Genomic DNA, 109,753 nt, shown 5'->3' with positions numbered 1-109,753 from the left:
AAAGGTATTTAGGCTCTTAACTTTCATCAATCAATGGAAGCCAATCGAAATCAATGGAAATTAGGAGCCTAAATACCTTTGAGGATCTAGTCCCTAGATACCATGGTGAGGGGTGCTACAGAAAGCCTAGATGCTCACAAAGCTCTAGCAACCGCCCTCTACAGTGCTGCAGCTGTTGCTTTGGGCTGATGGGAGCCTGCGTCACAGTAGCAAACACCAGCCATTCAGGCATTTACTCCCAGACCCCACTGTGTATAAACTAATGTAGAAACAGTACCCACAGAGGCAGTGGAGGGAGAAGGGGTGGGCAGAGGGCAAGTGCAGGAAGTCACTGGAGCTGTCAATAATTTAAGGTCACAAGTTTTCCTCTAGCTCATGTGATCAATTCCACTCTCTGGATCACTGTCTCTGACCTTTAGATCAGGGGTTCTTGCAACAAATTTTTGGGTGGCCTCAGAGTGCGACCACCAACTCTTGCTAGTGGCCGCTCTGACAATTTTTCCTAAAAGACTTAATTAACTTTAGGAAAAACAAATAAATATGCACATATACATGTCCAAATCATTGTAATTTATTTATGTAGGGTTTGTTTTTTTGCGGAGTCAATAATTAAAAATAATGTACAGTTGTCTATTCATTACTGTGCCTAAACAGAATAGAAACACAAATAAGGTGCTTTGCATGTTTTGCTTTTTTTTTTTTTTAGATTTGCTAGCTAGTAAGTCTGCTGTGAAAAGTGACCTTTTGTATATTTGTTAATATCACTTTTCACTGCAGAGTTACTCAGCCCTGGCAAGCTGGGGAACAAATTAAGCCCTGGATGGGGAGGTGGGGGATGGAGCCTGCTGCCGCACGGCCAGAGCCTGCACCCACCACCCCAGGGCTTAAGCCTGAAGCCCGAGCCCCACCGTCCCCAGGAAGGCGGGAAATTCACGCTGGCTGCCTGCTCCTACAGTGTTTGTGGCTCCAGAAGGCGACAGAGACCAGCCCCTGCTGGCGGCCCTGAGGGAGGGTTACTCCCCACCCCCCGACCCGTCATCACCCAGGAGGCTGTGGCTGCAAGAAAAGCCCCCGGTGACCGCATGCGGCCACATTTGAGAAATGCCACTTTAGAATGTTCAGTCCCTGGTTCTGCTTGGATGTATCTACAGCTGACATTCCTCTCCCTTTGGGTGCAAGGGTAGACAATCTTGATGTCCCAGCTCTGGGACACAGGCTTGCTGAGCTCTTGACTAGAACCTGGATCTTCAGCCCTCAAAGAGGAGCAGCCTTTGCACGCTTCTTTTACCATGATGTCCAGCACACCCTGCAGCATAGCAGTGGCTGAGCCAGTGGGTTCCAGGAATGGCCAGATGGCAGAGGAAAAACAGGAAACTCTGGGGCATGCTGTGTCCTCCCATGGTCTGATGCAGTAACTGGGAATTCCTACCTTCCTCTGCCGCAGCCAGCAGCACATGCCCATGCCTTTCAGGGGATTCTCATCACTGGTGTCCGGCACGTGTTTGCCTTCCAGAGGATGTCTTCCAATCACTGAGCACAAGGGGAGCTTCCCAAGAGGCTCTTGGGGAATCCAATCCACGAGTCAATAAGACAGGCCAGACAATGCACAAGGGTGACCTCCTTTTCCCTCCTCCCCCTGAATTTATACTCTAATAGACATTCCCCATTGGCTTTGCTCACCTCCCCAAGTGAGCAGGCTTTGTGCATTTCACCTGTACCCAGGTCTAGCCCCATTGTGGTGGATGTCACCGCGTTGCTAGAACCTACTGTCCTGGGTTAGAGACTGATCCCTCCCCTTCACCCTGCCCAGAGGTGCAGCAATGAGCACTGAGTTCTGGCTAAGGTCCCAGATGTGTGCATGGGATATTCGTTATGGGAAGCAGGGCTGCCCAGAGGGGGGGCAAGTGGGGCAATTTGCCCCAGGCCTCGGGCCCCGCAGCGGTCCCCACGAGTATGTCGGAGGCTCCCCCTGCTTCCGTCTTCCCCCATCCTCCGGTGTCTCAGCTGGTAAGGGGGTGGAGCTGCGGCCGAGCGGCGGGAGCTCAGGCCCCGCTGGAAACACCACACCGCTGCAGCACTGGACGTAGCGCGCTGAGGCTATGGGAGAGGGGGTAAGCGGCATGATAAGGGGCCAGGGCCGGGCAGACCCCCAACCCCATCCCCCACAGCCCTGACCCCCAGCTCTGAGCCCAGCCCCTCTGAGCCGGACACTCCCCCCGCAGCCCTGACCCCCAGCTCCAAGCTCAGCCTCTCCGAGCCGGGCCCCCCCCACCCCATCCCCCCCACAGCCCTGACCCCCAGCTCCGAGCTCAGCCTCTCTGAGCCGCCCCCCCGCCCCATCCCCCCCACAGCCCTGACCCCCAGCTCCGAGCCCAGCCCCTCTGAGCCGGGTACCCCCCTGACCCCATTACCCCCACAGCCCTGACCCCCAGCTCTGAGCCCAGCCCCTCTGAGCCGGGTACCCCCCTGACCCCATCCCCCCACAGCCCTGACCCCCAGCTCCGTGCCCAGCCCCTTTGAGCCAGACACCCCCGACCCCAGTCCCCCCACAGCCCTGACCGCCATCTCTGAGCCCAGCCCCTCTGAGCCGGACACCCCGTGACCCCATCTCCTCACAGCCATGAGCCAAGTCCCTGTGAGCCAGACACCCCCCGACCCCATCGCCCGCACAGCCCTGACCCCCAGCTCCGAGTCCAGCCCCTCTGAGCTGGGTACCCCCCCCGACCCCATTACCCCCACAGCCCTGAGCCCAGCCCCTGTGAGCCGGACACCCCACTGACCCCATCGCCCCACAGCCCTGACCCCCTTCTCCTAGCCCAGCCCCTGTGAGCTGGGCACCCCCCAACCCAGAGCCCAGCTCCCCACCCAGCCCTGGGCAACAGCAGCACCACCCCCAGGCAGCGACAGCCCATTGGCACCAACCATCACCCAGCAACAGCCCATTATGTAATTGCAAATGTATACATACCATTAAAGCATTTAATGTTTTTAAATAATGTATTTTGTGTATTTTCAAATTATTACAAATTAATTTTTGAATGTATTTCACTGGTTATTTTTTACATTTCCAAATACATGTTACTATAGTATTGCAACTTTTTTTTAATGAAGGGCCCCCCAAAATTGCTTTGCCCCAGGCCCCCTGAATCCTCTGGGCGGCCCTGATGGGAAGCAAACTCATAGCTGTCAAGCCATGTCTTACAACGCACCTCAGCCACCCCAGTCCTGGACTGATTAATTAGTGACTTTAGCACTGGAGAGAGAGGCTGGATAGACAGCCCCTGAAGACTGCTGGCTTCTGGTAGGACCTCTTCTAGTGTGTGTGGAGAGTTAGATGTCTATGACCTATCTGCTCCTTGGCTTTTATGCCAGTTAGAGGCAAAGTTAATAGTGGGCTTTGCCACGTAGACACTTTCTCATTAGAAACTGAGATCCATGAACTCATTGCACACATGGGCCATCAAATAGCCACTGGAGGATAAAACTCCTCCTCTGCTAACCAGTGACTTCAGAGCCTTTCCATGACCAATCCGTTGAGCCAGTCAGCATTTGCCTTTGGCTGTCAGTGTGGTTGATCTGCTGCTGCAGATCTGTTTCTAGTTGACTGTTGTGCCAAATATAACTCCCTTGTCCCACCCCCATTCTGCAGAACAAGGTGAGACTGATGGGCAGTCAAACCTACATAGTCTAGTCAATTTCAGCCACACAAGTATGACTGGCTGTCTCAGGGGCCTTTCATTCTGCAAGAGGTCATTGGTTTGTGTCAGCCCAGGCCGACAGTGACATCAGGTGTGAAGTGAGGCTGGGGGGATGTCTCAGTCCAGCTTCAGGTAAGGTATCCACATCATAGAGTCCACCACCACAGAAATACCCTCCCATTCTCTGGGTCATGGGTGAACTCAGCATATCACACCTCACACTGCGCCTGCAGATCCAGCATCTTCTGACGGTGCTACCTTCACTACATACAATGGATCAGCTCTGTGATAGGACGTGAAAAAAGCCAATGTGGTCTTGGGATGTATTAGGCGAGGTATATCTAGTAGGGATAAGGAGGTCCTGCTTCCGTTGTATAAGGCGCTGGTGAGACCTCATTTGGAGTACTGTGTGCAGTTCTGGTCTCCCATGTTTAAAAAAGATGAACTCAAACTGGAACGGGTGCAGAGAAGGGCGACTAGGATGATCAGAGGAATGGAAAACCTGTCGTATGAAAAGAGACTAGAGGAGCTTGGGTTGTTTAGTCTGACAAAGCGAAGGCTGAGGGGGGATATGATTGCTCTCTTTAAATATATCAGAGGGATAAATACAAGGGAGGGAGAGGAATTATTCCAGCTTAGTACTAATGTGGACACGAGAACGAATGGGTATAAACTGGCCGTGGGGAAGTTCAGGCTTGAAATTAGATGAAGGTGTCTGACCGTCAGAGGGGTGAAATATTGGAACAGCCTTCCGAGGGAAATAGTGGGGGCGACGGACCTGTCTGGTTTTAAGATTAAGTTAGATAAGTTTATGGAGGGAATGGTTTAATGGTAAAACATAGTAGCCAAGGAAAACCACTCAATGGTACGTAAATAGTATAATGGCCAACAAGGGTCAGGCTAGAGACTCTTGCCTACATGCTCGGGGTCTTACTGATCGCCATATTTGGGGTCGGGAAGGAATTTTCCTCCAGGGTAGATTGGCTGAGCCTCTGGAGGTTTTTCGCCTTCCTCCGCAGCATGGGGCAGGGATCACTAGCAGGAGGGTCTCTGCCGATTGAAGTCACTAAAACACAGGATTGGGGACTTCAACGGCAGAGTCCAGGGAAGGGTTTTGTGGCCTGCAGCATGCAGGGGGTCAGACCAGATGATCATAATGGTCCCTTCTGACCTTAAAGTCTATGAGTCTATGAGTCTTCCCCAGGCAGCACCTGGCTTGGTAAAAAGGGCCAATTAACCCGGTGACTGGGTTGATGAGGCCCAACTGAGGGAGGAGCTAGGATAGGCATAAAGAGACGAAGTTTGTGGTAAGAGAGGGCTGCAGGGAGGAACTCTGCAGTCACTCCTTAGGGATGGGGGACTTGGCAACAGACAAGAGAGAGTAAGCCCTGAGATCCTGCCTTGGGATACAGACTCTGGCAAAAACCTGAGAGAGTGGTGAGACAGTTAAAGGGAGCAGAGGAAGCTCCACTGGTAACCCAAGGGTGGGCTAGAAGATAGGATGGAAAGGTAGGAATTTGCCCAGGGAAGAGTGTGGACACTGGGCATAGGGTGCGTGGCCTGGAACCTGGAGTAGAGGATGGGCCCAGGTTTCCTTACCCGCCCCTGGGGAAGTGGCACAGACTGGGCAGTGGAGCAAAGGCCACCTAAAATAGTTTATCCAGTAGGATTTTAATAGCGTCTCAAGAGGGGAAAACTATAGTGATGTAGTCAGAGGGTGAAGCCACCAAGAGGAATTAACTTCTCTCCAGAAAGAGAGAGACCCTGGGTGAAAAGCCACAGGAGTGGGTAGGCATCAGGCTGCTCCTGAGCTAATTCCTGGCTGAGTCACAAGGAGGCTCCATCGCGTTGAGTCATGAACCCTGTGACAAGCCCCACAACTTCACCTCAAATTATTAGGATTTACCAGAGTGACCCTTGGCGGGATCAGGGACCCATTGGGCTGGGTGCTGTACAAACACAGACTGCCGCAGAGAGCTTACACTCTAGGATTGAACCAGTACCCTTTAGCTCTTCAAGCTGATGCTCTCCCAACTCAGCTACTTCTCTGCTTTTAGGGCTGGGGCTGCCAGACCTCTCTGGCTTAGAGGGCCGGGAAAGGAAGATCAGTGCTTGCTTGGAATTGGTTCCCTCTGTAGCCATACGGGAATCTCCCATCTTGACTGGTACGGGGCTGGGATTTCCCGTGAACAGGGCTAGGCCCCAAGACCAGACAGTGAAGGCTCTGAGTGTGGAATGCTGCTCTGGTCGCTCTGCATTATCTTGCTCACCCTGCTAGGCAACAGGGATCATGGCCCCAGGGAAGGGCTGGCCGGGAGGGAGGAGATCCTGCTGAGAGTTGTGGGGATGGGAGCCAAGAGCAGACCAGAATGTGCATGACCCAGTCTTAGGGTTACCATATTTCAGCAAGCAAAAAAGAGGATGGGAGGAGCCCCGCCCCTGTCCTTCCCTAGCCCCGCCCCCATCCTGTCCTAGCCCCACCCCTGCCCCTCCCACTTCCCCCCCTCAGAACCCCCAACCCTCCCCCTGCTCCTTGTCCCCTGACTGCCCCCTCCTGGGACCCCTGCCCCTAACTGCCCCCCAGGACTCCACACCCTACCTAAGCCTCCCTGCCTCTTGTCCCCTGACTGCCCCCTCCTGAAACCCTCCTCCCATCCTAACTGGCCCCCTAGGACCCTACCCCCTACCTGTACCCTGACTGCCCCAACCCTTATCCACACCCCCACCCCCAGACAGACCCCTAGGACTCCCACGCCCCATCCAACCACTCTCCACACCCTGACAGCCCCCCCCCAGAACTCCCAACCCATCTAAACCCCTCTGCTTCGTCCCCTGACTGCTCCGATCCCTCTCCCCACTCCTGCCCCCTGACAGCCCCCCCCCAGAACTCCCAACCCTCCCCCCCTCGCTCCTTGTCCCCTGACTGCCCCCTCCTGGAACCCCTGCTCCTAACTGACCTCCAGGACCCCACCCCCTACCTAAGCCTCCCTGTTCCTTGTCCTCTAACTGCTCCCTCCTAAGACCCACCCCCCCAACTGCCCCCCAGGACCCTACCCCCTACCTGTACCCTGACTGCCCAAAACCTTATCCACACCCCCCCCAAAAGCCCCCCCTGAACTCCCGACCCCCCCCACGGTCTCTTGACTGCCCCATCCAAAACCTCCCTGCCCCTTCTCCGACCCCCTGGCCCCCTTGTTGTTGGTCTTCGCCTAATGTCTCTGAACTTGCTCGGGAACAGCCTGAGCCATTCGTCCCGGCAGGCTGGGCAGCAGTGGGGGAGGAGCGGGGGAGGAGCTCCAGACTGCCAGAGGCGATCTGAGAATGCAGGGAGGGAGGGAGAGATCTCTGCTGCAGGGGAGAGGAGGAGGGGCTCTCTCTGGCTGTCGGAGCCCCATGTAAGGGGCACCATCCGGCCGGTTGCCCTGTTAGCCGCGCGTTCTGCATGGGGGAGGGAGGGGGGAAGTCCGGACATTTACAAATTCCCCCCGGCCGCTATTTTTAGCTCAAAAAGCCGGACATGTCCGGGGGAATCCGGACGAATGGTAACCCTACCCAGTCTCCCGGAGGGCCTCAGCAGCAATTTGTGTTGCAGCCGCAGCAGGATTCTTCCAGCCAAGAGACTGAACAGTGAACCCCCTGCTGGTGCCTTCTGTTCTGGCTGTTGGGATTTGCTGGGATTCAAAGGCTTTGAAAGGGTGTAATGTTTTGGAAACTCAGACTGGTAAGGGGTTCAAGCTGTCACCACTTGCCCTGTAATTCTGGGGGTCTTTCTGCTGTGCAGCTATGCAGAGGCAGCAGGTTTGGATAATTTTTGGTGGTGACCAGAATGGGTCCAAGTCATCCCCCCCACTCCTCCCCGCCTAAGACTCTGGGAGGGAGTTAGGGTGATTGGTGCGGGCTCTGGGCTGGGGCAGGGGGTTGGGGTACAGGAAAGGGTGAGGGCTCTGGGAGGGAGTTAGGGTGATTGGTGCGGGCTCTGGGCTGGGGCAGGGGGTTGGGGTACAGGAAAGGGTGAGGGCTCTGGGAGGGAGTTTGGGTGCGGGAGGGGTTGAGTTCTGGGATGAGGCAGGGGGTTGGGGTGCAGAAGGGGGCCAAGAGGTCAGCGCTTACCCCAGGTGGCACCAGCTCCCAAAAGCAACCCGGACACCCCTTTGGCAGCAGCTTGGCATTCAGGGTAAGGGCAGCTCATGGAGACACCCTCCCAGGGCCGCAGGGATGTGCTGGCCGCTTCCCAGAGCGGTGCAGAGCAGGCGGGCAGGAAGCTGCCTTAGGCTGTGTCTACACTGCCACTTTCAGCACTAAAACTTTAGTCACTGAGGGGTGTGGAAAAACACTCCCCTGAGCGACAAAAGTTTTAGTGCTGAAAAGCGCCAATATAGACAGCAGTATAGACAGCTGTGCTCCTAGCGATAAAGCTACCACTCCTTGTTCGGGGTGGTTATTTTTTTTAATCGCCAGGGGAGAGCTCTCCCCCAGCGATAAAATGTGACTACACTGCCCACGTCACAGTGCAGCCGCACTGTAACGTGAGCAGTCCCACTGTGCTGCTGATGGTGGCAGCAGCGGTTGGGGACCCCCAGGCCCTTTTAAAATCGCCCTGGAGCAGCAGAAGGGGCCGGGAGACATGCAGGGGCGGCAGGCGGGGACGGGGGAGAGCCCCGCCTTCAACATTGGTGGAGCCGGGCCCTGAATATTCATGGAGCCCAGGCACCACAGGCCCATACAACTTGCCGCCCCTGCAGCTATGGTTAAGATCCTTGAAACCAGTAGACAGCCCACAAGCAACAAGGTCTTCTGCTGGCTTTCAGCAGCTTAGTTACTCTTTGTAGGGTGACACCAACATCCCTTCCAGTCCTGGGTCTTCCCACATCCTTCCCAAGTTCTTTATTACCAGACACTTGGACTGTTCCCCTCTAGTTCATCATCCTGGCAGGAACAAAACCAGCTCCCCTAGTTAGCTTGCTTTGGTGCGCACACTCCACATAGTCTGCACACCAGAGACTGGCCTGGGATAAAAATAAACCAAAAAGTTTAATAGAAAAACCACAGATTCAAAGGTGGAATAGTGAGTGAGACCGTACAAGTTACACAGAAAATAAATATAGAGACACAACCTCAGGCTTTACACTTCTATGTTATATAAAATCCCTTTCTAATGAAAGGTTTCAGAGTAGCAGCCGTGTTAGTCTGTATCCGCAAAAAGAACAGGAGTACTTGTGGCACCTTAGAGACTAACAAATTTATTAGAGCATAAGCTTTCGTGGACTACAGCCCACTTCTTCGGATGCATACAGAGTGGAATAAATATTGAGGAGATATATATACACACATATACAGAGAGCATGAACAGGTGGGAGTTGTCTTACCAACTCTGAGAGGCCAATTAAGTAAGAGGAAAAAAACTTTTGAAGTGATAATCAAGATAGCCCAGTACAGACAATTTGATAAGAAGTGTGAGAATATTTAGAAGGGGAGATAGATTCAATGTTTGTAATGGCTCAGCCATTCCCAGTCCTTATTCAATCCTGAGTTGATTGTATCTAGTTTGCATATCAATTCCAGCTCAGCAGTCTCTCGTTGGAGTCTGTTTTTGAAGTTTTTCTGTTGTAAGATAGCCACCCGCAGGTCTGTCATTAAATGGCCAGACAGGTTAAAGTGTTCTCCCACTGGTTTTTGAGTATTATGATTCCTGATGTCAGATTTGTGTCCATTAATTCTTTTGCGTAGAGACTGTCCGGTTTGGCCAATGTACATGGCAGAGGGGCATTGCTGGCACATGATGGCATATATCATATTGGTAGATGTGCAGCCAGACAAGTACCCAGAAGTCACCTCCTACAAGACAGGCCCAACAAAGAAAATAACAGAACACCACTAGCTGTCACCTTCAGCCCCCAACTAAAACCTCTCCAGTGCATCATCAGAGATCTACAACCTATCCTGAAAGATGATCCTTTACTCTCACAGATCTTGGGAGACAGACCTGTCCTCGCTTACAGACAACCCCCCAACCTAAAGCAAATACTCACCAGCAACCACACATCACTGAACAAAAACACTGACCCAGGAACCTATCCTTGTAACAAAGCCCGATGCCAACTCTGTCCACATATCTATTCAAGTGACATCATCATAGGACCTAATCACATCAGCCATACCATCAGGGGCTCGTTCACCTGCACATCTACCAATGTGATATATGCCATCATGTATCACTTCAAAAGTTTTTTTTCTCTTACTTAATTGGCCTCTCAGAGTTGGTAAGACAACTCCCACCTGTTTATGCTCTCTGTATGTGTGTATATATATCTCCTCAATATTTATTCCACTCTGAATGCATCCGAAGAAGTGGGCTGTAGTCCACGAAAGCTTATGCTCTAATAAATTTGTTAGTCTCTAAGGTGCCACAAGTACTCCTGTTCCTTTCTAATGAAAGTTACCTATTACCTTCAAACTATTCCCCAGAGTATCCACTAGCTATAGAGGAATCCAGTGTTCACAGACAGCCTCCTTCCTCGAGACTGTCCCCCAAGTTCTGGATGATCTTTAGTTCAGACCCTTTCCATTTTAAAAGGATCTGCAGATTTTTTTTGTCCTTTCAGTCACTATAGATATGAAATGTGGGAAAAACTCCCTCCCTTCCTTATTTTTTTGAAGACTGGGTTTTCCCCGCCCCGCAGTTTCAAGCTGTTCCTATTTGTTTTGATGGTTCCTCATTCATTGTGCTTTCCTGGGCTGGCCAGTGGCTTGGTGCTTGAAGCCAGTCTCATCTGGTTGGGGAGGTAGCCCCTCATTATTTGATTGCTTCACTGTCCTCTTGTGAGGTGATGCTGAAGTCACATGACAGATACAATTACAGTTTTTACATATATATATATATATATATATGTAAAGAGAGAGAGAGAGAGAGAATGAGAGATACACATACATTCATAACCATTACCTGTATACATCTCCTGACTACTAAATTCAGTGCATTACAAGCTTTTATAAAAGATATTACTTGAGAAACTCATACAGCAAAATAACATAGTATGCAGACAGTTGGTTTAACTCCTTATTTTGGGGAGTTTAGGCCATCTGTTCTCTCCTTGTGGTGTCTGGTCCCCCATTGTCACAGAGGGAGTGTAGTTTGTTACAGTAGGGGGCTGTGAAGGTTTTGCCACTGACATGATCTTGGGCAAAATCCTTCTCTTTTCTTTGCCTCAGTTTCCCCTGCTGTAACAGTGAGCTCACTTCCCTGTTCACTCCCCAAAGGACATGTAATTAATGGGTGTGAAATGTTCTGAGAGCCTTGAATGGAGGTCTCTAAAAAGAGTGAAAAGGGAGAAGTGACAAAGTCACTGAGTCAAATAGAACCCAGGAATTCTGGCTTCTAATCCCCTGTTCTAACTATTACAGTCCAGCACCAGGAGCACGGTCAAGATCAACAATCATATATTTAGAGGATGTCCTTTGTGTGTGTTTCTATTATCTCTTTAGTGTATGCAGATGGAAAGAGCTTTAACCATGAACTTTGCTCACTCCCTCCAGCTGTTTAATTGCTTTTTGCCCTTCACTAAGCTATCTAGGGGGGTCAGTTTCACTTTCTCCTCCTAGCCAGTTGGATTTTCAAGTCCCCAGGCTATAGTGTGTTTGGGTTTCCAGCGTTTCAGCAGAAAGCTTCAATCCAGATCAAGCAATATTTAAAAAAAATAAATCAGGGAAATATTTCTATTCTTATTTGTTTTTGTAGATTTTTAAATAAACAGTTCTGGGCCATAAAATACTTCCAGCTTCCTTTACAAATTACATTGATAGTGTTTCCATTACAATCAGGGCTGGCTCCAGCATTTCTGCCACCCCAAGCCAATAAAAAAAAGCCGTGATCGTGATCGGCGGTGGCAATTGGGGAAAAAAAAAAAAAGCCGCGATTGGCAGTGGCAGTTCAGTGGCAGGTCCTTCGCTCCTAGAGGGAGTGAGGGACCTGCTGCACCCGAATTGCTGCAGAAGCCGCCCCTCTCCCTTGGCCGCCCCAAGCACCTGCTTGTTAAGCTGGTACCTGGAGCCGGCCCTGATTACAATCAACAGAGCAACCAGGTAAAATTCTTCTTTGTTGCCCCTAGGGGTCAGTATCAATCCACGATGCCACTATCTAGCCCAGAGGTGGGCAAACTACGGCGGTGGGCGGCGAGCTCTTGGAGCAGCGCAGCTGCAGAGCCGCAGCCTGACCCGGTGCTCTGTGCTGCGCGGTGGCGTGGCTGGCTCCAGCCGGGCGGCGAGGCTGTAGTGCCGCCAGCCACCGGTGCTCCAAGCAGCGCGGTCGGGGGGGGGGGGGGGGGGAGTTGGATAGAGGGCAGAGGCGGTCAGAGGGCGGGGAGCACGGAGGCAGGGATCCGGGGGGGGCAGTCAGGAAGGAGAGGGGGGGTTGGATGGGGCGGCAGGGGGCAGTCAGGGGCAGGGGTTCTGGGGGCGGTCAGGGAGGGTTGGATAGGGCAGGAGTCCCAGGGGGGCCATTGGGGGCGAGAAGCAGGGGTGGGGTGGATGGGGGTATTGGCTGGGCCACGCCTGGCTGTTTGGGGAGGCACAGCCTCCCCTAACCAGCCCTCCATACAATTTTGGAAATCCGATGTGGCCCTCAGGCCAAAAAGTTTGCCTGCCCCTAATCTAGCCTGTAATGCAGATGCACAGCACTGCTGGTTGCTGGGGAGTGGAAACTTCATCTCGGAGTCCATTATGCCAGAAATATGCTAGAAACTCAGATTCTCCTCGCCACTCAGGGAGGAGATTTCACAACCCAGCTGACGGCTCAGCACTAGGAGTAGATCCAGTTCCTATCAAAGGGGCCCCAGAAAACCAAAAGCTACCTAACCCTTCTCTCCTCCTGCTCCCTAGTTTGGATCACAAATCTTTGCCCCTGCCCTGCGGAGTCAAACCTTGTGCCCACAGAGGTGCCATCCCAGCCCAGAGCCTGCATTCATGGATCCTGCCTCAATCCACCCCACTCAGCATTCTATAAACTCTGTTTTTATAATTATATATTGGTTCTGTGATAAAACGTTCAGTAGCAAGGGGGACTCGCTGGCTCCAGGGACTGGAAATGGACTATGGAGCCTTTCAGCACTGGGTCAGCGCTGAGAATGACCATCGGTTGTGTGAGATGACTTTGCTGGATCTCAGCCCAGTTCCCAGAGGACGGGCATCCACGTCACAGCAGCCACTATCACCACTGGTACTAAGTTGCCCACTGTCTCTCAGTAGGTGAGCTATGGATTGGAGAAGCCAGAGGGACTGAGTTCCGCTCTCATGGCAGGTACAGAGGGTGAGGTGTAGCGGTGATGGTAATGGGCAAGGGAGTTTCCACCCAGACTGTAGTTGATCTGGAGACAAGTAGAGGCCTTCAATCAACAGATCATCCTGCACCTTTACCCCGCACTAGATTGACTTAAGGGCAGACTGTAAAGAAGGAGTGACTGATGGCACCTCCTGTGAGATCCGTGCAGCACTCTCCTGGTTCAGGGTTGGCATCCGCTGTCTCCTGGCTAGTCTGATCCAAACTAAAGCCAGAGGAGAAGGATGGCCCTCCTACTCTGTAGGGGAATACAAGCACATTGGGCTATTGGCAATGGCTGGAGTCCCAAGAGAAATGCACCACTCCCCAGAGGTAAATCAGGGCTGCAAATTGCTTGGAGTGAGCAAAATCACAGGGCTGGCTCAAACCCAGTCTCAGGAGGGTGCTGAGAAACATTCTGGTGGCTGCTGAGCATAAGACTTGCTCTCCCTTAGTCCACCTCCGTAGTTGCCTGTTCTATTATCTCAGCCTCAGGATGGAATCCTCCCCCATGCTCAGGGCCAGCACACAGCCTACACACCACTGCGTCCCCCTCAAGCACAGAACGGTTATGCTCTCTGGGGAGTGGGACCTCCCTTCTCTCTTGTGCCTCCAGCTGTGCAGATGGAGACACAAGCCAACCCTGATGGGGAGATTCTCCCTGAGGAGTTGGTGGAAAAGGCCCCTAAAATTCAGTCAGACAGAGGAAGGGACCCCTCACTAGGGATGGATCGAGTGCTTCTGATACCATTAGAATTGCCCCAAACTTCTCCCCAAACTCCAGCTCAAGCTCAGACTTTAGGGTAGCTGCCTCTGTTCTGCCAGGCTCTGGCTGGGATCTGAGGCCCAAGGTACCATAGGAGAGGTTCTATGGGGTTTTTAGCTGGACTAGAAACACAATGTCCCAGATCTCACCAGAAACCAGATCTATGGTCTGAATTCCACAGCACGGAGGTTGAGATAAGCCCCTGGAGTAAGGGAGGAATATAGGTGCATAAGGACAGATTTCCTAAAAACACTCAACACCCACACTATGGACCAGATTTCCAAAGGAGCTCAGCAGATTGGGTGCTGACTGAGCTCTTGTGAAAAGTTGGCTGAGAGTCCTGACAGAATCCTGGTGGTAGCTCTAATGATCTGCTACTGAGTACAGGGAATACCTATTGGCTTACCTTACTCAGAACCCTTCCCAGGAGACTGGGCATGTGTGCGTTTGAGGAGAGGGAAATGAAGATGGTGCGTTGTTATTAGCAAAGCTCACAGTCCTGACAAAAGAGGCAATCCCAAATGTTCCCAATATGTCACAAAGGGTGAAGGAGCTTATCCAAACCACGTTAGTCCCTCATCGTTCTTCTTTATAGAGGGTCACTGTCTGGGCAGAGTCACCTCCAAATGCAGGGTTTGTAAGAAATAGGGTCTCGTTAAATCCTTAACCCACTAATAAAAAAAATCCAGTGGAAATGGTGGGCTTGGCTCTCCCCTTACATCAGTGTGACCCCATTGACTTCAACAGGTTTATCCCCAATTTACACCAGTATAAGTGAAAGGAGAATTGGGCTCAGTGATTTAAAAAACAAACAAACCTTGCCCTGCTATAACTGCCCACCAAACTTTGCAGTGTGGGATAGTGCATGAGAGCCTGAAACTAACTAGAAACCAAAGGGAAACTGACCAGTCTGTTTTCACTGTCCACAAGGAGACAAATGCAGAGGATGGACAAAACTCATGAAAGGGGAAAGGAAATAGAATATTTAAGCCTTTTTTCAACCATAGACCCTAATCCTGTAAGAGGATCCAGAGAAGCAAAACCCTATACCTGTGGGGATCCCCAGGGGCCCACCCATGCAGATCCTAATCATGGGATCAGGGTCTTAATGACCTCCAGTGTTGTTCACATCATAGGAGAACAGATTTTTTTAAAACCTGGCCATGTTCTTCTTGCCTGTGGAACAGAGGTAAGTGCAAGGTCCAGCAGGGGGAGCTCCAAACTGGCAGAACTAAGAGGGAGACTTGGCAGGGATCAGTGACCCACAATCACAACTGGAGAGTAGAGGACAGAATGAGGCTTGTATGTGTCTGTGGCTGGGCCATGACATTCTGGTAGGAAAGAGCTCTTTGTCCTGCACCCACCACCAGATCTTGGGATTCGGAGTCATCTCCCCAGAGGTGCCAGTTAGAAGGAGGGGATTGGTCCATCTTTGGCCTTGATTCCTTGGCTTCTTACTACTCCCTCCTTACACACAGGAGGATGGAACACCTAGAGCCTGGCTAACCCAGCTCCTTTCAGATCCACCCCCTGGGTGAGTTTGATGCTTGCAAAAGCGAGGGACTGATACCAGCATGAACACACAGGGCTGGCAGGAGATGTACAAGATCCCCACATGCAGCTCTGACGGTGCCCCTCACTCCAGACCCCCTGCTATTCCAGCCCTTTGTTTCTCCTGAACTTAGGGGCTGGCATTTGTAGTGACCTCTTCCCAGCCCTAATAAGGATAGGTATCAATTCAGTTCAGTGACAAGCTAGACAGATGTCCAGTTAGTTGTATGGGGTTGACCAGGGTAAGCCTGTGAGCTGCTAGTGTAAATTAGGGTCTGGACTCTCCTCTCAGTTCCACCAGTGTAAATTGGGAGTAACCTGGATGGAATCCATGGAGGAGTCACACTGGTGTAAGTGAGAGGGGAATAAGTCCCTAGCTGTTTCCAGAAGTCCAAACAGACTCAGGCTGAGCTGAGCGCTTGCACAATTAATAACAGTGCCATGCCTTCTCCCCTGCAAAATATGCCTCCTTACTGCCCACTAAACCTCACAGACACTGGCTCTGATGTGAGCATAACTGGATCCACACCCAGCCCCCACCCCCTGGCATGGATTCATCTTCTGTCCTTGGATTAATGTCCAAGCAGCTCAACACTGGGGGTTAGAAAAGGGTAAATCAACACAGGGAAAGTGGGAAGAGCTGGATCTGGGCTGCAGGGTCTAGCAGGTGGGAGTGAGCAAGTGGTTCTCCTGTTAAATATTCAGCTGATGAGCAGGAGAGTGGAGCTGTTCGAAGGGCAGGTGGCTCTACCCAGGGAAGAGGGGACTGGGTCTGGCGCTCCATGAATAAGTGATGAGCTGGGCTGCGTTGCTCAGGTAACCAGCTGCTTCTGGTGCTGATCACATGTAACATGTCTTCTGCACTCAGTGTTTATTCCCAGCGGGTGCGCAGTGGCTGTAGTAATGCAGGCAGACGGAAGGAGGCCAGGCACTGTGGTGGACTCTATCCCCTTCCCAACAACTGACTTGTCTCTTCTACCTGCCTGGCTAGCTTTTTCCTTTAGGAGAACGACTCACCATGGCTCCTGCTGGCCCAGCCACAGGAGGTGACTCCAGCTCAGTATGGCTCCTACCAGATTAGCAACGGAGAAGCAAGTCCCAGTGAAGACTTCTTCCAACCAGCCTCCCATAGGGGAGACAATTTGCATTCAATTCTGGCTCACCTGGTCTCCTACTGGCTCAGGCAGGAAGAGATGACTCCCAGTCTGAGAGCAGCTCAGCTCCTATTTGGAGGCTAAAGCCCCCTGTGGTGCATGGTCTTTTCTGCTTCCTTGATTAATTCCCATCAGGGGATGCTGGGCCCAGCGGCACTGCCAGGGGACGAGGAGGAGGTATTTGGCTCAGATACAGGGCCGGTGTGGGAGGTGCTGTAACCACATTACTTGTGAGGGAAGTTTCTTATTAACAGTCAAAAGGCAATGTGAAGCAGCCAGTGCCTGTGACTCACATTGTGAATCTGTGAATCTGGAGAGCTGTGTGAAGGTACCAGAAGGCCAAGTGAGGCATGGACTGCTGCAGAGAGGGAACTGACTTAACTCTGACCTGAGCCAGAGACAGCAGTGGAGCCAGGGAAATGAATACAATGATAACTTGAGCGCTCATAGAGAGCGAGGAGACAGTCCCCATATTGGAAAGAGAAGGATCAGAGTGTAGGAATCAAAGCGTTTCCAGCAGTCAGAATTTCCTATATGCTACATGTGCCCTACAGCATGAGCCAAGGGACTGGCTGTGTGACAAAAGCCACGAGTGCCCAGATGCATTGGGTACAGCGACTGCAGTGCAAATGGCTTCAGAGGAGCAAATACAGCCAATGGGCAGTGACAAGGGGGGACCCTTTAAACTGGGTACTGTAGAACAATGCAGTGCCATTGCACTGAAAATAAAGGATATTTTCAATAAGAAACTATGGATTCAGGACACAAAATACCAACACAAGGGCAGGGAACTCTGATCCCCTGATTTAAAATACAGCTTCACACAATATTTACCACTTGGGTACAAACTAAAAACCTGCCTAGCCATGAAGTGACATAAAAAGCTCTTTGCTATAAATACTGCGGATGTGGACACAGAGGCCCTGATTCTTCCCTAGGCTGGCATCTTATGGACCACTGAAAAGTCAGTGTAAAGCACTACTATTCTGATCTGAGAGTATTTTACATCCACTCTCTGCGGGTGTAAGTAATTCCATGAGGTGCCAACCTTGGGGAACCAGGCACAGGGTGTCTGGAAGGAGATGACCACACAGATACATCAATAAGAGACCACCTTCATCCTAGCTGCCAAATCTTCTTAAAAGCTCCCCCACCTGATCACCTGATGCTAGAGAAAGTTGCACCCATTTCACTACACCTGCTACCCACCTGGTACTCCAGAATAGCACCCAACCTCCATCTCTAAATCAGAAAGGCAATTACCAGGTGTTAATGGATATTAAGGCAAAGATGCCACTGCTTCTTGTCTCCTGGATATGATGCCCTCAACAGAGGCAGTATCATCTAGTGATTGGCCATTAGGACTCCTGGGTTCTCTCCTTGGCTCTGCTACTGACTCAGAGTGCAGACTTGGACAAGTTGCTACCTGTCTCTGTGCCTCAGTCTCTCATGGGAAGTATCACACCACCACAGCCACTAACATGGGACTATGTGAAAATCCGGGACTCCTCCTAACCAATAGCAAAGTGCAGACTGTATGGGATTCCTGAATGCTGGGGCCACAATGATGCAAGGAATTACCAGCTGAGCCAACACGTGTGACAGCGTCAGAGGGTTCCATTTACATTTCCAAATGAAAGAACATTTCCAAATAAAAACAATGAACCTAAGGAGCCTGGGAAAAGTCCTTCCAGTCCTACCAAATGTCATGTATCCTGTGTGATGCGCCTGCATTTGGCAGGTCTGTCACCCATTCCTGCATCACTGGGAAAATGTCACACATGTCTATCAGCAAGAGACACCCCCCCTCACCCCTGTGCTCAGGAAACAGCTGTTAGTCTAGGGGAAGATGCACTGAGCTGTAGGAAGCTGTGCATTCTAGTCCCACCTCTTCCACTGTCTAGTGTTAATTTTTCTGTGCACTTCCCAACACTGATTATTAACCAACACCTCGGAGCCTTACCTTAGGGGGGATACGTGTTGTGACATTACACCCCATATTCTTCACAGTGATATTATTATGATATGATTATGGCATAGTTATGATGCATTTTATGCAAGATGGGTCGTGTAAGGTGTCATTGAAAAGGTTATGATTTGCTGAATATGATTATTGTATTTGTATGCATGTATCATTTTTGTATCTAAAGTTATAAATACTGACTAAGTATATGTCCTTCAAATGTAGTTACACCTGGGTAACGCCCACTAGACAAGATGCTTTCAGTCTAGATCAGGGGTTCTCACAACAAAATTTTTGGTGGCTTCAGAGTGTGGCCACCAACTCTTGCTGGTGGCTGCACTGACACTTTTTCCTACAATTATTTTTTTCCTAAAGTTAATAAAATAATATGCAATATATACACCCAAATCATTGTAATTTATGTTAGGTTTTGGGTTTTTTTTGCAGACTCAATAAAACTAATGCACAGTTATCTCTATTCTTTACTGGACCTAACAGAATAGGAGAAGGGAGAGGAGGCACAGCTGTGGCTGACCCGGGGCACCTCCAGGCAGGTGGTGGGCTCGGGGCTTCAGCCATCCCGGAGCACCTCTAGCCAAGGGGGAGGGGACCTCCGGGTTTCGGTCAGCCGGGGCTCCTCCAGCCGAGGGCGCACTCGCAGCTTCTCTGGGCGGGGGCCTTGTAGTTCCAGCCACAGAGGGGGCAGGGGGTCTCCACCTGCTGCCCATGCATCCACTTTTCACCGCCTGCGTCCCTCCTCACTCCCCTGCCACAGACACCCCCAGCCCAACGCGAGAACCCCCGCTTGTTGGTGGCTTACCGTGCACCTCCTCAATCCCCCGCTCACAGCCAGACCCCCTGCCCGCCTCCTCACCCTGCTGCTGGCTTGCCTCCTTACTCCCCCGCCAGGCTCTCCACCCACCAGCCCATCACTCCCCTCACTGCTCGGCTCCTGGCCTGCCCACCGCTCGCCTCCTCACCTTGCTCCTTAAGCGTTGTATGTCCCACCTGTGTCTCCAGAGAGGTGGCACATGCAGGAGCAACAGGGAGGAAGGGGAGAGACTGATGCTCCCCCCAGCCCAGGAAACCCCCTGGTGGACGCAGGGAAACCCCCTGGTGGACGCATTTGAGAAACAGTGGTCTAGATAGTGGGTGGGAAAGGGCCTATTCAGGGCAATGGACCACTAGAAAGAACAATAGGCCTTAGGAGAGGCTTATCTCCTACCTGGTGAGCCTTCCTGAGAACGCTACAGACAGCCTGTGAGTGATAGCCCACTCTACAAGGACATGTGACCAGGCCACATGATGCTGGACTCTATCTTGGGAAGTCATTATTTTTCCACAGACTGGCCTGGGAACCAAGGTTTGGAACAAAGGGTTCCCGCCCTATGCAAAAGCTATATAAGGTGGGGAGTGACATCATCTGGGGTTCTTCACTCCTCACACAAGAAGACTCCTGGGAACACCTGAGAAACAAAGACTGAACTGGGGGAAGTGCTGGACCAAGGCTAAAGGGATTTCTAACCTGTATATGAAACTACCTGGGGATTCCAAGCTGTAAAGCAAGTGCAGCTTGTCCCTTAAGAATCTGCAGCCTGCTTGTACCATCTCTTAGGGTGAGAATCTGCTAATTCATATCCAATCTATCTAGTCTATTAAGCTTAGTTTGTGGTTTTTGTTCATTTGCTAGGTAATCTGCTTTGATCTGTAAAAAGCAACAGAGGGTCCTGTGGCACCTTTGAGACTAACAGAAGTACTGGGAGCATAAGCTTTCATGGGTAAGAACCTCACTTCTTCAGATGCAAGTGAGGTTCTTACCCACAAAAGCTTATGCTCCCAGTACTTCTGTTAGTCTCAAAGGTGCCACAGGACCCTCTGTTGCTTTTTACAGATTCAGCTACCCCTCTGCTTTGATCTGTTTGCTATCCCTTATAATCAATCTTTTGTAGTTAATAACTTTGTTTTTGTTTTAATCTAAACAGTGAGCTTTGACTGGATTGGGGAAAATCTCTGCTTGGTTACCACAAATGTGCATTGTTCTCTTCACATTGAGGGAGAGGCGGACCGGGTATTAAACCCATATACTGGCCAGATTTGACCAGGGCAGGGCGGTACTGCTCTGGGGTCCCAGGCTGGGAAGCTGGTGGTTAGAGAGCCTGTGTGTAACTGCTGCTGGGTGTGTCCCTACCTGTGTGGACGCTGGTGAAAGTGCAGGTTTGAGAGCTTTGCAGCTTGTCACAGCAGTACATTGTGAGAGGGACAGGGCCGGCTCCAGGCACTAGCCTAGCAAGCACCAAGCACCTGCTTGGGGCGGCCAAGGGGAAGGGGCGGCACGTCGGGCTGTTCGGTGGCAATTCAGCAGCTGGTCCCTCTCAGAGGGAAACACCTGCCGCTGAATTCCTGCCGAAGAAGAAAACGGCATGGTGGAGCTGCCGCTGGAGTGCCGCTGATCGCAATTGTGATCGCGGCTCTTTTTTTTTTTCCTGCCGCTTGGGGCGGCAAAAACCCTGGAGCCGGTCCTGGAGAGGGAGCCCAAGCTGGTGGGTCAGGGGGCTCAGTGGTACCCCAGTTCCAGGTGGCACCCTGGGGGGAACCTGTCACATGTATCATTGGCCCATTTTACATATAAGATATCTGAAGGTTTGTGCAAGATCACTTCAGGCTGATCTGGGAGTAAAGACGCAAGTCTCATCCCTCTTTCTACACTGCCTTTCAGAAGGAATAGGCAAAATTATGAGTTTGGCTATGTTGTCTCTAACCCTACAGAACACTCTGCTCCATGCCAGGAACAGAACCTACAAATCCTGATACAAAACATTCTGCTGTTGTCTCACCATCAGTTATGTAATCCATTGGCATAGCATGTGTTGTGTCCCCATATAAGGGCTGGCCTATGCAGAAGATACTAGGGCGCTGCTATCACTGGTTAGTCCTATAGCTTAAGAAGTCTGTGCTGTAGACGTTTTGGTTCAAACCCTGTTACTAACCTTTATGGGAGATCCCCTCTTAAATTAGTGCAAGGATCCTGGAATAATTCAAATTCTTCTCTGCTCAGGGGCCCCCTATTATACCTCTGAGCTAACCCACTACCCTGTGCTTTTGCTTTGTTCTTTTTGACTGACCCTTCCCTCTTTGAGGAAGACCAATGGTGTTCTTGTAGGAGGGCTGTTGTGGAGGTCCCCCTGCTCCAAATGAGGTCAAAGGCCTTCACCAGCACTAGACCTACACAATTTCAAAAGTGGAAATTATTTGCAAATATGCAAATTAGTCAATTGAAATTTGCATATACAATCACACATGGAACTACAGAAAACTTGGCAGCTATGCCCTTCGTGGCTGTCTGCACTGCTCTGCCCTGGGCTATGAGCAGGTGACTTCTCCTCAGGGGGAGAGGATCTGTCTCTTTGGGGTGTTCTGAAGGCTGTGGGATCCCAAGTCTGCCTGTGGGGTAGGAGGGAATCAGCTGGGCAGCAGGCAATGAGATTCACAACAGGCTTGCCTGCTTGCTGCTGTTCCCATGGAAACACTAGAAAACGAGAGGAAATCCAGCCCCAGCCCCCTTTGCAGATGAGCTTCCCCACCCTTACCCCACCAGCTGCCACACCTGTTTCCATAAGAGCCAGCAGGTCCCTCTGAGACATTTCCCTGGCTGAGGCTCACAAGCATTGTGAACTGCTGTTTCTCCAGCAGCCCCCAGGGATGGGAAGAGCTGGTGCAGAGAAGAACCAACCCAAACTCACCCTCAGAGCTCAAAGGAAATCTATTTAATTTCCAAAGAGATCTGCACTTTCTGCTTTTGCCCCTGTCTGGATGGATCCAAGAGGTGCTGGAAATCTGCTCTCTTAAGGCCTTCAGCAGAGCTGGGCCCAAGCTATAAAATCCAGACCTGGACTGGAGTTCAAAGAAACAGGTGTACAGGGGGTCTGAATCTCAGGGCTGTTCAAATCCAGGTGGTTAGTTCGGTCCCATCTCTAGAGGTTTGGAGAAGTTTTTGGGTGCTAGTCTGAAAGGACCGTCTTCACTATGTCCAGTAGGGCTGCAGTATACAGCTGAACGTCAGTCAAATCTGGGATGACTAGCTGTTCAGACTTGCTGGAGAACATTAATGGCTGCTAGGGGCACTGTTCAGGTCAACCTTGCTTAGCTTGTGAGTTTTAAGGACTGCAGCACAAGATGGAATTTGGCTGCCAGCATTAGACTCCCTGGAAAGAGAATCCTCTTTGTCAGACATAGATGAGACTCAGGTTGACCTTCCCCCCAGATTCCAGACTAGACCACCTCGAGGTGCAGAAAAGTTTAGCCTTTTTTTAAAGCAGACTGCTCCTACTCCTCTGAGCTCCATAATTTGAGCTTGAGGAGGAAGTCTTAAAATCAGGCTGGCTCCTAGGGTGACCCAGACAGGAAGTGTGAAAAATCGGGACGCAGGTGGGGGAGATAATAGGTGCCTATATAAGACAAAGCCCCAAATATCAGGACTATCCCTATAAAATTGGGACACCTGGTCACCCTACTGGCTCCTGTGGTGACAGTTCTACACTCAGCCAGTAACCAGAGACCTCTGGGAACAAATGGATCTCAATGGATCTGCCGTGCAAAGGGGTTGGGAGCTGCTTTGGGATGGGGGTGGGGAGTCCTAACTTTCTGATGCTGTTCTGAACTGAACCCCAGAGAGACAGGGAGAACCAGTGACAGGAAGAGAGTGACACAAAGAGAGAGAGACAGACATGGAAAGCGACATGCAGTGAGAATGAATGTGCATGGTGAACTGAGTGTTTGTGTTCATTCTCCTGAGCTGGGCAGAAAGAAGAACCCACTGGGGGATTGAGGGAGCCTGCTCCTCTGTAATATGTTGGCTTAGTGTACATGTAGGGCCCATTGTTTTGGGGTTTTATTTTATTTAATTTTTCCCAGGGATTTGTTGGTGTTTATTATTACAAAAACAAAAAAAGGTGAAAATCAGTGGGGAAATGTATTAATAATTTTTCTGGGTAAATATTGGGGTTTATTTTGGTGGACAGAAGGACAGGGGAAAAAGTATTCAGTAGATTAATGTTACCCAAAATTAGGCCAGCTAGTAAGCTTAGGGAAAACTAATGACCCACCAAAGTTTGGCAGAAAGCAGCACTTTTATTATACTAATAGCTAAGCTCAAAAGAAGGGGCAGGAGGTCACACTCACACTTGCATACTCACGCTCCCAGGACAGGCACCGCATTGGAAATGTTAGGATTCTTCAAGGTAAGTGTCCCCCAGCACAGCGATGGACAGTGTGATAAAGGTAAGTATTCCCAAGGCACAATGGAATGCAACATGGCAAACCACTGGTCAGGCAGTCTGGGCAAAGGGCCTTCACGGGAGGTACAAGCTTGTGAGTGCACTGCTGAGCACATGGCCCCTTCCCCTTTTAAGGGCCTGTTCCTCATGGCCTGCGACTAGAGATGACTTGGCTGCATCTGGTTGGTCACACTCCACCTCGGGCAATGTCCATGCATTGGGTGTGTGATCGCTGCCTAATTAGAATCTCAGACACCTTGTCTACCTGGGAGCTCTTCTGATCTTCCAGCTGTTCAAGCAGCCCATTCATCCACAAGCATTCCAGAAGGGAGGGGAAGGGGAAAGCCATTCACAGGTATTCAGGGGGGGGGAAAGTGTAACAGACCTTTTGAGCATACAGGTTATACAAAGCATACAGATCACTAAAAGAACAGGAGTACTTGTGGCACCTTAGAGACTAACAAATTTATTAGAGCATAAGCTTTCGTGGGCTACAGCCCACTTCTTCGGATGCATATAGAATGGAACATATATTGAGGAGATATATATACACACATACAGAGAGCACGAACAGGTGGGAGTTGTCTTACCAACTCTGAGAGGCCAATTAAGTAAAAGGAAAAAAAAAAAACTTTTGAAGTGATAATCAAGATAGCCCAGTACAGACAGTTTGATAAGAAGTGTGAGAATACTTACAAGGGAAGATAGATTCAATGTTTGTAATGGCTCAGCCATTCCCAGTCCTTATTCAATCCTAAATTGATTGTATCTAGTTTGCATATCAATTCCAGCTCAGCAGTCTCTCATTGGAGTCTGTTTTTGAAGTTTTTCTGTTGTAAAATAGCCACCCGCAGGTCTGTCATTGAATGACCAGACAGGTTAAAGTGTTCTCCCACTGGTTTTTTAGTATTACGATTCCTGATGTCAGATTTGTGTCCATTAATTCTTTTGCATAGAGACTGTCCGGTTTGGCCAATGTACATGGCAGAGGGGCATTGCTGGCACATGATGGCATATATCACATTGGTAGATGTGCAGGTGAACGAGCCCCTGATGGTATGGCTGATGTGATTAGGTCCTATGATATGTCACTTGAATAGATATGTGGACAGAGTTGGCATCGGGCTTTGTTACAAGGATAGGTTCCTGGGTCAGTGTTTTTTGTTCAGTGATGTGTGGTTGCTGGTGAGTATTTGCTTTAGGTTGAGGGGTTGTCTGTAAGCGAGGACAGATCTGTGGGAGTGAGGGATCATCTTTCAGGATAGGTTGTAGATCTTTGGTGATGCGCTGGAGAGGTTTTAGTTGGGGGCTGCAAGTGACAGCTAGTGGTGTTCTGTTATTTTTTTTGTTGGGTCTGTCTTGTAGGAGGTGACTTCTGGGTACTCGTCTGGCTCTGTCAGTCTGTTTTTTCATTTCAGCAGGTGGGTATTGTAGTTTTAAGAATGCTTGATAGGTGCTTGTCTCTGTCTGAGGGATTGGAGCAAATGCGGTTATATCTTAGAGCTTGGCTGTAGACAATGGATTGTGTGGTGTGTCCTGGATGGAAGCTGGAGGCATGTAGGTAATTGTAGCGGTCAGTAGGTTTCCGGTATAGGGTGGTATTTATGTGACCATCGCTTATTAGCACAGTAGTGTCCAGGAAATGGACCGCTTGTGTGGACTGATCTAGGCTGAGGTTGATGGTGGGGTGGAAATTATTGAAATCATGGTGGAATTCCTCAAGGGCTTCTTTTCCATGGGTCCAGATGATGAAGATGTCATCAATGTAGTGCAAGTAGAGTAGGGGCGTTAGGGGACGAGAGCTAAGGAAGCGTTGTTCTAAATCAGCCATAAAAATGTTGGCATACTGTGGGGCCACGCAGGTACCCATAGCAGTGCCGCTGACTTGAAGGTATATATTGTCCCCAAATGTGAAATAGTTGTGGGTGAGGACAAATTAATGCTTTGATTAATGGAATTCAATGTGGTTTTCTTCAGAACTAAAACAGAACTCAAAACACAATTCCACCTCTGAGTTTAAGAAAACAAAATGTATCTCTAATCCCTCAATAAAACTTTTCATCTGAATAAACAGTTTACTGTTGTAGATTTAGAACTATTAGCCTATAAATATTTACATTTAATAATTGTGCCACACCATTTGCAGCGCAAACTTCATCCTTTTCTCCTGTTTTTTTTTTTTTAAACTTTCGAATACTTCCTTGTGTTCTGAAACCTATTCTGATACAGATTTTTGTTTTCTTCCCATTTTAGTGTGTCAGGTCTTTAAACCGTTATCTGCTAACAGCTTGAAATGTGTATGTGGTAGGCTTGAGATACAGTACATTCAGATGTGCAGGCACTTCAGAGCTTGCATGCGTGCCTGTTTGTTTATTGTGTGTATCTTCTAGACTAATACATAGCCTTACTTCAACAGGCAGCTTTGCATATCCACCTAGACAAATATATTACCGTAATACATATATCCCATGCAATATATTGTATTTTCCTAATAAAACAAGTTTTTTATATATATTTGAATGATAAAAAAGTAAGGTGAAAATCAGAAAAAATAAATAATACTTTTTGTAAAACCTGGGATTTTTTTTTATAAAAATCAGTTTAACCTTTATGTACATGATACCATGGGATCAGTGAGTTATCAATACCTACATAAATGGATCATGTCTCCCCTGAGTGGCTCAAACTCATGAGGATAAATACCCGCTACTTACACTCGATAAGAGTTTCCTCCTTAATTCAAGTATATGGGACTTGTGCTTTGGGGACTGAAAGGCCAGGGATTTGCTCCCCGCCATGGAGTCTATTTTCATGAGGCTCTGATTCATTAAACCCCTAATGGTGCCCCCTCAAAGCAGCTGCCTGTCTCAGGCATTCTCACACCTATTGAAAGTCACAAACATTCAGTGCTGAAAAAAGGCTCCAGATTGCCAGGCCTGGAGCCGAAAAATCTCTAGCCAGAGAACAGGTAGAGCAGCAGGTTAAATTTCCTTCATAGCCTCACCCACCAACGTATCTCAGCCCTGCCTGGGGGAACCAACCTCCAAGGAGAAAGGGAGCTTGGTCACCCTAGCCTCTTAGGAGGCTGCTAGCAATGATCCAGTTCATGGGGTTTGTGATCTGAACCCCTGCCTGCTAGGAACTGGGCTGAGACCCACCATGCTCATTTCACTGCCTGGCGATCAGATGGGAAAGACTGTCTGGTGCCACCCAACCTGAGGTGGACTGGAAGTGGTGCACAGATTTTCCCTTCAGCCACCCTGAAATGCACCTGCTCTCCCTGCAGAGCCTTCCCCAGCCCTGCTTCTCCCTTGCATGTGGGGGTGTGGTGTGTGCCTAGTCCTCCCCGGGCCCCCCGACAGCAGCGCGAGTGACCTGCAACAACCCGCACAACGGTGGGTGGGAGGCTCCAAGGCCGCTCCGCTCCCTCCCCGCGGGGTCCCTCACACCGCAGACGGGAGCCGAACGCGTGCCAGGCCCCCCGCACGATTCTAACCGCGGCCAGGGCGGCGGTTCCTGCGCTCGCCCGAGCAGCAGCCGCGCGGCGGGGCCGGGTTGCGGCGAGCTCGGCGGCGCTCGCGCACGGCGCGGGGAGGCGGGGTGGGGCGGCGCGCGGGGAAGGGGGGGGGTCCCTCCCGCGGCACACAGGGAGGGAGGCAGCGCGGTGGCCGCAGCCTCAAGGTCACACTTCTCCCGGCAGAGGGAGAGAGAGGAGCGAGGGCGGCCGCGCTCCCCGCCCCTGCCCCCTCCTCCCACCCCCGTGCTCCCCGCCTGCCCCTCGTCTCCCCCGCCCCCTTCTCCCCTCCCCGGCTCCCCCCGCCCGGCTTCCCCGCTCAGCCTCGGGGGCTGCGGCAGCCCGGCCACGGACTAGCCCTGCGGCCCGAGCGCGCTGTCCATGGTGGGGCGGCTGGGCTGCGAGCTGCCGGCTGCCCGCCCAGCGGCGCGGGGCTTTGGGGCCATGCCGGGCACGGCGGCGGCGGCGGCTCCCCGGCGTCCCGCGGCGCCCCGCTGCTTGGCGAGCGCCTGGCTGGTGGCGGGATAATGCGTCTGCTGGGCGCCAGCGCTGGCCACCTGGGAGGCACCGCGCCGGGGGGCCGCCCGCCGCCCCGCCACCATGTCCCCCCCAGCCTCGGCGGCCGCGGCCGGCGAGAGAGGCAGCAGCACGTCGGTGCCTCCGGAGGAGGCGGAGGGGGGCCGAGAGGAGGTGAGGACAGAGCGACCTGCCCGCCCCGCCGGGCGGCTGCTTGGCGCTCCCCGGCTGCATGCGAGCGGCTTTGCATGGCACGGGCATGGCAGCGCGCTTGAGGCTCCGCTCCGCGGGGTCACACCCCGGCTCTGACCGGGCCGGGGCTTTGCATCCAGGTACGGCAGCTTCCGCTCGCCCCAGGGGCCGGGCTGCGCCCGGGGGGGCAGAGAGGGGCACCCCGCAGTGCAGCCCCTTTCCCGATCCTGGCTCACTCGGGCCGGGGCCGGGGGATTCCCAAGGCCCCGTTGGCAGGGGGAGGTGAAGCCTTTATGGGCGCTGGGGGACGGGGACCATCTGGGAGCGCGGCGGGGTGCAGACTCCCGGGTGTGGGGCGGCTGAGAGCTAGGAAGGACGGGATGAAATTGAACAAAGGGAAACGTAGGCTGGATGGAAGATGCTGGGGAATCCTCCCTCCCATAAAGTGCTGGAGCCCCAGGGCCTGGCACAAGACAGTAGAAAATAGACCTGTAGGGATCCGTCCAGCTCTGGTTCCCCGGGGCTGGACAAGAGGGGACATAACAGGGCTTCCCTAGCTCTAACTTGTATGGTTCAGTGGGTAGGAGGTAGTTAAGACTGGCCAAGGGCATGGAACAAATTTTCTCTTGGTGTAAGATGTGCAAGTAGACTCTAGGTAATGGAGTCCTGCTTCTTACACCAGCTGCAAATTTAGGCTGATGGGGTCTGTGTAAGGGACTGTGCCAGAGTCTGGTGGGTAGCAGTGCGGACTTGCCACAGCTAGGGGAAGCCCTTGTCTGCCAGCTGGTCCTCCTTAACCCAGTTACCTCATACCTGACAGGGCAGGTTTAGCCAGCCTGTGGGTGTGAGAAGATCTATCTAGATAATTACCATCCATAGGAACGATCTAGTTCTTTGCCTGCTTACCATCTATACATCCCTCTCTCCGTTCTCATTCTGCTTTCATTCTGGGCTTATCACCATGGTAGCTGAGCCTGTACTGCTCTGAACTGGAACAACCATACAAACACAGGATGGAAAAGCTCTGAGGGGAGGCAGGAGAGCTGGATGCGGGGGGAACATGCATAGGATAGCGTGGAACGGTTGACTGTTTTGGGAGGCAGAGGACCAGATGAAAGCACCAGCTTGTTGTTCCCGCCAAGGGGAAAGCACTGGGCACTGACCTGAAAGGTGTTGGCTTATTGCGTTAGAAGGAAGTTGTGGTGCCCAGTAAGAATATGGGAAACCCTCTTGGCAGCGTGCCGGGGGCCAGCATGTAAGTGCATGATTCCCCCTGAAGGAAGTTGGACTGGCACTGGGGAAGGGGGGTTGTTGATGCGCAGAAGCTAGAGGGATTCCCCAGCTGCTGCTCCATCAGGCACATCAGGGATTCGGGATGCAAGGGAGATGCAGCTGCTCTTCGTGTGCTTTTCTTGCAGGGGAAGGGATTGAATGCTGGGGAGGCATGAAGTGCAGACTAGAGTAGGCTAGGAGCCATGTGCCCTCTGGCTCCAGGAATGCTGCTGCGCTGTGGTCATCTTGATGGGCCTTCTTGCAGAGTCCAAGCATCAGACACGGATCAGCCAGGAGCTAGCTGTATGTGCTACAGGCAGCCAGAGGCATGGGGGATGCTGGGGAATCCTTTTGTTTACCAGAGAGAAGCATGTTCACTTATTAGGGTCCCCAGGAAATGAAGCAATATTGACCAGGATGACCCACCAGTGATCCGTGGGGCAGTGCTATACTGTGAGCACCTGTCTGGGGATTAAAGACTCTGGTCTTCTAGCTGTGGGGTTGGTCCTTGCCTGAGCTATCTGCTCTTGGAATACACACAGCCAGAAATGCAGTTAGTCAGTACCATGGGAGAGAGTGACTCCAGCTGTTCTTAAGAGCCACAAGCGGAGTAGGGGTGCTGTTGGGAGGGTGGGGTGACAGTTGTGGCTGCTGCATAATCCCAGTATTCTCTGCCCTCCGTTTACTTGGGAGGCACACACGCGCACACACACACACTTTTCTAAAAATGTGTTTAATTGTGAACACGTTTGTGAGAGATTCGATCACCATCTGGAGTAGGAAAAAGAGGGAAGGACAGCGAAGCTATGCATGTGCCGCACACACAGCTCTGCTGCTGCCCCTCACTCCTGACTTGCACCCCTCTTGCTATGCCAGCCCGGTGTTCCCCACACACAGCTGTCCCGCTGACCCACACTCCTCTGACCGCCTTGCCCCATTCCATGACCATTAGCCTCCTGAGTCCAGGGCTTCTCTTGAGCAGATGCTGAGAATTTGAGCCAAACTGTGGGGTGATTTTGTATTGTAGGGCGATGCTTAGCCTGGGTTGGGACAAGGTCCCTCACCTCTTTAGACCTGAACAGCCAGGTCCCCAGAGGGAAGGCTGACTGTGATGCTGCCTCAAAGGGAACCGAGTCCCTAGCTGATGGTGGCGGGGTGTCCTTTTTTTAAGAAAAAACACAACAGTGTTATTTTCATGTAATTATAGGGACTGGTGATTGGTGCTGGAGTGAGAGCCCTGGAGAATGACAGCCTCTATGCAAGAGCAAGCATAACATGAGCCATGCCAGGGTCAGCATCCCTCACACATGCCATCCCCTGCCTTGGGGACTGTGAGAAGATAGTCTAGTCTTTGATCTTTCTGCTGAGGCTGCCAACAAGGATGTCAGTATAATATAATCCAGTTCGGGCTGACAGGAGTGTTTGAGTCTGGTACCAATAGTGCAAAAAGCATGAGCTACTCCACTGCTTGAGCTAAAGGAGTATTTCCCTTAGCTAGCAGCTATAGTACGCTCTTATCTCCTTATGTGGAACCTCCATTAGAGAAGGACAAAGCCCCTTACTCTCTTAGCGTGGGTTACACAGCCATGCTGGTGTTTTTATAATGTTGACAGCTGCCCTCTGGGAACCAGGTAGAGATACCATGTGCTCATTTCACATAGGTACCAGACAGCCATCGCATTGTGGTGACTTTTGATCCCTACCCATCAGGCCAGACCTGGAAAAGCAACATATCCCCTCAATGCCCAGTCACCACAGAGGTTAGGTGGAAGCATTGCTGCCTCCGTGCAGAGCCTGTCCGAGGCCTCTGGTCCTGTTGGGGATGGAACATTCTTACACTGAGATTGGCAGGACATGCTGCTGCATTCACTGTTCACAAAGACCGAGTCCCTGAGGAACATGCCCAGTTCCCAACTGTAGGTGACCATTGGGCAGAGCCTGTAGGGGACATTGGAGAGAAGGGCAAGATACTGGACAACATGGAGATGAAAGTGAGGGGAACTACAGTTGCTCTGCCCTCTTTGATGGTGCCTTGCATTGTCACATCCCATACCAGGGCACTGATTTCCCCGAAACCTGGTACAGTTTCGGCCACTGCTCTGTGTAACCCCAGGGTTGCCTGAGGGCTGGAGGGAATCCAAAAAATTCCTGTCTGCCCATGCACATTGGGCTGAACCAGTACCACTCCACTCAGCCATGAAGTTCCGCCAGGGACGACTTTGGCCCCTCTCCCTATCACACTAACACCCAAGCTCTCAGACTGTGGCCTGCTTCTGCAGAACCCAGTGCCATCCTATCCACGCTGATGAGGTGCAAGTCAGATCGGATTCTCTCAGACATCCATTTGTGGCAATTCCAGCCTGTCCCCAACCTCAGCAAGCACTGAAGCCTGGGAATAAGTTATGGGTCCCTGCCCCCATTCTCAAGTGACTTCTGTGGGTAGAACAAACCCTCCCCACATCCCGGTGTAATCTGGAAGCCGTGGTACCACTGCAGCAGGTTCCCTGCAGCAGGTCTCCCTCTGTCCCAAATGCACTGCTTTCCCCTTTCCTCTGCAGTTGGCAGCACTGCCAGCCTTGAGTGAGCCAGATGTTTCCTCTGGGAAGCATCACAGCGAGGGTGTAGGGATGCGAGGCACAGCTGCAGGGTTTGCTGACAAGTCAGACAAGAGACAGCCAACCCAGAGGCCAGCCCATTGAAGTCAGTGGGGTTTCCCAGGTGTGACCCTGGGCAGAGTCTGGCCCCTCCAAGTCTTGTTCTGGGGATTGGCTGCTGCAGGGGAGGCACAAGGCTTAATCTCTTATCTGATGTAAGTAAATCTGCAAGGCAGAGCCATGGAAACTGCTGCTAATGACTCCCAGCAGATTAACCTGCAACTCACTGCCACTTTGCTCCATGCAGGAGCCACCTGAACCCCACACTGGTGCCTGGGGGTTCATGACTTCAGCATTTTGGAGCTCTGTCTCTGGGACACATAACCCCCTCAAACTCCTGGCCAGGCCATACTTGGATGACACTGGAAAGCTGAGTGGTATAAGGTCATGGAGATGGATTGGGGGGCAGGTGCGTGTCCAAAAATCAAGGATGTTCTTTGCTGGTGAGATGGAGGGTAGGTGAGAAATCCTTTTCCCAGCTCCCTTGCAGTTGATCTGTTTCTCCTAACCTAGCCATCACATCGGGGGTGTGTGTGGGGGGAAGGGGCGGCAGCAGGGAAGAACTGTTGGTGCAAAGTTGGGCGTGGGTTGGGTCCATTTAGGGGAAAGTGCAGGAGTCCAGGTGGCAGGGAACAGTTTGGGTCACTTGTTAAGTAGAGGGGTCATAGACATGGGAAGGGTTGGACTGTTTGGAAAGAGTTCTGACCAGAGCAACAAGTCATCTACAGAGCTCAAAGGGGCTCTCAATTTGCTTTGTATTCAAAGTTGGAGCAGCAGGGAGGGTAGGAATGGAAAAGGGCTGGTTAGGCCATTCAGCTAGTCTCCTGGGAGCTGGGTTGTCCCATACAGCCCATTCTGCAGGGCTCCATATGCTCCCACGTGCTGGAGAAGGAGATTCCCCAGATCTCCAGGTCAGGGAGCCTTTCAAATAATTTAGTCCAAACGCTGACTTACAATGTCATTTTATTCCCCCACCTCCTGCTCTCCATGTTTCTTTGAGTCACTTCACTGCCAGGTATAAGTTCTGCTCCTGTCAGCCCCTGCAGCAGCCATTGCAGGTGGAGGCGAGGAAGATAGGGTCCATTCTGCCTCAGGCATCAGTAGCAGCATTGACTGCTTGCGTTGGATTTCAGCATCTTTAATCTCGGTGATGATGTCAGAGGCAGAACCCGGGTGAAGTAGCTATTGTTGAGTCAGGGCATGGGAGGTGAAAATAGTAATGTCACTCTTTGCCCTTCCCATCTGAGCACCTCAAAGCACTTCAGATACATCTGTGAACCCAGCCTCCAGAGCCTGCTTGGCTCAGGATCATTATTCCCCTATAGAATGGGAAACTGAGGCACAGAGAGATGAAGGGACTTGATCAAGATCATGCAGTGAGCCAGTGTCAGAGCCAGGGATGGAAGCCAGGAAGCTTGGCTCCTGTCTGTTAGTAGTAGAAGAATCTATACGTGCAGGTGTAAGAACAGATTTGCTAAGCACACCAGGATGTTAAGAAGTACAGCCAGTGGAGGATGCTTACAGTGAACTCAGCTAGAGGGAAACCCTGTTTACAATGAAGTAGAGCAAACTTCTCGCCTCATTTCATTGGTCTGCAGTGGGCAGATCACGGCAGCAGTCGTAGTGCAGTCTCCACTGCTGAGAGAGAAGCTGTTCTGGCAGTAAAGGGATTTCCCCTATGCCGGCTTCTTTGGTGTTCTGGACTTTTCCATATCGCCAGTTCTCTTCCTTAAAGCCAGGGGCCCAGAGGAAAAGCCCCACTTCCTTGGTAGCCCCTGCAGGCAGCTATAGTAGCATTTCCATCTGGGGCGATAGCTTTGGAGTTGTGGGTCTTTCACCGAGAGTAAATTCACAGCATGAGGAGAGAGAGAGAGAGAAAGAGAGAGAGAGAGAGTGTGTGTGTGTATGTATGTATATGTATATATATATATATATATAGCAGGGTTACTGTGACCCTGTAAAGCACTGCAGTATTTAAATGCTGCATAGTCTCAGGAGGAGGCTGATGGGTGGACTAGAGCTCTACTGAACCCAGCTCCTGGGATAAAGGCTTTGCCTGCAGCGCTTCTGATGCTCTGGATAGGTAACTGCAAAGGGCTTCACCTTGGACTTGCCCCAGGGCTACCTGGAAGCTTCCACAGGTGGTGTCTGCTTCCTAAGCAGGGCAGGCCACTGAGAGCACGTCACACCCTGCACTGGCCACCAGGTGAAATTCAACTATCCCCAACACCACACATGGCCTGGGGCTCATTTCCCTCCAGGACTGACGCCCCGACCCCACTCTGCCAATACAGCACATTGAATTATTTGGTTGATTCCTTTTCTCTGTTTGTGAGTTACCTGCAAACCAGGCCTGATTTCTGCAAATGTGCTCATCGTTTCCCATTGGCTAGTGAACCCCATACATACCTTGAGATTAGCATGGATCTTAGGGATCTGCCAGAGGCACAAGGCTACCCTGCTCCAGGGCCCCCTGTGCTCTGATGCCCTTCAACATTACAGGAGCTCTCCTGCTGTGTCATAAAGCAGACTCAGGAATTCTGGGTCAGGCTGTGCCCCATAATCTGTGAGGGGGAAGCTGGGGAATACCTCTTGGATGGCCCCCTTCTGCACTGTGAAACCTCCCGGGCTGTGAGGCTCTGCTGGGGAGCTGGAAGAGGGAAGGAGAGGGCCCTGGCACTCCTGTGATGCTGCAGCGCTGCCAGGGAATAGAGGACAAAGGGAACTCCTGCAATTCTACAGAGCAGGCTGAGCTAGGGAGCAGAGCATAGGGGGAATCTGGGAGATCTTATAATGCTGGGCAGGGTTGGGCTGAGCTGGCAAAAAGGACATGGGGGTGGGGGCAGAAGAGAAAGCCAGGGGGATGTTGTGGCTGCACTACAGGGCTGAGGAGCTGAGAGGATTCAGCACGGCTGTGAACCAGGCCCTCCCACTAGGTGCGCCCTTCCTTTTTCACCGTTCTCCTTCCTCCCTTTTTGCTTCGTTCTTTCACTCCCTGCCTCCGGAGCCCTGCAGATGTGACACTGATGCAATTCTGTGTCGTGATTTAGAGAAGGGCTGGGACTTGCTTCTGTCAGATCTGAAGTTCCCAGCTCCATCACACACAGAGCCAGCCCCCAGCTTTTTGTGCTGAGGCTGTTGCTTGGAGACTAGTTCTGCCCAAGAGACCCATCCCCAGGCTCTAGAACCCAGCCAGCTCCTCCATGCGCACCCTGGGAGTTTAGCGTTCTTCATACTCCAGGAGCAAGAAAAACACAGGGTCCCGGTGGAAATGTGAAGGGTTTTATCCAGCCACCGTTCCCCTCACTGCATGCGCCCCGGCTGCATTTCTCTTTGATGTTCTACACACAGCGCTCTGTGTTCCACTCATTAAAGGCACACTCCGAGGGTGGGAATCTCACTGCAGCAGAGTGAAGAAATCTCAGTGTTCTGAGCCAAATCCAGGTCCCACGCTATTCAGTGGCAAAACTCCCATTGGCAGCAGCAGGACCAGAACCTGGTTTGTAGGGTCACATTTTGGCAAGTTTCAGGAGGAAGGATCAGCATTTTGGAGACCAGGTCAGGACTCATGTTCTAGCCCCAGCTTGGGGGAAAGGGGTTGTGGTTAAAGCACTGGATTTCTCGATTCTATTGCCAGCACTGCCAATGATTCATTGTGACACCCTGCTTCAGTTCCCTCCCTACTATGTGCCTCAGTTTCCCCTCTCTACTGGGTGATACTGGTACTGACCCAGCTCCTGAGAGGGGAGGAGGGTTATGAGACTGAATTCATTAGTGTCTGTAAAGCACTTTGGGATCCTTGGATGGAAGGGGCCAGAAGGTTGTTATTGAAACAGCAGGGCAGAGGCTGTGCCCGTTGAGTTTGCATGCACACTGCTGATAGTACATTCATTCACTATGCACCAGGACAGAGGAAACACCCCAGGGTAAGAAGCACAGGCATGGGTTCCAGTCGGTGAGGCTAGACCCCACATGTTCTACACGTATACAGTGAGCTTAGCTAGGTGCACGTGGGCAGATCACAGTTTAAGAGCAATGACAGTCATAGGCCAACATTTCAGGTTTTGTAAATGGTGGGAGACGGTCATTGCCTATGCGCCATCCCCTGTGCACCTCCTCAAGGCAAAGCATGGCGCTGCATCCACCCAGCCTCAGTTTCCCCAACAGAATTTCCAGTCAGCTCTGGTGACTTACATGGCTCAGCCCTCTGGCCAGGTCACCACAAAAGTCCATCTCCCTTCTGGGGTAGCAGAATCCAAAGTTACAGTGCAAAACAAACGCCAGATAAAGGAGACTTTGTACCAGCTGGGCCTAGTTCTGAGCTCCTACAGTGTTATTTGTTCATCCCCCAACCCTCTTTACTTCAGGTGAGGCACCCACTGCCATGACCTGGCTTAACAACCATCAGTGGATGCCAGGTATATCCAAATAGTCCCATGTCAGGAGCTCCCTTCCCTCCAGGGAAGCTCTGACAAGCTGCAGTCTCATTCAATGCCTCACTCCAACTACTTTTCTTTCCTCGTGAGAGCTGTTGGTCTGTTTTCCTATCCAGATAGCCCCTAACTGAGCCAGCACGCTTCTTTTTAGCCCCTTCCTTCAGGCCTGACATCCACAGACAGGAATAGCAGGTGGGGCTGAGTGAGCTTCCAGTAGCCCATTAACCCTTTTCAGGTTCGGGTGGGGCTTGCAAGCCCCCTGACAGGAGTTACAAAAGAATTTAAATGCAAACGGCTGATTCTAGGTAAACCTTATCAGAGACCCAAACAAATAACAGCAGCATCAGTGGGTGAGTACATTGATACCACTGCCCTCATGTGGACCAATATTGTCTCATTATTTCCTTGTACTCCCCCATCTATCTGTCTGTATCCATCTTCTGTCTCTTTCTGATACATAGATCGTCAACTTGTTCTGTGTTTGTACAGTGCCTAGCACAATGAGGTCCTGGTCCATGACTCGGGCTCCTGAGTCCTATGGCAATACAAAGAAATAATAATAATAATAATGGAGAAGGTTTATCTAGAAGCAGCTGCTTACCGCCTGTTAATACAGAAGAACCAGGAAGTGAAGCTAGCGAAGAGAAGCATACATAGTGAACAGACAGCATCAGTGCAGCCAAATCAATGAGATGTTAAAGTTTCTGTCCATTTCAATAGCCTCAGGTGCTGTCAGTAATGCAGGGAAGGTATTGAAACAAATAGGGGATTATTCTTTTGACTGTGTTGCTGTAAATAATGTTTTAGAGTCCTGTCACATTCTTCATCCCAAAGCACGTGATTGGGCACATAAAGGGACTGCTCCCCTTTCTGCTGAAATGCAGCCACCTCTGGGGTGGGATGGCACAGCCATACTCAACCAACACTATATTTTATAGGAGGGGAAGTAAATAATAACAATATTATACATTTACAGGGCCACATAACATCCAATCCTAAAAGTACAGGGGCTAGGGCACCACTGGAGATGTTGAGAGGGAGATAACAGGAGGAGAAAGGGGATATTTTTGGCCAAGGGCATTGGGGCAAACTGTGATTCTTAGAAAAAGTGTGGTGGGATCTTTACCATCTCTGAAGATCATTTGGGGTCATGTTTGTTAGGGCCTCATCTAAATACAGAGCTATTTACATGCACTGTCAACTGCCGGGAGCCCAGCTTCCCTATCATGGAAAAACAATAACGTAGAATTGCTGCACAAGTTCAGCCCTGTGGTCCACCTAGCCCAGTATCCTGTCTGTGACAGTGGCTAACATAGGCTGTTTCATAGGAAGGTGCAAGAAACTCTGCAGTGGACTGTTATGAAATTACCTGGCCCCAGGTGAAGTCTCCTCCTATCCCTATCAGTTAGAAGCTGATGCATGTCCTAAAGCAGAAGGGTTTCTATCCCTTCTATTTTTGTCTCCTCTCTAATGTAACCCTGGAGGTTTTCATTATTCACATAAATGTCTCATAGACTCATAGACTTTAAGGTCAGAAGGGACCATTATGATCATCTAGTCTGACCTCCTGCACAACGCAGGACACAGAAGCTGACCCACCCACTCCTGTAACAAACCCCTAACCTATGTCTGAGTTATTGAAGGCCTCAAATCGTGGTTTAAAGACCTCAAGGTGCAGAGAATCCTCCAGCAAGTGACCTGTGCCCCACGCTGCAGAGGAAAGCGAAAAACCTCCAGAGCCTCTGCCAATCTGCCCTGGAGGAAAATTCCTTCCCGACCCCAAATATGGTGATCAGCTAAACCCTGAGCATGTGGGCAAGACTCACCAGCCAGCACCCAGGAAAGAATTCTCTGTAGTAACTCAGATCCCACTCCATCTAACATCCCATCACAGACCATTGGGCATATTTACCTGCCAATAATCAAAGATTATTTGCCCAAATTAGGCTATCCCATCATACCATCCCCTCCATAAACTTATCAAGCTTAGTCTTGAAGCCAGATATGTCTTTTGCCCCCACTACTCCCCTTGGAAGGCTGTTCCAGAACTTCACTCCTCTAATGGTTAGAAACCTTCGTCTAATTTCAAGTCTAAAGTTCCTAATGTCCAGTTTATATCCATTTGTTCTTGTGTCCACATTGGTACTAAGCTTAAATAATTCCTCTGCCTCCCTGATATTTATCCCTCTGATATATTTATAGAGAGCAATCATATCTCCCCTCAACCTTCTTTTGGTTAGGCTAAACAAGCCAAACTCTTTGAATCTCCTTTCATAAGACAGGTGTTCCATTCCTCGGATCATCCTAGTAGCCTTTCTCTGTACCTGTTCCAGTTTGAATTCATCCTTCTTAAACATGGGAGACCAGGACTGCACACAATATTCCAGATGAGGTCTCACCAGTGCCTTGTATAACGGTACTAACACCTCCTTATCTCTACTGAAAATACCTTGCCTGATGCATCCCAAGACCGCATTAGCTTTTTTAACGGCCATATCACATTGGCAGCTCATAGTCATCCTGTGATCAACCAATACTCCGAGGTCCTTCTCCTCCTCTATTACTTCCAACTGATGCGTGCCCAATTTATAACCAAAATTCTTGTTATTAATCCCTAAATGCATGACCTTGCACTTTTCACTATTAAATTTCATCCTATTACTATTACTCCAGTTTACAAGGTCATCCAGATCATCCTGTAGGATATTCCGGTCCTTCTCTGTATTGGCAATACCTCCCAGCTTTGTGTCATCTGCAGACTTTATTGGCACATTCCCACTTTTTGTGCCAAGGTCAGTAATAAAAAGATTAAATAAGATTGGTCCCAAAACCGATCCCTGAGGAACTCCACTAGTAACCTCCCTCCAGCCTGACAGTTCACCTTTCAGTATGACCCGTTGTAGTCTCCCCTTTAACCAGTTCCTTATTCACCTTTCAGTTTTCATATTGATCCCCATCTTTTCCAATTTAGCTAATAATTCCCCATGTGGAACCGTATCAAATGCCGTACTGAAATCGAGGTAAATTAGATCCACTGCATTTCCTTTGTCTAAAAAATCTGTTACCTTCTCAAAGAAGAAGATCAGGTTGGTTTGGCACGATCTACCTTTTGTAAAACCATATTGTATTTTGTCCCAATTACCATTGATCTCAATGTCCTTAACTACTTTCTCCTTCAAAATTTTTTCCAAGACCTTGCATACTACAGATGTCAAACTAACAGGCCTGTAGTTACTCAGATCACTTTTTTTCCCTTTCTTAAAAGTAGGAACTATGTTAGCAGTTCTCCAGTCATACAGTACAACCCCTGAGTTTACTGATTCATTAAAAATTCTTGCTAATAGGCTTGCAATTTCATGTGCCAGTTCCTTTAATATTCTTGGATGAAGATTATCTGGGCCCCCCCGATTTAGTCCCATTAAGTTCGAGTTTGGCTTCTACCTCCATATCCTCATTCCCATTTGTCTTCCTACTATTATCCCTAAGCTCCTCATTAGCCTCATTAAAGACTGAGGCAAAGTATTTGTTTAGATATTGGGACATGCCTAGATTATCCTTAACCTCCACTCCAGCCTCAGTGTCTCATTCTGCTAAGCTCTTGCTTGACTTGAATGTTATGTCTTGGAGCAATGAGTTCCAGAAGTTTAATAGTGCTTTGGATATAAAACCTGAGGCTATGTCTACACTACAGAGCTTATGCCAGCATAGCCCCCTGGTGTAGACACAACATATGCCATCAGAAGTTTTTCTGTTAGTGTAGGAATACCACCTCCCCGAACAACATTGTCTAAGCTGACCAAAGCACTTTCTGTCAGCATAGCTGCATCTACACTGGGGTTTTTGTCAGCATAGCTACATCACTAGGGGGTGTGGTTTTTTTTCACACCCCTGACTGATATTGCTATGTTAGTATAAGTTTTAAATGTTCACTCCTATGTGGCCTAAAACACGGAGAAGGGGAAGAGAACTAAAGTCATTCACACATTGTAATAACAATGGACAATGCATCAAAGCATCTCTGCTTGCATAAGCTAGAGGAGACTAGCAAATCTAAGATCCCAACACCCCTTAATGACTGCTTTGCTAGCAGCTCACCGCTGGGGTCCCACATTCTGGCTCCACTTGCGACGTCTTCCTGGACACTGCTGTGTTATTTGATGTGCATAGGTTCACGCCCCAACTTGCTTCGCAATAACTTGCCATAGAATCAACCCATAAGTAGGGTGAGGCTGGACCAGTGCTTGAATGGGACATCTTCCAGGAAGTTGTGTAGGTTCTTCATTGGGAGGTGCTCTTCCTGAGTTGTTACCAAACTCCTAGTAGCATGGCGTTATGGGGTGCTGTAGTACAGGTGCTGTGTTTTAGATGAGGTGTAAAACTGGTATCCTGCTCACTCCTGTTCATTAAAGATCACTGAGCAATTTTCTCAAGAAGGGTTTTCACCCCTGGGTCAGAGCCAAATTCCTCAGTGCTTGACGGAAGGTGGGGGAGTTGCATGTTAAAGGCCACTGTTGCAGTGATGGGGGGAAACTTGCACATTAGAGGTTACTGTTGCAGTTCCAGGGGTGTTGGGGAACTTGCATGTGAGAGGTCACTGTCACAGTGCTGGGGGGAACTTGCACGCTAGAGGTCACTTCCATAGTGCGGGGGAGCTTGCACGCTAAAGGTCACTGTTGCAGTACGAAGGGTGGGAAACTTGCACTCTAGAGCACTGTTCCACTTTCAGTGCTATTTGTGTCAGGCATTGTTGGAGGAACAGCCCGAGGGATTTACAACCTCTCCGGCAGAAGAGCCTTTCCTGCGGCTTGCAGGTTAACAGCTGGACTGCCATACATGCTGACAGCTGCCCCGTGAGTGGAATTGCTGCTCAGGGGAGCACCTCGCTGATTTACACTCATGGCAGGCAGCGAGGAATAGGGGACACAGCCACTTAGCCTGGGGCTGGAGCCTGCAGCAACTGTGAATCATGGCAGAGGCTTGCAGGCAAGCCGGGCAATTACTGTTCTGAATCAGAGGTGGGATTGCCCTTCCCTAGGTGTCCTGGAGGACATGGCATTGGCTTCAAGTGACAGAGGGGAGGGGATGGGATCCTGACTGCTCTGCTCTTTGATGCTAGTTCATGAATGGAGCAGTGAGACCACAGTCAGTCTGGAGGGGAGGGTCATATTTCCATATCTTCCAGGCAGGGACAGCATGCTCTGTTCACGTTTCCTGGGAGAGGAGGGCACGTTGCAACCCTGGAAAGGCAGGAAGTGGGCACCAACTCCCACTGTGGTAGCCAGAGGCTGCACAATATGGGAATTGGGCATCAGTCACACGGAGCATCATCCCGGGATGAAGCACAGACCTCTGACCCCTCTCGCCTGCCAGCTGAGAGGATTATCCCTGAGGAGTAACCTCTAAATGGGATCTATTGCCTCTCTAAGGATGGCAATCTGGGATTCATTCTTTAGCCAGTTAATTGCAGGAGCTAATCAACGCTCTGTTCAGCGGGCTGGCTTTCCCCTTTCTGCTGCAGGCTATTAACTTCTCCCCCTGTTCTCTCTCCCCCTCTTCCCCGGTTCCCCTGGGCACCTGGAGCAGCAGCGGCCGGTGAAGCAGTCCCTCAGTAAGTCCCTCTGCAGAGAATCCCACTGGAAATGCCTGCTCCTCTCCCTTCTCATGTACGGCTGCATGGGAGCTATGACCTGGTGCCATGTGACCAAGGTCACCCGGCTGACCTTTGACAGCGCCTACAAGGGCAAGTCCATGATTTATCACGATAGCCCCTGCTCCAATGGCTATGTTTACATCCCCCTGGCCTTCCTGGTGATGCTCTACGTGGTATACCTGGTGGAGTGCTGGCACTGCTACACCCGCAACGAGCTGCAGTACAAGGTGGACGTTGAGAGCGTGCACGAGCGCGTGCAGAGAATGCAGCAGGCCACCCCGTGCATCTGGTGGAAAGCCATCAGCTACCACTATGTCCGGAGGACCCGGCAGGTCACCCGCTACCGCAATGGGGATGCCTACACCACCACCCAAGTGTATCACGAGAGGGTCAACACCCACGTGGCGGAGGCCGAGTTTGACTACTCCAACTGTGGGGTCAAGGACATCTCCAAAGACCTGATGGACCTGGAGAGCTACCCAGCCACTCGGCTCCGCTTCACCAAATGCTTCAGCTTTGCCAATGTGGAGTCCGAGAACTCCTACCTGACCCAGCGTGCCCGCTTCTTCACCGAGAACGAGGGGCTGGACGACTACATGGAGGCCAGGGAGGGGATGCACCTCAAGAACGTGGATTTCAAGGAATACATGGTGGCCTTTTCAGACCCAGACAACCTTCCCTGGTACGTGTCCCACTATGTCTTCTGGGTGGCTGCCCTGCTGACCCTGTCCTGGCCTCTGCGGGTGCTGAATGAGTACCGCACCTCCTACGTCCATTACCACGTGGAGAAGCTCTTTGGGTTTGACTTTGTGGCCGTAACACCAGCTGAGGAGCGCTCCTTCTGCAGGAGGATGCCCCGTGTCAACACGGTGGACAGCACTGAGCTGGAGTGGCACATCCGGTCCAACCAGCAGCTAGTGCCCAGCTACTCAGAGGCCGTCCTGATGGACTTGGTGGGGCTCTCCAGCTGCACCAGCTACTCCGCTTGCAGGTACGGGGGCTACCGGCAGAACTGCGAGCGGTGCCACAGGACTATAAGCAGCTCGTCCATCTTCTCCCGCAGCGCCCTGAGCATCTGCAACGGCAGCCCCAGGATCCCCTTCAGCAGCAGCCGCTTCTCGCTGGGCCGCCTCTATGGCTCCCGGCGCAGCTGCCTCTGGCAGAGCCGGAGTGGGAGCCTGAACGAGCAGAGCTGCCCAACCGAGCAAACCCGGCTCTCCAGCCAGGTCACAGTGGAGGAGGAGGACCCTCCTGCTTACCAGGACGCCCTCTACTTCCCCGTCCTTATTGTGCACCGCAACGAGGGCTGCCTCAACCACGACCACCGTCATCTCCATCGGAACGGGTCCTGCATGGAGACCTCACTGTGAGCGGAGGGCGGCAAGGATCTCCCTCTTGATCACCGTGTCTCCAGACACAGGGACTTGGGAAGTGGGGGGATAGCCAGGAAAATGAGGCACCAGTGCCCCACTCAGCATGTGGGATGGAGAGGTCACTGCCTCTTGGTCTCCAAGGATAGGCTCAGCAGCTGCTGCATTTGCCACATGGCTCCTTTGATGTCATGGAGGAGAGGGTGGCAGCAGGATGGGCGAGCAGCAGCGCCATCTGTGGCATGGCACAAAATGACAGACCGACGACCACATGCAGAAAATGGTAGAAAAGAAAGGACTGAAAGCGGGAGCTGGGTGCTGTAGTTCCACGCTCTGCCTCGAAAGGCCCTGGCTGGCTGGAATAGTGCTAAATGACAACTACTGCCCACCACCCTGCTGCACCCGTGACCTCCGCCCCTCTCCCCCAGCGCTGCAGACTTATTCTCCCGCAGAGGGGTCTCGCACGGGGCCAAGGGGAGCAAGGTCTGGCAGCACATTCCCTTTGGAGCAGCAATTAACTCCTCATGCGCCAAAGATCCTGGGGCACCCAGGCCCATAGAGCTGAAGGGCAGTTTAGAGGAAATGCTCAAGACCACAAGGCCAACTCTTTCCTCCTTTTGTTGAGACTGCGCTCCGACTGTTACACTGTCCTCAGCTGCTGGGATGGGCATTGCCACCAGATGGCTCTTTAGAAAGCCTCAGCACTCCAGGGCCAAGAATCGGCATCGCCTAGGTAAAGCTTAAAGCATTCCAAGTACTTTTCCATTTGGGGTTGCAAAGAGTAGGAAGCAACAGGGAATCTACTGAGGAAAGGCCAGACCCGGCGTGAGAGCTCAGTCACAGCATGAAGCCAGTAGGTCTGGCAGGAGAAGGCTCAGCCTGCAAAGCAAACCCAGGAGACCTTGTGTGCTGGGAGTCTTCGGGAAGCCAAAGACACCCGATGGGGAAGGGGTGAGTTGGGCAGCTGGGGACCCCGAGGTCTTGAAGTGAGCAAGGTCTAGTCATAATTAATTCAGCCAAGCAAGGAGTCTGGCATCCAGGGAGGTTCTGTTAGGTTCAACTGCAGTTTACCTATGAATAATAGAAGAGCAGGTTGGCAGGTCTCGGGGAGAGTGAATATTACATGAAGTCAAGGTGGCTCCAGACTCCAGTCATTAATATGAAGGGAAGCTGGGTTTGGCACAGAGCTCTGAGGGCAAGGAGAGGCTAGAGATGGGTGGTGATGTAGAGAGGCCCAGAGTTTCTGCTGTCCATGCTGGTGAAGGGAAGGGCGGCTAACAATCTGAAACAATGCAACCCCTTTGGCCCATGTGGTTACAAAGCGGGCTCCTCTCAGCATGATCCTCCGCTCCTGCGCCCCACACTCCTCTCCGAAGGGTTTCCACTGGCTCCTCAGGGGACTACCATAAATAGCCTGCCCAGCAATCTCTTTAGGGTGCCTCCCTCATAGCACAGCCCAATGGGCAGAATCCTCTGGCTGGCTGAAAGGTGAATGGACACAATCCCATTGAAAATACTCCGCAAAGGTCATGCTCCCAGGTTCCGTACAGAGTCTGCGAGCAGGTTTACCAGAGGTAAAAGAACCCACCAAGCCCTGAGGGCATGAGCCAGTTCCCTGGGAGGAGCTAAACATCATCAATGGTGGCATGAATGCAGCTCCCTGCCCTGCTCTGAGCAAAAACAGAACCTTCAACTCAGGTGTCTGCAGCAGGAAAAACAACAGTTCACCTTTCAGGTGCCAGTCCTGCGATGGGATCCATGTGAGTCGCCCCATGCATCAACATAGAGCCCCATTGGTCAGTGAGGGTCCACCTATGCAATCCAATAGCAGGATCAGGTCCTAAATGGGTCACTTTCTTTAAACTTCTCCTTGAAACTAGTGCATGTGGGTGAGATCTCCTGCTCGGTTGGGCTTGTGGGTGAGGCCATTCAGGAGTCGATCCTACGTACTCATGATCCTTATAGACATGAGCAGTCACTTCAAGTCAGTAGTTTTACTTGCCACGGGTCAGGGTGGCAGGATCAGGTCCTCAGAGAGCAGCAGCAGTGACCACACAAGGCATTTCTTCTACGCTAAAATACAGAGGGTGGTTAGAAATGAGGGGATCATTTTGGAACAAGCTCAAGGAAACCCCTGATGGCCCATTACCTGGCTGCAGTGAGTTGCTTTGTCCCACGGTCATGTCACACTGGGGTCTGAATGTAACTGTTTTTGTAACCCTGGTATGGACTGACCACGGTTGCCCCCCTTTCACCACTTCATATGCACATATCCAGAGGGATCGGAGTCTCAGCATGCTCCCAGTCCTGCAAACCCTTACTCATGTGAGGAGTCCTTACTCACTGGAAGCAATGAGGCTACTCGCATGAGGAAGGATTTGCAGGATTGGGCCCATAAATACTTGGTGGGAGGAGGGAAAAAGGAAAAGTTAGCAAGGCTGAACTGTATTTTTTGTAGAGATCTTTCCAAGTCTGTGCTAGGATGTGAGAAAGGGGTGATGAGATAATGCCTCTTAGGCCCACAAGCTCTGGGCTGGCTCTGTCTGTATTGTCTTCTCCATTAGAACATCACCGCACCTCTTGAACTCATTATAGGCTCACCAGTTTTCCTAAGGCCCCTTTTCTAATCAGCCAGCTGGTCTGTGCTTGTTGAATGGCCAAGTTCTGGCCTTGGCCAGTGATCACCCCAGTCCCTGCTGTCCATCAGCCCCGTTGCAGTCCCATCATCCACCATGGCAGAGAACTGCATGGAGCAATTCCCACCCCTAGCCAGCAGCAAGCTTTGAACCCAAGCAGCGGCATAGTTCTCCACTGCTTGAGCTAAAGGACCAACTCCAGTAGCTGACAGCAGCAGCAGGCAGGAAACGTCTATCCCTCTGCAGGTCTGCTATAGAAAGGGGACAAGTAACACACTGAATCATGTGTTACATTGTATTTGGTTCAGCCAGACCTCCCCTGGTCCATTTCGGCATGTAATGTGCTGTACTGTTTCACTGACTAGATCTCAGTGCCTGTACCACTTCCTGCATCCCCCGCCCCTCTCCTCAGTAATGCTGTTGTGTTGGTCACTTTCCAGAATCTGACCTACCTTTAGGGGATTTCTCTAATAAGAATTAATACTTCACTAACTTCTCCCCTCATTTCCAAGATAAAGATCTTTCCCCATGTTACTAACAGGACCTGAGACTGTTAGATCTGAAAGAATTTTAAACATCTTATTGACTTTCCCCCATCACTGATTAAGTTTATTCTCTGTTCTGCTATTACTCAATTAAATGAGGCTGGTCAGTTTCACCCTGAGTTTTCTAGTCAGTTTCACTTGTTCTCAGGTACTAAAACAAAGACTGTTTGAACTGAAACTTTTTAAAGCCTCATAGTTCCATTAAGATTTTGTCTTGTCAAACTCCCCTCCTCCCCCTACAAAACCTACATTTTGGGCTTAAATGGCATTTAAGAACTGGTAGGTTTAAATAACCAGGCCCTAGGCTATCCTCCTGCTCTTCTGTTTCCATTGTTGTCTGCACACTATGCAATGCTTCTGCCAAACGGACCTGGTGGAAGTGGCTACAGCTCCACTGGCTCCTCTTATACCAATTGAATTTGGCTGCCAGTGCCTCATTCTCCTCCCACTCCGGGCCCAGTGCAACTCCAGTTAATGTCAATGGAATAGCTCCTAGTGACGTTAATGGGAGATGATGGAATGTGCCCTTGTGCCTTGGTAATGAGGAGTATCCCCACTGAAGTCAATGGAGTTAAAATGGGCTGTGACTGGGGTATGTGAAAGGGGACTCAGGTCCTCTTGTCCTTCTCCAGCTGTTCCATTTTAAAACTGCTCATGGCTTAGATTAGGCTACCCTTGCCATCTTTCTGTGCCTAGGTGCCTTAGATCCATGGATTTATCATAGGGGTCGGCAAGTCTTTCAGCTCCCTTGGGAACTGGGAAGCCCACAGAACAGGGGCAGGTTAGAAAGCTTTACTTGCCACATCCTTTATCGCCAGCAGCAAAACTCTACTGCCTAACACTCTGCCCATTAGCTTTGTCCAGTTCTGTTCACACCAAGATTCTTTTCCCCTGGGTTCAGGTTCATCTTGGTCCTTAGGGCTGGTCTACACTGGGGTGGAGGGATCGATCTAAGATACGCAACTTCAGCTATGAGAGCGTAGCTGAAGTTGACATATCTTAGATCGACTTACCTCCTGTCCTCATGGCGTGGGATCGATGGCTGCGGCTCCCCTGTTGACTCCGCTTCTGCCTCTCACGCTGGTGGACGGGGAGCGCATTCGGGGATCGATTTATTGTGTCTAGATGAGACACGATAAATCGATCCCCGATAGATTGATTGCTACCCGCCGATCCGGCGGGTAGTGAAGACGTACCCTTAGATAGCTCCATTTTCACCCACACCACCCTCAAAGACTCATTGTGGAGATTGTCCTACCAGCCAGCAAGACTAGGCTTCTTCTGGACGCTGCTGCTGACTTGGTCAGAGGGGCTCTGCAGAGTGAGGGGAACCACCCACTCCCCCAGCACTTGGGACTGAACTAACTTCCCCACTCCCAACCAAGTTCATGTTTCAAACACAGCTTCCCCATGTGGCACCATTAGGCTCGCTAATGCTGCTGGGAGAAGTTTTGCCTGGAATTCTCCACCACCCAAGCCTGGGCCAAGATTGTCCAAGATTGCTTGAAGCCCCTCCAAGCTCTCACCCCGCCTACCCCTCTGTGGACTGAGATGTTGCCTCTACAATGTCCCGAGCCCCTGCTAGCCCCAGGGAGAGAAAAAGTGGGTTCAGTAATCAAACCCAGGCCTCCCACAGAGCAGCACTTGTACTGGAACCACTAAGCCACCGCTGATTTGGGAGCACCTTTAAGAACAACATGACATCTCATAGGCCAGCCCCCACTTCTCCTTCAGTAACAGGGAGCAAAGCTGCCCCCTGGAGTCTGATCTCCCGCCATGAACTCCTCACCCAATTCTGATCCCTACTTTGAGAGGAAGGCAATGAATAGCCCTAGCTCCCCTTTCCCTGAGCCACCCTTTACCTAACGGTGTTGGCAGCGCACAGCGGGGCCAGGTGCTAGGATACATGGGGAAAGCTTGTGCCATAGACGGGAGGTTAAGCACGAGGCATCTCTATCTGATGAGGAAAGGGCAGACTCGGCCTGCGTCTGTGCGTGACCGCACACAACAAAGGCTCTGACCAGCTCGGCTCTGCAGCCCAGCTGCCTCCTCCCTGCTCTCCTGACACTAGCCCTTTAATAAATCCAACTGTCCACTTGAGTTAAGATTCTCCTCCCCCATCAGATAAGAGATTCTCACCATGTAGCGGAGGAGTCCCCTGGGCTGAGGGGAGGAAATGCTGAGATCAGTGGCCAATTAATCCCTTTCAAATCCAGCAGCTTCTCCAACACACTGCCTTTTTTCTAAGCGCTGCCCTAAGGCAGACGGCAGCATGCAGGGCCAGCGCTCTGGGGTATCTGCCTATCTCCCCTGCATCCTTCCTGTGTCCCTTTGCGCTTGCTGAGATTCTGCTGAGAGGATGATGACGGGAGCAGTGCAGCTGCCAGCCTAGGCACTGGTACACACTAGAAAGTACCATGACGGGAACAGTCACCCAGCCCGGGTCCCTAGGGGGCTGAATCAGAGCAGCTCCATTTGTATGGGACTGTGTCTCATCTGACTTTCCTGGACCCCAACGAGAAGGCTTTGTGGGGGAGAGGGGCTCCATCCTCCTCTCCGGTTCCCTCCTCCCCCAGTCCTGAGTTACAATGGAGTCAGGCAGGTGCCTTGCCTGAGAGCATGAGCAGGGGCTAGGATAAGCCCTTCCAGCCCAAGCATTTCCCTCCCTGGGGCAGGACAAGCCACGGTCATGAAGGGACACCTGGCTGCCAACTCTAACAGCATAGTGGATGTGCCGCATCTGGGCACGGGGCACAGCCAAGGGGGCTGGGGGGAGCAGGGATGAAGGCAGGAGATGGCTTGGGCTGAGGATGAGAAACCTAGAGAGGATGGGCTTGAACCAGGGACTCACAGATGTTGCCCCCTCCCTCTCTCCCTTTTGACAGGCCATTTAGTCCAGCCATTCACCTGGGGCCTCAGCCCAGAGTTCAGTGCACCACCCTTACCCTCCTCCCCCATATTCCTATCCCAGGGGATGGGGGGAGAGAATAGCAGCATCCAGAACTGGTGCATGTCTTTATGAAGGAGTGAGGGGGCTAGTAGACGTGTGTATCCTGTTAAATGGGAGGAGCGAGGAACCTACCATGTGTCCAGTCAAGCTCACATGAATGGGGAGATGTTTTAATTCTCCAAGGGACACAAGTTATTTACACTGTCAGCACAAAGAACCAATCCTCCAGTCTGTGTGGCAGTAACCACCACTTGCATTTCATCCCGTCCCGGTTGGGATGGGACCCAGGGACCCCCATGTGGCTATTGGCTTAGCAGCACTGTCTGAACTGGCCAGGTATCCATTCTCCCTGCAGTCTAGTGTCTGATCTCAGCTATGTCTGTGCTGGTGATGGTGATTCCTTTGGCAGCTCATTCGATTGTCCGTCTGCTCATCTCATGGTAGCATGTTGCCTGATATCTAACTTGAATTCTCCCTGCTGTATCTTAATCCTGTTACTTCTCCTCCATTGACTAATGAGAGTAATTGGCCCTGTTTCTCTCTGGAACATCCCTCTCTGTATGAGCAGACCTGTACCCTCTTTCTTCAGCCTTCTCTTCTCCAGAGCCCAAGTGCCCCCTTTCTTCCAGGATCTTATTACACAGATCATGTGCTTGCTGGACTGTGCAACCTTTTCCTGTCCAAAGATTCCTTCCTTGTATCCTACTTGTATCCAGCCCTGAAGAAAGCCAGCCCGCGAGAGGGGAAAGGGGCAAAGCAAGGAGGGGCCATTATCCTGCAAGCTGAGGCTCATCTCAGGGCTGATTTTCCCTCTCCTAACAGCTCAGCAGAGCTCTGCAGAGTGATTTTGCTCTCCGTGTTGTAGGTGCCTGGCGCTGTTCTCCCTATATGTGTGGAGAGCAGAGTGGCCCCACCCCTACGGCCCAGATCCGAACATATCCCTTAGTGAAGGTAGGAGCACGCTGGAGCTGGGTTGCAAACAGGGCTGCCTGGGTGGGGGCATGCAAGTAAGGCCCTGCAGGGGCCCCCACAAGAATATAGTATTCTATAGTATTGCAACTTTTTTTATGGAAGGGGCCCCCGAAATTGCTTTGCCCCAGGCCCCCTGAATCCTCTGGGCGGTCCTGGATGCAAAGTGAGGGGGAAGGACAGGGTAAACTTTTTTCATCCCTGTCCCACCCATTGCAGTCTCGCATATACTGGGGTTTGTTCTCAGCACAGTGCTTGACAGAGCAGGCTTTTGCCCACGGAACACGCTGCTTGAAACGGGACAGCAGCCAGGCCCTTCTCTTCCCAGCACTTGGAGCAGCTAATACAGCCTTCAAAGAGAGTAAGGTTAAATAATACTCTTGAGCTACTTTGCGTTTCCTGTTGCTGCCAACATACTTGCCATGCAAGACCCTGTCAAGTAGTGTAGGCCCCAAGGCACGCGCGTGTGTGTATGTGTGTGTTTCAGCCAACCCTAATCTGAATAGACATATTGCCATAATTTTAGCCATGATCATTTTTCCTTTTGAATCTTCCCCAACAGCGCTGGGTTCCCAACCATTTTGCTAGTGCAGTGCAAGGAAGTGAAACTGACCAGCCTCGTGTCATTGCCTGCAATGCAACATGTCAAACAAACAGTACTGATGAGGACAGCAGGTGAATTTTCATAATGTTCTTTCAGATTTAACATTGGCAGGCGCTGTTGATAAGGCAGGGAGAGGAAACCCCTCTGTATAGCCAACCCCAAGCATTCAAATATGAATCAGCCCCCCCAGATACATAGCCTGGCTTAAAAAGGATAGGATTTTTAAAAATAAATACATTCGGGGTTCTTTTTATCTGCCTTTAGGTCTTTGAGCCTTTACAAGTCACATTTTCAAGCTCTTCTCCCCAACCACAAGGACTTAGAACTTCCTTTTTTCTTTAAATGAAAGCGGAGACCCTCACCATATAATGTGACTCCCAAGAGCTGGAGCTTGACGAAGAACACCAACAATCACGGGAGTTGACAACACTGCTTTTAAGACCTGATTCTTGACAATCCAGGACAGTGCTGATGGCCAACAAATTTTCACTATGGAAAATGTAGAGGCTACTGTTTGCTTGACGTCTTTTAAAAAAACCTCTTTAAAAATACTCACACTCCAGAGAAATAGCCCTTTGCTGCCCTTTGTTTCCCAAAGAATTAGTTAACTTTTCTCATCTTTTCCCTGTGTTCTGATTAGGCTGAAGTAGCAATGGAGGGCACAGGTGATTTTCTCTACTCACTACCTGGGAAGCAGGCGGGGGAAGGGTACTGCATATGCTCAGTGGTGACACTGTTTAAGAAGAGCAAGATGGCTGACACTGCGCATGTGAGTGGCCTTTACATGCAGGCCCCCATTCTGCAACTGGCTCTACAGGAGTGGTCCTCTGCACCTATGCAGAGTCCACTAGGGGCCTGCTTGTAGGGATTCAACTGTAGGATTGGGGCCTTAATCTTTAAGACGACAAAAAGGGTGAAAAGCCAAGTAACACCTGGTTTCAGGGGCAATAACAGTATAATATCGCCCCTATGATTTAAATATTACTCCAGGGGTGAAATAGCATCCTTAGCCTTTTGTTCCAGCCATTCTGATTACAACCCTGGTAATTTCTGTTTAATTATCACACAAGTGATACTTTACAGCTGTCAAGTTTAAAACCCAGGCAGTGGAGCTGATACTGTCCTGCAGTATGCAGTGAGAAGTGCCGTATGTGTGGTGGAGATCTGAAATATTACTGCACCAGCCAGAATTCATATTACCAAACCATGGGCTGCCATAGAGCTCCATACAGAATGAATGCTTTTAAAAAAATTAAATTAGTCTTTGTTGAAGAAAATAAAATCTATGGCTACTTGGCTCCATGCTAGCCAATAAATGGCCTGTGATTTAAACATCAGGCCAGTTGTATATTCCAACTGAAATGCGCATGTTGGCACAGAGTTCACATAGCTTGGCGGTGTGATATGTTGGGTCATATACAATTTGGGTTGTTTTTTTCTCCTCCCCCTTGCGCTAACTTGAATGGATATAATGGGCATTTTGGAAAGAAGGGAAAGGGGTATAGCCAAGGTGCAGGTAGAAATTAAGGGGCTGTGTTGAAGCCAGTGGAGCTTCACCAGGGTGAATATGGCCCATCTTCTCCACTTGCCCTTGAATCCAGACTAATCAATCCCTTGCAATATTTATTTTATGACTGGAATTAACATTGGGATTTTGGTGAATAAATCACCTTCCAGAATCTACCTGGTCTTCAGCAATGGGCTTGTGAGATCCAGGTACCCCTGTGGCCAACCTGTTGTCAGGAGGTTCTGCTCTCCTCCCTCTGTCATGGAACCTAGAGTTACACTTTGAAGGGGAATGTTATGCCCAAGGATTTGATCTCGTCAGCTGCATTGAAACAAACAAATTGACCACTGCCACATAGGGCCAGGAGCCTTCTTCTTCCAAACATCAACTCTTCCTAGCCAGGACATGGCATTTTCCACAGCCTTCCTGCCTACAAGTTCCAAGGTCTAAACTAAACTTGGAAGAAGCCTCACGTACTTCCCCTTCTTGTTCTTTCCATGCTTGGTCTGTCTTGGGGGCAGTGTCTTTATGAAGTCCAAGGAGATCATCTTCCTGCAATCCACAGCCAGTCTCTACCAGCAGGTACATCACCCACCTATGCAACACTTTCAGAAACTGCTGAGGCTTCAGGAGTCCATACCAATGTGCAGTATGTGCTTCTGGCACCGGTGACAAGCACCAGGGCCGGCTTTAGGCCAATTCCACCAATTCCCCCGAATCGGGCCCCGCGCCTAAGAGGGCCCCGCGCCCAGTGGCAGGGCCACCGGGGTGGGGGCAAGTGGCCGAGAATCCCTTCCCTGGCTAGAGGCTCCTTTTTAATTTTTACTCACCCGGCAGCGCTCCGGGTCTTCGGCGGCACTTCAGCGGCGGGTCCTTCACTCGCTCTGGGTCTTCGGCAGCAGATCCTTCAGTGCCACCAAAGACCCAGAGCGAGTGAAGGACAAACCGCCGAAGACTACGAGTGCCGCCCGGTGAGAACAAGCCCCACATGTTTTTTTACGTGTTTTTTTTTATTTTCAGTCATCCCTGCTGGGGCCCCGTCAAAACTGTTCGAATCGGGCCCTGCACTTCCTAAAGCCGGCTCTGACAAGCACAACGGCCTTTGGAAACCAATTGGTTGTTGGTGGTGGTGTTTTGTTTTTTTAAGACTTAAGACTTTTAACGGGGAAAATGAAACTTTATGGGAACACATGTGCCCTTCCGGAAACATCGCCAGTTCTTGGAATTTTGGGGATTTTGTAGATCACCCACTGTGATTAGACTTTAGTGGATTTTGCAGAGCAAACACACACACACACACACGATAGCTCACTCTCCATCAGTGCAAGCAGCTTCTGCAATCTTAACTATTCACTTAGTGAAAGAAACACAACATAGCTACAATGTGTCAAGATGATTTAGTATTTGTATCAGTCACACGATTCTAGTGTCCATTAGCTGCACTGTCAGCTGACATCTAATGAGTTCTGACTTTGGATGGCAGCCCTTGAAGCAATCAGGGTGAAAAGGATTCAAAACACAGGCCTGAGAATACAAACAAGTCTCCAGAAGCAGGAGCAGATGCAGGAGATCAGGTGATAACAGATGGATTCTTCCTGTTCAAGTTAGGGAGAGAGTTTTTTGATCAGATTTTTCTTCTGAGGAACAATTGGCCCTGAGTGATGAGATTGGATGTGGGGAGGTGGAGGTGGGAGAATGACGTAATAGATTCTGGGCAAGTCTACACTGATGCAGCTGAGCGGCTGTAGCGCATCCGGCGTAGATGCACTATGTTGACGGGAGAGCGCTCTCCCATCCGCATAATTACTGCACCTCGGTGAGAAGCATAAGCTATGTCAGCGGGAGAGCGTCCCCCACCGACAGCTCCAGTGCGGACAGCGCAAAACTTGTGTCGCCTGGGGGAGCGGGGGCCTTTTCCACACCCCTGAGCAATGTAAATTAGATCGACTAAACTGGTAGCGTAGACCTGCCCTCTGAGAGAGACATGACGAGATAACATCTTTTATTGGATCAACTTCTGTTGGGGAAAGAGACAAACTTTCAAGAAGAGCTCTGTGGAACTCAAAAGCTCGTCTCTTTCCCCAACAGAACTTGGTCCAATAAAAGATATTACCTCACCCACCTTGTCTCTCTGATATCCTGGGACCAACACAGTTACAACAGCACTGCCAACTAATGTATTCTACAATTCTGTCAATACACTGTAGAGCTGGTTGAAAACAAAAAATCCCAATAAAATGCGTTACAGGAATTTCTCAAAAGTTATTCCTGTTTATTTTGAAGAGGAAGAAGAAAAAAGAAAAAGAGCTAGAGAAAAAAAAACCTGAACAATTTTTGGTGAAGGGAAAAAAAACCTTTTTTCCTTTTATGCTTAAAAATTGAATTCTTGATGAAAAATGTATTCAAACCCCTCACAATTTGAAAAATGGCAACCAGTTCCCCTAAATAGTCGGCCTCAAGGAAAAGAGAACAAAACAGAAGGGGAAAATGGAGAAGGATAAAGTTGCAATATCGATAGCATTCTAGATGGGTCGGGTGATCCAGAATAGATGCAGGGGTCTGAAATTCTCCTCTGCAGTCATCCAGGATCTGAAACGGTCACAGACATGTTCCATCAAAACAAACTGGCCTGGTACATACGCACAGCTAGTGGAGTGGAGGCCTGCACAGAAATTTAAGTTGTGGTTTTAGCTCAGACTAACCCATTATTTCCTGCAGCAGTTCAGTAAATGACAAAATGGTGCCTGTTTCTTGGGAAAGGAAGCTGACCTCTGGCCTTGTTTGTGTGGAGGTGGCTGTGGAGTTCCACATTTGCTGCAGTGAGTGTATGAGCAATGAAGGGCAGGGATAGAAAGATGGTGCCAATAATGTGGTGAGAAGTGTTTTAGAGCATCCTAGTCCCCATGTCTGACTAGAATTGGAGAGCCATTGAATCCTTCCCCCAATCTGATACCAGGCATAACTCCATCCAGTCTCACCTCCCCAACCATAATCCCACTGATATGGCCAAAGCCTGTCACCATCTCACCTGCTCCCTTGATCCCCTGGCTCAAGATGGAGTACTGGGATTTGGAGTGGCCTCAATCTGCACCTATGTTACGGCAGCCACCAGCCATGCTGTCAACTTCCATTGGCCACATTTTCCCCCCCGAGGGCTGCACAAACCTTGAATTGATCTGTCGTCTCTGGGGACACCCACAAACCCACTTCTGTGCTCTGTGACGTGACTTGGACCCATGAGGGAACACCTTCATTCTCTAAATCACTGCAGCACAGCCATCATTCCTTAGGTCATGCTGGTTGCTACACTCACAAAAAAACCTTCCCCACGGCTTCCTTCACCCCTTGATCGCATATAGGTAGGTATGTCAGAGCTTTCCAGAGATTCAAGAAGGTACGGTCCCAAAAGATCATGACACCAGAACGTAAAAAGCCCGGCCATTTTGGTTTTTCTGACCTCCAGGACTCAGCAGCTGAGAGATACCCGCTTTCCCTGAGCAGAGGGGCCAGCTAAATGAGGCAGAGGAGCTCCAAGCACGGCGCTGTAGGCACGAGGGACCAAAAGGCACGATCACCATAACAAATATTGTACCCAGAGACGCATTTCTACAGGGCCCTTTATAAACACAGGACCCAGTCCTGCTGCTGCTGAGGTTGAAGGACGATTTGCCATTGCCTTCAGAATGCGCAGTATCCAACTTGCAGAGGAAGCTCTCTGCCCTGAGGCACGTCCAGGCTGGACAGGGTCAGATAAAAACTGACTGGGCAGGGCCAGAACACAGTGAGAACTCAGCACGGAGCTTTTTAAGTGGGAGTGGTGAGCATGCTGTAGTCCCTTTGCTTGGCATCTGTGGGCCTTGGGGAAGTGGTGGCTTTTTGGAGGGCTGGCGGTTGGCTGAAGAGAGGGAAGGAGCCTGAGGCCCTGGGGTAGGGAGGCTGTTACAGGACAGAAGATGGCATGGGAGAAGACAGGAGTGGAAGAAGGAATCAAAGGGAGTGGCAAGGTAGAGTGAAAGGCGTGCAATGGACATTCTGAAAGGAGAAATCTCCTTGGCTAAGGAGACAGCTGTGTGAGTAACGCCTGGTGTAACTGCAAGGCCTGAGATGCCTTAACTTATCAGAGCAATACCATTGGGCTGAGAGCACCAGCCTGGGAGGCACTCTCCAAGAAACAGATGAGTATTAACCACAAGGGATAATGTAGCCAGAGGCCCAGATGTATAAGTGTCACTAACAACTACATTGCCTTGCGTCTCTAGAGAGGCTATTAATCCAGGTCAGGAGTGGTGTTGGGTGTTGGTAGGGATCTGGCAGCACTTGCTTTCTGAGGCCTGGCTAGTGGGAATAAAGCTCGTCACTCTCTAGCTATGCTCTCAGCCTAATGTAACCATTTGCAGACAGTGTCTCTACATTACCTCACACCTCTCCTGCTCCCTACAACCCGCCCCACATAGGACACAAGTGAAATGAGTTTAGACGGTTTTGTTCTTACTCCACTGTGGACAAAAGTGCTGTTCTGCAGCGAGCCAAGAGTCAAAGTATTGCAGATCGAGAGTGAGATACACGAGCAGAGCTGTGTGGGCCCCCAGACAGAACGAGAGAGAGAGTGTGTGTGTTTGCAGGTGCAGACTGAGGACAATTAGCAGAGCTGTGTGGAGAGCCCAGGAATGGAGTAGCAAGGGGAGCTACCTGGCTGAGGGGGATTAGCAGGGCTAGGTGGGAGGAATCTTGCCAACACTACCCAGGGTTCCAACCAGCACTCTGTGTCCCTCATTTTATGAGCATCACATTCATTCACTAATTAGTTTTTTTAAAAAAAACCCTAACGGGGTTTCAGGCTATTCTGAGACTGGGCATGCAAGGCTCTGCCCAGTCCCTCAGACCTTGTCAGGTGCCATAGAAATGACTGGCTGTGCTCTGCTGTCTCAGGGTGACACACAAACCCACCAGGACTCATCTTCCTCCCCTGCCTCCAAATTGCCATTCTCCAGCACCTGTGGGTGGCTGGTTGGCTGAACGCACAAAAGGCAGACTAAGCAGCAGCAGAAATGCTGCCCCACCCCGGCGGTGAATAGAGGAAGCTCAGCGTGGGCAGTGCCAACCTAATGCAGGCCAAACGAAGGGGCTGAATGAAGTAAGGAGCTCTGTGCATACCCGCCCTCCCCCATTTCCTAGCTAGTGCTGGAAATTAACTAGCCCATTTCACGAGACATTGCTGATCTGACACCAAGAAGTTACACCACTGTTGCTCATAGCCGAAGCTGTGTGATTTGGGCAGCCAGCCACAGAGATACGTCCCTTCCACCGTATGTGTTCAAATCAGAAGAGCAGAAGCCCAGCTTGCCATCTGCTGCTCTAAGGAACCAGCTTTTCGCCCCATCCAGCTCAAGCAGAGGCGCTTACTTGCACACACAAAGCAAAAGCTCTAGTGTCGGTCCCAAGAGATCCAAACTTTAGGAGCCACTTTTTAATCCACCCCTCCCTCCGCGCACACACAAAGAAATGCTGTCTCATTTGATTGGCTCTCCCTGCTTTTGCCCCTTCATGCTGCTGGATAGGGCACATACGGCATTTGGGGATCCTCAACATACAGCCAAGTGGAGCAGAAACGGCTCTCAGACTTAGGAGCTGAAGGTCATTCCTCCCTAGCTTTGCAAGGAGGTCTCAGCGTTGACCTACACCTTCAATGCCCCATGGGACTGTTGGCCTCCCATAGCACTAGGTGAACTATTGCTAATGAATTATTCCATTAATTTGCCCTTATTTCTGTTGCCGATTGTCCCTGGCCAGTCTTGGATTTTTACTAAATAGTTTATTTGAAATTGTTCAACGATGTGTCTACTAACACGTGATTCACTTCTGCGGATCCATGTTTGGCGGGGGGGGGGGGGGGGGGGGAGGAAGAAGAGGGGCAGGTCACCCAAGTCACATGGTTTCATTTCTGTGCCAGAGGACGGAAGTCCAAGAGATTTCAAGATGGCTGCCTGAACAGACATTCCCCTGAGTCTTGGCACAGGTATGCATTTGTAAGATAGCTGCAATACTTCAGCTGCTTGCAAACTTTCCGCTGTTTAGAGGAAGAAGGTTGTGAATGCCCTGGAAGGCAATTTAATACAATTTTTATTGTAACAAATATTCACAACCTCTTTTTTTACCAAGTTTACCCAGTTTTAACCACCTCTCAGGGCAGATGCTGCCAAACAAACCTACTATTCTTTGTGCATTTGCTGGAGTGTGGTTTATGGTACATTTTGGGAACACAACCACTTCCTACGTTGAACTTGTTTTCGATGCATCACGCTGCTCTCCAGGAAGTGGGCTGCATTTGTAATTTACACAGAATTGTTCTTGGGACAAATCTAACCCTTTTGTAACTGTTCCATCCACATTGTTGGGAGTTGCACCTGCCGTGTGTGGCTGAATCTGGTCCTGGGGCTTTTGCAAGGTTACTAAACAAAATCTCATCTACTTCAGCTGTGTGACTTCTTTAAGAAAATATTTTGTAAATTTAAAAACACCCACCTCAACATAAAGTGCTTAGTGGTAGGTAAGGAGTTGCTGATCTTCTGGAGAGGTCTTGAAAGAATCTTATAGCTGCTGTGGTTGGCTTCTCTTATGTTGGCGACAGCCCCTGCAGTATACCAGAATGTTCATGTGTAGCTTGGAAGGGAGTAAATACTGTATGTTGATTTGCAAGGGCTCTAGGGTAGTGCTGTTGACACACCTTTAAGGTGGCCGTTGCTACCAGTGATAACCTCACACCGTATCCTTTCTGATCTATAAGGCCACACCATCAAGCAGTTAAAGACCCATTGGCCTGGGGTCCGCAGGCAGCAGAGCCATGGGCGTTTGTATCCGTTGTGTGGAGCGAGGCACCGGCGGGGGATCTGTCTAACAAACTCTTTAGTGAGCATTGGGAACAGTTTTTACTTTTAAATATGTCAATATGATCTAGCTCTGTCTCTCTCTCTATGTACAAACTATATATCACAATGTTGCCTTTTCTGTTGGAAATATCAAAGTACAAAGATTGTAAACCAAATCGGTGTAATAAAAGTTCCAGATGATTCACTGACTCCGGCCTTAGCTGTGGGTTTGTGCGTGTCAGAGACTCTGTAATGTTATTCACTGGTAGTGAACATAGGACTAGTAGGATGAGGCCAGACCCCCCTGTACACAGAGGTAAAAGGACATTATCCTGTGAGGCCTGTCATGGCTCAGCGTTCTTGCAGGAGGGATCAAAGGACCTGGGGAGTCAATAAAGTGGCCCCTTTCCTATCACCCTCCTCAGGTGGCCAATAGACTGGCTCCAACAAGTATTTTCCCCTCCAGGAGACAGAGCCCTGCCCACCTCTCAGGAGCGCCGCCAGCTTTTCTGCCGGCCTAGCTGGAGGAAGGTCCCGCCGCCGAAATACCACCGCGGTTGCTGCCCCCCAAATTGTAGTGCCCTAGGCGACCACCTAGGTCACCTAATGGGTTGCGCTGGCCCTGGCGCCTCTTACTCTTATGCCCCCACTCCTTCGCTTCCCTTCCTTCCAGTTGTGATAGGTGGGGAGCCCTCCCTCTGAATGCAGGGGAAGCAGCTCTGTTTTCAGCAAGACAGCTTGGCTTTCCCGAGCAGCAGCGTGCACAGGGCACTCAGAGCTGCATGGGTTCTGGCTGGGATGTTACAGCTCCTACTACCCCCAGGCTAAAGAAAGGTTTGTGAAAACCAGCCATGCTCCCGAAGATGAGTGGCCTATTCAGAATGAGCCTCACCAGCCCCCACAGCAATGCCAGTGAGGAGCAAAGGCAGAACAGCACAAAACCCTTCCTCAGAGGGGGAGATGTATTATTTATGGAACTTAGCTCTTTAGCTTCATCACACATCTGTCTAGAATGCTAGACAGTGTTTATAAAAATATATTCGAAGCTTCAGCTGGGTCATTAACCAGAGAAAAGCTTCTAACCCGCAACAAACAACATTCGCCCCTCCCCATCCTCGACACACCCTGTTTAAACCACCATTCAGGGAAAGCCTGAAATAGCAGCAACAGCCTGAAGATCAAATCTAGAACTGGCCACTTCGCTTGGAATATCCTGCGCCGTTTCACAGTGGGGACGAAAGGCTGTTGCTTGGGCTCACTCCCCTCAATGGTCTTGGCTTGAGCTTGTTACTGGAACGCTTCCCAAAACCTGGATGGCACCACAGGAATCATAACTGTGTCTCAAGCACTTTTGGGGTTTGAACTCGGAGGCAACTTGCCTCCATGAAGCCACATCAGATCCAATCACTGCCCCCACATGCCAGGATGATGTCATAAGGCAAAGCGTGTTTTGCAGTTACACATTAGGAAGTTACCAACCCACTTAGGATGTTGTTAACCAAGAATTTGTTCTACTAGTAAAGTTTACACAATCCTCTGGAAAACTATGGCTGAAAAATATCCTACACCACAAGTTTGGACCAAAGACAGAAATATAGGTGAGCTAGAGTTCTCACTAGCACTCACAAATACTCCATATGCAATAAATTCATGTTACCTGAAGATTTGATTTTCCTCTACAGCTGGAGACAAAATATTGCCAAAGCTGTTATCTAACTGTCCAAAACAATACGTGCCTAAGGCAGCCTAGTTACACTGTTTGTAGAATGCCCCATCATATATAATCTTTAGGTTCCAGGTCAAAGCTGCTTTCTAGCCATGGCAAGTGCCTCTAACTCTCCCCAGCTCCATTTTCACCGGGGATTAGCCAAGATAACCACCTCAGTGAGTGCTAAATTGATGCAATCAAAATGTTTGGACTGGGAGAGAAAAAGTTTGCCCTAAATTTGTGACTGTCTAATGCAAAAGTCATGTTTGACACCTGAACTAATTAGGTATTATGTAAAGCTCACTGAGCACCATAACAAGTTATAAGCAACAGGGTTCACTTACGCAGAACTTTGAGGAGTAGCACTCGTTCCATAGACCCAGAATCTAACCATGGGTGAGGATCATAAAACAATAACCACCTGGGACAAGTTCATCTCGCCTGTAAACTCATTCAAGTCAGTGGAGGTACACCAGGCATGAATTTGGCCTAATATGTACAATCTTCCCCTAGAACATGGTATCTGGTATGTAATGCATTAACTATTCCATGACCATTAACTCTTCCCTCCTGCTTCTTAACTGTTCTGTCTAGATGGGGTTCTCAACTCTGTTCATAGCACAACCCACATTTGTAATACCCACACACAGTCTCTGTATCTCCCTTCCCAGTCACAGTCCCATAACATCCAAACTGCAACTACCATTGCTCACCTGGAGAGGAAACATTTAGACCAGTATTGAATGTGGCTTGAGTTTCTTTTAATGCCATTTAGCAACTGGAAACAAAGAAGGCCCCAGTACCATGTGACAGCTCGCCACAGACCACCAGCAACCACTCTGTAGACCACTAGTGGTCCACAGGCCACTGCAGTATGCCCTTCATAGACTGTCAATTGATTTCACTGGTAAGAATAGAAGCCAATACAGTGGAATATATATAATTCCCTGTTTTAGTTATTTTATTGTAAGAAAAAATAATTGAAAAGGTTATATCAAGAAAAACATATTCTGAGACTAACTCCAGGAGATGACTTTTCAGGCCAGTCTGGGAGAGATAGGTACTACAATGAAATCACATCTGAGTGTAATCAGACCCATCAGCCACACCTGGGGGTAATCAGCCCCTCATGAAATGAGTTGGGAGTCTGCACCGTTCCCTATGGACAAGTGTCAACAGCACACAATCTAGCAGCACTGCTGCGATGGAGGAGTGAATTCACATGGAAACTAAGCTCCCCTTTTGCCCCCGAGGTGACTCTCCATGCTGTCTTGGTAGAGTGCTAGGATTGGGAAGCCTGTCTTTGGTGTACCTGCCCTATGACTAAACAGAGACCTTTTTAGTTTCCCACACTGTCAGCATGGAGCTTATAAAGCCCCCTAACACATACCCTAACTCCTGTGGAAGGATAATCTAAACCTTCTGTTTCATTTTAGAATGGGGTGTGCTTCATTAACAGATTCCATACATAACACAAAGCCTCTGTCCCCTGGGGAGAGTGACAAAGGGCTGTTTCCCTTGTTTAAATGTGTGTGTATCTGCTTGGGGCTGCTTATTTGTACCACAAGCCGTTTAGTGTGGGAAGGAAATCCAAAGAGAGGGCAGTCTATTTACCAGAGGAACTACTCCCTAAGGAAGAAGAACTATGATAATTAGATATCCTGGTAACTGGCCCCATATCTTCCATTCTGGATCTGGTGGCAGTCCCTGTGAGTGAGCTCTGGCAAGAGGCCAGCTGGTCAAAGCTTTTGCAGAACGAGCTCATGGACCAGTTAGAGTCGCCCATATTATTATTTGCTCTTCCCTGGCAACTGTGCCCCCACTTTATGATGACAATCTCATAAGTCTTGTGTGCTGCTCCCAAAGGCTGGGTGCTGGTGTTATTTACCATCCTTTGCGCCCAGTTGCCAATGACAGCATGAAACCATCTTGTGGCAGAACCACATGGGAGAGCCAACTTTGGCACTAGCTTTGGGTCTCCATTCATGGCATTCTGTCCCATAGTAACAATGAGCTACATAATTTCTGGGCAAAGGCTACTCCAAGAGCTGGCTATCAGAGGCACTCATGCTACCAGCCCCACCAGGTGTCCTAGACAATGAGTAGAGCAGATAAGTTGAGAAAAATCTACTGAATGGAGGGAGCACGTGTAGTTTCCAGAATGGCAGGGTGGGCTTTGGCCAGTCTGAAGCCGATGGGAACCTAGCTCAGGCTGGGGAGTTGGAGAAATGGCAAACCCTTGACCATAACATGTGAAGGAGCCAGTGAGAAATCTGCTTTGGGGTCCAACTGCCAGGTAGGGCTTAGTTGCCGACACCAGGCTGTCTGTTACATTTTCTTACCCCTCCCCCAATCAGGAATTAATGTCATATGCCCACAGCTGCCCAATGAGGAGAGACATTTCATTTCAAAGGCTACAGCGGGAAATAAGGGCATAGGATAGGCTAATCCAGGTCTGGGGATTTCTCTTCCAAGGAGTTTGGCTGGTACAAGGTTTTCAGACGGGCAATTTCCTGGTTAGCCTTCAGGGCTTGGTTAATGAGGTACTCGCTCTCTTGCCCCACCTCTGCCAGTCGCAAGTCAAATTCAGTCACGGTCTTGTTATCCGACATTCCTTCCAGCAGCTGCTTCCCACCATCCTGGAATCAGAAAGGAGATGGGTGTGAAGTACAGACCAGAGCAGGCTTGCTGCTCCATGTCCCCCAATCCCCAGAGTGCCTTTCACCAGCACTCACCTACTGCCTGCAAGTGGAGTAGAGAAGAAGGGAGCATGTGCATTTCCATCTCACATGTCCTAAGTAGGAGTATGTGACAATAAGCAAAACATGGGGTATCTTATTCCTCAGCAGGAATCTCCCGACTGAAATGTTACTGGCAGGAAAACAGAAAAGGAGTGTAACCTTATGCAGTGCTCACACTAATGGCTCCCTTTGGGTATCATGTCACCCATTCATCAGCTCACTGCTAGTTAATGTCAACGCCAACACAATTAGGTATACCGTTCCTACTCCAGCAAATGTCAAGAGAGGTCCATTCTGATAGCCTCCTTTTCAGAAATGGGGACATTTCTGTCCTGGGGACATCTGTGGCGAGGCAGAGCCTCCCACACAACTGAAGTTCAATCCACTGAGGAAATTCAAGCTGTGACAGAAAATTTGGCAGAGATCTCAGGAATTCTGGAGCTTTGGGAGGCAGCTCACCTTGGTACCATTACCTCCCTCACCTGTCAACACACTCCAGGGATTGGACCAACAGAGGTTTTCTGGAGGTGTTGATTCCTAGGTATTGTCAATCAATATTTATCAGATACCAAATAAACATGCTGCTCCTACCTTCTGTGACCACTCCTCCTGCCCCCAGCCCCCCACTGCCTTTGACCTTCCTGAGAGAGGCCAGGAAGTGGGAAAGGAAGGGAAGGAGTCTACCTTTGAAATCAATAGGAATGCAGGCACACGACCAAGGCCTGAGTTTGGTGTGTCTCTAGCGGTTCGACCAGGGGCCTGGGAGTCACAACTCCTTGCTTGGAATCCGTGTTGGGAGGGAAGTGTATCTAATGGTTACAGCAGGGGACTGGGAGTTAAGATTCCTAGGTTCTATTTCCAGCTCTACCACTGAACACTGGCACCTCAGGCAAGTCACTTTCTCTCCCTGTGCCTCTGTTTCCTCATCTGTAAAATGGAGACAATAATACTGACCAACTTCTCAGGGTGTTTTGGGGTTTCACTAATGAACATCTGCAAAGTGCTTTGAGATCCTTGGATGGAAGGTGCTAAGCATTAGGGTTATTATTTCCAAAGATAAACCTCAACCCTTTAGCACACCCTTTTCTCCTTGTATTATTCCATTCTAGCTCTTTGCTATTTAGAGGCTAATAAAATTAGAACTAATAAAATGCTTGCCGTCTTCAAAGCACTTTAAAAACCCTGGCTAATAAATTCTATCAGCTACTTCATGAGGTGGGCAGACAGGTACAGTAGGTATTACTATTTCCATTTTACCAATGGGGAAACTGAGGCATAGAGCTTAGAGGTCATTTTCAAACATGGCTGCCTAGATTTAGGATTCTTTATCCACATGCAGCCAACTGAACAGAAGTGACCTGATTTTCAGAGAAGCTGAGCACCAGCAGTGACTTCGATGGGATTTGTGAATGCCCACCAGTTTTGAAAATCAGGCCACTTGGATTTAGGAGCTGAATATTAGGCATGCAGATGTGAAAACTTTGGCCAAAGCCATGTGGTGACTCAGTAGCAGAGCTGAGACTTATGTAAATTCAGCAAGTGAGCCAGTTTTCTAACAATGCTAATCTGAATATCGATACCAGCAGGAGATTATGAGGGTGATGCCTTCATACCATGACGAAGCCATGACAGTCTCAGAAATATTCCCTGAATTTCCTGGGCCTCTCTTTAACTTGGGAACAAACCTCTCCATTTCCTAAAGGCCAAATTCACAAAATACAGGTTCAACTTGAGGGTCTCATTATATATAAAGAGTGCAGGGAGTGTGAAACAATGGGGGATTCCTTTTTTTAGCGATATTTGCTGTAACCTCAGCTTCTCTGCTGCCAATAATTTATAATACTCAAAGCAAGATCACCTTGGCAGTGTGTGAGATGGAGATAAAGTTGGCTCTTTGGTGAGGGGCAGCAGTTCAGAGACCAAAGAAGCTCTGCTTTATGTAAAATCATCCAGACCAGTGGTTCTCAAACTAGGGCTGCCGCTTGTTCAGGGAAAGCCCCCGGCGGGCCGGGCCGGTTTGTTTGCCTGCCGCCAATGTAGCTCCCACTGGCTGCGGTTCACCGCTTCAGGCCAATGGGGGCTGCGGGAAGGGCGGCCAGCATGTCCCTCGGCCCACGCCGCTTCCTGCAGCCTCCAGTGGCCTGGAGCAGCCAGTGGGAGCCGCAATTGGCCGAACCTGCGGACGCGGCAGGTAAACAAACCGGCCCGGCCCTCAAAGGGCTTTCCCTGAACAAGTGATGGCCCTAGTTTGAGAACCACTGATCCACACAGATGCTTAAGTTGGACTGCACTAGCTGCTGTAATGGCAGCAGACCGAAGCAATTTCTCTTTTAGGCAGGGAAGCTGCTTACCAGCCCTATGTGGTTGCATGCAAGGTTGATGCTAGTCAGAGCTGTGTTCTGAGCAAGGACCTGGGAGAACAGCGTAGCTGTCGGCTCTGACAACTCGTTGCCTCCCAGATGGATAGATGTCAAGGTGGCATTAGTCAGCAGGGCATGGCCTATCGCTTGGCCGCCCTCATCCTCAATGCAGTTGATGCGCAGGTTCAGAGAGGTCAGCGTAGAATTCTTGCCTAGGGCATGAGCAATAGCCTGGGCTCCTGGGGCCCGGATCCGGTTATTACACAGGTTGAGAATTTCTAGCTTGCTACGGTTGATCAGCTTGCCAATGGCTCGTGCTCCCCGGTCCCTGATCAGATTATGGGACAAGTCCAGCTCCACCAAGCATGGGTGATCTAACAAATTCCGTATCAGCACCCGAGTCTTTTCGTCATCCACTTTGCTCCGGCACAGCTTGAAGACCTGTGGGAGAAAAATATGGTTATGCTTGTTGGCACAGCAACTACCATCATTTTGAAAGGGATTTTCAAAAAGCCTAAATGAGTTAGGTGCACAAGTTCAATTGAAAGTCAAAGGGAATTGGGCACCTAGCCTCCATAGAGAGCAATGCCAAATCCACCTTAACTTCAAATTTAACAGCCACTGCTTGACCTCTAGCTGAAATATAACAACATACCGTCTTCAAGTGCACAAGAAATGACATGTTTGCCCCCACTAGGGAACCTTGCAGTCACACTGGGATCTCTGTGGCCACAGAAGAGCTCATTTCACCTAATGGTGGAAGGCAGTTGCAGAACCTGTCAATCCATCCAGAGAGGGGCGGGGGATCAGATTATTTTGCCTTTTCTCTGAATTGTGATGTATCAATTAGTTAAACTCCGGAATTAGTTAAACTCTAGAATAGGGTTCCCAGGAAGGCTGTGGAACCTCTGTCATTGGAGGTTTTTCAGAACAGGTTGGACAAACACCTGTCAGGGATGGCTTAAGTTTACCTGGTCCTGCCTCAGGACAGGGGACTGGACTTGACCTCTTGAGGTTCCTCCCAGCCCTACATGTCTATGGTTTTGGGGGGCAGAATCTCTGTAGTTGAATAACCGCGGAGCTGAGGATTATGCTATTGTCCAGAGAGAAACATCCTCTGTGCTGGGAGTTCTAACAGCACCCCACAGTGTTTTGGGGTGTCTGTGCCGCTGTGTGACATCCTGTCACATTTTCTTTGTTAAGTAACATATTGCATGCATCTGCTCGTAAAAGTTAAGAGACTGGCCTAACAGAGAACTGGCTCCCTTTGCTTATCCCCATCCAGGATTATGCAGGGAGGTGCAACTGCTCCTCCTGTCCTGATCTACAGAGAACACATTTTATATGGGAGGAGAGGGTTACTCACGTGAATAAGATGCAGGCTTTACTGAACCTCACACAACACATTTAAAAAAAAAATTAATGGAGATATCCCATCTCCTAGAACTGGAAGGGACCCTGAAAAGTCATCAAGTCCAGCCCCCTGCCTTCACTAGCAGGACCAAGTACTGATTTTGCCCCAGATCCCTAAGTGGCCCCCTCAAGGGCTGAACTCACAACCCTGGGTTTAGCAGGCCAATGCTCAAACCACTGAGCTATCCCTCCCCCCTCAATTACACACCATCAAGTTAGTCTCATTTCAAACATGAAGTTAGACAGGCACTGCAAAAGGGAAAGGCTCTGCCCTTAGCTAGCAAACCGCCTGGCTTCACATCTTGACTTTCCACTCACTTGGCCAAATTCAAGCCTGGTGTAGGCAGCCCTATCAATTTCAACAACTACAGACCTGCTTATACCAGCTCTTAATGTTGCCCGTTGTGTGGCATCAAATGCATTTCAAATACTTGACTGGTTTTTGTGATTTGGCTGTGGCCCCTACATATTACAGTGAATTGCATCCTATGAATATATTTAGGCACCAAATTAAAAAGTTTGCCTAAGACAGTCAAATTATTTGAGTCAAACATTTGAAAGCCACCCACTGGACTGGGAAGACTAATGGTGAGCAGCAGGTAAAACTGGTCTCTTGGCTCTTTGCAAGGGTATTCTGTCCCTGTTTTAGCTTATCCTTTCAAATATAAATGTTAAAAAATCAGTTTGGGAGAGTTACTTTCAAGGCGTGGCACTTCTTGAAAGCATTGGCCAGAGAGCAACAGTCCTGATAGGTGAAGTCAAAGAGGCTCCACTCGAAGTTCATGCCACAGTCTTTCACACCATACGTCAGATGCAGCTCTTCAAGGTGAGAGAGGGCAGCAGTGAGCACTCCTAGGTCATAGTGATGCATGCAGAATTCATCGACCCCAACATCACTCCCAGAATCGGACATGTCATCCTCTTCCTTGTTCTGATCCAGCTTCACCGGTGGGAGGAACTGATCGATTTCCAGCTTCCTCACATACTCCTTGCAGAGTGGGATGACCTCCAGGACTTGATTGGGGTTGGTTGTGTTAGGAATGAAGTACTTCAGGATGCTCTCCAGGTGGCGTTCAAAGAACATCCGTTTCCAGCTGCCCCCATATCGGGAGACATCACACACTGCCCAGCGCTCAGTACAGCACCTCTTCCAGTAGCCTTCGTCGCTGATCAGGTTGGCAGTCACTGTGAGGGGCAGGCCTGTGGAAATCCTATCCAGCACCTTCCTTTGGTGCTCTGGCAGGAGACGGTCCACGACAGGATTCTCTGTAGGAAGAAGAGGAGAGGTTACTCCCCTAAAGCATTCTGAATCTGAGGGGGGGGTATGTTAACTAATCCGATTCCCCTAGAAATACCATGGTGAGTAATATTCTAACCCAGACCTATTGACAGAAGGTTTTTACCATTTGGCAATCTTTGATTTTATATGCTGTTTGGGAATAGCATCTGTTAATGTATGCTCCCTTCTGCTGCTCCCATAGTACCACACCACAAAAATATTGTCGGGCCTACATAAACTGTGGCTAGTAATTTTGTATTTTTATTTCGAGGTGGTGAACTTCTTGTTGTCTAAGTAGCTATTTAATGGAAAATTCTGCTCTAGTACACCAATGTAAATCCAGAATAACATCACTAATGTGAATGGAGTTGCTCTGGATTTACACCAGTATACGTGACAGCAGAATTTGGCTTGTTGTTTGGAGAACTTCCCCAGAGGATTATAACCTTTTAAAGGAGAACATTTTGGGTCTGGGCTCTTTAAATGTTCTTTATAAAACTTATCTTGTCTTTGCACCTTTGTATATTCTGCTAAAAGAGTTACCCACTTTTTGCCCACCAAGCCCTCTCTATCTCCTCCTTCAAACCTACCTTATTCAGAAAAATATTCCCATCTCCTCCAGTAATCTCTCTTCACCCCTCTGCCCTGAACCTCTGTCCTATCTCTCATCTCATCTCGCTGACACTGGAAGCTCTTTGGGGCAGGGAATTTCTGCAGAGTGCTACATACACTTACAGGACTATATACCTGATTTGTATTAATTATCATACCATGATGGAATCATAGAGACGAGAAACAGAAAGACCTGTCTGCACATGGAAAAATCCTATTCTGAGAAGCAAAGCTGTGTTCCTACTTTCTCTCTCTTCTTGGCTGTCTCTCTGCTAAAGATATCTACAGAAAAAGAGCGCTGTGGCTTTGCTTGGAGACTTCTTCCAGTATTCTCTCCATTTCCTCCCACACACTAACATCCTCACACTGCAGTGACCCTCTCTTAGACAAACCCTTCCTAAGGCCTTCAATGCCACTTTTCTGAATCGGGCAGAGAGCATCACTGAGGATCGAAGGAAGTTACTCCTTTTCCTTCCCAGTCTCACTGGGCTCCCAGACCCAGGCAGCTTGGGACCCAAACTCTGAACCCTGACCTGGCAGCGTGCTAGACTAGCAGCCTTGCTATTTCTTAGCAGTTCATCTGGTCCAGATGCACACGCTCCACCTGAGGAAGTCACTGTGGGTTGTCACATCACAGCTGACAGCTGTGGAAATGTTAGTGAAATCGTAAGTTTATATCCCACTCCCACACCCTTCATACATTACTTGTATTCTTCAACTGGGGCAGGGAATAGTTCTACCTCTGTCTGTACAGCACCCAGCACACTGGGACCCATCCTGACTGGGCCCCTGGAGGGTACTGTAATGTGCGAGATGACGAAGAGCAGAGAAATCTGACTTCAGTGCTCAGGGTAAAAGCTGATATAATGAGTCCAAGCTGGGCATGGAGGGAAATTGAGGAGCACCCCAACAGATAGGATGGGCTGAGGTCAGAGCAGCTTCTCACTCTGTAGTAGTCCCAGTGGGCCAAATTCATCCCCCATGTAACTCAATGGAAACCACTGCAATGGAGTTACATAGACACATCTAGCTACTGAGCAGCAGGAGAGATGTTTTCCTGTATCCGCTCTCTTTCCCTTTCTTTGACGCTCAGCAGGACAGAGAACCCAGTGTGAGCCTGCTCCACAACCCAAGGGAGAACAATGCGGTCCGCAGGACTGCTGTGGGGAAGGGACCATGGCTTACTTTCAAAGTTGCTGACGATGTGCTGGAGGCAGAGCTCACTGAGGTGTGGAACAATGGCCAGGGACCACTCAGGATCCTCAGCAATGATCCGTCGCATGCGTCGGGGGTTGGCTGCAGGGTTCACCACTGATGTTTTCAATGGGGGAGAGGCCATGTTCGTGTCTCCAGAAACTGGCTCCTGCATCTTCACGTGCTAGTCTGACCCTACCCCCTTAGATGAAATAGAAGGAAAGTCTGCATCAGGACAGATTCACCAGCACATTTCCAGCCAAGGTTCCTGGGGGAAAAAAGACAGTTTAAGAAAGGGCAAATAACTGGAGCCTCTCACTGGTGCTAATAAAAACAACAACAAAATGTTGGCACTCCCATGACATCACTCTGCACACCATCACTCTGCTCACTTTGGATACCCTTTTCTGCTACCCTTTGTCTGTCTTGTCTATTTTAGATTGTAAGCTCTTCAGGGCAGGGACTTTCTACTGCTCTTATGTTTATACAGCACCTAGCACAATGGGAGCATTGTGTAATAAACAAATAATACAATGGTATTGCTATAAAGAGCTATTTAGAGGTTTTTAGAGGTTTTATGCTATTTAGAGGTTGAAGCTCATTGCAACTGTATTAACTTATATCTGCAATTTTTTCACTGCCCTTCCCCATTGCCTTCTATCTGAGGATTTCAGTGCTCTTTACGAACATTTGTTAACTGGAGCTTCAACACCCCTGTGAGAGGAGTCAGTGTGATGGGGCAGATAGACCCCACATTAGGAGAGCCTGTGGATCTAGTCGATCTCACCTTGCTACACCTGCAGCCAATGTCAGTCTTTCTGGGCCTGTTATCCCATCCATCAAATGGAACTGGAATAGAATAGACTGCCAGTCCCCTCCTCTACCCGCTATGTCTCTAAAGACCAACACTCTCTTTTTTCCCTTTTGAGGGTCAAATTTGCCAGTTTCCTTTCCCCTATGCCACCATAGCTCTCAGCCTTCATGTACCCATGTGCGTGACAGCAGCTTGTAAAGAATAATGCAGAAACTCTCGGTGAGGGACATGACAAAGAACAGACTAGGAAACAAGGTAGCTTCATTTGTCTAAGAGGGATACTCCTGTCTCCCTTTCCCGATTCAGCATTGCCAATGGCAGTAATTTATACTAATGGACGATTTAGATTTGTGGGGGTCTAAGACGAGTGACATACCTCTCAGCTACTGAATACAAGGTAAGTCCAGATCTTTATTTACACTTCGGAGCCCAGTTTGACATGGAGCTTAAGGCTACTTTAGAAACGAGCACTAAACAATGACAAGATGTTCATCCAAAAAGACCCTCCAATAATAGCCTACAAAGAAGCCTGCAGCACGTAGAATCGTACGCCACGATGTCCCTCCCCGCACATCTCTGCTGAGCAGCGCTTTGATCCCACGCATCATTTTCCCTTAAAGGGAGAGAAGCAGATGCTGCTACATAGATCAAGCTCATCATTTCTTTTCCCTTTGTGAGACTGCTCCATTTTCCTTTACAGCACCGATATGTGCTGGCTCAGCCAGTACTAGTCCCTGTTTCTTTGAAACCTTTGTAGTAGGTTTTGACAGTCCCCCGATCCCCCAAACTGTCTGTGGACATTATTATAAAACAACCTGCTAAGAAGGAAGAGAGGAGCTCTATGAAATGCTAAGAAGAACTAGAGAAGCAAAGAGAAACGATTCATGTTGTATTGCAAAGACTGTCAGCAAAGGCTTCTTCATAGGTATTCACAGCACACAGCAGGTACTACAGGACAGTGACTGGCTAATATGCTGGTGGGGAATTGGAGATGAGGGTAAGGTTATGGCAGATAGTTATTGGGCTTTAGAATCATTGACTTTAAGATCAGAAGGGATCATCTAGTCTGACCTCCCGCACATTGCACTCCTGAAATAGACCCCTAATCTCTGGCTGAGTTACTGAAGTCCTCAAATCATGATTTAAAGACTTTAAGTTACAGAGGATTCACCATTTACACTAGTTTAAACCTGCAAGTGACCCGTGCCCCATGCTGCAGAGGAAGGCGAAACCCCCCAGGGTCTCTGCCAATCTGACCTGGGTGAAAATTCCTTCCCCACCCCCAAAATGGCAATCAGACCCTGAGCATGTGGGCAAGACTCACCAGGCAGATACCTGGGAAAGAATTCTCTAGTAACTCAGAGCCCTCCCCATCTAGTGTCCCATCTCTGGTCGTTGGGGATTTTTGCTACTGTCAGTCACTGATGGACCACATGCCATTGTAGGCAGTCCCATCATACCATCCCCTCCATAAACCTATCAAGCTGAGTCTTGAAGCCAGTTAGGTTTTTTGCCGCTGTTGCTCCCCTCAGAAGGCTGTTCCAGAACTTCACCCCTCTGATGGGTAGAAACGTTTGTCTAATTTCAAGCCTAAACTTGTTGATGGCCAGTTTATAGCTTTGGTGGTTACAGAGGAGGAGAGAAGATAGAGAGTAGCCTAAGATGGTGGGGAGGTCAGGTTTCCTGGTATGGAGGGGGAAATTAGCATGGGGAGGACTATGGAAATGGCAGTGAACAGGCTGAAAGGAGGAGGAACATGCACCTAGGAGGAATGGAAACCACCCCAAAAGGGGGTGGGGGGAAATTGGGGGAGGCAGAGAGAACATTCAGAAATGAAGAGTAAGCAGTGGTGAAACAGAACTATTTCTTCAATGAGCCCTGAAACACAGAGGAAGTTTCCAAGGGTGTTCAGAGACAGCTAACAAGAACTGTGGGGAAGAAGAGAAGGGGCCAGATTCTCAGCTGGCATAAATCAGTGTAGCTTCTTGTCTGTAATGGATTTACACCACCTGGAAATCTGGCTTTAGGGACTGAAGAACTCCAGTGGCATTGCTATCACGTTAAAGAGGACACGCTATTGGGACAAGTGACCTTTCTCTACCTAGTGCTTTCTTAAAGGTGTCAGGTGCTTCTGTACTTCCCAAGCCAGTTGCAGTTCCCTGTGGCTACTGACAGCTTTCCTTACATGTCTGGAGCAGTCCCAGAAAGGCTGGAAACTGCAGCACAGCATAGATGGCCTAGGGTTACTTCACGGTCATGTCCCAGAAAATGGTTTGAGTGTCAATTTCCTGATGGCACAGTGACTATGTGGAATGATTTTAGAGACCAAGTAAACAAAGCCACATGGCATATTCCATTTCCAGGGCAACGAAATGGGGGAAAAGGTGTAATTCCTAAGTCCCTCATTAGGTAATATGCATCCTGCACTAATCAATAAATAGATCATTATAATCTGTGAAGTTTGTAACTAGAGTCTAACAGACATTTAAAAAACAAACTACACCATCCCCAAGATACCAGCACCAATCTCCCATGTGACCACATGACCAAATTGTTTTCACCCTTGTCCTCCCAATGCTACAGCACCTCCTTTAGCTTATGCTTGCAAACTCTTGCAAAATCCCTGGGACAGGAACACTGTCTTTATTTGGTTATGTAAAGCATGAGGCAAGTAACTAAATAATAATCAGCCAAGAGTGACCAAATTGCAGTCTGTAGGCCAAATCAGGGGCGGTGGAATGGCAGGCGGTTAGCGCCCACACAATGGAAATATTGTGGGGCCTGATCTATGTTTCCACCCCTGCAAGTCATTCCCTGTACGTTGTGTGCATGCGTGCGAGGCAGAGGTGCTGAAACAGCTGCTGCAGGGCTGAGGAGCAGGTAGGTACTACACCCCGTCCTCTCTCTCACACCCCAAGTATTCCCCGCTGCCCATGATGCAGAGCATTCTCCTTGACTCCTCTTCCTGTCCCGGCCACCCTGACCTCCCCCTATTGCCTCTGACTCTTCCCACTCCCCCTGCAGAAGCACCTCCACCTTCATCCCTCATTCAAAGTACATAAGTGCCCTCAGATTTAACAGAGCTGTGGTCTGTGGAAACTATGCCCCAGGATGCTATCTTCTGCTTTGATCTGAGTGGTGATGTAAAGTAAATAGATCTTGGGTCTGTCTGCATTGGGAAAAGAGATTAAGGTTAGCTCGGGGTTAGCTAACACGTTATCTAAACCTAACCTCAGTCTCTTTTCCTAATCTAGACAAATCCCACATGTGATGCTGCACAGTACTAACCATACAGCCACTAGACTGGACCCCTATGGTTCTATCATTGGTTCTATGCAAAATATGTTTCTCTCTTGTGCTCGGTTTCCAGTTCTCCATTGTTCCTACTTAGCATTCAGCGTGAACATGAATATAGCAGGAGCGAGGTTGTTATGGGGTGATAACTATTCCACAAAGGTGTCTGAAGCAACTCAAAGGCTCCAAGGTGTTGCAGAGTGCCAAGTCTGACGCTGAATCATTGATCACACTGAATCAATTCACACAACCTTTGGCATGGTAATCATATACCCCTGCTCCTGTTCAATGGCATGGTTTTCTGGATGCTTCCAGTCCAGACACAAATCAGTTCGTGAAATGGCTTCTTTCACTGATTTGGGCTCATGTACCCCTATATCTTGGCTTTAGGAATCTGAGACAGAAAACTATAGTTGACGTGGCAAACAAATTCCAGCAGCTGAGTTTGTGTCGCATATATTTAAACATTGGGTGGATGGATGGATGGATGGATGGATGGATGGATGGATACTAAAAAGCAAATTACAACTTCTTCACTGCAGAGGATGTGAGGGAGATTCCCACACCTGAGCCATTCTTTTTGATGACAAATCAGAGGAACTGCCCCAGATTGAGGTGTCAATAGAGGAGGTTTTGAAACAAATGTATAAATTAAAGAATAATATGTCTCCAGGACCAGATGCTATTCACCCAAGAGTTCTGAAGGAGCTCAAATATGAAATTGTGGAATTCCAAACTTGGTATATAACCTATTGCATAAAGCAGTCTCTGTAGCGGATGACTGGTGGATAACTAATGTAATGCTGATTTTTAAAGAAGGCTCCAGAGGTGATCCTGGCAATTACAGGCTGGTAAGCATAACTTCAGTACCAGGCAAACTGGTTGAAACTATAGCAAAAAACAGAACGATCAGACATATAGATGAACACATACATTGGGGAAGAGTCAACATGGCTTTTGTAAAGGGAAATCATGCCTCACCAATCTATTAGAATTCTTTGAGGGTGTCAACAAACATGTGGACAAGGATGATCCAGTCGATATAGTGTACTTGGACTTCCAGAAAGCCTTTGACAAGGTCCCTCGCCAAAGGCTCTTAAGCAAAGTAAGCTGTCATGGGATAAGAAGAAAGATCCTCTCATGGCTCAGTATCTGGTTAAAAGATAGGAAACAAAGAGCAGGAATAAATGGTCAGTTTTCACAGTGGAGAGAAGTAAATAGCAGGGTCCCTCAAAGATCTGCACTGGTGCCAGTGCTGTTCAACATATTCAAAAGAGATCTGGAACAAGGGGTAAACAGTGATGTGGCAAAGTTTGCGGATGACAGAAAATTAAGATAGTTAAGTCCAAAACTGACTGTGAAGAAGTTACAAAGGGATCTCTCAAAACTGGGTGATTGGGCAAGAAAATGGCAGATGAAATCCAATGTTGATAAAGTGCAAAGTGGAAAATATAATCCCAACTAGACGCATAAAATGAATGGGTCTAAAATTAGCTGTTACCACTTAAGAAAAAGATCTTGGCGTCATCGTGGTTAGTTCTCTGAAAACATCTGCTCAATGTGCAATGGCAATCAAAAAGCTAACAGAACATTAGGAACCATTAGGAAAGGGATAGATAATAAGACAGAAAATATCATGATACTGTATATATCCATGGTACACCCACAGCTTGAATTCTGCATGCAGCTCTGGTCACCCCATGTTAAAAAAAAATTGGAAGAAGTTCAGAGAAGGGCAACAAATATGATTAGGGATATGGAACAGCTTCCATGGGAGGAGAAATTAAAAAGACAGTGACTGTTCATCTTAGAAAAGAGATCACCGAGGGGGGATATGATAGAGGTCTATAAAATCATCAATGGTGTGGAGAAAGTAAATAAGGAAGTGTTATTTACCCCTTCAGATAACACAAGAACTAGGGGTCACCCAATGAAATTAATAGGCAGCACTTCTTCACACAATGCACAGTTAGTCTGTGGAACTCATTGTCAGGGGACGTTGTGAAAGCCAAAAATATTACTGCGTTCAAAAAAGAATTAGATAAGTTCATGGAGCGTAGGTCCCATCACAACATTATCAATAAGCCAAGAATAGTCAATAAAAGTAATGCATGCTCCTTTCCGCCTACTCTACACTTAAATCATCTACAACACAAAAGTTTTATTAAATAATATGCAGTGAAATTGGACATGTAGTAAATTCCCAATCTATTTTACTTATGCACAGATTAAGGCAATTTGCCTTTCTGCATAAAAACTACTATAAAAAAAACTATTTCCTCTGGTAGTAAAGAATTCCACCCAATGATTCCAGGTTAGATTGCTATCACTCTAGCTTCTTCACAGCATGAAGTAAGAAATAAGGAGGTCTGCTCAAAGAGAAAGGTTTCTGGCTTTTGTGGCTAATCCAATGCCACTGAAGTCAATGTAAAGAATCCCATTGACTTCACAGGGCCCCCTGACAGCAATAAGTCAGTCCAAGAAATGGATTAAACATAAAGCCCCTGTCAGCACTAGAGCTCGTAAATGTATCTGAAACTATTTCAAGCACAGTTACAGCCCAACCCACATCTAGGCCCCGTCTACCCAGAATTTTAGGGAGTTTGCTCACCATTGCTCTAGCATTGTGGAATCACTGGCTAAGCTGCAGGTGTTTTTACTATCACAATATCTAGATCTGCTCTGAGCAGGACTGGATGACAGTAGTAAATACACCTGCTCGGTCTAGCATTCTCACCACTGCTACCACCAGTGTAGATCCACCAGTGATGAATTAGGGGAGCCATTTTTGCCGATGTATGTTATATTTGTATTAAGCAACTATGTAGTTGACTTCTATGGGGTCATGTGTTTAGCATGGCTCTCAATTTTTTATATACTCACATGCACGCCCATACATACTGGACAAGGAAAGTGTGCTAGCTAGTCATGTTGGAAAACAGCTGTCAAGTTCAGAACGGGCAGAACTAGCTTTGCCATCCATTTGCTAACACGGTTATTTATGTGAACAGTACAACAAACTATGCCAGAGACAAAATTATCTTCTATATCTCCTTTTACTTAAGGTGCCCTGAGTCATCACCAACATATCAGACACTCCTCAGTGATGGGGGGTCATTGTGTTTATGAAGTAACACCTCAAGAAAGGTAGCTGCTCGGGAATTAACCAGCACCTGTGACAACACTTGCCAATCAGCAGTGGCTGGCACGGTCTTGTCAACTCTTGAAGGGGCACTTTATGCGGCAGTAATTGTGAGAAAGGTGACATCCAAGATGAGAATACACAGATAGATGGAGTCAACAGAGAGGTAAGGAGAATATCCAGCCACTTCCAAAAACGTCAGTGCTTGCTCATCCAAGTCAAGTCTAGCTCTAGCAACGTCCTGAACTAGCAATGACTGGATCCTCTCTCCTCTCCATCAAGCTGTTCTCTAGACTCCCAATAAAAATTAATTGGTCACTTAATTTTAATAATTAATTAAAACAATACTTTGCCCTTCTTTAGCTCCTTCCATCCGAGGATCTCAATGTACTTTACGATCAGTTAATTTAATCGCCCATTGAGGTAGGCCAAATAATTTCCTGGTTTTACAGTTGGGGATAATAGGGTACAGAGATTTGCCTGGGTCATACAGGAAGCCCATGACAATACTATGAATAGAACTTATTTCTAAATTCCCAGGCCTTTGCTTTAACAACCAGAACATGATCCCTTCTCCTCACTAATGACTTGCTGGCATTCCTTTCTATATTGTAAATGTCAGGGTCCTTAAAGGTGAACTGAAGGGCTTTCTATCTGCCAAGATCTGACTTCAAGCCCTCACAGGTTTCAGAGTAGCAGTTCTGTTTCTCCTATAACTGCAGATAGCATTACTAGCACCAGAAGCTGAAAAATGCTATTTTAGGAGTTAGCAATGTGATCAGCTCCAGCAGAGGAAAAAAGAAACTGGGGGCCTCAATACAGATTTTGGGAAGTAAGCAAAGGCAGAAATGATTTTCAAATCAAGTGTTTTAAGAAGTATTCTCCCTAAGTTCTTACATTGAGCCATCTCCATGGTATCGGAGTCCCAATTTACAACAGAACCTCACTAATTTGTACTAATGACAGGCCCATGTGTGATTACCAAATGTTGCAAATTAAAGAGTAGGCAACCAAACATAATTTTAAGAAATCGTACTTAAAGCATCACATAATATGCTTTATCATGTCTTTTGACAAGCATAATTTAGTACTGATTAATAAGGGTAATATGCCAGAGCCTGCTAGTATACTGACTGTGGTATATTTTGTAAAAGAAATGAAGACCTCACTACAGCATGACCTCTTCTGTTAAACACCCACTGAAAGCTGGGATGAGAGCAGTTGGGGTTTTTTAAATGACAGGTACTGAGTTTGTGAATTAACAGACTGTGAGGTTATTACTTATTGTATAAGCATTTGGCAGTGTGCTCCAGACAAATACAGGCAGCCCCCCGCCCAAGGAGTTGGCAACACAAAGCCCCCATATTTCCCTAAGTGGGTATAACCCACGTAGAGAAGAAACTCCCTAAATTTCCTCTGTAAGGAATGGTTCAGCTGGCTGAGGGGGAGAGCCAGGGGGGCAGCCCCAACCATCCCTGGCTCCCCTCCAGATCCACATGGACTTTTAGGAATTCACTGCAGGGTGGAGCCTTCTGCCCACAGGCTTTGTACCTATGCACCAGCTCTAGGGCCCATTCCCTGCCCAGCTCTAGCTCCTGGCAAGGGACGTCAGCCCGACTGCTGGAGACCTCTGGCCGGGGCGGGACCCCAGCCCGCGGCGGGTCAGAGTAATACACATGCTGCTCTTCTCTCGCCCCCCACCCCTGAGTCTGGAGGCTCCCGCCCCAGCCAGGATCCCTCGCTGGCCCCAGCCGCTCACCGTCTCCCGGTGGGCGCCTCCTCCCGCCGGGCCTGGCAGGCAGGACCCGGCCGCGGTTGCTGGGGAAGCGGCCCGTTGTCAAGGGCGGGGCCGGGGAGGGATTCCGAGGCCGGAAGCGAGGCGGTCCCGCGGGGCCGGGGGCGGGGGCAGTCCCGGAGTTCGGGGGTTTGTGTGTGTGCCCCGGCCCCGCCGTGGGGTGCCCCCTTCATGCCGTGACAGGTGGCAGAGCCCCCCCCCCCCGTGCAGAGCCGCCCCAGAGCCATGCACGGGTCTGTTCAGCGGCCCCGCAGGAGGAGGGGTCACCCCCCGCGCCCCAACATTTGCAGCAATCAGCAGCCCCGGCGGCACCAGCCCTGGCTCAAGCCTCGGCTACACACACAAGCTGCACGGCTTATACTGACCCGGGACAGCTAGAGCAATACAGCCCCCAGTGTGGTCCGGTGTAAAGGTGCTCACAGTGGTAATAGGGTTGTCACCTCTGAGGTACAAAAAAAATGGGCTATCTGGGCTGATCCTCCTGACCCCATGCACTGGGCAGCTGGCAGCGCCCGCGGAGCTCCCTGGCAGATTTCCTGGGACAACTACATCAAAAAAGGGAGGATCCTGGGAAAACCTGGACAGGTGGCAACCCTAAACAGTATAGCTATGCCCATTCAGGAAGGGGAATAAACTTCACTAGTATAAGGTAGCTTTATATTAATATAACAGTGTTCACACTAGGGGCATACTGGTACAACAATAGCAGTAAAAAAAATTGGAACCCAAACCAACAGTTATACCTGTATAACAGCTGAGTGTAGACCAGGCCTTAGCCCTGGTCTAGTATAACTATGTTGCTCAGACATGTGGAAAATCCACACCCAGAGTGACACAGTTATACTGACTTAACTCCCAGCTATATTGGCGGGAGGGCTTCTCCTGTCAACCTAGTTACTGCCTCTAGGGGAGGGATGTGGAGTACCTACACTGACAGGAGAAGCTCTCCCATTGGTGTAGGCAGTGTCTTCACTAAGCACTATAGCAGCGGAACTGCACCGGTGCAATTGCAGTGCTGTAAGTGCAGACAAGCCCCAAGTCTCTAGAGACCCCTTCCACCCCCATGCACAGTTGACACTCAGAGCACTTCTGCTGGGCTCCAGAGGGAACTGCATCCAGCTGTGAGCTGACGTGGGTGATGTTTAGATGCTGGAGGTCTGATTGTCCATTGGCTTGGCCCTCGTATATTCATTACACCTGGCAAAGTGGGTGTAACACATTGCTGTTCGGATTTGGTAATGCTTGATATGCACTTTGCACTGGTGTAAATGACTATGCAAGGTGCAGGGCAATGGAGAATCAGGCCTCAAGAGCTTGAGGGAGAGGGAAGTGAAGTGGGAGTGGGATCTGGGAGAATCCCTCCCCCATCACCTCCTCTCCGGTCCCAGTGAAACCCAGGCAGTTTACTCTGAAAACTGTCTCTGGAAAGGATCTGGATCCTGGGATGTTGATCTAAGTTCTTATGTGCAACAAGGAGCCTTCACCCCAACAAGACACTGGCCTTCAGCAGCCCCCTCAGGGTGTTGGCCTAGAACCCACCTGAGACAACCAAAAGGCCAGCTATGGTAACTGCTGCAGTTTTCCGGACATCCCAGAAAGACCTTTCCCTGGAGAGATTAACAAACACTACACTCAGAAGGATGAAATCTTTGCTGGTCTGAGAGATTTTGTTTTGGCTTCACTGTTTGGTTTGTAACCGTTTCAGTTATTGCAGCTACTTATCATTTGCTAAAGGTACACTGTCAACTTGAATTTTCTGGAATTGGCTAATTCCAAACCGTCATATTTTCTGATAGAGTCCCCATTAAATGGTGTGTCCTGAAAAAATACTCCTAAGAAACAAATTGAATTATTGAATTGAATTATGAATTATTATTATTTATTTGCTCTGTTGCTGATGTTTAGGAAGGTCTTTTAGGCAGGTCAGAGGACACTGACAAACAGGCCCAGATCCACTTCCCCAGCCCATTCTCTCTGTGGACATACCTATTTGGTGAGCTGGTAGAGTGCAGAACTATAGGCTTAATTCCCTTGGTTATCCTTAGGTCAGTGGTTCAACTCTGGCTCAAAGGAATTGGCTGTTTGGTTTCAATACAGCTGCTGTTACTATGTAGTTAACACCCTATTTCAGGAACTGTGGACTGGTATGAACCCTTAACAAAACAATGAAAGGTTTCAGAGTAACAGCCGTGTTAGTCTGTATCCGCAAAAAGAACAGGAGTACTTGTGGCACCTTAGAGACTAACAAATTTATTAGAGCATAAGCTTTTGTGGACTACAGCCCACTTCTTCGGATGCATATAGAGTGAAACATATATTGAGGAGATATATATACACACATACAGAGAGCATGATCAGGTGGGAGTTGTCTTACTAACTCTGAGAGGCCAATTAAGTAAGAGAAAAAAACTTTTGAAGTGATAATCATGATAGCCCAGTACAGACAGTTTGATAAGAAGTGTGAGAATACTTACAAGGGGAGATAGATTCAATGTTTGTAATGGCTCAGCCATTCCCAGTCCTTATTCAATCCTGAGCTGATTGTATCTAGTTTGCATATCAATTCCAGCTCAGCAGTCTCTGTACTGGGCTAGCTTGATTGTCACTTCAAAAGTTCATGCTCTCTGTATGTGTGTATATATCTCCTCAATATATGTTCCATTCTATATGCATCCGAAGAAGTGGGCTGTAGTCCACGAAAGCTTATGCTCTAATATATTTGTTAGTCTCTAAGGTAAAACAATGAAAGTGACTACACACAAGGTGCTGACAAATACACAGCATGAACAAACAGAGATTAAATTAATGTCTTTCTCTGATCACTTTCAATTCTAATCATTTTAGCATTTCCTGGTACAAACAGTAGGAACAAGATTTGCAGATGGATTGACAATGTCTTTTTAAATGCTGATGATGTGCTCCGTGCTGAGCAATACACAAACATATGGACAGTCCCTGCCTGGAGGACAGAGTAGATGATCACAATGGTCCCTTCTGGCCTTGGATGCAGTGAAACTATGAATAATAATAAGTATTGCCAACTCCTGTGATTTTATTGGGAGTCTAGGGATAGCTGTCAAGTATCAGAGGGGTAGCCGTGTTAGTCTGAATCTGTAAAAAGCAACAGAGGGTCCTGTGGCACCTTAGAGACTAACAGAAGTACTGGGAGCATAAGCTTTCGTGGGTAAGAACCTCACTTCAGATGCAAGTAAGGGAGCAATTAAACAAAAAAAAGTCCAGTTGCTAATTGTTGTCTAACCAAGGAATCATCAGTGTCACCGGATGATAAGATTTATTTACTTGCATCTGAAGAAGTGAGGTTCTTACCCACGAAAGCTTATGCTCCCAGTACTTCTGTTAGTCTCTAAGGTGCCACAGGACCCTCTGTTGCTTTTTAGGGATAGCTGGTATTTTTTTAAAAGCCTGAGCTCTTTTAATTAAAAAACAACAACAACAAACAAAAACACATAAACCAAAGATGTTCCTGTCCCTCATGGTTGTGGAGAAAAGCCTAAAAAGGTGACCTTAGTGTACCTAAAGGCTCAGGAACCATAAGGCAAAGAAAAAGACCCCCTAAATGTATTCTCTTTAAAGCTCATGATTTTAAGCTAATCTCACTGTTTTGAGGCCTGACTCATGAGTTTAGAATAATAATTTATGCAATGTTTATATATGGCCAGATTCTGTCACACTTTCTCAGCACACATATTTCCACTGAAACCAATGGGGCTACCTAGGAGACAAGTTATTGCTCAACTTGAGTAGGAGTTTCAGAATCTGGCCTCTAGTGACTTCTATCCTCAGAGCACTTTACAGTGGTCCCTATCCTACAGCCCTTATGCATGTGAGCACTTCCACTGGGCCATTAACAGCTCAGATACTACAGAGAGGTGGGCAAGTAAGCGTTTATAGATTAGAAGGCCAGAAAGGATCACTGTAATAAACTATCCTGATCTCCATAAGATTTCCATAAGACATGCCATAAGACTTCCCTGAATGAATTCCTGTTTTAACTAGTGCCTGTCTTTTAGAAAAACATCAGGATTGGGTCCACCAACCAATTAATCTTCACAACATCACTGGGAATGAATCTTATCATCCGGTGACACTGATGATTCCTTGGTTAGACAACAATTAGCAACTGGACTTTTTTTTGTTTAATTGCTCCCTGACACAGCGATGGATTTAAAAAGCGAGGTGGATCTGCAGATGCCACAAGACATTGCCCACCAAAGTGGAGCAATTGGAAGATACAGAAGGTCACATTTTGGGCTTAATTTCTTTGACAGCCTCCCCTTTAAGCAAAAAAGCAGCATAAGTAGCAGTCAGAAATAAGACTAGAAAAAGGAGGCAATGCATAATAACGCAATACACCTTCCTCATTTCGGGCATTGGAAGGACTGATTTCGGTAGAAAGAATACAAGAATGAAACTGACATGGGTTCTCCAGCTGGGGGTTGTAACCATTCTCCCTTTCTGTATGGCTAGATGGGAGTGGGCTTCCCACATTTGTTCTGTTGTAACATGGGGTTGTGGGGTGGGAAAAGTTGAGAAGCACTGAACTAGATATAGATCTGCTATGGCAACAAGCCATGTGTCTGTCAACTGGCATCTGGAAGATATGAACTAGATATGGGATGTATTGATTCTTTGAAAATTCCAAACATTGCAGAAGACTAAATATCTGAAGAGTATAAACCCCAAGAATGGCAGAGGCCCAACACCTATAACTAGGAGTAATGGGATGAAATTAGGAATAGAGAGGGTTAGACTAAACATCAGGAAAATGTTCCTTACATCTGAGCTCTGTTAAATGCTAGAATAGTCTCTCAAGAGAAGAATTGGAAGCCCTGTCACTCAGGACATTTCAAACTAGATTGGACAAAGTCCTAAGGAATAGACTATAGGCAGCGCTCCATATAGAATGAGATTATGCAGTTGCATAACCTGGCACTTAATTGCCCTTTTTTCTGAGTGGACTGCATAATTGTGCAACAGTATCGGAATTTTAATTTTTTTTTAAAAAGGCCTGTATTGCTCATGGCTGCTAAAATAACTTCCAAAATATGAAACTAACATAAAGGATGTAGTGATGTCTGACTGAGTTTGCAGAGGGGGGTGAACTGACTCATTCATCTCAATTAGGTGTTGACCCTGAAACCTAATGAATGAATGAAATATCATTGTTAGCTATTTAATTGCTGATTATCCAGCTAATGTATGCTTCTACTAGTGCTGGATACAGTGGCAGATATTATGGCACAACACTGTGGGGTGGTCAGTTGTTAGGTGGAAAATGAGGACTCCAATACCATGGCTCAGTGGTTTAAGCACTGGCCTGCTAAACCCAGGGTTGTAAACTCAATCCTTGAGGGGGCCACTTAGGGATCTAGGGCAAAATCAGTACTTAGTCCTGCTAGTGAAGGCAGGGGGTCCTTTGACCCTTTGGGGTCCCTTTCAGCTCTATGAGATAAGTATATCTCCATATATTATAACCCAGATTTAAAGTCTCCTCTGCCCTTGCCAAAAATGGGGGGGGGGGAAGGAAAAGGAGATTCATTCCCTATTCAGTACCAAGAGCCTCATCTTCTTCCTGAGTCCTGCCTCCCACTCCTTCCTGTGTTAAAAAACCCCAGTTGTCCTCCATTCAGCTGTCAAATCTCAAATTCACCCCAACCAGCTTCTATGGTACAGTTATGCATTATCAGTCCAAATATTGCAGGGGCACACTGGGATTTGGGGCAGCATAAAATCAGTTGAACTTAACATCAAAATAAATGAGATTGTCCTGATTCTAATGTATCTTGGGGGTAGTGCTCCAAAATTCCAGGGTCCCTGCTGTAATACAGCTTGAGGTATCCCTCATAGACACTATGGACCATGACTGTAGAGAACGATCCTAGCCTGGCTCCTGGGGGCTGAACAAGATGGGACCTAACAGGGCTTCTCCATCTCAAATTTCTCTGTGTATCTCTAAGGATTTTTTAGGGGTCAAAGTATTTTTTTGCTACAAGGAAGGATTTCTGATGAGGACAGGAGAGGTAACAGCTTTAGACAGGGGATAGAAGAGCCTTGTAATGAGGCTAACAAATTTATTTGAGCATAAAGCTTCGGGTGCTACTCTGAAACTTGTAATGAGGGGCGCAGCACCGTGAAGTCCTGAGAAGGGGTGAAGGACTATATCTGACTGGATGAAGCTTGAACTTCTGATTGCTCGTGACTTATATTGAGGCATAGGCAACATTAGTAGCCCTGGCTGCTTCAGAGAGCCACAAGCCTCTTCCCGGCCCTGCCTGATCTTTTGAAATGCCCTGCATGTGTGCACATTGCTGTTACAGAATGCTGAGAAATATCCAGATAACTCAGAGGTGCACAGCAGCAAACCAACTTCTGAACCTCCACCTCCTATGGAGACCTGCACACCAAACAGCAGGGGCTGCAGGCCAGCTAAAGGTGCTCTGCTCATTCCCTGGCCCCTTGAATTCTCTTTTATTGTTCAAGTGGGGCTTCCCAGCTCTTCGTATGTTTCCCCTCTTTGCTACTGTCCCCACTAGCCACTCCTTGGCCTGATGTGCCGTGGATGTGGCTCTCTGTCCAGGTGTGGGAGTGTGGCTGATACTGTCTGTCCAGCAGAGCTGTGGCTGAAGTGGTGGTGGTGGGGCCAGTGTGGCACTGTACAGCTCTAGGAACAGGAGGTACCATCTTTGATCCATTGGGTTAGTGGTGCGTTAAACACAACCCATGGGCCAAAGTCTGCCTGCAGCACCCTCCTGCACTCTCCATCCACCCTCTCCTCCTAGTTCTGGGAAAGCACAAAACTCTTCAGCTGCATTCTTCTATAGCTGAGTTCCTGCTCGCCTATCAAGGAAGATGCAGGTACAAGGCTGGAGTCCTGACAAGATGCCAAAGCAGCCTTTGATGTCCCAGAGTTTTGGTTGCTGAGTCTGGAGATCTCACCATTAATGCAGTGGACTCCTCATCCCTTGCGGCCCAGAACACAGGAGTAGCTGAAATCCCATTTAGCACAGTCAGGAAACTCCCAGACAGGCTTTCCCTGTGACTCACTAGTGGCAGGCATCAATCAGTAACAAACTAGGACAAAGGAATGCTCAGGCAGTGGAGGTGTCTCAGCTGCCTCTGTGCGTTTCCTATACAGATGCTTTGCTCAGCAACAGCAACATCCCCCTCCAACGCAGTTACCCTTGAATTGATTTTGGTGACCCCCCCTGTGGGGTTTGCACTGATATAATGATCTGACAGGCCACATTTGACCTTGGAAACACACTAATACATTGGGTGGGTTTTCTGCCCACAAAAGCAGCAGACTGATCGTAGCGGCCAGAGCCAGAGCGTGGAGTCTGTGCAAAACATTCTCCAATCCTGCTCTGCTACTGCTCCTCAGACCCCCCTTGGTGTTCTAGGCCCAGCACACTGAACATGTCATTTCTGTGATGACTATGAATCACTCGTTGGATGAGGATGTGGTTCTAGTCTAATCTACAAAATCTTACCCCCTGCTCATCACCGTAATGTCTGAGCACCTTCCAGCAGTGCATTTAGTGACGTGACCAACATCCACCATGGGTGACTCTTTCTATCTCTCCTCCTCTCCCCTGGGGCAGAATTGGGTGTGCCGTGGAGGGGTTTGTTCTGGGTGGTGGGTTCTCCGCATGTACACATTGCTCTGTGTTTGCGCTGGAGAAGGCAGGTTGAAGCAGTGCCCCTTGCACTTGGAGCGGAAGGTACTAGAGGTTTGTGATGGCCCTGAGCTTCTGGGGGAGTATGTTCCACTGTCTAGGAGCAGGGCCGGCTCTAGGATTTTTGCCGCCCCAAGCAAAAACAATTTTGCCCCCCCCCACCCATTTTTTTCTTACCCCACCCCCAGCCCCGCCTCAACTCTGCCCCTTCCCCAAATCCCCAGCCCTGCCTCCTCCCCCCCCAGGCTCTCAAACCTGGGAGGGAGGGGGAGATCCCGAGCGGCCGCGGCACGCGAATCAGCTGTTTCGCGCGCCGCAGCTGCTCGGGATCTCCCCCTCCCTCCCGGGTTTGAGAGCCTGGGAGGGAGGGGGAGCAGCGGCGCGCGAGTGGCAGCAGCGGAGGTGAGTTAGGGCGGCCGGGGCACATTTTTAGGGGCAGCATGGCCCGCGCCAGAATGCCGCCCCTAAAAATGTTCCGCCCCAAGCACCAGCTTGTTTTGCTGGTGCCTAGAGCCGGCCCTGTCTAGGAGTCAGGACCAACCCCCAGGAGAGCTCTGACTCCTACGCAGACAAGCTTTCCCCTTGTGGTAGAAAGTTCCCTGGGTCCTGAGGAGTGGAGCTGTCAGCCACGACAATGAATCAGCAAATGCATTCATCTGGTGACTCAGGTCAGGCTTTGAACTCGTGCCCACAGAAGGGCAGGGTTAATGCTTTGACTCACCACAACCCCTAGCTTCTAGCACACGAGATTTAATTTTGAAAGTGTGCATTAAAAGCTACCTGTCTTCCACACCCCTGGGGCAGTGGAATCCCCTGGTAAAGAAACTGCTGCATGTCTCTGAGTTCATCTCCTCCCAACACTTTCCACTCCCCCTGGCTCCCAGCAGGATCCCTGTGTCTGCTGACAGCTATTAATAGGCTGGGAGAAAGTGAGTTCCGTCTCCTGCAGTTTGCTGGGATGAATGGTAATTACCCTTAATTAGATTGGATTTGGTTCCACCCCCCTGTGCCAATGGAGAGAGCCGCTAACACTGAAATCAGCCCATCTGCTGCCTGTGATTGCTCTGTGGGAGCCAGGCTCAGCAGCCCTGGCAGGGGCTTATCTCACTGGGACATCTTACAGCACTTGCCCACGGCCGCTCTCAGTGCACTGAGGGAGGCAGTACTTGCCAGCTGGAAGGCTGCAAATGTTGTCACCCTGGCCTTTAAAATGTGGCACAGGAGCAGTCAGGGGTGAAAGCAAATAAGACCACAAGGAGCTGAGGACTCCAAGACCTTTTCCCTTTAAGAGCTCTAGAAAACGGGAAAGACAAAAAATAGGACTTGCCAACCAGATTTGCCCAGTGGTCCCTGGCGCCTGGTCTCCCTCCCACACCACATCAGAGCAAAGGCACATCTAGTTCAGTATCCCGGCCTCACTGCTGGGAAAGGGCAGTCCACAGTTCATCTAGCCCAGTTGCCTGTCTCTGACAGTGGCTGGCACCAGCTGCTTTAGGGGAAGGTGCACGAATCCTCGTAGTGGGCAATTACAGTTACCTGTCCAGAGGGGAAGTTTCTTCCTACTTCCATCTGTTAGAAGTTACTGCATATCCTGAAGCAGGAGCGTTTATAGCCATATTATATTTTATCCTAACTCTGGATAGTCTCATTATCCATCTAGGGTTAAAACTCTGAGCTGCACCTTCCAGGAGGCCCAGCCCAGGAACAGAGGTGGCAAAAATAGCTTCAAGCCACCTTTGCACCTTCCAGATTCTGGTCCCAACTGGGGCCTCCTCATATCCTGGTCTGCTCTTTATTTATGCCAGATTTGAACAGCCTTCTGTGGGCCACTCTGCCAGCCCAGAACAGCCAGAGTGTTCCAGCCACTGACATGCCCCCGTGGGACCCCAGCCGTGACCTTGGCACACCTCTACTACAGATGCTATAAAAAGCAGGGGAGATATAGGGCCTTTATGTCCTATGTTACACCTGCACTGGGGGAATGCTCATCTAGGTGTTTGCTGCCCATTTCCACCTGGTTGTAAAGCCCAAAATGGGGCTCTGGATGTCTAATTCTTCAAGGCTGCACTCCGCTCTGCCCCTGCCTCAATGTCTTTCTTCCCCAGGCACTGCCATGCACTCCAGCAGTTCCATGTCCCTTCACACCACGCTGGTGAACCTGTCTCCCACCACAAGAATGGCCTCCCTTCCTCTCCTTTCAACCCCTCCTTGAGACTCTCTCCCCAACCCTCCCCCCACACCACTGTGCCATATACGTGGGAATAATGACTGACAACCATGCTGATTTTTCAATAACCCAACAAAGCGGCTGTAACCTGATGTGTGAACTAGAGACATGAATGACCCGGTGAGTTTATTTGGGGTGAGTGTTGGCCTTCTCTGACCAGCCCCCTGGCTCAGTGTCCTGTCATTTCAGTTGGAAACTCCTTGGGAGAGGGATCATGGGCAACGTTTTCAGCTGTGCCTTAGTGACAGAGGAGGCTGCGTCCCACTGAAAATCAGTGACCAGCGTCTATTGGACTGTCAGACACTAAGCACCTAAATGGCACTGTAGAATTATTATTGATAAGCCCCCCTGTTTAGAGAAAAACTGCTGATGCACGGTCCTTTCAGTATTTCACTTCCTCTGGTTTGGAGGGTCTCTCACACAGCTCTGGAACAGTCCCTGGGAGGACCCCAGCACTGTGTCACATTCTTTCACTGGGGTAAGCTCTTTTGCTTCACCGCCTCCTGGGACCCAACCTCAGAGCCTTCAGCATCCCTGCTTCATGCTGTGAGCTCCCTGCAGCGAGTCCACCTGGCCTGGACACCGGAGGGAGACTTACACACCCAAAGGGAGCGATGCACCCCCAGTTTCCTTAATCTGGAGTGACTCGCAGCCAGCGTAGTAAAAGAAGGAGGGTTCATTAGATGTCTGGAACACAGCATAGAAAGTCGTTTGTTAACACTGAGAATGAAAAATTATAGAAAAGTCCATCTGGGTCGGTCCAGAGCCAACTGACCCGTCGGTAGTCCACGTCCTGAAGCTTCCCTGCTTCCAGCAGCCCCACACTTACCAACCCTATCTGGCCCCTCCTGAGTCCTTTGTTCTTGTTCCCAGGGAAACCTTGTCACCTGGCCATCCTCATTAGCCCTCTTTGTTCTCCAGCTGGCTTCCTACAGAGGGTGGGCCATACATGGTCATTAGTGGCAAGGTGCAAAATGTCCAGGCACTTGTCTTCTGGGACTCTCCCTGGGCGTGGGCCCAGGCTCCAGACAGCCAGGTGTCAGTCACACCTGGATCTCTGCAAAGAGTAAACAACCTTTCCTCCCACGTAGTTAACCATGCAGCACACAGGAGAAACAGAGGCACACGGTGCCACAAGTACTCCTCGTTCTTTTTACGGATTAGACAGTCTCCCAGCATGGTTCAGTGCAGTGGTTCTCAAGCTTTTCCATATCGGGGACCCCCTTTCCACACTGCCAACCCTCAAATCCCCTTCCCGTCTAGTTTGGATCTAGCCAGGACCCTCATCTCACGTAGCAAGATGGGAAGGGCAGGTCCCATGCCCCTAACGGCTGGTTTCATGGCACTCTTTCATTACAAGGTCCCCAGGTGGAGAACCCATGGGTTAGACAGTTTAACTGTCACCTTATTTTTAAAGGTAATTTGTCAGATTTTTGTTAATTTCATATGGATTTTTTTTCTATATAAAAGATAAAAGCAGCCAGGCTGGGATGATCTGTGCCCAGGGATCTCTCTGGTCCTGCTCTCACTGACCTGCTCTCTGATCACTCTCAGAGATCTGATGTCAGGGCTCTCCCTCTCCATTTCTCTCCCTGCTCCTGGGGATCTACTCTCAGTCTTTGCTGTCTCTCAATTTCTCTCCCTGCTCGCAGAGCTCTCCCTCTTTCTCTGCCCTCCCTTCTGGGTTCTCAGTGATCTCATTACTACCGGGGCAGAAAGGTCAGACCTCTCTCCTCTCGGTCACCAGTGTGTCCGAGTGGGAGACAATGTTCCCTTCTACCAGAACACCAATTAAAAATGAAATAAACTAGACTCCAACATGTGCTGGGCTGGGCTCCCACCTCCCTCCTTCTGAACCCCCAGGAAAGAGGACGAAGAAATAGCTTTGGGATGGTTTGGTTGTTAATTTAGGGATGTAGAGATTTCCCCAGTCTCTTGACCTAGGGGCAATGGAAATCAAACAGTGGGGGCTGGCAGAAGCTAATACAAATAGCTGCCAGGTCGGAAAGGGCCTAGACAGAAGCAGACCCTTGGGCTAGATTATAATTAATGATTGTGCAGCACATACACTATGACTGCAGCCCCCATCGTCTTCTCTCATCTCATCCACACCATCTCCCCTCCGCACCCCCCGTCCTTTCCTAACTAGTTACAAAACTTGCTCAGATACAGTCGCATACAGCCCTTTGCTGGCTTCTCCACCATGTGTGGATATGCCTCATGCTTAACGAGCTTCTCCCTGGTGGGAGACCCCTAATCCCACTTCTTTAAATTAGAAACGGGAAGAATAAAACATTCCAAAAACTAACCAATGAGCCTGAGAGTCAGAGCTTCTGAGCTCCACCCACTTCCAGCAAGGAGGTTTGTCAGGCCTCAGATCCCTAGGAGAAGGATGGTTTTGGGGTCAGGCCACTGGACTGGGCCTTAGGAGTGCTGCACTGAATCCCCAATGTTGCCACAGCCCTTCAAGTGGGCAAGTCATGTGATCATTCTGTGCCCTAGTTTCCCATTTATAAAATAGGGATAATAATACTTCCTGTATCTGTCTTGTCTACATTGTGAGCTGTTCAGGATAGGAACCGTCTCCTACTACACATACAACGTACAGCACCTATCACTGTGGGGCCCTGTGACAGCGTCGGTAGCTCACCGCTGTGGCGCCTCCTCCTGGCCGCTTCGGGGAATTAGTTTTGTGCCAGTAGAGAGCCCTCTTTGGGTGGCGTTCCGCCTGTCATCGCACCTCTGTGGGGTGCACGGACTTGCATTGCTCCCGAGGTCGGCGTCCTCTTCCGGAGCACTGCCCTCCGACAGTGTCCCTTTGTCCAATCACACCCCCTTCCGGGGGGGTAAACAACAGCCCCACACCTTCGAGTCCAATCCTCACCATCTAGGATCTGGTGTGGTTCTGACCGGCCGCTCCCTGCAGCCCGTGGCTGTGCATGGGGTAGCACAGCAAACAAAGGGGGAAAAAGGGGGGGGAACCTCAGGCCCGCCCACTACTCTGAGTCCCGGTCCAGAGGCCCTCGGGTGACAGTCTCACTGTCTTCCTTCTCCTTCCTCCTCTGACTATCCCTCTGGACCGCTTCCCCAACAGCCCTTCGCTACGCTAGGCCGCCGCCGCCTCCTCCTCCTCCTCCTCCCAGGCCTGCCGCCTAGCAGGCTATGGAGTAGGGCCTTCTCCCACTCTTTCAGGCTGGCCTGCACTGCGCTGTCCGTGGTGCTAGCCTCCCAGCTCTGGAGACAGACCTTCCCCTCTGAAGGCCTGGGACAGACTGACTGCTCCTGCTCTGGGCAGCCTTTTATATGGCTAAGCCGGGCCCTGATTGGCTGGCTACAATCTGCCTTCTGATTGGCCCTCTGTAAGCGCTTCCCTGATTGGTTGGGCGGCTGCGCAGGCGCCTAGGCCGGCCGCAGCCCAGTCTCTCTGGGTGTGGGGTAATCGCCCCACCACAGGCCCTGATCTCAATTGGGGCCTGTAGGTTCTACTAAGATAACAATAAAATAATAATAATAAAGACAAAAATTAAATAAATAGTTTGCATTGTAGAGGTATTTTTCCTGCTATACAGCCTGTATTTTCTCAGTCTTTATTTCATCTCATTATTTCTAGAGGGCCCCTTGGACCACTCTAAACAACCCCTTCAATCACTGTGGCAGGCTCTTATGTCCCCACCCACTTAACCCACAAATTAACAATCCTGCTTTGTACTTACATAGCAACAGCACCTTGCTTTACAAGAGAGGATGGTACGACTAGCTGCATTTTACAGATGAGAAAACTGAGGCATGGTGAAAAGAAGTAACTTACTCCAGGGTCACACTAAGGAATAGTCCTGATTCCCCGTCGGCAGCTGTAGTCACTAGACCATGTTTCTTCCTGATGTTGGGAAAACATTGTACGAGTCTTGACTCCCAGGCTCTACTAGACCATGCTGCTCCCTGCTTGTCCAGCACAGGGGAGGGGGAGCAGTCTGTTTCCAGATGGCTGGCAGGAACCTGGGCACCTCCGAGTGAGAACAGTGGGTGCTGCGCTTTGGAATCCTCCCATGGGTCCGCCACATGGCACCTTCCATTGCCTGTCTTATGGTGACAGTTACCATCCACTGTGATGGGGGCTTTTGGGCGTGCCATGCACACCTCTCCACTGGATTCTGCCATGGGCTACTGAGGGGCTCAGGAGTGACCTGGGCTGGATCTGGAGTGAGGACCTAGCTGCATAAGCCTGTCCCCAGGCCTTTAAGTGCTCTTGATCCTCACCTGTTTTAAACTGGGCTTTCCTCCATGGAGTATTTCGGGTTCATTTAGACAGTCAGACCTCTGGACAACTGATGGCTTGGACAGATGTACAGCCAAACATGAGAATCTGGCTCTTGTAGAGGGGAGAGTTCCCTCCTGATAGATGCCTACCAGGGTAGGAATGGCTGCTCCCCTGAGCTGTCCAGGAAAGCATCATCTGGCTGGAGTTGGATCTGGCTGCTGAGTGTTTTGGGCCTGTCTGTTTCAGCCAGCAGTGTCTGTGGGGAGTATTTAACAGTGCACACTCCCACTATCCAGGGGACTGTCTGCCTCCAGGGCCTAGCACAACATGCTGTTTCTCCATCTCTCACACTCTTCAGCTCTGTTGCAATAACCCCCTTAGCACGAGGCGGTATACAAGGGGTGAAAAAGTTAATCCATCAAGTGTGTGAGAGAGAGATTGTGATCTTCTTGCTGCCAGTGCAAATCTGGAGTAAAACCCCCAATGTCAATGCAGTCTAGCTGGATTTACCCCAGTTCAGAAGTTGTGGAAGAGGAGTTTGACCTAGTGGTTAGAGCAGGGTACTGGGAGCCAGGACTCCTGACTTAGTTGTCACTATTGCGGTTCATACCCCATATCCAGCTTGTAAGGTTCCTCCTTTCTGATTTGTGGGCAGGTTGCCCATAGTCTGAGGCCATCTCTAGCTCTTCCAGCATTACACAGAGAATTCCTGCCTGGCTTTCCATGGGGAAGTCTCCCTTTCTGGGGATCTCTCATCATGTGTATTGTAAACAGTGACTTAGCAGCATCTCTGGTTTTATTCTTCCCCCATCACACTGATTTCCATCAATTCCTGTCACGCTGTGGTGCAGGCAGCACAGGGAGGCCCATGTGGTTACATCAGGGACAACCCAGCTGTGACACAGACAGAGCTAGCTAGGGGTAAAGTGAGCTCTTCAGCACTGACCCCCCTCAGTGCCTCCCAGCACCTTGGGGTCCATCTGCAGTCTGCGAGCCCCGGTTTGTTCTGTCTGTGGCTGGTCGTATCCAGTTCCCAGACTCCTCTCATCCCTCCTACCATCCCTTCTATCAAGCTGTGCACCATGGAGACCAGGGGCCAAGAGTTTCTTCTGGGAACATGACTACCATCCCCATGTCCAATATAACACAGTCCACCAGGGGCCCAGTGACTGTATCCTCACAGCACCCCTGTGAGAGTCTGAGGAATAGAGGAGCCAGGCCCTTGCCCAAGGCCAGTCTGGAGGAGAGCTGGGATTAAAAAGCAAAAGGCTACATGGCGAGTCCATGGCAGGGCTGAGAACTGAACCTAGGATCCCTAAATCCAGTGCTTTGGCTGGAAGGTCTGAGGCCTTCCTCTCATTCCGCTGCACCTCACATGCTAGCTCTTTAAACTGTCCAGTACAGTGGCAGCCCTTTCATCCTGTGGGCTGTGTGGGTGCATTGCAGTGTCTCCTCAGGGGAACCCCCAATACACCTCAGAGATATACCTCCCATGTCTCCTCAGGGGAACCCCACCACACATCTCAGATACCCCACCCCTCTCCCCCTGTCTTCTCAGGGAAACCCCAACACACATCTCAGATATCCCGCCCATCTCCCCATGTCTCCCAAGGGGAACCCCCCACCACACATCTCAGATACTCCGCCCCTCTCCCCATGTTTCCTTGGGGAAACCCCAACACACATCTCAGATACCCTGCCCCTCTCCCCAGGTCTCCTCAGGGGAACCCCCAACACACATCTCAGATATCCCACCCCTTTCCCCCTGTTTTCTCAGGGAAATCCCAACACACATCTCAAATACCCCGCCCATCTCCCCATGTCTCCTCAGGGGAACCCCCACCAAACCTCAGAGATACATCCCCCATGTCTCCTCAGAGGAATCCCCACCACACATCTCATATATCCCACCCCTCTCCCCATGTCTCCTCAGGGAAACCCCAACACACATCTCAGATACCCCGCCCCTCTCCTCGTGCCTCCTCAGGGGAACTCCCAATACAAATCTCAGATGCCCCCCACCTCCCCATGTCTCCCCAGGGGAACCCCCCACTCCCCATGTCTCCTCAGGGGAACCCCCCACCATACATCTCAGATGCCCTTCCCATCTCACCATGTCTCCTCAGGGGAACCCCCAACACACATCTCAGATACTCCTCCCCTCTCCCCATGTCTCCTCAGGAGAATCCACAACACACATCTCAGATACTCCACCCCTCTCCGCATGTCTCCTCAGGGGAACCCCCAACACACATCTCAGATACCCCACTCCTCTCCCCATGTCTCCTCGGGGAACCCCCAACACACATCTCAGATACCCTGCCCATCTCCCCATGTCTCCTCGGGAAACCCCCAACATACCTCAGAGATACACCACCCATGTCTCCTCCGGGGAACCTCCACCACGCATCTCAGATACCCCACCCCTCTCCCCATGTCTCCTCAGGGGAACTCCAACATACATCTCAGATACACTGCCCCTCCCCCCTGTCTTCTTGGGTAAACCCCAACATACATCTCAGATACCCTGCCCCTCTCCCCATGTCTCCTCAGGGGAACCCCCACCACACATCTCAGATACCCCCCACCTACCCATGTCTCCCCAAGGGAACCCCCCACCACACATCTCAGATACCACGCCACTCTCCACATATCTCCTCGGGGGAACCCCCAACACACATCTCAGATACCCCGCCCCTCTTCCCATGTCTCCTCAGGGGAACCCCCCACACATATCTCAGATACCCTGCCCCTCTCCCCATGTCTCCTCAGGGAAACCCCACCACACATCTCAGATACCCCGCCCCTCTTCCCATGTCTCCTCAGGGGAACCACCAACACATATCTCAGATACCCTGCCTCTCTCCCCATGTCTCCTCAGGGAACCCCCAACACACATCTCAGATACCCTGTCCCTCTCCCCCGTCTTCTTGGGTAAACCCCAACACACATCTCAGATACCCCCCACCTCACCATGTCTCCCCAGGGGAACCCCCCACCACATATCGCAGATGCCCTTCCCATCTCCCCATGTCTCCTCAGGGGAATCCCCAACACACATCTCAGATATCCTGCCTCTCTCCCCATGTCTCCTCGGGGTAACCCCACCACACATCTTAGATATCCCGCCCCTCTTCCCATGTCTCCTCAGGGGAACTCCCAACACATATCTCAGATACCCTGCCCCTCTCCTCCTGTCTCTTCAGGGGAACCCCCAACACACATCTCAGATACCCTGTCCCTCTCCCCCTGTCTTCTCGGGTAAAACCCAACACACATCTCAGATACTCTGCCCCTCTCCCCATGTCTTCCCAGGGGAACCCCCAACACACATCTCAGATACCCCCCACATCCCCATGTCTCTTCAGGGGAACCCCCACCACACATCTCAGATACCCTGCCCCTCTCCCCATGTCTCCTTGGGGAAACCCCAACATACATCTCAGATACTCTGCCCCTCTCCCCCTGTCTTCTCGGGGAAACTCCAACACACATCTCAGATACCCCCCATATCCTCATGTCTCCTCAGGGGAACCCCCAACACACATCTCAGATTCCCTGCCCTTCTCCCCCTGTCTTCTCGGGGTAACCCCCATCTCCCCATGTCTCCTTAGGGGAACCCCCAACACACATCTGAGACACTCCACCCCTCTTCCCATGTCTCCTCAGGGGAAACCCCACCACACATCTCAGATACCCCGCCTCTTTCCCCATGTCTCCTCAGGGAAACCCCAATACACATCTCCCCATGACTCTATGCACCCCACTTCTGCTGTGCAGCCCGTCCACCTCGAGCGCTACAGAAGTAGCATCACTAACCCTAAGAACTCAAACATCGCAAGTCAGGCCCCCAAAATCATGGGATTGGCTCAGAAATCATGGGATTTTTAAAAAATAGTAACCGTTGGTGTCTTTTTTCTTAGCCGCCTGTTTTCTGAGCCTTTGGGACCCCCTCAAGTCTATTTCCAAGTTCTTCTCTGCAACCATCAGGGCTAGATGCTCGCTGTTTTCCTGAGAATTGAGATCCTGGCCTCCAGGAGTTGGGCCATGTTGCAGAAGGATTGTCTCCTTCAGCTATTCCCCTCTCCTTCTGCCAGTACAGAGTGGGGGCTGCTCCCTATTTTTTTCTCAGGATCTCTGCTGGGCATCTGAAGGCATCTCCTTCCCTTTCAAGGTCTGTGTCAGCACATCATGGCAGCTACATCCCTCCCTCTTGGGGGTGGGAGGGTGTTGGGTGGCCCTTGTTCTGCAATGTGACTAAGGGAATCCACAGCTGGATTCCTCAGGGCATCTGCACCCCTGTGATACATGGGAGGCGATGCCAGGGGACTGTGCAACACACTGGCACCACACTCCTTTTCCCTGTGGGGAGGGGCAAGGAAGAACCATCTTTGTGTTAGAAATGCCCAGACTGGTGGATTCATTCTATGGCACCCTTCTTCCCTGAGGGGCACCTCACCTGGCCACCTGGGAATTCCTGCTGTCAGGAGCAGAGGCTGAGCCCTTCCTGAGAGGGGGAGGAAGGCTCTCTCCCCCGCTGCAGAGATGCACAGGCCTCTTCATGCTCCAGCTGGGGTTGTCCCTCCCTCGCCTTCTCCATCTCTGAGCCCTTCTTTGCTATGATCCCTCTGGCTGGGGTCCAAAGGGACCTGGACCAACAGAACAGGAAGGGAGAGAAGGCATGCGAAAGAACAGAGAGTGGAGGGGAAGGTTTCCTCCCCCTTCTCATAGCCCCTCTCTGTCCCCCTCCCCAGAGGGGGTGGGGCTGGCACCCCTTGGAGGTGTGCTGACATGGCTGATGAGACAGTGGTAGAGGTGTGGGATCTGGGGCAGAGGACATGGTGCCCCCCATTAGCAGGCCCCTGGCACCATCAGTGTCCCTGTGCAGCATGTGCACTTGGTGGGGAGAGCTCAGCCAGGAGGAGAGTCCAGCCCAGGGTGATCAGATGAGGCAGGGAGGCGGCTCTGTCCAGCCCAGCCCAGCTAGGAAAACGGCAGTGAGGTCAGCGTGGCAAGAGCTGGACGCTGATGGGATATGACAGCCCGGAAGCTGGTGCTACAAGGGCTGCTGAATTGACACTGTCCTTTTGTGTCCTGTTCCCTGCGCACCTCAGCCCCCCTGACATCAGAAGAGACCAGCACTGACAGGCCCAGGGAGCCTGCCAGCAACACATCACTGTCCTGTTGGAGAGACTCCCCATGACACATTTGCCTCCCACTGCTTCTTTAACCAGCTCCCTGCTCCCCAGTCCTCCGCCGGCCCAACCGGCACTGCACCAGGTGCTGGGACAGGCAAGAGCTCCCAGCCTCCCTCCAGGAGGCAGCAGGGATGGAAAAGCCTAAGCCCAGAACAAGCACACTGCAAGCTGCCCACTGTGACAGGCACCAGATGGACTAGCCCAGCCACTTCAGCATGCCAGGGCTTGTCTGGGCATTTCTAATGTGCCTGTTAACATGCCAGGAACCAAGCCAGCTCCTGGAAGCACCAGGATTCTCCCCAATACACCAGCCCTGGGATCCAGACTCCCAGCATGTGCACAGCAGGATCCCTCTCCTAGGATTCAGCAGGGGCTGCCCCCCACTCCAGAGAAGAACTGGCAGTAGATGAGATGCTTTCCAGCCTTCTCAAGAGTGGCTCCAGCAATATCCCGTAGCCCTGACTGTGTCTGAATAATGGTCATTGGGCCCAAGCGGGGCAAGCCCAGGCCAGTCAGTGGTGTGTCCCCCTGGACTCTGTGTGGAACACTGGGCAGCTCCCCAGTCCTGCCCATTTCAGCTGGGAGCATGAATTGTCCCGAGGAGGGAGCTGGCACCAGTGGCCCTGGAGTGGGGTGGGGCTGAGTTCCACACGCAGTCCTAGACACTAGAGATGGCAAGCCCTGTTAGCCTAGCTAGGGCCTATCTCCTGGGGCGCAGGGCAGGCCTGCTCCTTGTCCAGCCCAATTTGAAATAACCCCAGTGCTGGGGCTCCATCCCTTCCCCGAGAAGATGATTCCCCAGCCTCCTGGGTTGCACTGCTAGGAAAGGGCACCTGATTCCCAGGGAAGGGAGGTTGGGGGAGCCCATCGCGTCCCTCACACTGGAGAAGAAAAGCTACCCTCATATTTAACACTTCTTAGTGATATTTCCAGCTGAGCTGCTTCATTCACCCCATTCCCACCCTGTTCTTATCCGCCCCCCCACCCCAACATGTGCCTCCGGCTGGATTCATGCACAGCAGATTGCGGTGATGTATATGGGCGGCCTGCTACGGTGTGGGGGGGGGGGGGTGCTTCTGAAAACAGGCCTCAGGGCTGGGTTCAGAGCTGTCCTCCCAGCAGAGCCAATGTCAAAGCAACGAGGAGCCACTCAGCGAAACGAACAGGCAACTCGTTTCAACAAACAGCAGGAACGGCTTTTCTAGCGCCGTGCACTCAGCCTGTGGAACTCACTGCTCTCAAGGCAATGAACGCGGCACAATTCAAAGGATTAGGCATTGTTATGAATGAGAATAGCATCTCTGTCTAGCTAGTGCACCCGGCCCTGTAGTAGCTGCAGTTATACCTAAATAAAATCACTGGGGCTCTCAGCTTCTGGGCACACACTTACCACCAGCTGGGGGCTTATGGAAGTAATCCCCCTATAACAGAGAAGACACAAATAAGTGTCTTCTGGGGTGGATATGCCTTTCTCTGAACTATTAGGTATCAGTTACTGCCAGAGACAGGATACTGGGCTAGGACGGACACACGTTTGATCTGGTGCAGCAGGAAATGGATTATATTATTAATAATAATTATTATTATTATTCCTAGAGAGGTACCTAGACCAAATTCAGGGTCCCATTGAGCCAGGTGCTGTACAAACACATAGCAAGAAACGGTCACCGTAAAGTGCAGCCTGTATGGAATAAAGGTGTGATCTAGTGCAGTAGGCACTGGAAAACCAAACTAGAAGGACTTGATCTGTTTCATCATTGCAGGGGCACTGGATTAAATAACTTCTGTGCCTGCTCAGTCCAGGAACAGCCAGAGGTGGGTTACGTGGATAGAGGGACCTCTGGGCTTTCCAGGCAATGGGGACCAGATGGAGCTCTGGACCATTCCAGGCTGGCCATTCCTAAGTTTCTAACAAGGCAGATAGAAAACAAAAAGTGGAAACAAAGTGGCCAGGAAGTGGGAAATGTCAGTGATGCCTCTGTCAGTGCCACAGCACGGGTGCACCGGCAAGCAGGCAGCCTCTTAATTATTGATACTGCTTAGAAATAAATGCTGGGCAGAGAGGAGAGAGGTGCTTACAGACAAGGGAGGGAAACCGAGAACTCCGGTGCTTTAAAGGTCAATCGGTTTTGCATCTCTTTCCCCTCGTCTTCATAAAACTCAGTGATATTTGAGTTGATGGATTATCTTCCATGTTCAGCCTCTGTCTGCACCTGCCCGAGTCCCAAAAGGGATAGTGTGTGTGTGTGTGTGGGGGGAGGCGGCACGCAGGAGGGAGGGAGGGAGCAGTCACTGAAATGTGGGACAAATGAGCAAACCAGGAAACAACAAAATTAGTGGAGCAGCAAATTCCAAGCCGAGTGGAAATAATTCCTTTCCATGTGAAAATAAGGTCCATGTCATCTCTGATTTGCCCCCCTCTTCCCGGCCAGTGTCTGGGGCCCAGAGTTGAAAGTCTCTGCTGAAAAGCAGGAGAGAGCTGAGCGAAATCAAGAGAGCATTGAGGGTTGGGGGATAGTAAGATGACCTGGCAATCTTTGCCAGAGTACTCAAATAATAAATCAACAGTCATACGGAGAAACCAATCCCTCGTGGATAAGCCTGGCCTGGTGTCTTATGTTTCTATGCACCTTGTATCCTGAGGGATCCCATCAAGTCTACACAGGAATTACGTCACGCAGCATGGAAATGCAGCTGTCTCTGGGGTGGAACTTGGCAGCCATTTGACAGAACACTGGCAACAGATTTGGAAGAGGGACTCCCATCTTCGACTAGAACTGCAGGGAAGATTTTTAAGGAAGCAGAATGTAGTTATACCCAAGTTAGAATTTGGGCAGGACCTGGAGGTGAATACCTCTCCCCCTCTCTAAAGAGCCAGGGGATCTTTAGTGACCACAAGTGGTCAGGATTTTGGTTCAATGTCTCCCCCTGAAGACATCTAGCAACAGAGCCCCTTAGCACTACACTGGGGTCAATACTGACTCAGAGGCAATAGCATTCTTAGTGAATCACCCACACTACTGCTGGCAGCACAAGCACCTGCTAGCCCCATGCTGGGGTCTGGGGGGTTTTCAGACTCAGAGGGGAGAGCTCTCTCATACTGAGCCACTGGCACCATTGGTGCCATGGACCGTCCCTGATTAGCTGAGCTCTGCTGAGAGCCCTATTCAGGAGGTCCATCTGCAGGACATTCATCTCTCCAGAGAACATTGTAGATCTCATTGGGTGGTACGAACGTGGAGTTGGACTGACCAGGCCTCTCTGCAAACTGTCTCATCCTAATCCCAGGGGATCCTCGCAGTGCATTTGAGACCTATGCACCTTGGTGTTAACAGCTCTATTATGTCACAGGTGAGGAACCTGAGCAGTGTTCACAACTGCCAGCGGCACCTGGATGGAGGGCGGTTTGGCAGGTAAGGCTGCACAATGTCTGATTTCCTGGTTCAAACCAAAGAGGTTTGAGCCTCTGGGATCGGGGGAGAGGGAACAGGGGTGCGTGGGCATGGCCTCTCTTTGTCTTATTAGAAGACTGGCACTTGCTTCATTTCCAAGCACAAACAGGCACATATCCAAATCCCCTCCAAGAAGCATCTGCAACTTCCAGTCCTGCAGGAGCAGGCAAAGGCACACAGGCAACAGGGGCCTGTTTTCTGGCTGTGATCTCTCTACCTACACACAGCCACAGCCTCCTGTTTCCCTGTATAAACATAGGGTTGTGAGCTCAGAAATGTATGCACAAGAAAGACCCCAACAAATCCACTTACTGCCGACAGTGAGGATAGAAATCACACACCAAGGGAGCCTAGACTAGGATGCTGCTTCCCTAGCACCCATGCCCAGGCCTCTATATCACTTAAGCTGAAGGCGAGTACCTACCTGCTGGTTGTGATTTGTATAGCAGGTCCCTTAATCTCCCTGTTGGCCCAGCCACCAGAAGGCAGCATGACACATACACAAAGCCAGGTCAATCCAAGGCTCCTTTGAAAACCGAGCCCTCAAGTTCCTTCTTGTGATGTTTAAGGTGGAAATAAAGATGAGCTCAGGACTGAAGCCTTCCCAAAGTCAGGGGGTGTTTGGACCTGGGAATCAGCCCCTTTGCCAATTAGAGCTGGATGCTGAGTGGGTTTTCGCTGCACTTGTCTTAGGTGAGAGGGGAGGTCACCTTGTGACCAAGGCAATTGCTCTGCTCAGCGGTAGGCTCAAAAACGCAAGCTGTAATTCAAGCCTGGGAGAGCGCTCAGAACCGATGGTAAGGGCCGATCGCGCCAGGGGATTAATTGTTTGGCCATGAAGGGCACGCTACAAACACTGGCTGTTGGGATTCCCTGTGAGATGTATTCCCCACCTCCCAGGCACTGGGCTCCACACTAAGGACTAGGTTCTGGCTCTGTAAGGACCAATCCTGAGAGGGGAAAGGGCCTGCAGCTCCCCGCCAAGGTCCCAGGCGGCCAGGGGTGCTCAGCACCTCAGGGCGGGGCTCTGAGATCTCAAGCAAAGCATGAAGCAAACGAAGGTTCAAAGGCCCGTGTCCTTGCCTCGTGCCTGGGCTGTGACAAGGGAGAAAACACCAGTGATTAGAGGGGGAGAAGCTTGGCCCATGGAGTGGTTGGCAAAGCAGAACCTGGATGCCCACATCCTCACTCCGCCAATCACTGTGCTGAGGGCTCACAGAGCTCAGCCATCCCACCTCCTCGCTGGAGAACCTGCTGCACATGAACCCAGGGTCAGATCGAGAGGCAACACTGGAAGATGAGCAGCAGGTACCACTTTATTCTGTGCACCAGCCACTCTCCAGTGCCCTTGGATTCGCCTCGCAGGCAGGTGAGTAGGACCTGCCCAACAGGTGGTTAGCTCAGTCTTCTGTGCCCAGGGTCCTGTCACTTCAAGCTGTTCGATCTGATGGGGTCTTGGCTGCACACAGTCTGGGCGCCGATTTAACCGGTACACAGACACTAGGGGAAGCTGCTTAGTTTAACTGGTCAGCCACCATGGGTGGACATGGGCACTTTAGTTCAATTTAGCCTAAATGGGTAAACACCCCACTATACCTAAATTGACAGGAGGTGCTTTTAAATGGAGGTAAGTCCCCAACCCGACATTGTTAAATCAATACACCGTGTGGAAACCATCCTGGCATCATTACAATGCCAGCGGTATAAGAGAGGGAGCCACGGCTCTCCCCGTGTACATCTGTGAGACTGTCATGTGAGCCCACGTGCATGTGTCCAAGCATAGGAGAGAGTACTTGAGTGTGCATGAGCAGGCGACTCCATGCGTATGTACAGGCGTGAATCAATGTGAGAGTGTGCTAGGAGTGTGTCTGAAAGTGCATGGGCATGTGAAAGACTGAAGGAGAGAGTATATGTGTGCAAGAGTCCGTGCAAAGGTTCAGGTGTCTGAATGTGAAAGTCCTAGTGTGCAGGTGCATAAGTGTGAAGCCCCTTGGTGGGTTAGATAGCACAGCCATGGCTGACTTAAAGCCCAGTACACAGACAGATTGCTCCATGAGCGGCCATACGTGGAGCTGCCTGTCCAAGCGTGTAGGCGTTCACAGGCTTGTGTCTAGCCAGTCTCTCTCTCGACAGTTCTCTTCCTCTCAGCGCTGTGGTATGTGAGTGCCTGCATGATACGCATGGTCATGTAAAGTCGACGTGTAAGAGCAGGCGTGCGAGACCATCTGCACAAGTGTGTGCAAATCCCCATGTGTAGGGGAATCCTGCTCTGTGTGCTGGTCTCCCTCAGCCCTTCTCGAGTAGCAGCGCTTGCCCAGAATTCATGACCAAGCTCCTCCATGTTAGATTGAGCTGCTCCACCAGGCTCTCCCTCCCGCCCCGCTCAGCAGCTGCTGAGTATGCCATGCCAGCCAGCCCTGAACAGCTTGCTGCAAAGCCAGCTGGGGCCCAGTGCTGGGGAGGAGGGGTCCCCAGCTGCCACACTTGGCTGAGAGCCCAGAAAATGCACATTGGAGCCCACACAGCAAGGGTGCCATCAGCCTTCTGGGGATGGGGGGCCATGGAGGCTCTCAGAGAAGGAGGGCTGGGGAGGGGCTGAGCTGCAGTGACAGCCACCCCCTCCTCACACCTGCAGTGGGAATCCAGGCCATACACACTCCCCTCTTGATCCCTGCATGAAGCTCCAGAAGGAGAAGCAAGCAGCCTTGCCAGAGTCCCCAGTGCACCGGAGGGGAAATGCCTCCCTGTGAAGAGACCTCTTTGGCCGTGCAGGGAAGCTCTGTCCCCCTGGTTAAGTATCAGACCCTGGTCATACACCGCAATGTGCTTTTCCAGATGGGGAGGCAGTGTCTCTACTGGGAAGGGCGTCCACAGCTGCAGACCCCACCCTTCGCCCACCCACCCACTCTGACACCTGGAGCCTCTGTCTGAGATCACGCTCATGGCTGGGGGGTTCTCTCTCTGGAGTTCCTTAAGAACCTCTCTCCTAGCTGCTAGCAGAATCTGCCCAGCTGTTGGCAGGTCTCCCTCCCTCAAGCTTGCCAGTTTGGCTGGGCTATTGCAGTCTGTCTCAGTGGCTCTTGTGGTGTCCTGGCAGCACAGTAGGGGTATGGGACTCCCCAGATTTGCCCTAGGGATGGCAGGTCCAGACACTTAGCCTTGCTGCCTTCGTTCCAGTCAGGGTCTGGGCTCTGACGCGGAGTGAGCATGACCCACTGCACAGTTCAGCTGCCAGCACTCTATCCTGGTTCCTGTTGTGTTGAGGCTCTTTGTTCTGATTTCTCAGGGTTCCCCTCTACTCTCAGACTCCCACCTCTGCCCCGGATCGGGGCCCAGACCTGGAGAACACCACTCAGATCCTGCCCTTGGAGGAAGTCCTGGGCACTGCTTTATGGATTAGCCCACAGGGATGGACATTTGGTGGGGAGGTTTTCTGGAGACTCGGCCTAATGCTTGGCCTTGGGAGGAGTTGCTGGAAACTGCCACCATGGGTATGTTTGGGGATCACACCTTGCAGCTTCCTAAGATTCAGCCCAGAGGCCACGCTGAGAACCTCATCTGCATGGCAGTGGGGTTTCCAGATGCTGCCGGTCAGGTGCAGCCTTAAAGACATGCCGGGAGGACTTTGTCTCACAAGGTTCCTGGAGGGTTCCCCCTATTTAAACTCATCCCATAAGACAAGCCAAGGATTTTCCCTCAGGAGCGGAGAGGCACAGTGGGACTCTGCCTCTGACTTGCCCTGGAGAGAGATGCTGCCTTCTCTGTGAGAGTCCCCCCTGCACCTCCGGCTGTGAAATCACTCCTACTCTTCCTCTGTTGCCCTGGGACCTGCCTCCTCTTTCCCTCTGGTCACTCACTAAGTGCATCAGCAGGGCAACTGAAGTCTCTCCTACCCCCTGCTCTCCTTGCACAGTCCTTACTCCATCCAGCCACCTGTCTGTCTTATCAGTATCTTGGCTAGAGGTGGATGGCGGGGGTGGGGCAGAAGGCATCTCATCCATACACATTGCTGCTTGACTCTGACAGGAAGGAGGAATCTATAACCCCCTGTCTGACGGGCTGGGACAGGGTTATGTTAGCTGGGCCTCCTCTCAGCTGCTTGTTTGCAAAGGAAGCTGTGGGCTGGGAGCAGGACATTTCACCCTAGGCAGCCCCCTTGGGGTGGAAGAGGCTCATCCAAACTCTCCAGTCCCTCTGAGCCATGTGCCTATCTCCAGCCTGGTACCAGGGAAGCCCAGCTGCTCCACACATGGACCAGCTGCGCTCTGCAGATGTGAGGGGTTGTCACAATGAGAAATCCCAGAGTTGGACTAGCTTGGTCATAGCGGTTCAGCCTGGCATTGCACCCATTCCCTGGGTCACCAGCAGAACTCCCTCTGGCCAGAGAAGGGGTGGGGACAGGACTGGGGAATGGGATGAAGGTTACGTCCTAGGGCAACACTAGCATCTGGTTTCTTGCTGGCCAGGAACTCGGCAGGTGCCTCCTCTGGCCCTGGCATCATTAGCCAGTCCCAGAGGGGCAGCTTGGTGGGGTTGTGGCTGGGGAGGAGGTGCCAATGGCTCTGTGCCCACAATCCGGACAGTGGTGGTGGGGTCCATGAGGATTCTCTATAAGGACACAGGGAAGAGATGGGGAGGCCCAGGAATTAGTATGTGTGAGGTATGAGAAATTTTGACACTCCCCAGTGCCTCACAGGCCTCCTCCAACCCTTCCCCCCCCGCCGAGATTTGTAAAACAGAGACAGTCTGTGTCCATGGCTCCCATACAGCGCGGTTGCTAAGCAGCGTGGCTCACATGACTGGCCTTTGTCAGTGTGATAGGGACTGGTTGATGCCCGTAGCAGGGGGATCTCATGGGAATGTGCTCTCAGCTGTGGGGTTAAGCAGGAACACGTGCCCCTCCCCCTCAGGTTTCTCTGTCTCTGCTCAGCTACACAACGCATGCAGTTGAGTCAGGGGAGCAGGCTCCAGCCCCGCTGCAGTGTGGGGTGTAGACAGGTCCTTAGATGTGTTATGTAGCTAGGCTCAAGCCTAGGGCATGGCCTGGTCACATCTCTCTCTAGGTGCTTGTATGAAGCCTGTCTGAGGTATCTGGTCAAAGCCCTTCGTACACCACACACTGGAACCGTCTAACCCGGTCCCCTGACTCAGCTGCATTTGCTGTGCAGGCAGGCGGAGAAAAACAGGGGCAGGGCCAATTCACCTGTGAGATACTGTGATGTCACTTCACATGGCAATGTGCCACTGTGCCCGCTAGGTAGTGAGTGGACACTAGGGGTCAGCCCCAAGCTCCGTGTGTAACCCTGTGCAGAGACCTGCCCTTCCTTACACCTCACTGGCACTTGCCTGGCTCGTCACACCAATAAAGTCTTACTGAACTGAGAGGAGCAGGTGTGTGCAGAGTGAATGGGAGCAAATAGTCAGCAAGAGACACTGGTGGGGTTCAATGCCTCTATTTCTGCTGTTGTACGTACCCTGATTGTTTCTGGGCTCACCTAATTCCCCACTTACTAGAAGTTACCTGACCCCAGACCATCCCCTTCCTGATGCCTCCCACTCTCCAAAACCAGCACTGGCACTTGACTCATGGCCAAGCCAGCACTGCAAGTCCAAGTCACATAATGAAGTGTCCCTCCCTATCACCCATATGGGCCAGGCAAGAGCTAATCTATAGGAGCCCAATCCCAAAGCTCTTGAAGGCATGCAGAGTGGCCTTGTGGCTAAAGCACGAGACTGGGACTCAGGAGACCTGGATTCTAGTCCCTACTCTGCCACCAGGTTGCTGGGTAACCTGGGGCAAGTTGGTTCACCACTGTGCCTCGGTTTACCCATCTGTGAAATGGGGGTTAATGATACTGGCCTCCTTTGCAAAGCGCTTTGAGATCTACTGATGAGAAGCACTATGTTAGGTCTTAGTATTAACATTTAAGGCCCGGAGTACAGATCACAGGGTTAGTGGCTGCTGCTACTAGGGGATTTGCTGCAGCCCCCAGACTCAGTGCTGGCTGACAGCTCAGGTCCCATCCTGTCCCTGGCTCCTTGCATATGTAGAGTCTCCCTTTCCCTCATCCGCACTTTCCTGGGTACGATGCAGTAAGCTGGGAGCAAAGCAGAGACTCAAGGCTGCCACCTGCTGCCAGTGTCTATGGCAGCACAGAAGAACCAGGGGACAAGTGGTGTGTGCCAGATGATGAGCCCATCACACAGCAGTGCTCCACAGGAACCAGCAGTGAGCTGAGAAGCACCTAGGAGCTGGACTGTGAGCTCCCTCATAGTAACTCTCAGCCCAGGGACCCAGGGAGTAGAGGAATGAAAGGCCTTTGTGATGGAGGAAAGGAAAGACAGGCCCTGGTGACTGGAGCTGCAGGCCTTTCTGTTGGTTTAGCATCAGCACAGTGCAGACTGGGGAGCGCTCTGCAGTGCCCCGACAACATCTGGGGAACCTGGGCCGTGCTCAGCCTTGCTCTCCCTGGACCCTGCACACAGCACAGTCTTGGAAATGCTGCAGCACCTGTTGGGTGTGAGCGAGCCAGACAGAGCTGAGGGGCCAGCCCTGCCCATCATACTTGCTTCCTCTAAGTGCCTGCCAGCCAGCAGAGTTGCACAGGGGAAGGATCCGGGGATGGCTCAGGGCTTTCTGCATCAAGTCTACTCACCCCTGTTGTAGTACTTAAACTGGGGGCTGCACAAGTTATTCAGGGAGGGGGTGGTGAAAGAGAGAGGAAGTGCACTGCTGACCCACAGCTGGTGTGTCCATCATTTACTGGCGAATCAGACTTACCTCATGGGCAAGACTTCAAGGAGCACACTCCTGTCTGCCCTGCATGGCGGTTAAAGAGCCAATGGGTCTGTGGCAGGGTTGGCTCTGCAACATCCTCTTGTGGCTCATCATGGCACTACTCATCCTACCTTAGTTTCCCTCCAGATCATCAATGGCTGGCAGTACACTCCAACAGGGCTCGGGGCTGTGGGGACTTAGCTCTCAGCTAAGTCATGCCAAAATTCCACCTCCTCTGGAGTATCAGGGTTCCAAAACCAATATAAAACACTCTACGCAGGGTTTGTCTTTGCTGGTTAACACTCACCTGGGCTCTCTGCATCAGGCCTCCCTTCCCTCAGAGAGGCTATGGCAGCCAGTAGTCTCTCATCAGTTCCTGGCCCCCCACCAGGCTT

General features: G+C 50.2%; 2 protein-coding genes across 4 annotated transcripts; one reads left to right on the top strand and one right to left on the bottom strand.

Moving 5' to 3' along the window:
- Positions 1–27,718: 27,718 nt before the first annotated feature.
- On the top strand, positions 27,719–45,364 carry TMEM151B (transmembrane protein 151B). The gene is made up of 2 exons (XM_054024498.1): positions 27,719–27,919; positions 41,883–45,364. The coding sequence occupies exons 1-2, from the start codon at positions 27,830–27,832 to the stop codon at positions 43,317–43,319; spliced, it is 1,527 nt and encodes a 508-aa protein (XP_053880473.1). The 5' UTR covers positions 27,719–27,829; the 3' UTR covers positions 43,320–45,364.
- A 16,674-nt stretch (positions 45,365–62,038) lies between these two features.
- Positions 62,039–79,763, bottom strand: TCTE1 (t-complex-associated-testis-expressed 1). 3 transcript variants are annotated; one of them, XM_054023271.1, is made up of 5 exons: positions 79,713–79,763; positions 70,695–70,971; positions 68,316–68,884; positions 66,197–66,646; positions 62,039–63,743 (listed from the first exon to the last, which is right to left on the bottom strand). In XM_054023271.1, the coding sequence occupies exons 2-5, from the start codon at positions 70,876–70,878 to the stop codon at positions 63,549–63,551; spliced, it is 1,398 nt and encodes a 465-aa protein (XP_053879246.1). In that variant the 5' UTR covers positions 70,879–70,971; positions 79,713–79,763; the 3' UTR covers positions 62,039–63,548. The 3 variants fall into 3 exon arrangements, with proteins under 3 accessions (XP_053879246.1, XP_053879248.1, XP_053879249.1); XM_054023273.1 differs by lacking the exon at positions 79,713–79,763 and adding an exon at positions 75,793–75,873; XM_054023274.1 differs by lacking the exon at positions 79,713–79,763 and having other exon boundaries at positions 70,695–71,017.
- Between the last annotated feature and the right edge of the window lie 29,990 nt (positions 79,764–109,753).

Source organism: Malaclemys terrapin, chromosome 3, assembly GCF_027887155.1.
Source record: "Malaclemys terrapin pileata isolate rMalTer1 chromosome 3, rMalTer1.hap1, whole genome shotgun sequence".
In the NCBI taxonomy this organism is placed as follows: Eukaryota; Metazoa; Chordata; order Testudines; family Emydidae; genus Malaclemys; species Malaclemys terrapin.
The sequence above is the reverse complement of the archived record's forward strand: the minus strand, read 5'-3'. Positions and strand labels throughout refer to the sequence as shown.

Excerpts from the sequence above, each read along its gene's own strand:
- TCTE1 (XM_054023271.1), bottom strand. The coding sequence starts at position 70,878 with ATGCAGGAGCCAGTTTCTGGAGACACGAACATGGCCTCTCCCCCATTG. Across the intron at positions 68,885-70,694 it reads CATCGTCAGCAACTTTGAAA|AGAATCCTGTCGTGGACCGT; the intron begins GTAAGCCATGGT and ends TTCTTCCTACAG. Across the intron at positions 66,647-68,315 it reads AGAAGTGCCACGCCTTGAAA|GTCTTCAAGCTGTGCCGGAG; the intron begins GTAACTCTCCCA and ends TTTCTCCCACAG.
- TMEM151B (XM_054024498.1), top strand. The coding sequence starts at position 27,830 with ATGTCCCCCCCAGCCTCGGCGGCCGCGGCCGGCGAGAGAGGCAGCAGC. Across the intron at positions 27,920-41,882 it reads CGGAGGGGGGCCGAGAGGAG|CAGCGGCCGGTGAAGCAGTC; the intron begins GTGAGGACAGAG and ends CACCTGGAGCAG.